We start from the raw sequence: 143,035 nt of genomic DNA on the forward strand, positions 1-143,035 counted from the left end.
CACATCCTTTCTGACCAGCCTTAGCACAATAAAACTGCAAATTTGCTAATGGTAGACTGAATCCCCTCACCCAGATCATCAACAAGGATATTAAATAGGACTGGGTCTAACACAGCTCCCTGGGGGACACCACTAGTGACTGGATGTGGCACCATTCACCATGACTCTCTGGGCCAAACCATCCAGCCAGTTCTTAACCCGGCAAATGCTGCACATGTCCAAGCCATGGGCGGCCAAGTTGAAAATTTGAACTCAAATATGTGTTTCAGGATGGGTTCCAGACTCTACATTTGGGATGTTTCTGCTTCCATAGATTGTGGTTATCGCAGGGTTGATGGCCAGGACTGAGAGGTAGAGCTCAGTGGGAACAGGAGGCCGCCAAAATTCTGGGCTGACTGTGAGTGTGGTACCTGCTTTGTGAAACCCATGGGGCACAAGTGGGAGCATTGGTCTCAGAAAATTATCCCAAGCCAACAGAATGTTTTGCTTTAAAAATAGGATAAGAGATTCCTTGATGAGCTGGACTTCTTGAGGCTTTGCAAAACTGAATTGGACAAGGGAATTCCTACTGACTTTTCAATTTACCTTCGATCTTTTGCCTTATCCATGTCTTGGAAGGGTTTGTTACCACGTGCAATTTTCCTCTTAGGTAGACAAAAAGTTCATCCACCAGCACAGACCACACTGTCCAGAGTACACTTGTGCTTTGGACCAAGTCTACCTGCCACTCATGACTTCCTGTGCATCTCCTACATGTGACTCCGAGGCTGTGCTCCAAGGCAGATATCAGTCATAGTTAGGGAAGGAGAAATATTATTTATTGTGTTTTGATTTCCTTAAATTAAATGGCTGCTTCATAAACCTGCTTGAAAAACTAAAGGTCACATCTGGAACAAGAGATTGGCTAAGGAAGCAGCTACCAGATAAATTTAGTTTAGGGGAACAGAAATTTATTTTATGTGTCAAAGCTTGTTGCCTGTGTAAACCAGCCTGCAAAAACATATATTTTTTTTTCCTGAGAATCATGGAGAACAAGTTGTGAAGTCCAGAGGCTTTTTAAATAAAGTGAATAAAAATGCCATCAGTGCATGCCTTATGGTAGGGGGCTTCTCTCTACTGCACTCCCCTTGTCTTTTCCAATTAAGATGAGATTAACCTCAGCTTGTCTGTGTGAATGCCAGGAATCTTAAAGGGGGCTGTCTCAGCTGCCTCTGCCTGGCGAGGAGACTGGTAGAGCACCGAGTGGGGGCTGATGTGGCTTCTGCCAGTGCCTCTCTCTCCCTCCACTGACTGCAAAGTGAGCAGACATCTCCTCCCAGCCGCTCTTTCAAATGCTCAGTTTGAAAATGAAATAAACTGATGAATAATATGTACCTTCAGCTGACAGAAGTCAAACTGAATTTTCAGAGAAAAAGAAAATTGAACTGGAGGTCACTTGTAGTATTGTTTCCCCATTTCTGTATTAGAATCTTTTTTTAATATGATGTTCCAAGACAAAGGAGCTGCTTCTGAAAAGCCGTTTTTCTGGATAAAATGGAAATGAATGTTGAATGCCTTGCTGAGTGCTCTTCAGAAGGGCAGAAATTACTTTAAACTGTATGATGTGTTTCCCTATTACTATTTGTCCTGACAACTGAAATTAAGGTAATTTCCTTCTTTCAATCAACTTCTGCTCTCACTTGTACCATTATATATACATTAAAACAGTTGCATGATTTGTATTTCTTGTGTGACACTGACATATTTTTTACCTGTTGATCCAATCACATAATTTTTTATCTCCTTCGCATATATCTTAATTGAAAATCCATACACAGCTTATCTTACTTGTAGAGTTGAAATGGAGAAGATAAAATACAGTAGAACAAAACTACAGGTTTTGATTTAAGGGGTTTTGAGGTAAAAAGAAAAATATCTAAGTGCCTTAGGTTCCTGCAAGGTTCTCCTTACCATCACTGACCTGATGGAGGGCTCCTCAGCTGATATAAACATAATATCAGAGCATATAATCCTGATCAACCATCCACAAGGTCTGATGCTTTGTAGGCTGGAGCCTCCATCTGTAATTCCACAGAGCCTGCACCAGGTATGATGTCATTTGATGAATGAACTTGTTTTGTGAAATGTGGCATTATCCAAAGGCTAACTTTGCAGCATTAAAAATCAACCAGGAACAAGCTACCTCACAGATTTTCCTACATTCTCTGGAAATGCTGGACACAAAATCAAAGAGAGGACACCTGTCCCCATGTAACCAAGCATTCCTCTAGCTCCTCCCAAAGTGCAAGACAGAGCCTTTTGGGTCAGGTGGGTAAGATTCCGTGGCATGTGGAAATTTGGAGAGGGAAACAGCAAGAGTTACTAACAGGGTTTCCAATCACAGCTGTCTGCCAGCATGAATCAAGTGCCTGCACACTCAGCATGTGTCCTTGGGGAAGATGGAGAAAAATAGAAACTATTTGGACTGCTGAAACTATTTACCATCTCCTGTCATCTGAACTGTGAAGAAAATAGATGTGTTGGTATATTTCTTTATTTTGGCAGTTAACTGTTATCCAACATAATCTCAAAACACCTTTGTAAAATGGTGCTTTCTGCCTTGCAAGTATTGCTTAGCTCCTGACAGCAAGCAGGAGGGCAAGCAAAGCTCCCCAGCAGATACTACTGCCTACCCTGCAGCAAGGGTATGAAGAGTAGAATGGCATGATGTGATGAGGGACAGGACATGTGCAGGTCAGAATACTTCCCAGGCAGAGGCAGTGATCAGGCCTGAGGTCTTTGTGAGAAGGTTCCTATGTCAGGGGCCAGCAGCAATTGTGGCAGAGATCAGGAGCAGCCCTGTTGGCTGTGAAGCTTCTGGCCTGTGGGCAGACCTGCCCTGGGGCTTGCTGTCACTGAGAAGTCGGCACAAAAGGAGAGAGTAAGTGGTGAAGACACAGGTTATACTGTCCTCTCATCCCTGGAGATCCTTGGTTATTAACAAAGAGGCTTCTCTGCTCCCTTAGGAGCAGCATATCTCAGCCTGAGCTAAAATACAACACAGTGATGGTCAGGACCTCAATCTAAACTATTCATTGCTTAAATGTTATCTGTACTATCATGTAAAACCAGAGAGGATGAGTGCCTTTGCAAGGACTTACCCTGCATGCCTGAAAACTGCAGCATTGTTTTAAAATACTGAGGGCCACATAAACTGAGGGCCACAAATATCTTTCCAGTTAGAACTGAGACTCTGGTGGTAAATGTTCCAGGGCCACTTGCTGTCACAGTACTGAATGCTACACATCTCTTGCCTCCAAAACTCACTGATCACAGCCCACTGGATAGATGGTCCCTGTCCTGTGCTGCCTGTGTCATGTTCTGGCTGATCTGAACCACCTACCCACCTACCCCCACAGATGGCATTAAATTCTGGCAGCCAGGAGTGCTCCCTGACATGCTTTCCTGGTGTAGACATAGATCTCCTGTCCTCCAAAGGCAGCATGTCTTTGTCTAGTTGTAGAAGGCAGATTCTTCCTTCACTAATTAAAAAAGGAAAATGTCACCAGCAAAATTTGGCCCAAGCTGTGGGGTTTCTTTGTACTTTGAAGGAACTCAGTGGCAGGTCTCTCACTTGCTTCAGTCAAAACAGGATCCAAACATGGTGATGCCAATAAGCCTTTTTCTAGGATAAAGTGTATTTAGACTTTAAACCACTGGTCAGAGGTATGACTGATTTTTCTGTGCCTACTTTTAAGGTTAATTCCATGAAGAAATTAGGCGACTGTGGCCTGACTGTATGCCATCTTCCCAGTCCCACTAACTTTTGATCCTGTTGGCCAGTTTCAACTCACCATCGACCTGGGATTAGATTCCTGCCTGCATATAGACAAAGAGGCAGCACTCCCAGAAAAGGACTGTGATGTGATCTCTGCTTCTGTTGCATCCCTGAGAATCACCAGGCCACAGAGGTGCACAGAGCACCCAGCAAGATGACACTTCTGCCACAGCTATCGAGATGTTTAGATATCAACAAACCTCAAGATAAAAATCTGTAAGAAACCCAACTTTTCCTGCTCTTAGTGCTTACAGTTGTTGCTACTGGTTCTGCTCAGCTTTTTAGGTTTACAGTGCAGAACTGCAGTGACCAAGAATCATCTATACAATGAAGTGCTTAGGGGTTGGATATCACTCTAGAAAACTGAAAAAAACACTAGCATATTTGAAAGTCTTGGCACCTGAGACATTTCTATCAAAAAACAATGCACATTCATACAGTAGAAACTTGGTAATTGAAAGTTGTCACCAAACATTTTGGTTCAGAAACTGAATTTCTGACTTATGTATTTGAGGGCTTTGCAGCAAGTTTTTGGTATCTACCTGTTCATGTTCTAGTCATAAGAAGAAATGAGTCCTTTGTCTCCCCAAATGAAGAGTTTCACTGCTGCTTTTTCTGTCTTAAAACAGAAGCCTCCACAGCAGGATTTTAGTTATCGAGCTGATTTTCACAAAAGATTTGATTCGTTGCAGTCCTTTGAAGTAGCTGCTGGAGAACAGCACAAGATTTGCATAGAAAAATGGATGAAGGATTTTATTTAGATGATAATGCCTCATATGAATACCCTTATGAAACCAACGTCTGTGAAATGGGTGACTATTTCATATTTAACATCTATCTCACTGCTGTCCTCTACATTCTGGTGTTCTTCCTCAGTCTGCTAGGAAACGCTTTGGTGTTATGGATCCTACTGAAATATGAAAACCTTACATCTTTAACAAACATCTTCATCATGAATCTCTGTATCTCTGATTTAGTCTTCTCCTGCATGCTGCCTTTTTGGGTAGTGGACCAGTCCTTTGGATGGATTTTTGGTGAGTTCCTTTGCAAAGCATCAAATGCTATTTTCTCCATTGGCTACTACAGCGGTGTTTTCTTTTTGACTCTCATGACTATCCTGAGATACTTGTTTGTGGTGAACCCACTTTCAACTCTGAGATCCCAGACGCAGTGCTGTGGTGTTCTCGTGTCCTTGGCTGTTTGGACTGTTAGCATCTTAATTGTGGTTCCTGAGGTGATTCACACCACAGTGCAAGAAGACTTGGAACAGCACAGGTTCTGTGACTATGCCAATGGGAATTGGAAAAAGGTGGACATTTACGTGAGAAATGTACTCTTCCTGTTTTCCTTTGGAGTCATCCTATTCTGTTACTTCAAGATACTCATAATCCTGCTTAGAGCAAGATCTCGCAGAAAGCACAGAACTGTGAGACTCATCCTCATTATTGTGGCAGCTTTTTTCCTGTGCTGGGCACCCTACAACATCCTCAGCTTCCTGACTACTTTTCCACCGCCTACCTGTCAGTATGTGAAGGACTCCAACCTTGCCTTTCACATCAGCCGTCAAATTGCTTTCTCCCACTGCTGCCTCAACCCTGTGCTCTATGTATTTGTTGGAGTGAAGTTCAAGAGGCATTTGGCACAGTTATGCAGTCTGTGTTTACACTGCAGCAATGGTCAAGCCTCCAGCCACAGGACCTGCTATGAAGGCACATTCCAGCGTGAAGGGACATCTCTCTATTGAAGCAAGACCTAACTATTAGGACTAATCCTGAATGAACTTTTAGATTTTTCATGCTAAGGATAGCTTCTAATTCTTAGAGGCACTTCCCTGAGAAAGATACACAAATTTATTCTTTGCAAATATGCTGTGTATGGAAAATAACAAAATGTATTTGCAGTGGGATGGAGAGATGAGAATGCCAAGAAATTACTGACCTGAAAGTCTTAAGTTCACAGTTTTTTGAACAGTGAGATGGATTTTCTCTCACTTATACTCTCTTTTGAAAATTAAAAAATTCCTTTTTCCTTTGGCATTAAAACATAGGTTTTAACATAAAAGTTGTTGCATATCTCTTTCTTACCTGACTTAAAATACTTGGATTGTATATAGCAATAGACACATAGGTATTTTTTGTAAATTTTAATGCCTTTCAATGTTTATCATTTTACTCATTGGTCTTTTTTTTGTGGGGAGAGATGTCTCTGGATTAACTGTTCTGACAATAGCTGCAAGACCTCAGAGTTTCTGAAGTTCTCAGGGCAAATGTTATTTTATCTTCTGATAGATACATATATATAAAACTAGCTTTGTGTGAAAGTAGTCTTTTGGGTCTGAAATTGATAACTTTAGGAGAGCCCTAGAAGGAACACAGATGCTAAGCAGACACTTCACTAGGATATCAGTTTTCCTTCTGTTACTGCTGTTTGCCACAGGATTCTTCCAGTCTTTGAATATGGTTTCAGATGATTGCAGCAAATCAACAGCTCATCTCCTGAGCAGAGAGGGAGCATATTTGCTCTTTCCTCCTTTTCTCCCTTTGCCATGGTGCTGAGAATACTTAAACTTATAAATAGGTTATAGTGCAAGAACAAATGGCTTTTTAAATAGCAGGATAAAAATTGTTTGCTTTATTTGTAAAATTTATTTTTGGGGTTTTCTTTAAGATAAACTGATACCCTTCTTCATTCTAGCTCAATAGGTATTTTTAACCCCAGGCAGTGTAACATATAGTACATACTCCAGTGTAGCTGAATGACAAAGTCCCTGCAAAGAAGAATATTTATTTTCCCAGCATTTATATAGAAAGCCAAAGTAGTTTTGCAGTGGCACCAAGCAATGGTTTAGCAATGGTTCTAAGCCAAAATTTGGCTTTTCGGGCATCTGTCTTAAAATGTCTATGCTGTTTCTACACTATTTCATTTGACCTCTAAATATTATCTGGAGCAGACAACAGATTCTTCACAGCTGCTGTGTAGTTTACAAAAAGGAGAAACTCAGATAGGCCCATAATACAATATCCTATTTCTGATTATACCCAGAAGCAAGAATGCCTAAGGAAAAGCATAAGAATGTGACATATATGACATAGATCAATACAGTCTTCCTAGGGCTTGTCCATAATTTCTAGTTTGTGCTTTGGTTTAGTTGCCAGAACAAAGTGTTTATATCGTGTCCCTTATCATCAGATGCACCTTTCTGAACAGATCAGTCCTGGTATCTCACTTACTACAGTAACTGCCTATAATGTAAAAAATTAAAAAGGGGACTCATTAATTCTACAGGGTTCCAATTCACTTGTGTTCAGACAAACCATGGAAAGATAGAAGTTGTCATTTTTTTCTGGCTGTGGTGGAGACCAGTGTTTGGCTATTGCTTCCTGTCAAGAAATGAATTTGAATTTCATTTGAAATGAATGTGGCTTCAAGAGACTTTGGGCTGGGGACTGAATACCACCAATTATTGAAGAGATAAATTACTGAAGGACAAATTGGTCCAATTTCTTCTATTCTGGTAAGCCAGGACCACGTCATTGGTGCCAGCAAATCTCCACAGGAGGAAAATACTATAACCATGAGTACAAGAAGGTCTCATACACCTACATAATTTCAACAAGCTGTCATTCAACTCATTGTCTTGGAGCGACATGACTGTGAAATATTTGTTGTTCATATATTTTACATCTGTCTAAAACAAAGTTGAGAATTATAATAGAAGCACAAAGTCTGAAATGACCCTGCTCTGCCCAGTTTTTAGCAAATTATTTAAATCTGCTTGTAACTTCAGCATATTTTGTTATTTTTTATATATATTACAGTGTATCTGAGTATGTAAAAAGAATTCTTGGTATTACCCAACTGTATTGCTGCCATAACAAAGTAACTCAGAATGTAGATATGCTGCCTCCTGATATAAGGAATTAGTACTAATAAACATTCAGAAATCCAATGGAATTCTACCCTGTGACTATTATTCTGAGCCTCTGATAACAACCTATTAAGGTATTTTCAATTGAAGAAGTAACTGTAAATTGTCATAGGTTAATTTAGCATGGAAGAGACTTCTGGAGGTGATCCACCGCTCCGTGCTGCTCACAGAAGTTTTATCTGCCTGATCAGACAAGGTCACTCAGGGCTTTATCTGGTCAAACTGATAATCTGCAAGAACAGGGACTCCAAGTCCTCTGAGTCCTTGTTGCAATGCTTAATGACTCTTATGGTGGATGTTTTTGATTCCACACAAACAAAATTTCTTTTGCTGCAGCCTAGTGATGTTGCTTTTTCCTTGCCTTCTCTGTGTCTTCACATTAGAGAATGGAAAAGAGCCATCAGATCTCTCCTAAACCTTGTTTTTTCCTGGGCCTAAACATATCCCAGCCAATTTAGTGTCCTCATACATCATGTGCTCCAGCTCCCTGTCCATCTTGGTGATCCTTCATAGGGCTGGCTTCAGTCAGTCAGTGTCTCTTCCTTACATTGGTGGCCCCAAAACTAGATACTCCACTGCAGATCACGAGACCTGCAGTACTGAGACATTGTCAGTGACCACGATAATGTCAGGCAAAGTGGAATAAAGGTTTCCCTCAGCCTGATGGCAGCACAGGCCCATAAACAGTTAGTCCTCACTGCTACAGGGCCACATGCCTGTGCTGTGTTCAAATTTTCGTCCACTCGAAATCCAAGATCGTTCCTGGCAAAGCTGACCCCTAACCCCATGTTTAAGGAAACATCCTGTTTCCACTAAAATCAATGAAAATTTTGCTTCTGATCATAATCAGAGCAAGAATTAGATGCATAACTGTGTGCACTTTTGGCAAAGCACAGCCTGTACTTTACTGCCAGAAGTGTTTTCACTGAGAGTCAGGAAACCTTCATATTCTCAAGGTTTTAAAATTTTGAGTTTATTGCAACCATAAATAAAATTCTACTCTATCTTCTCCTTATGGCTACTCTGCAGCTGAAAATGCCCTTGTTCATCCACAGAAGCAAAATACTGAGAAGGACAAAGAAAAGTGTGAGGAGTGGAGTACTCTCTCCATATTCAGAAACAGCTCAGGTAACAAAACCAACACATATTTGAGTTTGTTTCATTCCTCCAAACAATGCTGCTTTCTTCCAACAAATAGAAGAAAAAAAAAAAAAAGAGCTCTTTATCCCTGTGCCACCCATACAGATGTATGTAAAAGACTCTGTTTCATTTAAACTGCACAGTCGAGTCTATGTCTTGGCTCTCCCATGTTGTTGTTGGTGCAGTTGGACCAGCACCAAACCAGACAAAATTCTTGATCCCTACTTTGTCCACACAGGAGTGAAATGCAGCCAGTTCTGATTAGTGGCAGCTCCTAAACCTGATGTGCTCTGGTGGATGTCAGTCTCTGACCTGATACTGAGCAGAATATTCTTCCAAGCTCCTCAGCCACTTTGTCTAAAATGCCATATTTGCCTCTAGATGTTTTCCAGAGCTTTGCTGGTTCTTTTTATGTTTCCTGCTCCCAGCTTTATACCTACTGACAATTATTTGTCCACCTATTCAAAACAGAATGCAAACAAATGCAAAAAGTGCTTCCAAAGCTTTCTCCCCACGGTCACAGAAGGTTTCTGATGATGAACAGCAGCCTGTTGTTCAGTCTAGCTACAATGGTATGTTAATCCATTGAGGGTGACCAGGGGAACTGGGAGTTAACTACTCTCATAAAATACCTCAAGTGCTAGTGGAAGCAAAGCCCTTCCAGTCATTATATAACATCAATTAACTCTTGCAAAAAACTTAAAGAAAACATGTAGCACATATAACAATAACATCAGGAAGATGGAAGGACACGTCTATGGACACATATTCAGAGACCACCATAAAACATTCATCTGTGGTGCACAGGAGACCACTAAGCAGCAATTTAGTTGTTTTAGTTGACTGAGTTGGCTACCTCTATTACCCAGTGAGAAAACTTTCCCCAGCAAAGGCTTTCCTTTTGGGGGCATGATTGACATTGCCTTTCCTGGCTAGTAAAACTGAAAATAATTCCCATCTAGCCAATCATGGTTTATGAAGAAGTTAATCAATAAATTTTATCAGAGTAAACATACAGGAAAGCAACACACGTTGAGCAGACAATGTGGGTCTTTTCTAGTGCAGCTTCCAAAAAGGAAAGATCTCTAACATCTTCTATTGCCAAGAAATGAGGAAATATGGAAAATTCTAAGGAAGTGTTGGTCAGCCATGGACCTAGTTGGAAACAGCATGTTTTTGTCTGAAGAAATTGATGTATACATAAACAGGCAACAATTCAATACTTAACATCAGTAACTAAATATTTCTGAAAGTAAATACTACATAATTAAAAAGAGGAGCAATCCATTCTAATTGATTATTTTCAAGTGAAAAGTAGAATTCCACACAGACTTTTTGAAAATTTGTAAAGTAAGATCCATTGCAGTGAAATAACATGGCATTTGATTTACCATTATTTGTGTCTGATGACCCTGAGATTACTTTTGGAAGACACCCAGTTGCCTAGAGATCAATGGAAAACAAACACTTATATTCAGCAGATGCTCCTGGCGCTGCTGCATCATTCAGCAAAGCGTGCCAAGAAAAGTAAGCCTGAAGGTTGCTTCCAAACAGTGTAAGACATCCTACTGCATCCCATGCATCCCAAATGCATATATCCTGCATTTCTGAGGGCACTAAAATGCTTTTGAGCTATTCAAAAAACATACATTAGATGAAGATTAATCACCAAAACCTAAGGTGACTTAGTCATTCTTATGTGTGAAGGATGATGACATGTCAGTGATCACGTACTATACATATTTCCTCAAGACTCTTGAAAATTTGATGCTTTGCTCTTCAGCTTAAGCTGATGTTTATGACGCTAAGAAGGTCACAAGCATTGTGGCAAGAACTGATGACAAACTGCTTGCTCACAAGTTTAATTTGAAATCTTTTATTTACCAAAGCAATGTGGGAAAAAAAGCAAAGGAAGTTTTTCAAGTTTGCACTTCAAGTGCAAAACAAGAGTAGCCTATTTCAGGCACTGGGAAAGAAATGTCCTTTCAGAGAATCCCATGCATTGTGGGAGGGATAAAGTCTGAAAAGAGGAAACAGCCTGCCTGTAGGAGCCTGGAGCTGGGAGTGTCAGGAACCCTGTGCCGCTGTACTCCCCACACCCTGTCTCAGGAAACAACCTCTTGTTCCAGTTTCACACTTGCTTTAGGCCAGTCTCTGACTTTTTGTGGACATAGTAATCTCTCCCTACGTCTTTCACAGAGTCACAGAATCAATTAGGTTGGTAAGACCTCTGAGATCGAGTCCAACCCATGACAAACAAACACCACCCTGTCAACCAGACCATGGCACTGAGTACCATGTTCAGTCTTTCCTTTAATACCTCCAGGGATGGTGACTTCTCCACCTCCTTGGGCAGCCCACTCCAATGTCTAACCACCCTTTCTGTGAAGAAATTCCTCCTAATGTCCAACCTAAACCTCCCCTGGCACAGCTTGAGACTATGTCCTCTCATCCCTTCAGTTCAGGGATGAGGATTTTCCTTTCATCACCTGGCAAGAGCAGACAGAGGAAATCTGCTGCACACCAGATTTATCATGCCTGACTTTCACATTTGCCTCAAGTTGTCTGTGCAAAGAGCTTGATAACTGATGTGCAAATGAGGAAAAAAAAAGGAAAACCCCCATACAGAATAGTCGTAAAAGCAACACCCAGTACTGTATTAAAAAGTATTAAAAAAACAACAAAAATTTATGAAGGGTTTGTTTTCTTTTTTTTTTTCAGTGGTGCCCAGCAACAGGCCAAGGAGCAATGGTCAATAAGTCAAAACACAGGGACGTTTCACCTCTGCGTGAGGAAGAATTTTGCATTGAGGGTGGCAGAGCACTGAACAGGCTGCCTAGGGAGGCCATGGAGTCTCCCTCTCTGGAGACATTCCAAACCCACCTGGACGCGTTCCCGTGTCACCTGCTCGAGGTGACTCTGCCTTGGCAGGGGGTTGGACCAGGCGTCTCCAGTGTCCAATCCAACTCTAAGGACTCTGTGATTCTGTAAAGAGCGACTTGCGTGAGGTCACCAGAAACAGCAGCCTCCCCGAAAGGAAACCACCCCAACACTGCAGCTATAGCCGAAAGCGACGATTTCTCCCCCAAAGCCGCTCCAAACCCCACAGCCCTCCCCGCGCCGTTCTCCCCCCGCCACCTACGGCCACCCCCGGCGCCGCAGCCAGACACCGCCCCGGGTGTGGGGCGGCCCCTCCGCGGCCTCACGGGAGTTGTAGTCGGGCGGGGAGCGCCGGAGCCTCAGCCCGGGCCGCCTCTGCGCGACATGGCGGCGGCGGCCGCGCAGGTACCGAGCGACCCCTCCCGCACACCCCCGAGGGAGCCCGGCGGGGCCGGGGGCGGGGAGGCGGCGGCGGGCGGAGGGAGCTGACGGGGAGAGGGGGAAGTGACTTCGGCGGCTTCCACTTGTTGCTTCGCCGAGCTCGGCTTCGAGGGGAGGAGCCCCGGCGGGGCGAGAGTTGCCGGGCGCTTTAGGGGGTGCCCGGGTCGGCTCAGCGGCGGAGTGAGCGCGGGCATGGCGGGGGCACATCAGCCTGGGGTGGGCTGGATGCTGGCTGGCATCGCCTGGGAGCCCCCGGGAACGGGGGGTCCCCGTCCCTCAGGGCCACCACCTAGACCCAGTCCCCTGAAGTGTCATCGCGTCCCGCGGTGAGCGCTGACTTTAGGCCGACATCAGCACTGCCTTCTGTTTTCTGCCCTCCTGCAGCTGCAGGGGGAGCGGAGTCACCCTGCTGGAAACCAAACACCCGCCCGCGTCCGTGCCCTCACCCCGCTGTAAAGTGCTGACAGGCAAATATTTGCCGCGGCCCTAATCCCACTTTGCCCTTGTGTCGGCAAATCTGCGGCGGATGGATAGGGAGAGGGTTTTGCTGGCACACGGGGAGGCTGGGGCTGTCTCCAGAGCAGATGCCGGGTTTGCAGCCGGCCCTCCTCCTCCGGCTTATGTTGATCCCGGTAATCCAGAGTGAGCAAGGAGAAGGAAAAAACGCAAGGTTTTAGTGAAATGGTTGTCTGCTGCCTTTGGACACGGGATTCCACTCGGGCAGAGGTGCTGCGGTGGTGAGTCGGGCTGTGGAGGGGCTGTGCCGTGTTCTGGAAGCTGGTCAATCCCCTGGTGCTGCAGCTGCCCGAGCACAGGGCCGCCTTTTCTGTCCGGGTCACTGCATCCAGCCTGCTGCTGATTTTTGCAAGGTTGGTTTGGCACCCAGAGTTGGTCAGCTGTAGACTTCACTCTCCTAGTTTTGCCTGTCACTTGAAACCAAGCTTGAAGTTTTAAATTTGAAGTTGAACAGAGGGAGAAGTACCAGGCCTTTGTTTCTTTAAAGCTGAATAGTGAAAGTGGATGATTTTATCCAGCTCTGACTTTGTATGCTCATGAAGGCAAGCAGGGTGAAACTTACAGGGTAAAACATGTTCTCTTTCTGGTCAGTAGCATGGCAACGTGTTCTCTCCGACTGCCATGCAGTAGTGTGTTTTATGTTTTCCAGATTTTATGGTGTGCAAGGCAGTTTCTTGGAGTCTTCCAATGATCCTCGTGGGAGTGCTTGAATTTAAAAAATGTTCTAGACGTTCCAAATAGTGTTTCCCAACATTCACATTTAGGAGACTGTGGTGCAGTTAAAAAGTTGTATCTTAAGATACTGTGGTGCAAAACAACTGATAGTCAATTTTGCTCTGCTTGTTGTAGTATACATATGTAATATCTGTAGTATATATATCTGCCAGCATTTGTTATAAACCTGGTTTCACTACTACTTCACAAGAACCTCTTAGTTATGGAGCCTGATTTTCATGTATAAAGGAGTCTCTTATGTACACCATTTGATAACAGTGAAAGAGTGTATTATGTTTGCAGTCCCTCTCTCCACTGCTAGAGGGTTACGTAAAAGGAATAGGAATTTGTCCTAACATCCTGGAGGCTAGGTTCCTCTTGTTTGGTGCATGATCGAGACCTAAAGAAACAACTAGGGAGAGAAAACTAGTCAAGATGTAGTCTGTGAAATTGCAGAAATTATGCAGTAGACCCAAGGAAAAGTAATGCTGCATTTTTTTTAACCCAGATTGTTATTTGCTTTTCTTAGTTGATCACATTTGAAAATTAACAATTGTTTATTTGTCAGATAAATGTCAAACTCTTCTACTATTCTTTACATGTTTTTGAGATGATTAAACTGAAGGGAACTGTAAGAACCCTAAGTGTTTTTATTGTTACACATTATCATTTTAGTATATTTCTTTGTTTGTATTACTGTGTGTTTATTTGTTTGGTTTTGTCAATGCAGGGACACTTATGCAGCTTGTATCTAGTCTAGTTCATATTTTGATGTAGTAATTCCATTTTGTTCGTGGAGGGGTAGCTGTTTGTGTCCAAAAATTCTCTAATAGTAATGATTTGAAATCCTTTGCCCAAATGTATTCTGAAGAAGGTTTTGCAGTTCGTAACACTGATAGAAAGAGCAGAACTTTTTATGCAAAGTGCCTGAATCTCAGTGCAAGCACAGGACCTTGACTTGTATGCCCTTCTTTTGGTTTAATACTTTTGCCCATGTTGGTATTCTGTGTTGATTGGTGGTATGGTGACCTCAGCAGATATTTACAAACAGTTAACCTCTGAATGAGTTCTGCTGGGAAGAAGGATGAGGACAGGAATGGTCTTGCTACTGCTACAAGCCAGTTTAGGTTTTGAAAGTGAACTGGTTGGATCAGGATATCCCAAATAACTGGGCTCGTGCCAAGCCTGCGTCATCTGAGAGCCTGTCTCCTCCCAGCTACCCAGCATGACAGTCTCATACAGGCATCTCCTCCAAATGCTTCCAAATCTTTGGAATTTTTACCTCTGAAATTTCCCCTTTCCCCCAGAAATGGTGACCTTCACTAGAAATCTCACAAGAAAAGAGAGAGAGAGGAAATACGCCATTCTTCCTGCTACAGAGGAAGGAAAACAAGAATTCTTTCTGTTGACTCTGGGCAGCATGACTCACTCAGTGGCCTGTCAGTTTGGGTTGTCTCAGCCTGGTTTTTGCTTGCCTCACCCTCTATTTGGTCTACATATGTGGTCAAAACCTGTAATTTTCAGTGTTGCAAGTTGGTATTTCACTGGGAACTGCATATAGGCCAGGAGTTATTCTGGTGAGCTGCTGGCTGGAGGGAGGACACATGAGGTGCTACAAGTGGGCAAGGCTCAACACCCATCTGCCAGACTTCCCAAAACCATTAGCTGGAGGAAGCCTTTTCAAGTACTTCTGAAACCTCAGCTTGGAGGGACAGTGTGCAACGGTAGATGCAGAGGTAAAAAGTGCTGCTGAGGAGAGGTCCCATTAAAATCCAGGATTTAATTGTTGTTGGTTTTAACTATCCCGAAGTCTCAGACGTGGCTGAGATCCTTTAGTCAGGCCAACCTTCCTAAGGAAGTTAACAAGGCTCAGAGACCAATTTTGGAGACCTGAAAGAGATTTTTTAACATCTCCAAGCTTGTACGATGGGCGAGTTGAGTGTTATGAATCACCAAATGCTCCTCTGCAGCTGGAAGTCAGAGTAGCACCTGAGTGTCATGTGCCTGGCTTGAAGAATGTGTAAGGCATTTAAATGGTTGTATGAGTTGTAGAGAGAAAGAGCAGATTTTGTGGCAGGGAGAGACACAGGGAGAATTGTTTAGGAAAATGAGAGCATGAAGGGGGAAAAAACCTTTTCACTCTTGAATGAATTCTGTCTTTTCAGCTCACCATACAGGCATTGAGACAGGAGGGGTACCTTCTCCCAGGGGGAGTGAAATAGGATGGGAGAAGTGTAGAGAAGCAAGTCTCTGGGAGAGTTATGGTTGGGTTAATTGATAGATGTTAGTAAACAAGGTGTAGCTTTCCTGACATGGGACAAGGTGTGGCGTGTCCTAAGGGAAAAGGGCAGACAAATTTGTTAAAAGCGATACTTGTAAAATTCCTGTTATCAGAAGAGAGCTCTTCTCTTTGTAAACCGACTGCTTCCTCAAACAGGGAAGTTCTGTCATCATGAGATAGGGCTGAGACAAGGTTGTCTTTGTGAGATATGTACTAGGTCATCCCTGTGGTGTTGTTTGCAGAAAGTGGTCATTTGAGTTCATGTTGTTCAACAGTTATTGATGTGAAGGAATATCAGAGACAAAACAATATTCTCCAAGTCAGGAATCTGTGTCCCTAGTTTGATGCATCTGTCCTGTTTGGCAAAGTACAGTGTAAGGTTTTGAAAGGTTTCAAGCCAGGCGTTAGAGTGGAGATCCAGTTTGATAGGTGCAGCATGAAAAAAAATTTGTTAGGGTGCCAGCTTTGTCCACTCGAGGTTAAAAATTAACTCAGTCTCATGGAGTTCTTATCGTGCCACTGTATGCTCTTGTCTGTTGCCTAGTTTTGATCTTTTTCTGAGAAGAGGTTGCAAATACAAGGCATAGGGATGGAATGAATGTAGGTCAGTTGTCCATAGAATAGAGAAGATTGCACAAAAAAAACCTTTAAAACTTTACTGATTCTTTTGTGTCAGTCTCTTCTGCCAGGTTAGGGGTACAACCTGTATTTTATGAAGGTCATTAGTTAGTGTTCTTATGCTGTAAAATGCAGATATTCCTAGAGCACAAGAGCCTTCCCACAAAAAGGCTTTACTGTAAGGAGTCCTTAACTATAAAAATGCTCATTTTCTGCCAAGCATTTGTGAAATGTGAATGTTTTTATGCTTTTCATCTAGTTACTCTCTTCTGCTATGTTATGATCCTCTGCGAATTTGTTTTTCTGGACATGTGTTTTCAGCAAGATGTCTTTTATTGCTAATTATTTATATTCCCGAACCATGTTTTTGTCACTGAAATGTGAAGTTTTGTTGGTATAGAAAATTAAGGGGAACGATTAATTTGAAAAGAAAATTTCACTTCTTGGAATGGAAACCTTAGCTGTCTTTCAGGCTGTGCCTGCCTTTTGCTTTTAATCCTCCTATTTAATATAGTCCAGTGTGTGTTTTTATTAGTCACGTATCTTTGTATGCCGTGTTAAAGCACAAAGGGTTGAGTTGCCCTGTAAAAAGCACGTGTGTGTGTGACAGAAGAATCATGCTGTCTCTTTTATACCTCAGATCCTAACTTTCAGCAAATAGCTCTCCAGCTTTATGGATATGTGGTTCTATGTGCCTGCGTGGTACAAAATAAGAAAAACTGCAGCACAGCTGCTGTGAATTTCACTGAGGCTCTATGTTTACTGCAACAACGAAGTACAAAGTAGTTTTTTCAGACAATTACTGGAATGAAATTATTTAACTGAATCAATGCTGTTACAGTTCTGAGAGTTAGGGACTATTTTTTCCTCAGTTTTTCCCTCATCTTTGCCATGAGCTTTGCATTCAGTGTCTTTTGTCAGTGTGTTTTGTAGCCAGCTGGATGACCAGGTAGGCTGTTTGGAGTTCTTTTCCGTTGTGTGCCTCGCAGTTAACAGTCAGTGTCTGCTTTTATAGAACATATCATGTTCACACTACACAAAGAAATAATGCAGTTAAATTTATGACTTATAAACATAGGATTTTTCTCAGTATATTCTCTTGCCTGTTTTGTTTCATATAGAATGTTAGAAAAAGGCATAGGATTGTGGGCACCAGATAATTAAAGGTCTTGTGATACCATCTGGGGCCATGTGATGAAGTACCCTTGTTTGGAACAACTAAATCAGAGTAATCATATTAACAAGAAATATTTCCATAAGAAGTAGAAACTAGTGGATCTTGGTTTCCAATGAATATTTTTTGCAAACCTGATTTACTGTTTACCTGAATTACACCAAGTCTGCAATGTGAGCTCTGCTCTTACTGCATACTGAAAACACATTTGGATGGGGAATGGATTCTCTGGTATCAGGCTATAACAGAGGTCTCACTGTAGCATTTTTAACAATGCAGAGACACTTTGCTCATGGACATCCTCCCTGCTTCCTGTTTTCATGGCACATGGAGAAGTAATATTTTGAAGATGTTATATTTTAAAGATAGCTACTTTCTGTCAAAGTTGCCTAAAACTGACCAATTGATAAAAAAATAAAAAGCTGGCTGTTGGAGATGCAGGCATGATGTAAAAAATGAAGATAGATAAATTTTATAGAATCAGATTAAATATAGGTCATTGTAGCTACTTCATTAACCAGTTTAATTACAGTCATTATACTTTGTAACCTGTTTTATATGTGTCTCACTCCCCTTCAGGTAAATCTTTCCTTTTCTTGTATGTGGGCTATTTCCTTTCTGCTTCTTTCTTTAATCTCCAGGATATCCTCCTCTGTAAAGAAGATTGCCACCCCCACACTAGCACTTATGCCAGCAAGGGAGGCAGGAACCACCTTCAGAGATCAGCAGGCACGGCCCAGGAATGCGAGGAGGGACTGGTGGCATGGCCTGTCTTGCCTCCTCTGTGCCAGGTCCTTAGTGTAGCTGTGCTGGTGTCATTGCAGCTCAGCAGTTCTGGGCAAGTTAATGCCATCAGCCTTAGTCCAGTGCTGTTATGTAAGAGGTAACGATGCATCATCTAAAAAGCTCTTGACCCACAGCAGGTCACTCGTCCCTGAGGAATGTATCATGCTGTTTTCACAAAGCAAATATTTACAGGTGTTCATAGTAGGATAGGAAATGCTGGAGGAACTAAAGAATTCTGGGCAAAATGTTCTGTGATCAGAAAGGACTAGATCAGGTGTTTAAGAAGCTCCTCCTATTCTGAAACCTTGGGAAACCAGTTAAGATACATTATCAACTTTCTTTGCCATAGGAAGTGAGAGCTCTGTACCTTTCTGTGGGGTAAACTGTGCTTTCTAAGAACACCTCTGGAAGGACCATGGAGGGGAGAAGAACCTTTCTCCCCCTTTTGTAGAGAAGAAAGCAAGTAGAAGTTTCAGCACATTTGCCCTATGTCATAGTCCAGGTTGAAAGATCTCCTTTCACCTCTGGGAAGAGAAGGGGATAAATGCATATGTCGTCTGTGGGAGGTGATGCAAGGGAGGGGGAAGCTGTGAGACCTGGCACCAGGTATTGAGAGGTGACAGGGAATAGGCAGAGGAGTGGGCTGTGCAGCTTCATGCCTCCAGCTGAGTTGTGGTTTCTTTTCAGGGTTCTCACATTGTACATAGGACATCCAAACAGGAATAAAGATGGGTATCGTGGGCTGCTTTGGCACAGGAAGATCAACCCACTGGGAGCACAGAGCCTTCTCTTGCCCTGTGCCACTGACCTGTTGTGCACCCAGTAGTGACTTATTTGTGGCTTCTGGGCATGCACACTGATTTCAGCAGTGCTAATGGGGCTGGGGAAACTCTGAACAGCCTTAGTCCTCTTCCAGTGAATGTCTGCCTGTGCACCCTGCTGGGAATTAGCATTTGACAAGGTCCCGTGCTGTGCCTGGCTGCCATAGGATGCCCAGTGTCCCACTCCCTGCTGGTTATTGCTAAATAAAGGCTCAGTTCCCAACTTCCTACTCTCTCTGTAGATGCCTGCCATTGATCTGCTCGCTGTTTTCCTGGCATGCCTCTTCCAAAGCCTTTGTGTCTCTGGAGCCTTGAATGGGAGTTTATTCTGGCCTTTAGGAAGCACAGGCAGGACCCTTTGTTGGTCCTTGCTCTTTTCCCTCTTTGTGTGAGGAAAAGGTTTGGATGCACTTTTTGTCTTTTCATTGCTCACACGGCAGAGTCTTCTCACTTCAGCTCCTTTCTGTAACAGCTGCCAAACTGAGCAGATCGGCCAGTATTACTGGGAGTGCTTAGAAAGGAAACATTGACTCAGTGAGCTCTTGCTTTTTTTCAGTATTACCTAAACCGTGTCCAAGTGTCGTACTTTGTAGGATCTCTGGGTAGCATCGAGATAGGAATCTTGGATATGTCACATTGTTGATTTAAGGTAAAAAACTGTGTTTGGCACCACAGGTCAGGTAGTCTATGCTATTCTGGTCTTCTGTCCCTGAAGCAACTGGTTGTGGTGGAGATTTTGCAGGCAAAAGCTTTCCCCAGACAGCACATGGTCCACGTGACACTTGTGTCATAACATAACAACTAACATCAAAGCATGGAAATGGAAACTAGCATGTAAGAAAGCACAGGTATGCGGAGAAACTCAGGGGTAAGCCTAGTTTCAGCCTTCTCTTCATACTTAATGTTCTTCTGTCTCCATGGCTTTGTTAATGTTTGCTTTGTTTCAAATAGAAAAGAATACAGGATCACATTGGGGTCACTTCCTATCAATACCTTAATACTTAAGGTAGGAAGGATGATCTGTTTGATTAATTCAGACACTTACTTCAGCCGTGCCAATGTAGCTCTTTTGGGAATGAAAGAATGGAAAGAGAAAGGAGATATAATAATGTGACCTAATCACATTAGACTCAAAAGTTTGCAAGATTTTAATAACAACTTAATTTCATTGCAGTTCAGCTTGAATAATAACAAAAGCACTGATGTGTAACAGCAATTTTTCTAAAGATTCAGTACTTTGGGTGTTGTCTTTGCTTGAAACTTTGGCTGTACCTCTGCAGACAGAATTCTGAACAACCTTTGAATAGGATGCTTAGTATGAGTTCCGTATGTAGTTTCTGTGTGGCTTTTTTCTTTGAATGATTGTTTCCAGATCAGCATTGGAAAGATTGCATCCCCAGGCATGGTTGTTTTATTAAAGTGTTTGAGGTTTTTAATTAATTTTACCTTAAGAAAAATTTTCTGTGAGCGCTAAGTATAATTCATCTTAAGCAAAGAAGGTGGTACAAGGTATGTTGATCCAGCCAGGGATGCTGTAACAGAGCTTAAAATAAAGTGGTGTCATCTTACATGTGTAGGGAACAGTGGGTTCTGAGAAGGGGTTGAGAGGTGCTCCTTGTGCTAAAATCACACTCCAGTACTAAATATTTAAATAGTTCTTGCACATTAAAAATATGCTCCAGTATCAGAGAGTCAAGCATGTGTGATTTTTGACTCCTTGGCTCGTGCCTACTCTATGTCTTGAAAGTCGTTCTGAAATGGAAAAGTTGTCTTATCTTTTTACTCTGCAGCCTCTACAGTAGGGAAGGTCTGGCAGAGGGTTTGGGGAGGGAAAATCACATGTCATTGGAACCTTCCTCAGGGTCACAAGATAGATTGAGTGAAATGCCAGCCAGAGCTGAGCTGTACTACCAACTGTGTTGTAACTCCAGCCAGAGAAAATTGCTCTCTGAGATTTGCTTGGTTGTTTTGAAAGATATAACTGAAGAAATAACTGAAATGGAAAGTGAAAACTAGAAGAAAACATTAAGGAGATTCCTGTAAAAGGGTTGGCCTTGGAATTCATTACTCAACAAGACCTAAAATGTCGAAGCATCTCTTTTCTACTCGTTTGAGCTGATAAAGACTTTCATTTTATTTTTGACTTTTATACTTGCAGGTGTCACAGAGAAAAATAATTGTCATCAACCCAATCGTCTTCAAGGATATGAACTCTGCAGTTTTTATCTAGATGGATGAAAAGGTTACCAGCCCAGGAGGGGAGTTCCTTTTGTTTCCAAGATGGCAGCCACGAGTGGTGAAAGCCAGCTGCAGCGAATTATCAGAGACTTGCAAGGTACACTGAGAGCCATGCTGACAGATACGTTCTGGAGGCTGGACTGCATCCTCCAGGGTTTAGATAACAGAGAGTAGGAGTTGTGTTTTCTATTGTGTAACTTTTTCCTGCAGCACTGTAGCAACATAATTCAAGGTGTGCAGTGTGACTGATTTTTTTTGTGAGACAAGTGCTGTACCTTCTGCAGGACCCTGAGGTCCTAAATTCTGTAAATTTAAACATGTAAGAGAAAAAATAAGTTTTATAATTTAAAGAAAGTGGTGTGTGAGGTGTGCATTGTGAACTAGTACTTCAACAGCATGCATAAAGCTGTGCTGCTACAAGACTTCATGTGAACTAAAGAGAAAGGGCCTAAAACTCAGCCTTCCTTAATGGGAAGCTGGTGTGGAGTTGATGCTAATATGGGAAGGGAAAAAACAGGATGTAGTATTCACATTCTCTGGACAGAGAGATGCATAATTTTCTCTCCCAGGATTTTTCCTGGGGAAGGCAGTGAGAAACTGAGAGAAGAAGAGAAAACAATTCTTATCTCTATTTACTACTCTTGTTGTTTTGCACATGTAAAATGTGTTATAGAGATTGTTTACCTAAAGTGATTTGTTAATTAGACATCAGTGAAAGTTGTTTTTATTCTTTGGCAAATTGGGTCAAAGCTGTGTCTTGGCTGTCTCCAGACAGTCACAAGTTGTTTTTAGTATTTCGTAATATGGTATTTCTTTAGTATGTAATTAGTATAGTATTAGTGTAATATAATATAACTTAATAAAACATTGTTCAACCTTCTAAAATCATGGAGTCAGAGCACATTATTCCCTAATTAGAGTCACCCTATATCGATTACATTGATGCCAGGAGGCCAAACCTAGCTGGGAAAGGAGACCCAGAGGAAGGATGCTGGAGAATTACACCTGCTGTTTTTGCTGCAGTGGAACCTGTTTTCCACTAGAAGTAGCCAGCTTCATTTAAACAGCTCTGTTGCAGGCAGAATTGTTATCAGATTCATAACAGTTTTTCTGCTCCTTTTCTGTCCTAATCAGCTGCCTATCCCAAGATTCTGATATTTTTCCTTTTAATTTTTATTAAATAAAAGGTATATGCACCAAAGCTGAAAATCTACACCTTCCTGTAACCTAAAAAAGGAGATCTATGTGACTACTACAAGAAGAAATTTTAATTTGCAAAGGGTTATTGAGTGGCACTGAGAGCTAAAGCTCACTCAGTCACCTGAAATAAATATAAGACCAAGGGGAAAGCAAACTCAAAATCAGTAAGTTCTGATGCTGAGAAGTACATCCTTTTGGGGCTAGAGTGTCCCTTTGGGGCTAGAGTGGGACAATAAAGTATATTTGACTTGAGATTTCCTTACCCACTATGGGTGTACATTTCAGGGAAGCAGAGTTGCTGTATGCTTATTTTTTATTTAAATTATGTTTTCATTTGTGTTTGTAACCAGCACAAGCTGAACCTTCCTGAATAAAGCATGGAGAAGATAAATGTGCTGACTGAACGACTGTTCTCGTGTTACTGATCCCCTTTAGCAGATTACGTGCTTTGTCCTTTCTAATCAGAATTCTGTTTGTCCTGTGGCAATACCTTAATGTGCACATGAGACAGCAAAAAGTTATTTCTCTTCCCTCTGCTGAGGTAGCACTTAGCAGTTGTCTGTTAGCAGGTTTTGCTAAGTGTCAGAAATACTGGGTGTGTTTTTAAGAAGAAATAATCCATGCAACAGATTGTCACAGTTTGAACCCCTATTTTCTTATAGGTGGTCTCACATTACAACCTTATCAGTCATTTCTTCATATTGTCATTAAGACATTTCAGCTAAAAGAAAATGAGTCCACATGCAGAGTGTCCATGAGGAGAGCATTTATTTAGGTGTTTGATTCGGTGCTATATGTCCTCTGCATTAGTTAACTATTTTGCTGTCTTGTTTTAAAGATGCAGTGACTGAATTAAGTAAAGAATTTAAAGAAGGAGGCGAACCGATCACAGACGACAGTGTCAACTTGCAAAAATTCTCCTACAAGCTTGAGTACCTCTTACAGGTAAAAAGTGATTTGTGTCATTTGTAATCCACCTGCAAAACTTGGCCTTATTTTCTCTTGCTGACTCTTCACTATGTGGATTTTAACTCGAATAACCATAAATATCCAGTTGAGTCTCTCTTTCTATTGTATTTTGGTGTGTGTAATAAGAGGACTGAAATATGTGCTGCCTATTATACTTATTTCAAGTGAAAATAAATGTAATCAAAAGGCAGTGCTGGAAGTTTGACTTGAGGTGTGTAAGGCATTTCTTTATTGATCTGAAAGAGCTGAACTTGATTTTAAAGATATATCTTGCTAAATTATCCTGAAAAAACTGTGGCAATGATATCTTGACATTTTAATGAAAAATAATTATTGGATTTAAGTAATTTATAGAATTTTCAACAATTTCACTTTGGAAAGCTTTTTTTTTATTATTATTGTATTTAAGTCCTAAGGCAAAAGGCTGATTTTTAATCTGGAGAGCTGCTTTTTGTCCACCCTTAAGGTTTAAGTAAAAGAGGATGCTGCTGGGCAAACTGAAATTCAGTTTGTATAGTGTGGTGTCCACATATACCATAGTCATGCCACTGATTGCAACAAATGCTAATTTGCAACAAATGCTAATCTAGCCTTAATCCAGGCAAGGGAGTTTTAATGGGGCTGCAGAGCAGAAACTGGAAAATACTTTGGGATTTGAATGGTCCAGGGTTCAGTCCATACCCTTGCTGCATTGCTGCTCTGAACATGATTTAGCTAGAGCGGGTTTTTCTGGTACATACATGTGTGCTACTGCCATGCTTAATTGTAGGTCTCTGAGCAACTGGTTGTTAGTGCTTTGCTCTTGAACAGCTGCTGAATCTACTGCCAGTCTTTGTCTCAGGAGTTTTGAATGGATGTCTGTATTTTAAAGAGACCCAGAACATTATTATCTCTGACTGTCAGTTAAGTAGGTTTTGCAACTGCTGGATTGCAGTGGTACAGTGCAGTGTCTCTTTCCTTTGTGAATGCGCTGGCTAAAGCTAAGAGGAGTCATGAAAGCACATGCTGCTGGGAGAAGAACAGAATTCCAAGTAGCTATATATAAGTGTATTTCTATTTAAATATTGCTCATTGTATTTTGTTTTCCTGGTTTAAGTTTGACCAGAAAGAAAAAAGCACATTGCTGGGGAACAGAAAAGACTACTGGGATTATTTCTGTGACTGTCTGGCAAAAATCAAAGGAGCTAATGATGGAATCCGCTTTGTCAAGTCTATTACGGAAGTAAGTATATCAGTTAAGCATCAGAATATGTGGTTTATGTTTTGCCATGTTTTTTCAGAGAGCAGTAGCAACAAACAAACAAACAAAAAAGCTTTTAACATATAGCAAAAAAACTGGGTTTTTTTTCTCATTTTCACATGAAATATAAAAATGCAAGATTACTTTTTTTACTAGGGCACTAAATTATGTAGGATTCAAAAGCCTGATTCCTGTTTCAAAGACTACTTACACAAGTGAACGGACCGGTTTGTCTCTGGTTGTGCCCTGCGTTTTCATAAACTTAATGTTATTTTCTCTAAAAAGAAATTAAAAACTAAGTCAAGGGTAGAGCATGCCGTCTTCAGCAAAGCTTACAGCAGGATCTGGCTCTAAGTGTAAGATGAAAGGTTCACCATATTTGACTTTTGTTAAGACTTTTTAAACTGGTCCATAGACTTGAGGAGGACTGACTGAGAGCAGCAATTTCATCTTCTGTCTGAACTCTGTTCCTCTGTGTGAAATAGCATGATGAAATGACTAGGGATGATTGTCATTATTCCCTTTGGGTAAGCTGTCAGGAACAGCACAAAAAGCACAAAAAGCCTTGTTCCTGTTAGATTTAGATTAGTAACAGAAGCTTCATCTTGTTAAAAACCACATTATGTCTTCAGCTTAATGCATTGGTGAAATAAAAAGCTGTGAGAAGCTTTCTGTGTTGATCCTGTCTGAGTCTTTAGAATTGTTTGAAGAAGATTTTCCTAGTGGATAGAAGAGGCTGTGGTGTGGTGATTGCAGATTTCTCTGTAAAGGTGGCTGTGCTGTAGTGTTCAGCAGTTTGTTGCCTGTGGTATCACCTGCATATTGCCACATATAAAGGCTGCTCTGCTTTTTCCTTCTTCAGTACCTCTGGCTGTTCAAATTGTTAGCGCAATGTCAGAAATTATAGTTTGGAAGCAGGATATTTTCTACTTCAATTCATGTGCAGCCATAGAAATTAGCTTGTAGAAGGCTTCTTTAATCTTTATTAACTTGTGGTTTAGAAATACAAACTTCTAAAAAAAGAATCAGTGATCTGTTTTGGATAAGTGAGCTGGCAGACTTGGGCCCAGAAATTAGATGACACATGGCATAAATATATGTTTGTTACTCCCCTTCCTTACAGGTAGAAATCAGCAGCAAATTTTTGAACTTGGCTGGATAGAACATAAAGATTTCCAAATGTCCTTTATTTGCTTACTGAACAATAAGCAATAAGGTTTGGCTTTCAAACCTGGAAATGAACAAAAAGGAAATAGTAATAGCAATTAGCTTAAAGAACAGTCAGACATTCAACAGCATAAATGCTGCTTCTGCTCTGCTTGCAGTGCTTTTAGTATTAGGGTGCACGACATGCTAGAGAGGTGGAGCAAGGAAGCAAATAAGAATATCCTGGAAGCTGTTATCTGTTAATTAAGTAGAGGGCCTTATTCTTGATAGCAGTAGGTGAGCAGTGAGTTCTGGTCGTTCCCCTTTCCCTTTCCAAAGGTGATTACACTTAATACACATCTTTCCAAATGTTTACAGCCATACACTGCACCTTAGCTACAATGTTTGCTGGCTACATGGAAATATTGTCAATTCCAGACACTCTGCCTCCCTGATTTTTAAAATGGCTCCAGCAGGAGGTGGCTTGGTTTTGTTTCCTAGTCAAATAGTCTTTGGCTACTTTTAGCTGTATATATGTAAATATTTTCCTCTGTTTCTCATCATGTACCTTTTTTTCTGGTGTCTCCATGTTGCTTATAGAGAGTATCAGAATTTAAATTGATAAACCAATGGGAGTAAGGATAGGATTAATTCTGTGGCTTCCAGGGTTTGGGGGTTTTTTTGACAGTTCTTAAGATATTCACAAAATTTGCCTAGTTAGGAAAAAACACTTGTAAGCTCCTGTGCGCAGAGTAGGGATAGCATCTCCCTGAAGAAATGTTCAGATATCTGCAGGGTGAATGAGCGTGAAAACAGGTGGTAAATTAAATTTGCTGTTTCCGGGATACTTAGTGCTTAGGGACCATGGTATTTTGCACTTTGCATCCTGTAGAATTCAAAACAAAAATCAATAAAAAGTGTTGCTATCTTTGCTCCACATTTCATTCAGGTTCCATTTGTAAGGAACATTTTTGTATGTAGTGGGCTACTGAACTGAATGAAGAGCCTGTGTTACTTCAGAGCAAAAGCTCAGTAACAGCAAAAATAGGGAAGCTGAGGGTATTGCTCTCACTTCAGCACAGTGGAATACTGACAGATGGGAAAGAAAGCTTGTGTGGCCTTTGAGCCTTCTTTCACACTAACCTTTCAAGCAAAGTTCACAGTGGCCTACTAACTTGTGCCTCAGCCTCTCTATTATTTGTCTTGTCTTCTATTTTAAAACATAAATGTGTTTGCTTTGTTAGTTAGATGAGCAGTTAGGTGAGAAATTCTTTCATCACACTCCTTTTCCATTTCTAAATGGATTGCTGACTTTGATGGAAAGAAGAAACACCACTATTCAGTGTTTCAGTATTCTGCAGGAAGAAAGTGGTTCAGATGTAAATACAAAGTATTGATTTTTCAAGCCAATAGCTATAAAAAAACTCAGTACTGAGCTTTGTTATCCCCCTTATGTTGATTTAACAGCTGTTTTCATAAAAAGATCCATTAATTTTGGTCCTGCAGCTGTTCTTCGTCTGAAAAAATAATTAGATTTTAATCAACTTAGCAGCTAAATATTAAGAAAGGCTTTTTGCATTTGTGTGGGGCTACTGTGTCCATGGGGATGTGTACTTGTATATGTGTACATCTTTGTTCTATGACTTAATCTTTCCTAAAGCTCTTCCAGCTGTGGCCATACACATCTTCATTAACTTAAGCTGTCACTTCTGTCTTGGCTGGGCACATTGAGATTTGCCTTTTATTTTGAAATGTTCTTAGCATAGTCTGTGCTCAGGTACTCAATATATTAGATGATTCATTGATCCTGTGGTGCCTTTTGTATTATTATAAAGTGAACTATAGCCAGCTGTAGAAACAAATTCATCATTCTGAAAAGATTCCACCCAATGACAGACTTAGGAAAAGGTGTTTCTCAGTGGCAGTTCTTACTGGCTTCCTTTACAACTTTTTCCTTTACAGTGGCTTTTTGTGAGTATTTTTGTGCTGCTTTGTAGGCTGTTCTGGCCATGTCTCTACATGATCACAAATGATATTTAACTTTCTTTTCTTGTGGTTTCTCCCTTCAAGCTACGAACCTCTCTTGGAAAAGGAAGAGCATTTATTCGTTATTCCCTGGTTCACCAAAGGCTAGCAGACACCTTGCAGCAATGTTTTATGAACACCAAAGTGACCAGGTGAATAGCAAAGTGCTTTTTTAACAAATAGGGTGTTTGCTGAGTGTGATCAAGCAGCATCACCTAGTAGTTATTGAAAGAAATTGAAACACTTCCAATTGTTTGGCTTAGAGAGCTGGTAATAGGATATGAAGGATCATAGACCTTTTGGCCTGGGTCACTGGTTCATTCCTATCTTGGGCTTATAAAGGTTGAAAGTTACCACAGCTTAATATATATGGAGTGGGTTGTGCTGATGCTTCTGTACGTCAGTCTCAAAGGTCATGTATTTGTAAGTATTGAAGATCCTGGTTTTGATGGGCTATTCATCATGAGAGAGGATTAATTTGGATGTGTTGCACAAAGCCCAGAAAGCATTTACATATATCTGTGGATGGTCACACAAAGGACCAAACTTGCCCTTGGCCAGGAAGTTCCAAAGATAGTTTGTATTTGGTTGGAGGGACACTGCTAGGGCTTTAAGAAAAAGCCAGCTATTTTCATGATGTATTTAACTCTGGATGCTGCTTTCTCTTCCTCATTTTTGATGTATTAAATGTATGCTTTAGTTACTGTGTGATTATCCAGTGTATTGCAAATATTTTGTATTGTCAGTGATTTGCCCAAGCATTTGAGAAGAAAACATTTTGTGCAGGGATTCCTTTGAAGATGTGGAATTAATTAAATTTGTTTCATTTCATTGACATTGAAGGGGTGGAATACTGTTTGGTGGGTCTAATTGTTTTCATTTGTGTTTAAAATACTGTATCATAGTTTTTCTGTGGTGGAGTGAATAACGATGTGGGGAGTTTTATGTAAGAGAAACTGCTGCTTCCCTTTTGCCTATGAATGCGTATTACTTCTCTTTTGTTTGTTTTCAAGTGACTGGTACTATGCAAGAAGTCCATTTCTGAATTCCAAAATGAGTTCTGACATTGTGGGTCAACTCTATGAGCTCACTGATGTTCAGTTTGACTTGGCATCAAGAGGCTATGATTTAGATGCTGCTTGGCCAGCATTTGCCAGGTAAGATAGAGCCACATTGTGATTTTGTATTTACAAGGCCATAAAACACCTGCTTGCTAAAGAATCTGTAAAAGCTTCTGCTTTTGTGGGTAGGAACACGTGTGTTTGAGCAGGTATATGCTTTTCCCATGACCAAGTTGTCCTGTTTGTCCTTCAGTATACTGAGAACCAGGGATCAGAGGTGGTGCTCTGTAATATGGCGCTTCAGTAGCTGCATTTTGGCCCAAATCCCAAACTATTCTCATCTATACACGCACAAGAAGAAATCTTCTCAGCTTCCTCTGGTTCAAGAGCTGAGACATATAGTGACTGCACAGCCAAGCCATGTGCTTCACTTGCAGCCACGGTGATCCCACCTACAAGTGAGGGATAACAAAAGCTACCAGGTCTGGTCCAGAGCCATTTGTATGGGGGTTTCCTAGGGCCCTTTGCTGCCATCCTCTGGTTGATCCGCCACCACACAGCGATGCAATTCCTTAGAGCAAGGCTGCGTTGGTTCTTGTGGATGAGGGAAGTGACAGCTGCCAGCCCCATCACCTTTTATAGATGCCTCGGATATCCCTATCTTATTTTTCATCAACTTCAGTGGTTGCTGGCCGCGAGTGCAGATGCAGTTATATCCTTTTTTATGTGGTAGTTACCACTAGATCAATCTTACATATACAAGTAGAAAGATACATATATATGTGCTTAGACTTACCTTAGATATTATTTCTCTAAACAGGAGGACTCTGTCCTCACTTGGATCTTCAGCATATTTATGGAAGCCCCCAAGTCGCAGTTCCAGCATGAGCAGTTTAGTGAGCAATTATTTGCAGGTAAGCAAATTGCAAATAAATGTTTATATGTCATGGTAGGTCCTTCGTTGACATAGTTTCAGAGAACTTTTATGATGGTTATGAGTCTGCAAAAAGCATTTTAATTAAAAGTAAAGAGAATTGTCTGTCAGCTGCTGCAACTTAACATGCAAATCTTGTAAAAGAAAAAAATGTGTTCATAAGACTACCTGCAGACAGGCATGTTTTCATTTATCTTTTGAGAAAGCAAGCTTCATTTCCTGCAAGTTGATATCTTGTAGTGCTATAAAGGCAACACACAATGTCACTGTACATTAAGAACCTGAACTTGCTTTCATCTGAACACACCATTTGAATGAATGTTTAATGCTGCTTAAACTTTCTGATTTTCCCCTTTTGTTCATTTAGGCACAAGAGTTTCCTTCCAGCCCTGATGTAAATAACTCACTAAATGTTGAACACCTTGAGAGCTACGAAGAGATGCGTTTAGAACTTGACCAGGCTGAACTGAGGCAGAGGGAACTTCAAGATCGTATTCACCAGCTAGAAATGGAAAACCAGGAGCTCCAGGCAGCTGTCAGCCTTCAAAAGGAACAAGTACAGGTAGAAAAGGAGAAGAGCAATAACTACAGTGAGGAGAACTCCCGGCTGACAAAGATGATCACAGAGTTACAGAAGCAGTGTGAGGTCTCACACTCCACTCAGAGCACTGTACATGACCTGCAGAAGTGCCTACAGTCACTGGAACTGAGTGCAGCGGAGCAGCAGAAGGAACACTCAACAAAGGTGGAGCAGCTGTTGACCAGCAAGGAAGATTATGCCTCAAAATTGCAGGTTTCAAATCAGGAGCTGGAGACCTCTAGGGCTTTGATTGCTGTGAAGGATCTTTGCATTGATGAGCTCAAAGCCAAGCTGAGTTCCACAGAACAGAAGAACCTCAACCTCCTTGAAAAAGTTGATGCTGCCTTGGATGAAAAGGGACAGCAAGCCACAGCCCAGTATGACTCTGCCCTACAAATACGGGCACTGTTAGAAAAGCTTCAGGAGATGGAAAAGGCAAAGGCAGATATGCAAAGACTCAATACTGAACATGCATCTCAGCTGAAAGCAGCAAGGGAGGAGCTGCTGCTGAAAGAACAGGCACAGAAGGAACTGGAATCCAGATACAGTAGCCTCACTGCTAACTCCAAAGAAGAGAGTGAAAAGCTGACTGGGAGCCTGGAGACCATGGCAAAGGAAAAGAATGCACTTCAGGAGGCCCTGACTCTGAAAGGAAAGGAGATGGCTGAGCTCCAGACCCAGGTAATGGGGTCGCTGGCTCAGGTGGGTTCACTGGAAAAAAATCTTGAGGAAGCCAGGAAGGAAAAAGAGAAACTTGAGGAGGAGTATGGTAGGAGAGAAGGAGCACTGAAGCAGGAAGTCCAGTCACAAGCAGAGCAACTTCAACTACAGGAGGGTCGCTTAACAAAGGTGAGTCAGACTGTGTGTAGCCTTCAGGAGCAAAACCAGAAACTCATGTCTGAAAAGGAGCATCTCAGGCAGAAAGTCAAGGAGCTGGAGGAGCAGATGGAGCAGCAAAACTCTGCAGTGAGTGAATTGGATGAGGAGAGCAGGAAACTGAAAGCAGAGAATGAGAATTTGCAGCAGTCTAAGAAGAAGATGGAAGAGAAGCTGAAAAATCTGGAAGCTTCTAAAGCTTCCCTAGAAGCCGATGTAGCCAAGTTGAGAGCCTCTGAGAAACAACTTCAGAGTGAGATAGATGATGCCCTGGTGTCAGTTGATGAAAAAGAGAAGAAGCTCCGGAGTGAGAACAAACAGCTGGATGAAGACTTGCAGAATGCCAGGAGGCAAAGCCACATTCTAGAGGAGAGGCTGGAGGCTCTGCACTCGGAATATGAAGAACTAAAGCAAAGAGAAGAGACCTCCAAGGTGTCTTATGCCTCACTTGAAGCACAGCTGAAGAGTGCCAAACAGCATAGTTTACAAATGGAAAAAAGCTTGGACACCTTGAAGGAAAGCAAAGAGTGTCTCCAGTCACAGCTCACACAGAAGGAAGTAGAACTGCAGGGCATGGAGAGCCAATGTCAGCAGCTAAGAGCAGAAGCTGAAAGACACAAGAAGAAAGCAGAGACTCTGGAGGTAGAAAAGCTCAGCGTTGAAAAGACATGCCTTCATCAGACAAAACTTATAGAATCTCTCACATCAGAAAAGGAATCAGTGGAAAAACAGCAACTACAGCAGGCAGCGTCCCTGGAGAAGGAGGCAAAAGAGTTGTCCTTCAGACTGACCATGAGTGAAGAGCAGCTGGAGGTCAACAGAGGTGAAGTGTCCAGGCTGCAGGCAGAAGTCCTGGATCTGCGAGTCAAGCTTCAGCAGGCCACTGATGAGAGAGAGAGGATGAGAGGTGAGCTGGCAGTCACTGAGACTGTCCTGAGTGAGCAGAAGACACTTGTCCAGCAGCTGAAAGAGCAGAGTGAGTCTCTCAACAGAAATCACGTGCAAGAACTGGTGGAATGTAAAGAAAGGGAAGAAAAGCTGAAAAAAGAGCAGGAGAGAACAGCCCATCAAAAAGCTGAGCTGGAAAATAATTTGATGAACCTAAAGGAAGAGCTGTCTAAGGTTAAGCGGTATTTGGAAAATGCTAGAGTGGAAAATGAAGAAAATAAAGATCTCCTCCACAGGACCAACACTGATATGGCTGAACTTGGCATTCAGATTTGTGCCTTGACCTCTGAAAAAGTGGATGCAGAAGAGCAGTTGGCCCAGGCCACAGAAAGGTTCAAAGAACTGGAAGAACAGGCAGCAGAGCAACAGGAGAAGCTGAAGCTTGATGTCTCTAATCTCAGAGAGGAAAACAAGAGCCTGCAAGAGAAATTAGAGGAGGCTCAAATGTGTGCTGCATCTGTCCCAAGTCTGCAATTGCAGCTGGAGACAATAAAGAAACAGGCACAGAGTTTCCAAGAGACCAGCCAAGAAGAGCTGTCTGCAATAAAATTTCAAATGAGCACAGAGATTCTAAATTATCAGACAAAATTCAAGGTAAATTAATGTAATTATTATAACTGAGGGAGCTGCTTTACCATCTGCTACAGCAATTACTGCATGAAATCCTGAGGTTTGTGTGGGTCAGGCTCTGAGACTAACATGCAACCTGCTTTAGCCTGGGAATCTGAAAATATCTCTGTGCTCATGACCTAGGTCCATCTGAGGTAAAAGGGCGATGATTTCTTACACTGGCGGTGAAGGTGGCATCTGCTGTCCCTCTGGTCACAGCTATGGTTGTTCCCTTTTTTGGTAGGAACATTTCAAGACCTGTTCCTAACACCTATAACACTGTTTCTTCTAAGAACTGATTTTGATGAAGGGAAACTTAGGCTGAGACCAGGTGCTTTTGCATTTAATTCCCTCATGTATTTTTGCTTTCTGATGCTCAAGGTAGCAACTGGGAAGATCAAAGTGTTTCTTTCAAAAATGCATGAGTCAGCCCTGTGTATATGAAACAGCACACCTAAAGGCTGAAGATTTCATTGTGTTTGCTTTGCCATTCTGATAAATTGTCTTAAGATTGGTGGGTGATCAGAGGCTTATGCCTGCATGGGTTTGACCTTCTTTTTGTTGAGATTTGCAACAGCCAACGCAAAGTAACAGTAAAACACAGTCAATGTGCCACCATAAAGTGAGTTTGCTTGATTCTGAGAGTGTCTTTTAGCTGTCTTTCATGAGCCAGTGGTGCTGCATTTATCCCATGCATGGCAGTAAAGCACTCATAATTCACTGCTGGGAATTTTGTAGTTGAAGGGGTGGCCGCTGGAGGATTATTAACTACTGGCTCAATCTCTCTGCCAGGCTGTCAGTGAGGAGTGTGGGCAAGTAAGAGAGCAGCTTGAGGAGCAGAAGCGACAACAGCATGCAGCGGAGGAAGAGATTACAGAGTTACAAGTAGGTGCTTGATCTGAATTAAAACCAGAGATGTTTGTGTCAGCTGGCATTAGTGTTACAACTGGGAAGGTGAGCAGCATTTCTGATGACTGGCTGTGAGTCTGAGAATGCCCCTGTATAAACACAGGTGCTGCAGGCAAAATACTGGGCAGCTGACAGCCACTGAAGCAGAGATTATGAAAAGCATGATATCACTTAGGATTTGTCCTGCCTTGAAAGCTGGTCAAGTTTTATGTAAGACCTGGCTGTGTGTTCTCTTCTTAAATGGGGGTGTGGGGTTTAAGATGTGTTTTTCTTAGGCCCTGCATTCCCATACAGCCACATGTGTAGATCCATCTATTTGCAGGCTGCAAAAGGCACTGAATTAGAGAATTAATGTGGCTGAGAAATTACCCAGCCAGAAAAAAACAATTTTTGCAATAAGTTTATCGAATGGTTGAGTTAGAAGGGTCATACTGAGATGTAAGGAATCCAGAAAGAAGAAATTTAAGATTACTGGATGTGGCCTTGCCTGCTAGGAGAAATACATACCTTTAGATGCGATTAGCTATGTGCCCTGGGGACTCCAAATTTGGCAGACTTCTCTGGAGAGTCTAGCTGTGAAAGAAGTTGGGTTGTTTTCGATTGTCCTTCATATTCAATATGGGCTTTAATAAACAACACTTTTCCTCCTATATAATTTTTATCTTTTGAAGCTTTTAGCTGGTGAAAAAGCTTTCAGGGTGTATTCTTTTACCATTATTTTTGAGATATTTTTCTTGATAAGGAGGCAAAACTTCAACTGACATGGACTAACAAGAATTACAGGCTTAACACTGTGTTACTTTAGCATGTATCCCTTATTCAGTGTGACAGAAGTGATCAGTCACTAGTACACAGCTAATTACTGCCTGCTTATACAATAATATCTTAATTGGTCATTTGGCTGTAACTGATTCTTTTAAAGCATTGTTAGCTGTCTTGGTAAATGTCCTGTGCATGGTAAAGTCTTGTTTTTATATGTAAGGAAATAATTCATTTTACTAGGCTGCAAACACGAGTTTGTGTAGAAAACTGGATGAAGCAAGAGAGCAACTGTCAGAATCAGAATCTGCACGTCTGCAGAAGGAAGAAGAAGTGACTTCTCTTAGAGAACTCTTGGAAAGGTGAGAGTTTGGATTCTTTACAGAAGCTATTAATTTGTAGGCCAAGCAAGGGGACACTAATCAAAACATATTGAAAATCACCATGGTTTATGAAGTACCATATGAGTTTGTATTCTTTACAGAAGCTATTAATTTGTAGGCCAAGCAAGGGGACATTAATCAAAACATATTGAAAATCACCATGGTTTATGAAGTACCATATATGAAGTATCATATATAGAACAAAGGGCTCATGGGCACTGGCAGGGACTATCAGATTGACACTTCACATAAGAAACATGGAAATTATACAGCACATGTGAATGCACGGCTTAGTTTCTACTGTATTGTTAATTTAGCTGATATAAATTCACACGAGACATTTTTATAACCTCTTATAGGTTAAGCACAAAATTAATATTGGGGTTCTTTGTAAGAAATGGAAAACTCGTACTTTTGGACAGTTTCTTTTTTCTCTCCTCTTTGTGAAGTTTCAGGGAATCAGTAAGAATTATCTGAATGGGACCACATCCTGTATGTCTTTGTCAGGTTTCTTATCAGCTTTAATAATCTAACTCAGGATGTGTTTTCAAAGTCTGTAACATGGGCCTGTGTGGTGTGGATAATCTGGCAATCAGAAATAGATCTTCATGGGATGTGGGCTCACACAGAGTCTAACAGGTTAACCAAAGCCTATGTATTTTTATACATTTGTGCTGATATCATATGTATTATCACTAGTTGATACCATCAGAAGCTTTACTATAAGCAGGGCATCCAAGAAATTGCTGGTTACTGGCAGTGTTCACTAGATAATGGATCTATTGTGCATTTTCAGTGATGCAGAAAACTGGGGAGATTCTGCCTAGCTCTAAAAAATATGCACACTGAGAAAAATTTCACTGAAACTACCTGTTTATCAGGGTGGAAGAGCCCTTCCTTCCACAGGGAATACTTGAATTTACATAAGCTAAAAATGATTAATAATTGCCTTTGTATTTGATCAGGATCCAAAAAGAAGCTGATGAAGCAAAAGAGAAGATCCTGGATTACACTGAGAAGCTCAGCAAGGTGGCAGCAGATAAAGATAGCAGTGACCAGAAGTTATTTGCTGAGCTGGATGACCTGACAAGAACAAAGCAGTTCCTTGAAGAACGTTTGATAGAACTTATCAGGTTGGCATCAAAATAAACAGCAACAGAAATTAAAATCCTTGCTTATGTTGTTCAGGGATTCTGCTTAGGTCATCCAGGCTTATATTCCCAAATTGAAGATACAAGTGAAGACCAAATTCATTAGCAGTTGAAATTTTGCATTTCCATTATATAGTCAAAAAATGTAACAGTCAATAATATCTCCTTAATTTGCTGTCTGTTTTGAAAAAAATATGTAGTTCTCTGCATGGCAAGTGTTCTTCTCCCTATTTTTGCAGAAGCTTCAGTAGGTTTTTTGATCTATCTTTATATCTGAAAACGTCTCAGAATTTTAGGAGCAAAGGAATTTTTAATTTTTACTGTGAAGCTTTCACCAGCATTCCAGTTGAGTTTGGTTAGCAGTAAACCAACACTGTGACAACTTCTATGTGTTTTTCTTTCTTTTAACTGTGTCACTGCAGAGATAAGGATGCTTTGTGGCAAAAGTCTGATGCTCTGGAGTTCCAGCAGAAGCTTAGTGCAGAGCAGAGGTGGCAGGGGGACACAGAAGTTAATCACTGTCTGGACTGCCAGAGAGAGTTCTCATGGATGGTGCGCCGACACCACTGCAGGTCAGTTGTTGAACTGTATTGCACTGTTCCAAAGTAAAACTCAGTATGGTTGTCTGTGTGGAGGAAATATTTCTTGATGTTCACAGTTCAGTGATCAAAATTGTTGATACATGACATTGTAGAGGCTGAAAGAACACATGAGCTTACGAGGGGATAAGACATTATGGGAAAGATCCCTTGACCTGATTTGTCATGTAAGGAAAGAAGGAAGCACTAGAACTGTTTCCATTTCACGTGAATGTAAACAACATTCTGTAGGGATTAGTGAATGGTGAAGTCATTTTGGGTAACAGCTTCCAAATTACTCATTTCTGCTAAGGTCTCTGAAAGCTGCTTGTGTCTTCACCTAGTAATGATTTAAATTATTAAGAAAAACAAAACCATTGAAATTTCCTGAGTAGCAGTCATCCCTGTTGGGTGCTTTCATTAATGAAAATCTCAACATTACAAAGTAGTTGACAAGTTTAATACTGCAAGACTTCAGACTGGAGAGGGCAGGAAGAATGAATGTACGCATATGTGTCCAATACTGGATTTTTTTCTTTTCTGAAGGGAAGAGGGGTCATTATGAAGCAGAGACATACAGATGTGTTTTTAAAGTCCTTATAATCAAATCAAGTTTTGTTCTACCTGTCTGTGAGATTTGGCCTGTGTAGTATTAAGTTAATTTTCTCCTTACACGCTTAATATAAATATTATTTATTTGCATTGTATATTTGTGGACATTTGATTGTTTTATATTTTTATATTTTTATATTTATCTTTTGTATTTTTAGTTTTTTCTGCTTTACCTGTTCATTAAGGTAGCAAAGCATGAATGTGAATTTCTATCCTGTGCTTGTCAAGAAGACTTGCTTCACTTCAGAAAGGAGTGTGGTCTGTTATGAGTTCTGCCAATGGGTGTAGCTTTCATGCTTTTGCAGAAAACAAGACCATTATGAGAGAGCCCCAACCTCTGTCATGGAGATATGTTCCATCTGTGTCTGGTATTTTTCTAACACCTCTGGTTTTGAATCATTTCTAGAATGTGTGGCCGCATTTTCTGCTACTACTGCTGCAACAACTACATGGTGACAAAGCTTGGTGGAAAAAAGGAGCGTTGCTGCAGAGCTTGCTTTAGTAAGCCTAGAGTCATTGTGGACAGTACAGATGACTCTGGATCCAGTGCCAACCAGGAAGGATCACCAGCTTCACTGGAATCGCCTGTGTCACCATCTGAGAGGGCTTTTGGTTAGTTTATTGTTTGCATGCTGTGGAGAAATAAGTACTGTTCTTTGACAGTCTCCAAGAAATCACGGTCACCTCCTGCTCCAATGACCTGCAGGAGGTCATGGAGAGTTTTCAGGGTGGAACTGACCCTGTCTTTGAATTTAATTGATATTGACAGAAACATTAATGTATTAAATGAGTGTCAGTCAGACCAAGGTTTTCCATTAATTCTAATAGTTACCTAATGCTTCTGTAAATGAAGAGGAATGGCCCGGGCTTGCCCCTTAAGGGTTTTGCTTGTTTGTTTTCCAGACAACCAGCTAATAGTGTTTATGTTTCTTCTCTTTTTTTTTTTTTTGGCACAGCTGCAAACGAAGCCTCTAAACCACCAGATGATGCAGCTTTTGATATAATCACTGATGAGGAGCTGTGCCAAGTACAGGAATCAGACTCTCTCCACAATGAAAGTCAGATGGAAAGAGACTCTCTGGATCAAAGTGTGACAGATCTGTGAGTAAACACTGCTTCTCAAAGAGGGGACTCTTTGGGATTTGCTTTAGAATGTTCTTCTTTTTCTCCCATTCAGTGAGAGTAGTCAACCTCTCTGTAAAGTGAAGACCTCTGTTCCCAGGCCACGTGTTCAGTAGATCATTTTGGTCTATTTGCACAGTCAGCATTCAATCTAGTAAATCTAAACCACTCCATGCTCTCTCTCCACCTGCTTTACCACAACACAGGGGAGTAGTCCCAGCTCTGTGCTGTTATCAGGCCAGCTGTCACCATTAAAATCAGCATTCAGGCTCTCTGTGTCTGTAGACTTCCTTACTACCTTAGAGATGACAGCTTACAGAAAAAAACAATTGTTTAGCTACATCTGGCACAAGTTTGTTCTTTTCTTTTTGAAGCAAATGGGAGTGAGTGCAGATTTCAGTAATTTTTTAATATTTAATTCTACCTAAATTACCAATTAAAAGGATTTAAGGCCATCTGAATGTCCAAATACTTGGTTTGCAAATGAAATTTTAGTATTATAGTTTAATTTGTATCTTTATTTATTTATTATGTTTAATTTGTATAATTTAGGCAAATTATTGTTTTACTATTGTTCAGATATTTTCAAACGTTTTACAAAACTTTTGTTCTTTAAAATATATTGTCTTTTGAGAAGAAAAAACAACAAGAGAAATTTCACCTAAATCATGTACTTGCTTTGCTTCCAAGCAGAAAAATAAACAGGATAAATATAAATACTGAAGTGAAAATAGTCACAGAGCAAACAGTCTGCTGCTGAGAAAGCAGATGTAGACTCTTTTACACCCAACAGACACATTTCTGGTATAAACCACAATGACTTGCAGTTTGGAGACAAACAGTACAGACTTGTTTATTTGGTAAAAAGACTTTTCAAAATTTTACATATTTGTTTCTTGGTAAATACCTTAAATGTGTTCTACCTACTTTGCAGACAGTTAACACGTGATGGTGTATTCCTTCTTATCATGTGCTGGAATGAACTGAGCTTCACAGTGCCCTTGTGAATTTAGTGTTTTGCAAAAGGACAGTTTTTGGTGGGGAATTTTTGTTTGTTTGTTTTGTGAAGAAAAAAGTGAAGTGTACTACTTATTTTAATTCATGCTATCTGTGGGAGGTATGTTACAGGTGAGTTAGCTCTGGAGAAAACAGCCAGGTGAAGAGAAATAAGTGTGGGTCACCATTTGTTTTAATTTGAGATTGGTCTAAATTCATCTTGTCTGACAAAGTATTCAGGCAGGAAGGAAGGATTGTCACTAACAAGAGGATACTATTCTTGAAGAGCACCCATGGAACAACTTACTTACACCATGTAAACGTTTAAAGGTTGTCCAGCTTCCCTTGTTGTCAGATTATAAGCAGGAGAGCCAGGAAATAGTGCTTTATCCTCTATTGCTTTTTGTTAGCAGTTTTGTGAGCAGGTGGGTGAGTCCTAGTGTGGCTGTACTTTGAACTTGAGACATGTTTTGCAGAGAACACAAATGACACCTGCCCTTTTCCATGACACCTGTAATGTTTGGAAGGCTCAGGCTCACTAGCCTGAGCAGTGGAGAGGAGAATGGCCTTCTTGCATTGCAGATGACTTGTTGATTGTGGGTTTGTGTTATGGGGAGATCTAGAAACTGATAAGTGAGTCAGATGATGGTGCGGTACCTGTGGTGCATGTTAAAGAAAAACAGCAGGGCACAGTGCTGATTGTGACAGCACACAGGTCTTCTCACTTGTTTCTGTGGTGAGGTGTACATGTGTACCCAAAGCTTGAGTGTCACTTAGCACAGGAAGGAGCAGGAAGTGCAGCATGAGATACCTGGGTTGTTTGTGAGTAAATGTGCCAGAACCCCTGTATTGTCTGCTGACCTTCTGTCCTATCTTTGACAGCAGCCCTTGAGACATGTACTGAAAATTTTCCACTGTGTTTTCTCCCACAGTTCAAGGACCTGCAGTTCAGTGACTTTATGAGCTACTGGTTTGATTGCTGCAGATTTCTTGGCTGTACTGGGCTGACCTCCTTGAACTTCATGTAGACTTATCATCTTTATTCTTTCTCTTTCTAGTGTCCAGCTAAATGTGGCCTGATTTCTAGGTGGAAACTTCACATAGTCTCCGCTGGCATTCCAATAAAGTTCATTTTGCATTAAATTGAATATTTGGAGTAGAATTTGCTTAGATATAGTGTCTGGGGAACACACAAAGGATCCAAGATTGTGGTTGCTAGATGCAGGTCTCAGGAAGGGATACAAATAAGTCAGTTTTCAGGCTAAACTTCTTTATTGAGACCTGCTGAAAATAATCCAAGCTATTTTGGTTTTGCCAGAGGTTTGAACCAGCTGGTGGAGCTTTAATAATGAAGGAGATGAGTAGCCAGGAGAGGGAAGAGAAGGGAGGCTTGCTGTCCAAGTAGAAGATCTGCAATTAACATGCTCTGTTGACGTAGTTTCTTATGCTTTTTCTCTGGCTGACAGCAGAGATTTTCACACTGACCATACCTAGAATACTAGGTGTGAGTCCTTGCTGGACTGAAAATGCAAGTTGGTCCTCAAAGCAGTGAATTATCTTAAAGGACATTCCTGTTCCTATTTGTCCCTCTTTTGGTGCCTACTGTGCTTTTACTCTATTTTTCACTTGGTGTGTTAGCCCTGCCACTGTTGTTCTTTCCTTGAAGTGAATGAAACAATTACAACAAAATTATTTCATAACAGCAAATCTTGAGAGTCTGCCTTTACTGGTACAGATCAGTTGAGAATCAATTAAAACTCAGCTTAGTCATCAACTGCAGAGGTGTGTGGCAGAATAAGACAGATGATTGTACCAACATAACTCTGGCTGACCTTGAAGTAGCCATTTCCTAAAGGTTAGGATTAAGCAGCAGTTACTTCAACCTTTCAGGTTTGTTATGTGCGTTTGGACCAACCTGATCAAAATCTTGAATGTGAGGAGCTGAGATTAATTGTGCAATTGTGATGCATCCTGCTACTTCAAGGCACATAGGTTTTCTTTTGAAGTGTTGTGTTTTTGAACTCTTATCTCTAAAGCATTCACATTTGCATATTGTATTCTAAAACAAAGGGCCGCAGGATAAACCAGTTTACTGTGTTTCCATTTTTATGTGTTGGAGGCATAACACGCCTGCAATACATGTTGCAGCAGCAAAATCAAGATCATAGACAGCAGAAGAGTGAAAAAAACCCAAAGTTGCCACTAGCCTGGTACAGGAACAAAGAGTTTATTCACACCTTGGTAGTGGTAGAAAGAACATCTCACTGCACAGTGGTTGCTTTGGTTTGGATTGTTTTTTTTCTTGATGACTCATAACACTCTTGGCTGGCCTAATTACAACTCACATGGCCAGGCAGGGTGCAGTGTGGCCGACGGGGGGAAGTGAATGTGGTCTGAAGAATGGCCTGCCCCATGCAGAACCAGCCAGGAAGGAGAGGGGACAGCAGCACCACTTGCCACCCTATGCTGGCAAAGCCTGCATTGCAGCTGTGTGTTGAGATGGCACCTTTACGCATGCAGTCACACCACATTGCTTCATAGCTTTGTTTTTAAGGATATTTCTCTGTGGGAGAAACAAGAGATTGTGTAGTAAGGAAAGGATTGCCTAAGGAGCTGTTTCCTAAAGGGAAAAGTGGTGAGATGGGCACACTGCTGCCAAAAAGGGTCAGGTACCTCTGAGCTGCAGTGCTCTGATAGGAAGGCCTGGGTATTAATGGGGAGTAAAGGAACAGTGCAGTGTGGTTTTTGCAAGAATGGTTTGAAGCAGTTAAAATTGGTATTTCAAAGCTGTAATGCAAAGGACTTTGACCCTTTGGACCAGACCCAACCCTGCCTTTATTGCAAGCAGCCCACAGCTGTGTAAAGTCCTCCCTTTGCTCCTCTGCAACATCCCTTCTTTCTTTTCCCTGTTCCAGTCTCCACACCTGCTCTACTTTGTGCAAGAGCTTTTGCACACTTTTCTTCCCCCTGCACATCTTTTTCCCTCCGACTTGGAAGTGAACAGACCAGAGGTGGAAAGGAAGAACTGGTGGAACAAGGTTGGAAAACAACCAAGAAATCTGCAGTTTCATGACAAGGGAACCGAGGTGCCAGGAAAAACAGACTGGAAAGATGTCATGATGCAAAGAATGTGTGGGGAATCAGGGTGTGAGACTTTGCATCTACAGAAACACTGCTCAGTGTTGGAGCCCAGGTGTGTGTGATATGATATTCCTGCTGTTCACAAGGGCCCTGGTAATCTGGCAACATCAGCTCTGTTATCAGATATAAGACACAAAGATGTGTATGGGACATTCAGACTGTGAACCTGATAGCAGGTGAAAGGCAGATGAAAATACTGCTTTATTACAGAAATTCTAGATGAGTGCTAAAGGATTTTGTGTACAGACCTTGTCCTAGATGGAAAAAAACCCCCAAAACATCCGAAAAACCCAACCACACATGAAACCCAGCATGAAGATTGAAATATATATGTTTAAAATTCTCATTAAATAAATTCTCATTAAAGGAATTCTCATTAAATAAAGGGCTGAAGATATTACATAAAATATGTAATATATTTGAAACAACTCATAAAAGCTTTCAATAAAATAAACACCATTCATAGAAAACCAGCAGGCCAGAAGTTTGGGAGTCACGAAATTTAAATTACCTTTATGAAAAGTGGAATTTTATCTCATTGTTTTTTATACTTTTTGAAGATCTTCTGCACTGTTAACTCAGTTACCAGCTTGGACTGAAAAAGCAGGAAGCAATGAAGTATCGTGATGAAAATAGGTTGGTTCTAAGCTGATCACAGTGTTTTTACTAATGGTATTTCCTCTTTCACTCAGACTCCCTACATCAGTATTTGCAAACAAAACAAACAGAAAAAAAGAAGCTGAAAAAGAGTTGCCAGATTTTCTAGGCAGTTTTATAGTGGGTACATGTTTGTGGCATCTGCACTATATAAAGCAGTAGAAGATGTAGAATCTTCCTCTTCGGTGGCTTGCCACTGTTGAGCTGTAACTTGCCATTTGGCACATCTTGATTTTTTAATAACTTTGTGTTAGTACTTCCTGATTTTCATTCCCATGAAGAAATAGAGGGTTAAGACAGGCATAAAAATAAGCAAGAGCTTTTGTTTTGGTAATTGCATATTCAAAACGGCTGTTCAATTTAAAGTTCCAGTCTGTGATTTTTATCAATCTGAAGAAAGTATAGGGTATCTGGGTAAGAATAAACAGGGCAAGTACAGAAAATATTTTTATACATTTGTTCTTTTGAAGACTTCTAGCACACAGTAAGGTTTTAATAATTAGTGAGTAGCAGATGATCATGGCTAACATGGGAATAAAATAAGCAAGAGTCACTTGGATCACTTCAAGAACCAGTTCTGTGTGACGGTTTGGGTATTCTTCCTGACATATTGCCTTATCAAAATTAACACCTCCCAAAAAACAAAGTGTGGTGCAGCAAATGCTTGTGAGATCAAGACAGAGATTAATTTGCCCCATATCATTTGTTTGGTTTGACATATGTGCTTTGGTGGCAAAAGTAACAGCAATAAGCTGGTCAAAGGTGATACACATTAGAGTTAACATTGAAGTGTATACAAGCCCCATGACATGCCACAGTGCCTGAAATCCACTCTTGAGCAACAGAGTGTGCCCAGAGTGGCTGCATCCAAAGAAAAATGCAGTCAGCTATAGCCAGGTTCAGCAAAAGTACTGTCAGTTTCTGTCAGTGTCTTCAGTTTCATGTAGAAACTTAGTATGACAAAGACCGGTGCATTTCCTGCTAGGTGAAGGATTAAAACAACAAAATACTTATTTGGCGGGAAGACTCTTATTAATATGAAAATTCTCATTTCTGTTTTTATAGGGGTCAGTGATGGAGAAGTTATAATAAGTTAGCAGTATCTCTAGTTGCTATGTTGCCTTCTTTTTAAAGGCAGCCTGGAAGGAGACATATTGGGATTTTTTACTCAGCAAATAATTAAATCCTAATGCATCCAGGAGACAGACAAAATCCTAAGTGCTAACAGATAAGCATTGTAGTAAAGCATCCATGACAGACAAAAGCAAATCTATTTATTTGCTGAAGAGGATTGTCTTGACAGTCAAGACCCAAGCACAACAGTTGGTGGATTTGAACACATCATCTGTTACCAGATTTATACTGATGGGGACTCAAAAGCATACTCAAAAGACAATTACAAAGAGGCTTCTGCAAACAGTATAAGGATTAAGCTTTCTAATACATCCTCGATTTAGTGCTAGGATTGAGGTTTCTGGGGAAACCCATGAGAGAAATAAAATTTGTTTTGCCAAATTCACCATTTAGGCTCAGGTTGCAGACTCTGAGCATCAGAGTTGTTTGGCTTGGGTTGGACCTGTCCCAAAAGGCAGGGTTTGAGTCTCAATGAGTACTTTAGAACCTGTGTTTCAGTTAAGCCTCATCTTGTTCTTTAGATGTCAGTCACATCATCAGATGGCAGCACTTTTTCCTTTCCCCATTTCAAGTGACTTACTGAAACACGGAGGATTTTTGTTAATGCACTACATTTGTATTACTCTCCGAGGAAGGAGTGACCAATCTTCTGTCAGCCCCTTCCATCACACTCCCTCTCAAGGGCTGATGGGGTTTTGCACTGTCTGCTCTCCAAGTTAAGGAGAGGCTTAACCCCTTAAGCCTCTCCTTAACTCAGTTTAACTGCAGTCAGGGCTGATGCCAGCACATAAAAGTAACAGCCCTAAGATCTTTGCAAGCTGTTTACCTGGTAAATTGTTTTGTAAGATAGGTTTATTGACTTCTTAAAGATTTAGTCCAAATGCTAAATGCCCTGTCTTTTGTGCTACAAAAACCATGTTTCTGTGAGATTAATCCTACTACAAGATATTACTCAGCATAAGATTAGCAGAACTCACTTCTGATTCAAGATTGCCTGAAAGGTCTCACCCAGTGAGTTCTAATGTACAGCAGTTTGAGTGTCCCTTGGTTCTGCAAAAGAGGCAAACTCTATTGAGAGAAACAAGCCCATGCAGGCAGATCTTTGCAGCAGCCTGTGCTACCATAGCTGGAGTGCTTCTGGGACTCCAATTTGTAGAGCAGTGAGCTTGTATCTCTGGCTGCTTGAGTTTGGTACCTGCAAATGCATATAAAGAAAAACAGCACCAAATTTGTCTTACTTCTGCAGCATCATTTATTGAAAGAACACTACTGACACAAGAAATGTAAGGCTGTGTAATGCTTTTTAAAAACTGAGTTCTCCCTTGTGCTTCATTGCATGTGATAGAAATTTCTCTGCCTCTAAGAAACAAACTGGGAGCAAGGTGCTAAATATTCACAAACTGTTCCTGTCAAACAGGGGAGCAAAACTTGTGATAAACACCTGCTTTTATCAGTCATTTTGAGATGCAAAATAAGGTATGAGGATGACACAGCAGTGGCTAAACCGTGTGGTAGCATCTGGGTTGTGTGAATTTACCCCCTATAGGGAGTGGGCTGAGAGAGTAGCTGTTACTCCTGGATGGGTCAGTCTGAAGAACATTTGATTGTAGAGCTGTGAAGGACCTTGGGTGCAGAAACTACCCTGGCTGCAGGGAACCTGCAGGCTCTGGGATGGAGCAGCCTCTGTGGAGCTACAGGCTGGGCAGGGAGGGTTGGGCAGGAGCTCTGCTGAAAGGACATGGGGCTCCTGATGGATGCTGGTGTAAACTCAAGCCAGAAACTGCTTTTGCTATATCTCTCCTATAATTCTGCCTCAGTTTGCCTTAACAGCCTCTAAAGAGCTGTGTGAAAAGAAAATTCAAAGGTATCTTAACTAGTGTTACCCACAGAGGTGGCTGTAGCCTTGGTGATCTACAGGCTGCAGTGTTTGGGCTATACTGGCAGCAGCTTGTCAGTATTTTTAGTGTTGATTTCCAGTCGTCTGTTTGCTGCCTCCTGCTGGGAAGGGGACTTGAAAGCACCCTGATAATCCCTAATTGCTTGTTCTGAACATTTTGCAAATGCAGTGTTTGAAAGCTATCTTCATCTCATAGCCTTTGCCAAACATGTTCCCTATCACAATTAAAAAAAAAAAACCAAAACAAAAAAACAACGACAACAACAACAAAAATTTAAAAATACTTTGCATGTTGTCACTTGGAGAACAGAAAGATTCCTTTGTCATTATTATTTCCCTAGCTTGCTTTCTATGTATTGTTTCTTGTCTTGAAGTAGAGTGTGTCCAGTTTTAAGGCTGGGGAGTCCTTTTGTATTGTCTGTTGGTTGTTTTTCTTTGTTTCATATAGGATGTAGCATAGCTAACTCATAGATACTTTTTTGAGAAATAGCTGGGATTTCATTTATAGCAGTAAGCATCTGACTCATAGCACACAGTGATGGATCTTCATGTCCATCCATCTTTTTCCATGTAGTTTTGCAATTGTCTGTGTGATGCTTTCCCATCTCAACATATGTGAGGGTTTGCCCTTAACACTTCCATCCCTTTCCCACCCATACACCTTCATGCAAGACACTGTCTTGCGCCCTGTTAAAAGCTCTATATCCCCCTTGCTCCATCCCAAATGATGCCTTTTTCTTGCCCATGTCAAGGGCTGTCTGTGGTATCCTTTCTTCTGATCCTGTACTGTCCTCTTTCCATTTTTACTGCTCTCTGTTGGGTTGGAGAGGAGGGCTAATAACTAAGTTAGGGTGCCTGGGGTGGGTCTGACCTGCTAGATAACAGCAGGCCCAGGGAATCATTGGTGCACTTCAGCATAATGCCTTTGATTATTTCTTTGCATTTTCAGATGTGTTTGCTGGGCTAAGCAGCTGTTAGGGGCTCTGTACAGCCTCCAGTCTCCGTTTCAGGTTTCTGCCTTTCACACAATTCGGTAAGACTCACCTGGATGACAGAAGTTCTCTCCAGAAATAACTGCACTGCTGACAGGCAGATGGCTTCTGGGATTTCACTGCTCAGCCACATGAAGCCAACACCTCTGACATGTAGCTACAGCTGTCAGAGCTCAGGTGTTTATGAAAACAGAAAATTGCTGAGTCTAGCTTTGAACCATCTTTTTTCAGGTTTTAATTCTAAAAGTGACTTCTAACTAACCTTTAACTCCCCAGGCCATTTATGGTGTTGGCCACAGTATTTTTAGTATCATTTGTAAGAAATGCTATCCCTGTATAAGAACAGGCACAGTGGACAAGACTTAGGGACCTTAGGGACAGTGACCAACAGCAGGTGCCTGAATTGCATAAGAACAAGACCAGCATAAGGAATTGCATAAGAACAAGACCAGCATGAAGCAATAATTCTTCAAAATGCTGTATCAGCTTCCAACAATCTGTGTCTTGAAGCTTTGCTGAGTCAGAGCTGTTCTCTTCTTGCTGTACTGTCTTTTCCATGTTTCACTTCTTTCTGCTTTTAGTCACACTTCATTTTACTTTTAAAAAGAAGAAGAAGTGAAAGAATACAGACTGTTTAAATAGATACACCAGAGGCTGCATATTCATAATCTGGGGACCTGGCAAACTGTAGGAACATCCTTAGTGCTAAGACAAAAAGTGAATGGGTCATGCAAGAATAAATTCTCTTGTCAGGGGAAAAATGCTCCAGTTGAATCATGATACTGTTTCTTATATTATAGCCTATCAGACCTTAGTTTAGACTGTTAAACTCAGTAAGATATCATAAAGGAGGATTTTCTTTGTGATTATAGGCACTTTGGTTTAATACATAAATCAGGAGACTTAGCACTCCCTTAGCCTTAGATGTGTGGTGAATGTTTTGGTTGGTAGAGCCAAGTGGCAAGGTAATCACCTAACCACGTACTGGGTTGCAGCAGCAGGAATAAGGAAAATCACGTGTTAGAGGAGAACACGAACATATATTGGTCCTGGGATTTAACTTACATTTCAGGTTTCCAAATGAAAGATGAAATTAATGGACTAAATCAAGAACTCTAATGGCGTTGTGTAGTATGTCATGGAGTTTAACACTTCTGAATTGTGTAGTTGCCTGTAATTGTATAGTTCTCTTGCTCTGCATGAATTCAAGGCTGTGAAATTAAAGCTGTGTAGCTAACCTGGTGGGATGGGAGACTCACGTGGATCAGAGCATGAAGCTGGTTGCTCTTCCCATTGTGCAAGCAAAATGTATGTGTAGATTTACAAGCTATAGTTCAGTTTTCTAGTTTGTTGGTTTGAGGTTTTTTTTCGGAATCGATTTTCTTATCTGGTTGTATAAAGATCGTTAACAAGAAGTTATTTGTATCAGTAAGTATTTGCACAGATGTTGTACTAACCTTTATGGACCAACACGTATTAAGTACTTCATGCTACATTCCTTGTGTCTGCTCAGGTTTTGGCACTTAATTACTTAAGTGCACTTATGTGCATGGGAGCTTTGAGTCTCCCATGCACATCCCAGTTGTCGCTTTAGGGTATTAACAGTAGTGGTGTGACTGAAGAAGTCAAGGGTTATTCAAGAGACTGCAAAAATAAAAGAACAGGAATATCAAGATAACGGTTCAGGAAATGTGTAGACAGTGGGTGCAGTTTAATTTGCAGTAAATTAGTTCTGTTTCCAAACCATAATGTCACTGCATTGACATGTGATTGCATGTTGTTGACATAGTATATTCAGATGCTGATCATGACTACCTGAAGGAGATATTTTCTCATGCTCTTCTTCTCAGCAATGCTGCTTGTAGAGCCATGTCCCATTGGATTTAAAAGAAAATGCTAAACTGCATTAGTTTTGAGAATTGGTCAACAGCAAGTATGGCAATTATGCTCTCTTGGGGAATTACTGCACTTGGTGGTTCAGAAGCACATATTGTATTAACACTTTATTAGATTCCACTGGTTTTTGGAAGGAACCAACCAGCTGGTTCACTGTAAATAAGAATCCTTGGCATTTTTTCTGGGAACAACAGCTTAATTTTCTCAAACTGCTGGAATGCAGAGAAACAAAACAAGAATCAGTCAGAGAAGCTCTAACTTACTTGGAAACTATCAGCATTTGTTTCCTGACTCTCAGACTCATCCTTCTCTCTGTGTCCAGCCCTGTAATTCATACCTGGGGCTAGTCCAGTGTTCACCAAGAGCATACACCTTTTTTGAGGTAAGGAGTGGATAGAAGGTTCTTCCCTCTACTTCACTGCTCGCTGGGACACATCATGGTGTGCAAGAAACATCCTGCTTTGTCATCTTGTAACAGTATCTTTGGTGTATTTGTGTTTGAATCATGCAGTATTTTTTGTAGGAAAAGAAGACACATGGTAGCAATTCTACAGCAATAGAATATGTTTTGTGTACATTGTCAGAATAAGGAACTGAATTATATGTCTGTAGAACACCTCCCAGATTAAATTCAGGGAGACGTCTTATCCTTTTGCAAGCTTTGTTTAAGGGACAAGTGCAGACTGTTTTGCTTGTGTCTGTCCCTCAAGTTCCCACCTGCCAGAGAATCTTCAAAACCTGTCATCATCTCAATAAGAAATTTATGTTATGATTGCAGAAAAGATTTTCTGGATGTATATATGTATTCCACTTAGCTCATGAAACCAGGATAAAAACAGTTTTACGTTTGTGTACAGTGATGAGCAGAAGGGGGCTGCGGTTTTGCCCAGTTTTGTCACTAGAATGGGGCAACTAAGAATCCTAGAATTTGGTATCAGGATTATCAAAACATTTCTATTTTGGGAAGGCATCAGCATGCAGATTGTATTTGATTACATACTACTCAAAGAATCATGATTTTCCTTCTTTTCCATGTTCTAGAAACAGCACTTCTTCAACTTTCGATGAATCTGAAGACTGGCAAGTTGCTCAAGATGCTGAGATATGCTTGTTGAAGTCAGGAGAAATTATGTAAGCAGAACACTTTCATTGCTATAGGTGAAAGCATAAAGGCTGAGCTCAGATACCAGCTATGTGAGCACAAGCCTTGCAGGCTCCTGGAAGAGCTGCTCACTTGTGTCTCGTGGTAGAATTTGGTCTGAGGAGGATGAGAGGGTGTAACAACCACACAGAGCAGCAGCAATGAACCAGGTCCTCTCTTTTCAGTCCCAGTGCAACTGGGAAATAAAAAGGAAAGATGTAGGTCCACATCACATGAGAAAACATTTCCTATTTTTATTACAGGAATTGCTGTCAACACGAAGGGAGTTTAGAGAAAAGGCTGTGCAGTTCTAACAGTCTCTGAAAGAAACTGCAAGGGCAAGTCAGGGAATGCAGCTCTAGTTGGACCTTTGCCAAAGGGAGGGAGTTCATGGCCTTTTGGAACACGTATCTGTTATTTATTGGTGGCTTCCCAGAATGCCCGTTCTGGTTGATACATGCCATTGCATAAAATTTCATCTAAGCTCTGTGTTTGCACAATTCTCTGCAGGTGTCCTGCTCTGAAATTCCTAATTACATGCGGTAGTGATACAGCATGTCTTGCACCGACAAGAATAGAATCCAATGCAGGGAAATGCACATGACTTAGAGAAATTCACCTTTGCTCACTCTCCCTTTAAACCTAGCTTTGAAATTTTGCATTAGTTATGAGAAAGGTTTTAAACTTGTGACTGCAGGGAGATAAATCAGTCCGTGTTTCAACCTTGTTGCTGCTGTTCAGAGATCCAGGTAAATGAAGCAGTAACTAGAATCAGAGCTGGGCTGTAAGGCAAAACTAAGAATAACATTTAGTTTATTAAAATCAAAGGTCACCTGAGACATGGCAGGACTGTGGTTTAGTCTGATCTCATTGATTTGCAAACAGTGTATTTGGCCTGAAGAGTGACAGATGAGATTTGTTTTAGGTAGGGTAATGTAGGTGTGATCCCACAGATCTTAGAAATTACAGGTTCCCCCTGAAGAAAGTAACCAGTGTTCTCCTGCTTCAGGGCCTCACTGATCACAGTGTTAAACAGATACCAGAATGAAGTCAGCTCATCTAATGCTGTAGGACTCTGCATCATCTACATGCTAAGAATTTCCTTTTTAACTGGAAGTATTTTGAGTCAGTTTTTTTGCATCTTGGTTGGGTAAAACAGACCCAAATGTGTTAAGCGTTTCAGAACAGAGCTGCTGTTCACATTTCATCCACCTGTCCCCTCTGTAATCCTGATCCCTCCTGTTTCCTATGCAAATTTTTATATTCAACTAGGAAGGTGAATAAACCAGGTCACTTACTTTTTTGTTTAAAAATAACAGTAGAGGGCAGCACTCCTTTCTTATCTGTAGTAACTCTAAAAAGCTTTATTCCAGCACTGGTTTTCTTCAGTTGAAATGAGATAAATAAGTGAAAAAAATCCACTTGTGCCAGACCAGTGAAGGTTCTTAATATCAATCATTTTTTTTGTAGTTTTTACCTTCATCTGAGGCTGAATTTTCATGCATTTTCTGGATGTGTCCCAAATACACTGTGGAGTCTACCTGAAATAGATAGAAAATAAAAATCAATGATTAGTGGTTTTGTCTGAGTAAGTGGATTGGATCTCTTCAAGCAATCGTATGTTTCTCCCTCACAGGATGAAATTACCCCTTACAGTAGAAGAGATCATGAATTTTGGAGAAAGCAACAGAGAGCTGTTCATCAAATCCAGCACCTACAGTATCATTCCCATCACTGTTACAGAGATGGGACTAACAATCAGCTGGATCTTCTCATCAGACCCCAAAAGCATATCCTTCAGTGTTGTCTACCAAGAGGCCGAAGACACGCCGCTGGATCAGTGCAAAGTAAGGCCTTTGTCTCCTTACTACCTCAGAGGTTGTGCTCTACTCAGACATTGCTCTACATTCATCCAGCCCACAGGAATTGACAAGTATTGCTGTGAGGTCTTCACCAGAATTGCCACTTGCTAATGCATTAAGGATTTGTTTCTCCAGTTAAGCTGCAGTTCTGCTAAAGGCAAAGCTACATCTTTAATGTTGCCTGCAAAAGTTGAGTTGAAAAGCCCTATAGCTTCTATTGGTTGCATCTGAAATTCACCCAGTATTATTAAGCAAAATTAAATGTCCAAGTCTGCAAGATTTTTTTTTCCTCAATTTTACTTAGTTTGTAAACTCTTTAAGGCTGGTTTTGCCAGGCTCTTGAGAAGAAGCCACAGGGAAACAGACTAATTTCTTGGGTTACCTACATTTCTTACAATGAAGCATATACTTAAGTGCCTGGATGGTGTGCAAAATCTCTTTGCCAGTGCCCGAGGTACCTGGTTTTGTATGTGCTGTCCATATTTCATGAGGATTACAGATTAAATGAATCTATTTTATTCAACTAATTGCCAAGTTTTACTGAAGACAAGGCAGCTGTTGGTTTAATTCACCGTGGTAGGGTGAACTCTATGGCTGTGATTTACTGGGGGAATTAGACATTTATATAGCTTGTGTTAATTCACTGCACAGTTATTAACTCCATGTAAAATATCTCTTTTTCTTAATCTGAAAGCTGAATGAAGTGTGAATGCTGCTTTTGTCTTGATATATTTCTTTGGTAAAACTTTGTGTTGCGTAGGGTCATCCTTGATCTATGTCAGCTGCTCTTCTGACAGCTGTGCTAGGGTTTTACAGTAAGACTCACATAGAACCACAGATACACACATTTTTTGCTGTGAGCTCAGATAAAAAATTAAGATTTGCTGAGAAAGCTTATTTTATAACACAAGGAGTATAAAAACATATGTTAAAAGATATATTTAGCTAAATCCTACTCTTGGGTATATGGATTTAATATACCACTTGATTAAGTTATTAAAGTTTCTTAGATTAGCATTTAAAAGTTCAGGATTTGATTCTATCTCTAAAGCAGAGAGGAATAGCCATAGGTTAGTGCTGTAAAGATATAATCCAAGGAAAACAGATGTCTCACTGTGAGATTTTAGTTTGGGGGAGTTTTTAATGTTAACCAGAGTAATTAGTTTTACAGGCATAGATGCACTTTGGGAGTTTCAAGGTGGCTGAAATCAAGGCTTTCTGAAAGAAAATGCCAATTTATAGGGCAAATAGCAAACTTCATATTGATTTGTATTGAATTCCAGGTTCTTATCCCTATGACTCGCTGCAACTCTCATAAGGAAACTATCAGAGGACAGGTGAAAGTCAGAAACGCTGGAATCTACACCCTGATATTTGACAACACATTCTCTAGGTAGGTTCTAGAAAGGCATAAAAGGTGAAATAAGCTTGGTTTTACAAGCTGTGGAACTGATCAGATGTACCATTATTCTGCCATTCAGAAGTAAGTATAAGAAAATTTTCCTCGCTTGCCAGGAGGTCTTCAAGACTGAGTTTTGGTTCTTGTTTGGGTTTTTTTTTTTCTACCCCCACAGCAGAATTCTGCTCTTCTTTCTGAACCTCTGGGAGGGTTAACAGAAGTGAGCAAGTCATTGGTGACTCATTCCAAGACAGTTCAGTCAGGATTGTCATCTTTTTAACAACAAATCTGATGGCCCTTGCACAGGCATATTTTTGACAGCAGTAAATCAAAAGACTAAATACACTTTTAAGGCTTCCCCTCTTTTTTGGCTTCAGCTAATGTGATCTTTTTGCTCTGTTTCTTTCCTTAACAGGTTTATCTCAAAAAGAGTGTTTTATCACTTGGCTGTTGAGCGACCTGTCATCTATGATGGAAGTGATTTTCCATAGCCTTTACTATACTGTGTATTTTTAATTAAATTTTTAAGCTATGCTATTATTTATGTACATGTGTAAGCATTCTGATTACCACTGTGTTTGAAGACTTTGAAACTATGCAATAGTTCTAATGCACTTGACAGGAGATGTGTACACTAAAAACAGAAGCCTTTTCAGGAACACTAATGGTTCTGTACTGTGTACAGATTGCTGAAAAGCCATGTTGTTTGGTTTAACAGGTCAATAATAACCAATTTTTTTTCAGTGGGGAGAAAAATAAGTGTGGGCGTATCTAAATGCAAACTGAAATCCTCTGCTGAAAATTGGGTGATTTTTCTTCCAAAAATATCCTTCAAAAGGAAATGTAAAGAAAAATGCCTATTTTTGACCTCTTCACTGAGCTGTAAACATAACCATGTCTGTTCTGCTGTACTGCTCTTACAGTCAGAGCAGCCATTATGCAATACTTAAGTCTTCACAATTATTGTAATCCATCTAGAATTTTTTATCTTTTCCAAGTTTTATAAGCAGCAAACCATAGGACTTTTATATATTTTGGGCTAAGATTTGGTAAGTCTTAACTGGCTCTTTCCAATGCTTTGGTACTGAATACCAGTTACACAAGAATAAGCACGAAACAGCAACTCCTTTCACTTTGGCTCACCGTACTCTGTACATTGGCCCATGGAACCCAGTTCCTATGGTGAGCACCAGTGGCAGAACACAGAACATCCCTGTGGAATAAAGTTCTGCTCACTGGGTGATACTGGAAAGAGGAACATTCCTTTTTCCTGCCTTAGCACCTTAGTCATCAGCATTCACAGGAAAGCACAGTTTCTGAGGAGATCAGCAGCATCTCTCTCTCTCTCTCTCTAGACCATGTGGAAGGCGGCAATAATGTTTGAACAGGTCTCAAAACGTCCATCCAAAATGGAATGCATATCCAGGCCTGGTGAGCTCTCCACCCAGTGGTGTTAGTGCATTCTGTCCCTTTCCTAAGCCTTGCAGTTGCCCTAACCAACTGCTAGCTTTCCATCTCAGATTTGTGGGCTGTTAACACTGCCTTTTAAGGGAAGACTGTGTTCTCGCTTATACAAAATTTCTATGCAAACCATCTGCTTTCCATATAGAATTTCAGCTTTTTGTCAAAATACCCGAAAGTGGGTTTTTCTGTACAAAAAAACCTGTCTTCCAATAGAATGGCAAAACATTTGGCAGGAGAAAGAAGAAAAGCTCTTTCTCCCAACAAGCCCTCCTCATAATTAAAGTGTGTCTGATTTCTCATATTACTGTTCTCCCAAGAAACCTCAGACCTGAAAGGTTTTAGTGCAGTTGGTAGAAGACCAGCAAAACCTGTGAGGAACCCTGTAGAGACTTGATGCCAGTGTAGCTGACATACAGGGCTCCTGGTGGGAGACAGGAAATAAAGCATGAAGGGGAAGAAGAAAAAAGGGCAAGCATAAACTGCAGCAAATGGTTTGGGGAGAGGAAAGGGGCAAACTTGTAAAAGCAAGGAGAGGGAATTGGAGGGATGAGCTCAGGTAGGGAAGGTGGTCAGGAGAGGCCAGCTGGTGTTTATGTTTTGCTGGTCCAATCCAATACCCATAAGGGATCTCCCACCCCAAAGGACTGGTTGTTTAAAAGGTGTAGATCACCAACCAAGTGTTGGACATTTACAGAGGAGCAGCTGAGGCAGAGGGAAATTTCTGATCATAGAAAAGAAAATAATTGCAGTTAAAGCTAAAGGTTGCTCATCATTTATTCCAGTTGTTAACAATCTATAATACAGTGATCCTGAAAAAGATTGTGAAAGAATGACTACTTTTCATGGAGCACCTAGGATTTAGGTCTCTGGCTCATCAATAGCGTTCCCTTGCCTCCAGCTGCCTTTTTCCCCATGGTGGTGGTGTGCTCCCAACCCTCTACCAGGCAGAGTGGTGAGTGGAAGGTGCAAGCCCCTCAAGGCTGTAGTGTAGTTAAGCCCTGACCTGGTTGTGTGCGTGAAAATGAGATGGACGAGAGACTGACGTGGGCCATTAACAGCAATAAATGGCGTGGATCAGTTCATGAATTACAGGTTATTTCAATCTTGAAGCTATGTTTATATTTAATTAGGCAAGAAGAGATTATTTATTGCTTAAAAATGGAGTACTGTGTACCATATGCTATGCAATTTTACTGAGCTGTTACTGAAGTCTGCTGCAGTTTTCTTTTAAGCTTTTAGGTGTGGTTTTTAAAAACATTTTGCTGTTGTTTACTTAGAATACTAATTTAACTTAGAATCCCTAATACCAGGGATATCTTTCTAACATGCCAAATGTAAGGTAAAGGGACACTGTCAAGTATCTTCAGCCAAAATATGACATCTCTGTTAAAAAGTATTTGAAGTCTCTCTACTAAAAATAATTTTATGGCCTTGCTTCTTGATTTCTCTCCACATCCAGTTCTTGACATTTTTTTATCCTGTGGCAAATATTTTTAAGCCCCTGTTCATGTAGGTCTCAAAATAATTGTCTCCATGTAGTAAGCCAGATGTTTTTCTGGAGGTCTCTTATGTAGACAGTTCTGAGACTGGCTGAAGCCTGTGTTTGAGAGAAGGGGAGTAAATCCACTGCATTGTTCTCATTTAGCATTTGAGTCTTTGTGGTCCCTTTTCTTCAGGTTTTCCTGCCGTTTGAGAATAATTTTGTTTCTTTTTTTTTCTCTCTCTGAAAGAGGACTAAGGGTGGGAGTCAGAATCTGTAGTTTAAAGATGAAAAGAAAGTGTTTGTTTCTGACCAAAGACAATCCTTAAGGAGAAAAAGTTTCAAATGATGAAATATCAGGCTGGTAAGGTGCAAGTGGACAGGAGTGCAGCTGTTCAAAGAAGCTTCCCAGGAGCAGTAATCCCATCATAGCTGCTGGAGGAGGCTGTGCAGCGACAGTAATGAACCTGACATTAGTAGAGACCTTTTGTTTAAATGTTCCAGACATTTCTGGAATCATGGAAACCCAGTAAAGGAGTTTGCACAAGGGCAGGCTTGTACAAGAGATTATTTCATTCAAGCACTTAATTCTTCCATTCATAAATTCTTGTTCATTTGAGCTATGCCAGCAATGCTGAAAAATCTGTTTATTTATAGGTGCTCAGGTGATTTGTTGAATTGGGCTTTTTATTATCTGCAGGAATGCAATAAAAAGAAAAATATTTTTAATTGATCATGAAATTAATTATAGGAGATGTCACATTCATAGGACAATGAGATTATGCATTGTGGATAGCATAAGTAATGAGATGTTTTTCTGGGTGCTGGAAAGGGTAAGGAGATATGAAGGGTAAGATTTTTTATTCCAAAGAGGTTTATGCAAAGGAAAGCATGTAGTTTCTTCAAGAAAATGACAGTGTTCCTTTACTCAACATTACTCAATGTTTCTTTATGAAAAATGAAAGAGGTATTGCACAAGAGTGTACCACATTAAAAAACAGCAAAGCTACAAAAGCCTGACTTCTTTCCTAAAACTGAAGTTGCACTATAGTTTTAATTATGCTCAATCACCGAGGTTGTAACTTGTTCAGAAGCATCTTTTGGTCTTAACTGCCAAAGAATTGCAAGCCCTGTTCACATCAAACTTCCTGCTCCAGATGTGGGAAAAATCATGTATACCAGTGTCTGTACAGTTACAGAAATGTTAATGGTTGTGTTGGACTGTTTTTCTTGATGCTTTTTTTTTTTCTTTTTTAACCTCAGGAATTTAAGAATAAAATACTTTATCATTGCGAATGTTTGTCCCTTTTTTGCTTTGTAGAGATGGCATTGTGTGGAAGATAAATCTGATAATGATATAATCTACTTGGGGGTTTTATGAAATTTATGTTGTTCCATCCCCTCATTTCAAAGCTACAATTACCAATAGAAGGTTCAGAGCATCTCCAGAGGCATCTGGGGTCCTGGCTCCACGTTCAGAAGATTCACTCTAGGAGAGGCTCCAGCAAAGCCTAATCTGGAGTATGAGGAACCTGCAGAGAGTGAGTTTTGCATATAGCCAGTACATGTGTAAGTGACCATACCTTGCTGTACCTCAGCTCTGCAAGGAACTGCTGCAGCCATTGAAAGTCTTTGTGTTCATCTCCAGTAATGCATTTTTATCCATCCTGGGTGATATCCCCTCCCTTGGTGCTAGGGGAAAGGCTCTCCCAACCCTACTTCTGCCTTATATTTCTCAGTCTGTGCCCCATGAACAGACCTTGGCACACACAGGATAACATTTTTCTGGGGGACAAGGTGAAGCTGCTGCAAGGCTGTCATATCCTCTGTATTAGTCCTTGAAGTGTCACAGGGATGCTTTGAAGTCCAAATACAGTAATAATACTTGTACTTTCACACCCTTTTGTCACTTCCCTGCTCTCTGAAAGAGGTGCTTCTATAAAGATCTCTCTGTTTTGGGCAGAGCAGGCACCAGGTAGGCAGGTTTGCCTGTAGAGAGTGGAAGTTTCCCATGGCTCTCCCAGCTTCCTCCCCTTGTACCACAAGCAGGCTGGTGCTGCGCTGCGTGACTGCCTGCACCACGGTGACAATGCAACACTTGGGGCAGGGACGAGTCCAGCTGCCTCTTCGAGGAACAGCAACAGCATAGGAGACTACAGCTGTCCCCCAAAACTGGGGACATTTAGGAAAAACTGGCTTCAAAGAGAAGGGAGGGGACCCAAGCTATGGAAGATCTCAGGCCTCTCCCAGGACTTCCAGCAATTGCTGGGTGCCCATCCTGCTAGAGCTGTGCATAAAACATGAGCAGAGTCCCCTGGGACTGCTCGTGGAGCAAGGGAGGCTCCTTTGCCTGTGAGGAAACCTCCCATCCTGGAAGAGAGCATCAGGTGAAGGTTGGGGACATCCTAGCCAGGCACAAGAGGGATTATGGTGGAATAAATCCAAGAAAAATATCAGGATAGAGGAAGAGAGGAGCCCAAGAAAGGTTTGACTAAAAGGAGCTGTGCTGCTGGCAGATGGAGGCCCCCAGCAGATGCAAGAGGGAGTAATGGCAGACAACACCTCCATGACTGAGTCCCTGCTGTATGCTGACCAACAAGAAGGGTTGCTGATGAGGCTGCAGCCAGAGGGTGCAGGGAGGCAGCTTTCCCCCAAGTTTGTGTGGTGAGAGCAGCTTGGGGAGCCACCAGCAGCTGCTGGACTGCAGGCAGCTGTGGTGGAACCAACCCCAAGAGGGAAAATCACCCCTAGGGAGGTTGGTTGCCAGCTTCCCCTGCCACTGTGATGGGAGCAGCCTGACTCAGAGCAGGATGTGCATGACCCAGGGACAACCCCGTCACCCCAAACTGCTGCAAATTCATGGCTGTTTCACCACCCTCAGCAGTTTCACCTGCTGATTGAGCATGAATGTTCCCCACTGCATTTCAGGGACTGAGGAAGCTTTATTTCTGTGAGATGGCCATGAAGTTCAGCTTCCTGGGGCTGCTGAGATATAGTGCAGGGAAGAGGAGCTAGCAGCAGCTAAGGTTTGCACACTTACTTGTTTGCATAACTCAAGGGCTCTTTGGGGGCCAGGAGAACCCTCTGAGTAAGAGCCCTATCACCCCCAGCCTCAGGAAAAGGTAGTGGGACTGAGCTGCTGTGGGGAAGCATCTGCCCCCAATGTGCTCCCTCCTCCCCTACTGCAGAAACCTGCCTTGCTTCCCCAGACTGCACCCCAGCCCACGCCCCAGGAGCCTAAACCTGCTCTGGTGCCTGCAGGGTTCTCAGCTGCAGCTTCCACACCACAAGGGTTAGATATTTGAAACAGATCCTCTTAGCAAAGTTTTCCTTTGGCCTCTTTTGAGAGGGGTAAATGCTGTGATTGCAAACAGGTTATGTGTATGGATCCAAACTGGGAAGGATGTGTGGGCAACAAACAACCAGTTCATCCCCTTGGTGTATGTGGCAGTGCCTTTATTTAATTTTGGCTTCTGTTTGCTGAGCACAAATTACAAAAAAAACCCCACACCCTTCTTATACAAACAGTGAAAATTATATACATCTTTGACCATTTTTCTTTCTAAGGAAAAGGTAAAAAAAAATCCTAATAAATGTATATGAAACTTGAACCCCATCTGCCTAGGTATACCTTATTAGCTAGAAAAGCAGCACCAAACTGTGCAGAAAGCTCTTGTTTACCAACATGCTTTAACGATAAATGCACAATGAAAACCCTTTTTCCCTGGAAGAGCTAAGTACCAGAATGCAAACCAGGTTAGATGAGATTATTTAAAACAAAGCCTCCTGAGCACTACATCCTGCAATTGAAGAGTGGGAGGTGCAGGCTGCAGTCAGGCAGGACAGGTGAGGCCACGTCCCTCTGAGGGGATGAGCAAGGGGGAACAGATAAATGATGCCCTGTGGGCCCAGGTTTTGGGGTGCATTACAGCACACCACTTCTGGGAACGGCAGCCTCCACAACCTGATGTGTCATTCCAAATTTCATTAGGTTTGACACTAAATTAGTCCCTGTTTTCCTGGTCCTAGGTTAAATATATTTTCAAAGATATTAGTGCATGACTGGTGGTCAGCTGAACCATGGGTTTGGTTTTTGTTTTCTGGTTTATGACAGCTTTGTACCATACAACAAATATCCCCAGGACAGACAACTCAGTGTCTCTGAAGCCCTTAATTTTTTATTGTGAGGGGTGATTTGTTTCCAGTACCAAAACAGGAGCCATTGTACCTGACATCACACAGCTAAAATACAGGAGAAAGACAGACCATATTCTGCAATGCCCACTTTATGTACATGAACAACTGGCTTTTCTTTGCAAGAAAAAACACCTATGCAGCCAAACAGAGTTGCATTTGCCCCAGCACAGAGAGCAGCATTTGCTCACTGCTACAAACCAGTATCAGAGCTAAAGGCCATTCTCCTTCACACGGGACGGGATCTGGTGTAGGAATCTGGCAGGGCTCCCAAGTCAGGCCACAGTCACAGGGGAACTTGGTGTGACAGCAAATGAACCCTGAGCCCCCTCCTGCTGCTTCCTATGGACAGAAAGCTTCATCTGCCTGTGTTGCAGCCATAGCTGGGTTTATCACCTGCTGCGAGACTTGTTATTTCAGGTTGTGGTCTGAGCTGCAGATGGGACAGCTGTCACAAAGATAGTTTTTGTGACAGTTCTGTTTATAGCATATAAATGTTCATATGGTTCCATTTTTCTCCCATCTGCCAAAGGTTTCCTGTTCTCTCAGCCAGCAACCCTTAGTTGGTTCCCACACATCAAGGGCAGGTCCCCAACCCTTTCTGCCCCTCTGGGATAATCTTTGGGGTATACAGAGGGTTTCCAAAGAGCTTGGTGCTTCTCTGGAGAGGAGACGGTGAGAACTAACTTACAGGATGACCTTTGCAAGGAGGGGACATAACAGAGGAGGTCCAGTGAGTGTTGAGGATCAAGGAGTTCCTGACCCGCCGCCCTCCCAGCATGGCAAAGGACCAGTTTGAGCTGTGCTCCTGGCTGTCACAGGCAGAGGAGTGCTCCTGGGCCCTGCTCCAGCAGCAGCCACAGCTTTGCATCATCCTGCCCAGCGCCATCCTGAACCGCTCACCAGCAAAGACATAGAGGAAGGGATTGAGGCAGCTGTGGAGGAAGGCGATGATCTGGGTGACCTGCAGCCCGATGTCCAGCTGGTTGGAAACCTGACAACTGTGCACCACCCCTGTGTAGGTGTTGATGGCTTTGACCAGCAAAACAATATTGTACGGGAACTGAGAGAGGAGGAAAGCAGTGAGGATCATGGTGATGATCTTCAGCGACTTCTGCTTTTGAAATCTTTTGGCCTGTAGGAGGGTGTTGATGATAAGGGCATAACAAATCACCATGACAAGGAGCGGGAGGAAGAATCCTATGGTGACTTTCAAGGCCAGGACCGTAACTCTGAAGATCACACTGACATTTGGTGGGTACATAATTTTGCAAACTGTTATGTCACCCACCTGTGTGCTCTGGCTGTAAATGAGTTCTGGGATGCACAGGCTCACAGATGTCAGCCAGACAGCCAGGCACATGAGCCTGCTGCGCAGGAGCCACCTTCGCCTTACAAGTTTTAGCTTTCATCGCTTGCACTACAGTGATGTACCTGTCAAAGCTGATGCAGGTTAGAAGCAAGCTGCAGCCATAGAAATTGATCTTATACATGCTGTTGACAACTTTGCACATGAAGTCCTTAAAGATCCATCCATCAGAAGCAGCCTTGGCCCAGAAGGGGAAGGTGAAAAGGAGCAGGAGGTCGGCGATGGCCAGGTGCAACAGGTACAGATCCATCATGCTCCTCCTGAAGTGGTATTTGCAATAGACAAGCACGACCAAGGTGTTCCCCATTGTGCCCACAGCGAAGATGAGCCAGAAAAACACTGGCAGGAAGGCTTGAGCAAACTGCCTGACCTGCCTCTTGTCACACATGAAGTCTGTGCTGTTCACTGGGTTTTCACACAAGGACAGAACCATGCTGTCATTCCTGTAGTAATCCAAGCTACTTTTGCCAGGATGTGTGACCTGCAATAGGACATCTAGTGAATTTGTGTTGAGAGGCTCAGTAAAACATACATTTGCCCCTCTCCACCCGATGCAATTAAAATGCTTAATTTATTCCATTTAAATGAAAAATTGCAAAGGATGCCAGTGAAACAGATAATTTCATATTGCTCAGAGTGTGCAGCACAGCAGAGATTTATAAAAATGACCCACTGAGTGAAAAACTCACAAAAGAGCAGTTCACGACATCCAGCCAACTTCAGTTATGAAAATGGCAGGTGGTGAAAGCATTATGTCTGTCAGATAATTCAAACCATGGTTTGCTTGGCTTCAAATACATAACAAAAGGCAAAATGCCCAGCTTGGAAAGAGGTGGAGAAGAATTCTTTGTGTTACTGCTACATTGGGATAGTACCAGTGGCTTGAAAGAGGCAGAAAACTGATGGAGACAAAGAGGAGGGAAGGGAAAGGAGATGAACAGTGACATAGCTGTATACTCACAACATTTGCAGCTGCCATCTTCAGCCAGATTGCTCCTCAGTCCTGAAGGAAGCTCCGTAGCCTGGAGAGGAAAGATGGGGGAAAACAACTGATTTGAAACAAGTCTGAAGCAGGACTGTGACCCTCTTCCTTGTACTTCTTCTTTTGATACCTTTAATAAAAACCTCAACTCCTTGAAACAGCTCTGTCCGGAAGATGAACAAACCACACAGATATTGATGCTGCTGATTTGAATTATTTACTTATTTCCATTTTACAAATTTACATTTAGCCTACATTAGGTCTTCAGCTTCTCTATGGCACTGTGCTGATTAAGTCCTTGGATGCACTACAGTTACTGCTATCTCATTTTTATCAAGCTGTAGGCTCCCCAGTGTGCACATGTAAAAAGTAATCTAAAAGTACTGTATCTTGCAAAAGATTCATGAGAAAATTTGAAATTTTCCTCTAAAATTATCCAGCAACTAAGAAGGAAAAGTACCTGGCTTTAGTAGTACTTTGCAGTCTTAAATGTTTGCATCTTCTGCAGCAAGTGATTAATCTCTACCTGCAACTTCTCTTTCTTATCTGTGAGTTTAGGCACAGTGCTCATTGCTGTTGGCCAGCAAAGTTGATCATTGAGCCCCAGTAAACCAAAAAAATATTGGGCTTTTTCTGCTGTAGATTGCTTTTCTAGTTGGGCCATCATCACAAAACGTAGCTGAGCCTGGTGGGCTCGATGCAACACAAATACACCTAAGTATTGGTGCATTTAATCCACATGTTCTGCCCTTCTGCTTGTCCAGAATAATGCTTTGTGACAAGACAAGGCGAGTCAGTGCTGCTGGGGACCTTCAACTAGCACAGACCTTTCCTCCAGACCCGTTCAAAAGCAGCTCATGTAACCGAGAGGCCACCTTGCAGAAGCCACAGCAGAAGCGGATGGAGCCAAACCTCCTCCATGGGGAAATGGCCCATGTTCATGCTCTGACTTCCCTCTGACTGCTCGCTGTGGGCTGACAAAAAGCACCTATGGCTGTGGCTGGCAGCAGTCAGTAAGCTCCTGATTTCTCCCCAGAACTTACTTCTAACCTGTCACTGAAGCATCTCATGAAGGGTGCAGAGCTATGTATTCCCAGGGAGCTTTTTTGTGTTATTTTCTTCTAGCTGTCAGACCTACCTTAAATTGCAAACAAAAAGATCATTGTAACTGGGCCAGTTCGGTGGGGAAAAAAAAAATATAGGTGATTTGTAATTTAGTTCCTTTTCCATGAAGGCTGCTCGTGGGAAACAGAGACATGAATAGAGGAGGAGTGAGGGGACTCATCAGGACAGTTGCTGCAGGGGGGCAGCCTGGATGTGGCACCCAGGAGTCACACTCTGCATGTAATGCTTGCTCTTTACACCTACAATTAACCTCTTTGTAGGCTGAGTGTGTGCTCCTGGGGCCTCAGCCTGATTAGACCTGTCACAGACTGCTTACTCTGTGGTTTTCATGTTTTAGGTGGCTCAAACACATGTGGTAATCTTCTCTTTCTTTTATTTTTATTTTGGGGTTTTTTCCTGGTAAGCTCTTTTGATACCAAAAGGACAATTTCTCATACCATCAATTTTCTGCTTATGTACATCATCTAGCACAGGGCAAATCAGACGTTGCTTCTAGGCTGTGTCCTGCTGCAGAACACTTTCACTGGGGAGAAAAAGTACCCTTGAACCACAACTGGATTCCTCTGGGCAGCTTCCAGGGTCTTTTTGGGAGGCTGGGACAGGAATGAGGAGCCAGGTCTAGTCCTGCCCTCTCCAGGTTGACCCAAGGTCACAGCTTCCCATAAAGTCCCTAGTGGTGGCACATCTTTATGTGACAACCATCCAGAAGAGTGTGGCAGGGAAGACTTTGAAAAGGCAGTGAGAAGTGGTTAATAAAAGTATGAACTTGCACATCTTATGTCTTCTTTCTGGTAAGCTGGCAGGCAAATGATGCTGATTTAAGTTCCCCTCTCTGCAGGAAGTCTGAGCACCACGGGGTTTTGCTTTAATGATGGTGTTCAGCTGTAACCAATGCTCGCTTGACTCAGACTTCAAGGAAATTTCCAAATCACAGTTCAGGCTCAGTTCCAATTATGGAGAAAACAGTGGTTCTGGCTAGGTTTTAGGGTGGGCTCTGCTGTTACTTGGCACCATGCTCATGTCAGCAGCAAAGCATCTCCTTCCAAGGGGAAGGAGAGCAGGATGCTCAATATTCCACTACAAAATCTCCCCTAAGGTGTCTGTGTATCTCTAATAATTGGTTGTCATCTTGAAACCCCTCATGAAACAGGCATAGGTCTGTATGATGCTACCACTGTACAGGACTTGGCCTCTTCTACCTCCTGGGCCATCCTGCAGAAAAACAGAAGAGGGGGAGTAGATCTCAGCCAAACCCCAGGGCACCTGCTAAGGAAAGCACATGTGAAAGCACAGGCATAGACTCTGGGATTAGGGACAAGTTACCCTGAGCTTGCAAATGGCTGCCTGATGGTGGATCCACAGTAATCATCTGTAATTCAAGCTTGTTTGGCCCTTGGTATAATGCAAGCGGATTCAGCATTGGGAGAGCTACATTAACTGCAGTAGGGTAAAGGCATGCCCATGAGCAAAGCCTCTGATGCAAAGGATCTTCACATCCTTTGGTCTCTCCTTCGTGAATCTGAACCCTTATGTTCAGCATTTAAGTGACTTTAATCAGACTTAGTTTAATTCTCCCTGGAAGCAAAGTAATAAGTATAATTTAACCCACCACTTTACAGAGCCAGTCCCACTGTACTAAAAGCCCCCAGGGTAGATAAACTTCCAGACCAGAACACAGGCAGCTGCTCATCCTGTTCATCACTTTTCTGCCACATGACACTTGTTAAGTGAGTGTTGCTGACAGCAGCAGCTTTTTTGCCCCCAGGAATGCGAACAGAAGCAGAACAGTGTGAATGTAGTCCTCTTACCAAATTTCTGCCAAACTGGTTGCTGATTTGTATGCTCACTCAATGCCATCCACAGTTAAATCCATTCAAGTAAAACCACGGACAAGGCAGTCAGTTCTTGAAACCAGGGACAAGGCAGTCAGTTCTTGCAATATCATCATGCATTATGACATAACTTGTGATTTCCCTTCAGCTCATATTGATACAAAACTAAGCATCTCTGTTTTCCTTACAAATATATTGCTTTCATGTTCATCAAGAGAACTTGCAAGTGAAACACTGTTTTTGGTTTTGTTTAAAGTGAGAAAACTAAAGCCACCGGCACTTCTTCTGTCTTCTTTTTAACTTTGGGGTGCTTAAGCATAATTTGGGGATGATTTTTAAAGCTCTTCCTTTATTGCAGGTACTATAGGCAGAGAAGTACTTAGCTTGACATTAGCTTCTACTTAACTGGAAAGATTTTGCAGAAATAAAACAAAACTTAGGGTTATATCCTCTTCTGAGCCTGACCAAGAAGTTTCCTTTTTTCACAGTGAAAACTGCACCATGTTTGCAGTAAATCTATCTTTTAACATGCCAATTTTCCTTTCCTTGGGTAAAAAGAGGACATTAATCGGCTTCATTCCAAGCAGGCTGCTTGAGACGTCCAATAACTCCTCAGACGGTCTGTTTGGGGGAGAGGCTGTGGCTGCAATTCACTGTCCTCTGTGAGGAGGGTATTTGCAGTCAGTGAGATCAGTGCCTCTGATTGCAATTCCAGACAGGTTACTTGTTTATGTAGATTACACACAGGGGTCCCTGGAGATTTCCATAAAGAGGAAACAAAAGAGTCTTCTTCCAGCATGGGTCCACAGACATTAAACTTTTCCTTCTCTTCAGAAGGGTGGGGAGTTAAAGTAGAAAACCAGCTTGAAAACTCTCTGAGTGGCCCTGGCAATTAGAACATCCATCACAAAAATGCATCAGCCCAAGCCTGCATAGGTAAACTCCTAAAAATAGCTGAAATAATAGTTTTGGCCGTAAGGATGGGCTATGAACACAGAGCATGAAGGAAAAAAAGTATTATTTACACTACCCTATCTTTTTCTCCACAAAAATAGGACAAGTTTAAAGTCTAGGTACTGAAGATACACAGTTATCCAGTTTCTACCACAAAATATAAGTATACATATATATATATATATACATATTTCTGTGAACCTAATTCCTGTTTGCTGGCATGGAATGTTTTAGCAATTCCTGTAAAGAGCCATGTCACCAGCAGCTCCTTTTACAGAGCACTTGGCAAGCAGGGACAGACAAACCAGAGGCTGGTGTTAAACATTCTCATTTCTGTTAGGTCTTCATATACCTGCGCTGGGCATTCTTAATTAAATTGGGAGCTGCCTGTGCCTGACTGCCTAGTTTGGAGTACCCATTTTAGAGCAAACATTCTTTTGGCTGCATCTGTTCCCATGGGATAGAAAAACTTTACAGATCTCAGGTTCAACTACTATTTTAGGAGAACCAATGGCCTTGTTACTCACACTGCAGGCTGGCTCATACTGTGACTTTTAACTCCTGAGTTAACTCCCTGCAGAAGTGTGCAGGGCAAAGGGACACAATGAGGCTCACCAGGAATGAGCAAAGGAATGGCACACCAAATATTGAGAGACTATGTGCCAGTGAGATCCTTAGCTGGCTACACGAGGCACTGGGTACAAAGAACTGCAGTTGAAGTGCTTCTACACACAGCATGAGGAATAAGCAAGAGGAGCTTAAAAGCCTTGGCTCAGCCCCAGAGATGCACAGTCACTGGCATAAGAGAGCCTCCAGGTAAGGATTAAAGGACAAACAAATAAAGTGGGTGTTATTGTGGGAGGCTACTATAGGCCACCCAGCCAGGATGACAACACCAACAAATTAGTCTTTAAGCAACTAAGAAGTACCTGTAAATCAACATAGCTGATAACAGGTCCATAAGATTCCTGAAGCACCTATACCTCAGGTATCTTGACTGGGAAAGGTGCCCTCCTTGATTTGTTGCTTATTAACAGAGAGGGACTTGTGGGCAAAGTGATGACTTGTGGCTTTCTTGAGTGATGATTTGTGGCTTTCTTGGCCATAGCGACCATGAAACATTCAAGTTTAAAATCTCTGCTGACAGGAGGAAAACTGCCAGCAAAACTTCAACTCTGGATATGAAGTGAGCAAAATTCAGGCCATTCTGGGAACTAGTTAGTGAGGTCCCCTGGGAAAATGCCTCTTTCTGCCTTTCTACCCAGCCAAGGTGTCACAGGCTGTATTGTCATTCCTCTGGGGAGCTGGGGCAAGCCTTGGACCGGCCAGAGTGTGTGTGGTGCTGCAGATGATGGTCTGACCACTGGAGGTAAAGGCCAGAACCAGCTTTCTGTCCCGGCACCTATTGTGTGAGAGCAATCTTTGGAGATGTACTCAGCATTGGCGGTTGTCTCATGATTTCTCCCGAAAGAGGATGACAGTGCTTTAACATGGCAAGGAGAGCACCTAGGCCCAGTGCTTTCCGTCAGGATGATGGGCTGCCCAGGGGAGACAAAGGTCAGAAAGACCTTTTCCTCTTGGAAACTTCTGTGCGGGAGAAAACCTTGGATGTATTCAGCATGGGAGGTTGGATCCCGAAGTCTCCTGTGAGCTGCTGACACTGCACGGCAGCGCTGGAACACGGGAACCAGCGCGCCCAGCCGCAGGGCGCGGGGCTGCCGGAGGGGTGTCCCGGGAGAGGAGGGCAGGAGGAGGCCGGGCTCGGAGGGGTGGAGCGCCGCTGCCGCGGTGCCGGTGCGGAGGGAGGAGGAGGAGGAGGGATGCCCGTCCTGCGCCGGCCGTTTCCCAGCGGAGCCGTCAGCTGACGCCGCCGTTTCCTGGCTGCCGCCCGCCATGCTGCGGCTCCTGCTCCCGCTGGCCGCCCTGGCCGCGCTCCTCCGGGCGGCGGTGAGTGCCCGCCTCGCCTCCCCCTCCGCCAGGGACACCCGGGGGCAGCGGGGGCCGGCTCTGAGGGGCGCGGGGGCCGCCGTGGCCGAGGGAGGGCTGGCAGGGGCCTCCTGCGGCCGCTGGAGGAAGGCGCTTCGCCTCGGTCCTTTTTTAAACCATGAGCGATTCAGGGCTCATGGGCGGCGCACAGGGCGCGGGCGCCGGGCTTGTGGCTGCGCCGAGGGGGAGATCCCGGAGCCGGGGTAGGGAGGGTCCGCGCCCTTCTCCCGAGCAGGCCGGCCGCTCCCGGCCCGCCGGAGGTGTGGAAGGGCTGGCGGTGCTGCCCGGCCGGAGCGGTGCTGCCGGCGCCGGGGCTCCCTGCGCGCCCGGGAATCGCCGAGGCCTCGCTGAGCAACCCGGGGCCGCGGGGGAACCGGTACCGACACTGCTGGTAGATCCCGTGGGAAAACGTGCTCATCCTGTGGTGTGTGAGAGGAGGGAAAGAGGTTTTTCCTGTTCTGCATAGATTCTGTTGTAGCCGCCTTGTCCCGGGGGACACAATCCCACCCACAGCCTAAGGACGAATCCTCATGCTCCAGAGTTCTCGTGGTTTATGTCTCGAGTTGGAGGCAGAGTGATACTATTACCGTGGTAGATGTTGTAGTTGGATGAGGCACGGGTGGTTAAAGATGTATGAAAAATAGAACAACATCATGTGAGACCTTATGGAAGGGGAGATTGGGTCACTGTTAGTTGTGCTTTCTTAGGGATGTGGTTGTTGCTGAGTCTTCCGAAATTTTGAAGGTAGCAGGCAAGAACAAATACTCTTCAAACTGGGTAGTATTAGCACTTTTGGGGGATTTAATAGGTTCGTTTCAAACAGATAAAATACTGTAAAAATACATCGTTTCGAGAATTTGCTGCCATGGGAGGTTGTAAACCCAGATAGTACTCAACAGATTAAAAAAAATGGATTTGCCACATTTAAATACGTCAGGCTCATAAGCAACATCCAAGACTTTCCAACATCCATTTTCAACAAGAAATGACTGTGCAAGGATTTGCCCTCTAACATCCCTAGTGTAGCAGCTGTGTCAGCTGAAGGAGTATGAGGGAGCAGACCACAGACTGTGGGTAGTGTCATTTATTTAAACAGTGTTTCTTAGTTCTGTTGTCCAGACAGAGTATTGCATGGTGCCTAGAGGACCTATGGACTTGAATCAGTAGGGCATTTATTGTGCTCTTATCTTCCTAGCTCTGTGTGTTTTCTGTAGAGACATATGTGCAAAATAGCACTATTTCTTAAGAGTAGTTTAGTAACAACTGAGAGGGTTTGAGGAGCTGAGGCTGGCAGGCACAATTTGCCTTATCAGCCCACAGTTCCCTGACACAAGCAGTAAGGGAAGGGTTTTTTTAACTACTTGGTCTAGTCCTCAAAGTAGATCAGGGTCCTGTCATCACAGATGTGCTCATGTTCTTTTAAATTAGCTTAAGAGAACATATGCAGCAGATAAGCAACCTGGCAAACTGGGGTTTGCAGACTTCTGGGCTTAGACTCACTGCTGAGCCCTACAATGCTGCTTTTGCGCCCTAGTTCTGAGATATTTTTGGCTGTAATGATTGCTTGCTTTCTCTAAGTGTGGCAGGAAGTGTTTTGAAAATAATTGTGCTATTATGGGGCTCTTATGTCAGACATGGTCTCTGTTGTATGTTATGAAAGACTACTGAAACTTTTTTCATCTATGATTAAAATAAAACAATAGGCTTCTTCTAAATAGAAATGTGCAATCTGAGAATTAATAGAAACACATGACTGAGCAAAATACAGAGCAAAACAGGGAATTCTGCTACCATTCAAACATAACTGATCCTTGCTTGTTTGTTTCCAGTCTGTGAGCAGTCATGCATTAGATTCTGTGCTCCCATCTAAAGGAGCAGGGTGTGGTATTTTAATCCCTTTTCAACTTGGTTGCATCCTGTTAGACCAGGATATACTAGAACAGGTGTTGAGTCTTGGAAAACTCTACATGTAGTGGAAGTGAGCTGGAAGTAAGTAGCAAAACACAGTGTGAGTTTCACTGATCCTACTGATTTCCAGGGCTTTGGAGAAATCTGATTCACAACAGCAGGCAAGGATATCTGCTGATCCTCTGCAGTTTCTGGGACCACAGTTGCATCTGTTCCAGAAGGGATTTCACTGCTGCTGTAGCATGTGTTAGTAGAACCTCTTGCATTTGGTAAGGATGATGTAGGGTGATGCCTGCTTTTCAGATGGAGCCTGCTGCTTGGTAAGAAGAACAGAAATAATGTATTAAGTTAATATCAGAAGCTGTCCCAGAACACGTATGGGATTTACAAATGCTATAATGGTTTTTCCCAGGACTCATTGAATCCCTGTTGTGATGTATTGCCATCTACTATTAGGAAGTCTTGATGAGAAAAAAGTGTTTAAAAGAAAAGGGGGTGTGGGGGAGAAATGATTGAGGGAGGTAGACAGGGAGCTTGGAAGGAGACTTCCAGCATCCAGTCTTTTCTGTTGTCTGGTTTACTCCACTTCAGGATGTCTCCTCTATGTCGTTATGACAGTGATTCTGCATGACCCAGCATCTTGTGTAGTATGTAGAGTAACAGTCCTTTATTGCAGTCTGGGTAAAAGGGAATGTGTGTAATATTTTAAAGCGGCTCATACTGGTTCCTGGTTGCAGGCTTTGTTGACCCAAGGCATCCCTTCATAACCACATTATTGACTTCTGGAGACTTCTGCAGAACAGAAGAGAACAGTCAGAAAGCAAAGATGATCTCCTTCAAGCAACTGCCCATTGAAGCCAAGGCTGCAGTGGCTGCAGGAGTGGTCTTCTTCTCCATGATGCTATCACGGAGTTACCTGGCGGAAAAACTCGATTTCAGGACGCGGCGCTGGCTTCTAAGGCTGCAAATGGCACTGTTTGCTAATACACTCATGTTGATGGGATCTCTTCATGTTTGGAGAAGCACAGTCACCACGTTCACCAGGTCTTCAGCTGCCAGCTCCTTCTGTTTCATGCTGTGGAAAATAGCTGTGTTCATGTTTCTAGCTTTGGCTCATTCAAGCTTCTTTACATTGCTATTTCTTGTTGCAGAAGAGCCCTATTTCTTTTCTTTAGCTGCCTACACTTGCTTGGGGGCCTATATTATTCTCATCTTTTTCCTCTTCACTCTAGGCTCTGTAGAGCAGGCTTACAAGTTCTTGGCTGGGAGAGGCGCTAAGGCAAGCACTGGCAACAAGAACAGAACAGCACTGAAACCAGTTCTGGCAGTCTTGCTGACTGTTGTGCTGACTGTTGTTGGGCTGTTAAATGCTTCCCAGCCCCCTACTGTGAATTCAGTGGAGATTCCAGTTCATAAGCTGCCCTCAGCAATGAATAACCTGAAAGTGGTGTTGCTTTCAGATATCCATCTGGGGCCTACAGTTGGGAAGACCAAACTTGCCATGATAGTGAGAATGGTTAAGGCTTTAAAACCAGACATCACCGTGATTGTTGGGGACCTGTCTGATGCTGAGGCAAAGATCATACGACCTGCTGTTGAGCCTCTTGGAGAGCTTGATTCTCCTTTGGGGACTTACTTTGTCACAGGAAACCATGAGTACTACACCTCAGATGTTAGCAACTGGTTTGAGCTGTTAAAATCATTTAGCATTCAGCCATTGCATAACGAAAATGTGAAGATTGTTTCACCAAAGAGCAATTCTGACTGGTTCTGCCTGGCTGGCGTGGATGATATTGAAGCAGATGTGTTGCGCTATTCGGGACATGGCATGGATTTGAAAAAAGCTCTCAGAGGTTGTAGCAGTGAGCATGCAATAGTGCTCCTAGCTCATCAGCCAATTGCTGCAAAGTGGGCCCTTCAGGACAGACCAGACATAAATTTAATTCTCTCTGGCCATACTCATGGAGGGCAGATTTTCCCTCTAAATGCTGGAGCTTATCTGCTGAATCCATTCTTTGTTGGCTTGTACCAAGTGGGGCAGAATACCTTCGTCTACGTCAGCCCGGGGACGATGTACTATGGAATACCCATGCGGCTGGGCAGCAGAGCTGAAATAACAGAGATTATTCTACGTTCTCCTTGAGGAGTTTTCCCTTTGACAGACTTCTAAAATTTTTTTTTTTTTTTTTTTTTGGCCAGTATATTGGCTCTTCTACTATGAAAGCAAATCCTTTTTCGGGGAAGCCAGAGAAGATGTGTTGGGCTGAAATTCAGCAGGTTCTGTTAAGTTTGAGCAGAAAACACTAATCATGTCTTGGGCCTATGAAACAAATTTGGGACATGTTAAAGTACTGAAGTAATTATGTCTTTGACTTCATTATTTTTGGAGTTCTGCCACTTAAAGATAACACTGATGTCATGGAGATAATGTGTGTCCTGTGCATGTTTAATAATACCTTTGTCCTGCAGCTACTTCATGTTCCACTGTTTGGTGTCCATCAGGCAGCTACCTTACGAAATCTCAGGCAGATAAAGTTCTGAGCCTGTGCAGTGAAGTCACTGATGTGTCCTTTGCAGAAAGGCCTGCAAAAATGTGCACTGAGTATGTAAACTCTAGGAGGTTTATGCTGGAGTTGTTATGGGTAAGGAAAAGTTTAATAGTTTAGGGTTGCTTTTTTTTTTAATTAATTGAGGCTGGATATTTTTATCCTGCTAGCTGTCTGCAGCATGCAAAAACTTTGGTGAGACTGACACCAAAAGGTGAAAGTAGCTGTCTTTCTCAGGCATTTTCCCCAGAATAGTTGGGCATCCAGTAATTGTTTACTGAAAATAGCTCTAATAAAAGCAAATTGGGAGAATTCCAAAGTTAACTTCTTTTGCTGTCTGAGCATACAGTACCTCCTTATATAAAGCACTAATTCCAAAGCTGAAATACTCAATGTCTTTTGTCTTCATTCTGTATTTTTTTCTTTCTGCTTAATTTCTCTTCCATCATTTTTCTCTTGCAAGAGTAAGTAGATGCTATTTCAATACAATGCAAACAAGTTAATGCTTGAAATTTGTTAAAGGCTTTAATATTTAAGTAAATTATGTCCTCTTTTAATGAGACTAAGCTCTGCAGCAGTTGACTTTCTCTAAGAGCATTTGCATGCCAGTGTCCTGGTTGTCTGATGGGCACATAGGAGAGACACCACTACGGGATAATGAATAGAGGATTTCTTCCCATCTTTCATAGGAGGCCTTATCATAAATTAACATAATTGTGGGATTTTTGAGGTATTAGAGAATAATTGATACTAACATTCTTGTTTCTCTATCTTTGCATTCATGTAAGAAAGCCAGAATGTAAAATAATGTGTGACTTTTGTCCAGGCCGATGAAACACTTTACTTCGGTGCATCTTCTCTCTCCTCCTCTCCCACCTCATTTCTGCTGCATGAAATATCACAAACCTTTAGAGCCTGGGAATCCTGCCTCTCTAGTCTGCAGCTGTAGCCTCAGGGCTTTCCTTGCTCTGCCTTTCTGGCCAGCAGTGCCCGTGTTCCCCTCAGGCAGACCCACAGCATGGGGCAAAAGAGAGTGGTTCTTATCCAGTAGACTGAGGATGGGAGACCAGAGCTGTTGTATTCAGTCTTTTCCTGCCTTCTTGTGTGATCCTGAACCAGACAACCATAAACACCTGGTTTCGTTCTTCAGCTGCTGTTCTTATATTGAAGGAGATAAGTAGGGGTGTGTTTGAAAAGTACCATAGTCTTTGTAAACTTGAGGGTTTTTGTAAGTTAAATTTTGAGGTTTGACTTCATTCACTCTGAACATCTCCCAGGCAGAGCATCTAATTCCTAGGCTGGTTTTGTATCCTGCTCCTCTGTACAAACATCTTACATTTTAACTCAGGAATAATGAGAAATACTCTAAATGTGTCACAGAGGTTAGTGGAATTGCTGGAGAAGTCAGTCCTCTTCTGAAAGACTGAATATCTTACCTGCCATGCTCTCTGCTTGCCAGATTAGATAATTTCTGTTTCCCACCACCTATGATTTTGTAAACTTTTTTTTTATGATTGTGTGTTAATATCTGCTTTAAAGTTTCCATGTGTATTCAACACTGCCCACTGTCCATGTGGGATGCATCAGAGGCTTTTTGCAGTTGGTGGCATAGGAGGGAATGAGGAAGGAATTTTGATTGCCTGTAACCCTCTGGTTGCTTGTCAACTCCCCTTCAGTTAAGAGCTGTGTTCTGGGTTTCGTGTTGCAGAGTATTCTCACCCGGCCAGTAGTCCAGGAGGATTTTTACACTTGTTGCACTGAATGTTCTTACCATGTTAAGAAGGCTAACTGTTAAGCCAGTTTCCTCAACAGGAGGCGTTTGTGGGACTGATTTTAGATCGTGTCAGTTGCTCAGTGAGATGCTAGTATTATTTACTTTTTTTTCCCTGCCTTTTTTATTTCCCTCTTCATTCTGATCAAGTGTGTGCAAAAACATAGCTGAAGGGGTCCTTCTATCTCAGAATTTTATCATTATTTTGTATGTGCCTCTCTTAGAAGATAATTATGTATCCTTTCAGAAGCAGATATGCATCATTTTAGGAGTGGTCATTGTCATTTCATCCATTCGTTGAGTTCTCCTGATGTAATTTAGTTCTTGCCCCTTTTTTTTGTATCTCTCCCTCTGAAAGGTTGTTTGCTGGTGATTACTTCTTACTTAAAATGCTTTCTTTCTGTGCCAAAAGACTTCAAAGCCGTTTCTTATTTTGCTTTTTAGTTATGGATTGGAAGTATCCTATATCAACTTTCTGTTTGATAAAAGGAATGAACCATTTCTATAATCTCTCTAATCAGCAATCTCTAACTGTCCTTCAAGGTTCTTTCTATACTTTTTCCAGTTTGATTTGAATGTACGCAGTGCAGACCTGTGTTCAGTATTTCAGACGAAGAAAAATTGCTGTGCTGCTTATTTTTTAATTTTTAAATTTTTTTGGTAAATTTTATGTGTGTGTGTGTGTAATGTATTTAATCTAGAGAACTTAACTAAATGAATATATATTTCATCCTATAAAAGGCCAGTTCATTGGGGGCTGAGGAGGAGTTAATTAATGTCAGAATTAATAGCAGAATATAATAGTATTGTCACTTTGTGAAAATTATATTTATTATATAATTACTATAGAATGGATTGGAAAATATGTAAATTGTGGTATAACAAATGCTCTAAATGTTGGGATTTAATAAAACTTTATTCTTATAATCAACTATGAGGCCTCTAGTGACCTTTTATTTTGTACCAGTATGCATTGTAGCAGTTTGTGCTGAATAGTTTTAACACACTCCTTCTATTTACCAACAGAAAGCTACCAACAATAAACCTTACTAGTTTTGTAAACTCTTACACTTACTGCTCAATCAGTCATGGTGGAAAGTGGGAAAGGCCACTATTACATTTGCCTAAAGCCTACTAGGAGAAAAAGGTGCAGACAGCAGGGGTGAGGATGTGATGCAGAGAAAAGGACCACTGAGAGGGCACAGAAAGGTTACTAAGAGAATATTTTGGAAGGAACAGAAGAAAATGAGGGATTTGTGGTTCTCAATTTTGATACTTAAGGTTTGAGGTGGAGAAAGAGGTGTTCTGTGATTGGTCTGAGAGGCTAAAATCTTGAGAGATGGAGGATTTGTACTCATTTTTGTTTGCTTTCTAAATAAGAAAAAAAACCCTGTTTTGTAAATTTGGAGAATGAGAGATTTTTACCACTGATAAATAGTTCTGTGTGTTGAAGATGGGAAAAAAACTTTGTGTCAAGAGATGTGCACACTATAAAATGTTGAAATAGCATTAAGGTTCAAAAATAAACTCTTACTTGATTTAAGCAAGGACAAATTCTTTAGTTTTTCTCATTTCCATATGGGTATGCTCTGAGGGTGTAAGGTGCAACATGATACCATTGCCTGTAAGGGTCTGAGTTTTCAGCTGGGCACTGATATGATTTGGTATGAAGGAAGTGGTGCCCCAAACAGTGCTGTTTGTGTTGCTTACCAAACAAGCAGAGCCACTACCCCATTATCTAGGGTGACAAAGTGGGAATGAATTCCTGCATATTTCACAAGGGTGAGTATACAGTGCAGAGCCAGACATAAATTCATGAGGAGAACTCTCTTGTTTTGGTTGCAAATCCTGGATCATCCACTGAAAATGAAGTAATGCTGAGGAAATGATCATGAAGGAAGTCTGTGTACAATGAATGATGAATGAGGTGAATTTGAAGTATTCTGGTAGCTTCCTCCCTCTCCTCACCCACATGGTACCACTGTGTCAGGAAGTGTATGTGTTGGGAAGGTGATTTACACCTATGGTCACAGCTTCAAAAACCTGACTTCTAAATGGTAACTGGTTCAGTGGTTACCACTTTCATAATTAATATCTCCCTTTAATTGTTTTAAGATAGCCATGGCTCTCTGCCAGAAGTATCTGTCCCTGAGGGCATGTAAACGGTTTTTTCAACATTCATCATCTCAACAGTTCTCTGCCATGAATGGAGCAAGTGTCTTTTCCACAGACCTCTTGGTATGGTTAGTCTGAATGAGGGGTTAAAACCCTCTTACAGAGGGACACCACAGCAATTTATTTTGCCTCTCCTTATTTCCAGGGATAATGGCCTTTTAATGTGTAAGGTGCTTTTATCCATAGTGGTGCTTTTTTTTTTGGTTTCTTTTCGGTGTTGTTGTGTTTGGTTTCAGAGTTCCACTTACTCATGTTCATTTTGAAGCACTCTGCTCTGCGTTAGTGCTGTGACTTGTCACAGTACCCTAGGGAAAAAGCATTTGAAGAATGTGAAACATCTGCTTGGTGTCTGTAAGAGTGAATAGTTTCCTTCATACGTACACACGGAACAATTCCATCCTAGTGCAGCGTGCCCAGCCATCAAGATGCAGGTTATAAATGAAAGATCAGGAAAAAGTCACATACATTTAAATTGAACAGGAAGTAAGCAGCTATACCTACCTGTACATCTTTTTCAGCAATAGTTTGCTTGAGGTCTAACAGCCTGAAGTTACTATAGCATCATAATTTGCTACAGAGAATCCTAGCCCTTGAGTTACATTTATTCCAGAGCAGTTGGTTTGTATTTCCGAATTCTGTGTGGTCCTGATTTTGGAAAGGCCTGACATGCCCATACCTTTGTTGAATCAAGATTTATTTATCTTAATAAAGTTAAGTAATCTTAAGAGTGGGTCCATGTTTGTGGAAACAGAGCATAAAAAGCCTGTGCTGTGCAGCACTTGGCAGCCCCTTGCTTTTCGTGTTTCCCTGGCAGCTCCTTGCTGTATCCTCTCTTACTTGTTGCTACACATCCACCACACAATTTCACTTCTGTTGGCAGGATGCTTTGAATTGCTATGTGTATCTAGGACATTTTCCACTACATTTTTTAGGTTTTCTGTAAAATAATGCCTTTGTTACAGATGGAACGTGCTGTTGTCTTCCTCCTTGGACTTTGTAGTCTTGAAATGATTGTAAAGTGTAATCTCAGTTGCTGTTTAATGACAGTCTAGGGATAGGCATATTGGCTTAGCAATTTTGTCCTCCATTTTTCAGGAGGGAGTGTGTTTTCTTTGAACTATATCTGCCGGTTTCCTTGTTCTTTTGTCCTGTGACACATTGCACTGGCTCCCTTTTGCTGATTTGTTGTGCTAAGACTCAGGTGGGCTATAGATAGCTAGAGGAAAGTCATTCACCATCTCTTATTTTAGGACCATTATATCTTCTATTGTAGACAACCCACAGATGTTGTAGGTGTTGTATAGCCTGTTCTCTGTGTCTTCCAAGGCAGAAAAAAATTATACCGTGTCTTTTTTTGTTTTGGTTTAGTTTTGTTTACAGAATGAACCTGAGAGGAGTTTTGGGATTGATTATGAATCCAACACCTTTGTCAAGGATGGGAAACCTTTCCGTTACATCTCCGGTAGCATTCACTACTCGCGGGTGCCCTCGTATTACTGGAAAGACCGCCTGCTGAAGATGAAGATGGCAGGGCTTGATGCCATTCAAACGTGAGTAGCTGTTGATTTCTGAGGGATTTGTGGTCCTGGGAGCTGTACGAGAAGTCATTAAGAGCCTGCCATTGTTACTTGTTTATTATTTTTCCAGTAATAGGTGAGGAAGCTCTGGAGAAGTGAAGGGTGGTACAGGATGGCTTTTAACCACATAGATGGGGGCAGCTGGGCAGGTTGTAACCAGCAGTCTGTTTCCCTGATGATAGGCAATTCCTCTGGCTTCACAATCCAGGGTGCAAATGTGACCTGAAATAAATTGTTGGACTATGAACTTTGGCAACTATGGAACAATTGTACATGCTCTGCCTCTGCCAGGGACACTGTACTCTCTGGTCAAAAGGCAGACTAGGTGTGAGGAAACAATAACCTGTTAGTAGAGCCTGGGTTGGTATCACTCAGAAGCCTTGAAAATGTTGGTGAATACTGCAGTAACATTTAAAAGCTATTTCAAGCTATTTCAGCAGAAGCATTTAAATTTAGATAAATGGATGGGGAGCTAGGTGTACTTCTTAAAAAAAAAAGCTTAAACAGCTTTCATTTTTGTGTGTGTGTGTGCGCAAAACCCTTAGTCCTTGTCTTTTCTACCTGGTCGTGTACTTAAGTTTTTTTCTGTTAAGGAATCAAGTTTTGTCTTTGCTCACATTAATAAGAGCAATGAGATTGAGTAACGAACTTGCTCAGGACCAGGTTGCTGGATTTGCCCAAGTAATTACTTTTTGCTGAAATAAAAGTAATTTAAAGTGGACCTGGAAATTATGACTTTTGGTGTCTGGCTTGAAGGTCAGCCTGTGACTGACCCTATGATCAGTGACTCCTATGATCCATAGTGTCTCATACTTCCCTTATGTCTCTCATTAATTTTCCTCCTCCTCCCAACACCCATGTGTTTTCAATGCCCTTTGTTCATTTCCAGCTTTTTCAAATAGTCCATTTTTTCTATTTTTTTAATTGCCTTTTCATGTCTCTGATGCATCACTGGAATTGAGATAGGTATGGTTTTTTTCCATTCCCTTTGTCACTGTTGTTCAATGGCAAAATTGCTGCAGGGCCAGTTTGGGTTTTTTCTTGTTGCTTTCTCCCTCTTCATTTGTGATCTCCCACTAACAAGGTGGGTTTTTTCCTTCTTTCTTTTCTGCTTTTTTCCCTTGTTGGGACCTCTTACTCTGCTTTACTGTTTTGCATTAGTATCTTTCTGCTGTGCAGGAAGGAGTGGAGATTTGTTGTTTTGCTGGTGCCAGCTGATCTCTGATGGTCTTGGGAGAGCTGAGCTGTGTTTTGTCACAAAAGGTGCTGTGCAGCTGTCAAGTGCTTATGGCAACTGTGGCTTTGGGCATTATTGCTGGATCACATCATAACAGCTTTATTAGTCTCCTCTTGTTTTTCTAAGAGCAGACTGAGATTCTTTGACTTTCTCTCCCATTATTGCTCACGTCTGAATTTTTTCTGCTATGGTGAAAGATAAATCTGAAAGTGCTCCTGTGCCTTGCATTTTCTACAAGAGTCAAATCCATGTGTCTTTCCATTTGACACTAATCACTCTCTTCCTGATGCTAAAAAAGCACCTCACCTACAAAAAAACCCTTTTGTTTTTCTTTGAGGTTTCTCAATAATCAGGTCTTACTGCTCTTGATTATTTGAGATAAAGCTATGAATAGTCATATTACCCCAAAGAAATCTTCTGTGATTTTGTGTGATTTTGGTAAAAAAATGGAAATTGGTCTATGTGATTGGGTTTTTGTTTTCTCTTCTTTTGCCTACTCTTTCCTGTATCAGTAATACTGCTAGCAAGGGACAGAGATACAAATTTTGTAAAGTCATTCTGGAATGAATGGGCAGCATCACTGCTGGACTCTGGCAGAATGTGGTGGTTGGACTCCCAGTCTTGAGACCTCATCTGAAGACTGTGATTTTGCTGCTTGGGATTTTTTTCCATAAGACAGGGAATGGTCCTGCTATAATTTGAAATATGGGAACCTTCCTTATTCTTATCAAGGTGTTCCCAGTAAGGTTTACCACTTCAAGGGAAACAGGGTCCTTATATGATGGGATTGTGCTTGTAAATACCTTGTGGATAAAGCCAACCAGACATGTTCTCCTTCCTGTTCTCTGCAGCCTTTTTTCCAAAAGGCTGTCTGTGCCTCGATGCATCATTCAGCTCATGACTGGGGCAGCAGTTCCTCCTGGTCTCTGGAATGGGTGAAGTCAGTACATGAATATAATTGTCTGCACCTGGTAACACCTTAAGCAATAACAGAACATGAGAAAACAGATGACAGTAAGCTTGATCTTATATTAAAGCCTAAGAAATCAAGGCTTATGCCTTATAAAAAGCAGGTTGAAATTTAGTGTTGTGGTTGGTGTAATGTCCCAGAAGGTGGTGGAGGAGGATGCTGAGGAGCTCACTCCCCACCTCAGCAGAGGTATCTGGTCACACAGATCCTTGTTTTCGGTTTCTGGACTGTGTCTGCCAGCTGGAAATGAGTGCTGGCTGAAGAAGGCATCTGGAAAGCACGGGAGGTTTGGGGTTTGTTTTGTGCAGAGCAAATAAACAATTGCCACTAGATGGGGCAGAAGATGTATACAGGATTTACTGATCAGTGAAGATGCTTCCTGGAAGAATCCACAGTTACCTTTACAGGCTCATAGAAAGTTAAAGAATGTTGAGCATTTTCTTTGTTTTACTCTATTTGGGTGTAAACCTGTACAAAGTCCTTCTATGAAGGAGCTGCTGTTTGGAATATGGAATATTTAAAATTTAAACATAAATTACTGTTTTTAAACGCTCATATATGAGTAATTTAAGTAGCATGCTCATTGATACAATTTATTCAATTTTACACTATTAAAAAAATCCCACCCTGGTATTACAGAGAGAATTATCTTGTACATTAAAAAGTTGAAGTGTGATTTTTTGCCTGTTGATAATATCTGAAATAGGAGAGGAAAGCTGTAACTTCTAAAGAAAGGAGGGTTATAGCATGAAGCTTAGAAATTGTGTGTAAATGGAAAGTAAACTCAAATACAGAATAAGTACCATATTTCAAGTTTGAAAAAGGATGAGATTTTCCTTTATAAGTTCATTATTCTGTTGCTAAAGCAGTACAGGATTAACAACTGACTGTAAATTTTGACAGTGGTATGTAACAAATATATTCATTAAAGATAATAATTTCAGTTATTTCATTTAAGGCCATCACTAGCTGTAGAAAATGTATTGTTGGATTAAAGTATCTTAGTAACCATTTTTAGACCAATGTTTAAAATTAATTTTTATCATGATTCATTATATAAAACAGTGGTTTCAAATAGGTTTTTTTCTTGTGCTTCTTCCCTTTTTCTCTGCTAGAATCTGCTTTTTTTCCAGTCTTGTGGTCAAGCATGTGACATAAATGAAAACTGTTTCTGGAAGGATTTTTCTATTTTCTTCCATCTTGAGCATAAGGAAGCTGGAGAAACCCTTTCATCCTCACCTCAGACAGTATTAAGTGCATTTAAACCTTAAGACTTCTTTCTGAACAAGTTCATAATTCAATGAGTGTATTTTCACATGGTTCATATATTCATTAAATGCACATGTAGTTTTTTTTACAAGTGAGTTAATTGTGCTTCAGAAACAATTAGAGCAGCTTGACACAGAAATAAAATATACCACATAGAAGAAAAATCTGCATTTTGATGTCTGAGTGCATTGTTTTGACCCCATCCTGGCACTCAAATTTGAAGCTTTATCTTTACAAACAGAGGCTTAAAATTTTGGCATTTGAGATGCTATAATATTCACGAAGGTTGAAAGATTATAATTCTTGTATTTGATGTTCATGTACATGTCTGTCTGTGTATGGCCATTTTAGTAGTGTACTCATGAGAGGGTTCCTGTTTTTCTTCCTTATTGAAAGCATTGTTTTAGGGACTTTCTTTCCCTCTTGGGTGGTTTTTGCAAAATTAAATGTGGAACATACTAACAAACCCAGGCAGTAAGGAAAGTGTTGCCTTAGAGGATCTTTGCTTGACTAGACACAGTTTTGGGAATTTTAGAAATTTTAGAGGAATGAGTTTTCACATTCCCTTGAATCCTTACTCAAGTTGTACTCATCCCTAATTTTAGTCTGTCTGTGCTAGACTGCCACTTAGTACCATGGCAAACACAACACTGTTGTCAAGCAGGGATTATCAGCTACAGCACTGCTCATGGTATTTTGTAGATTACTGTTTTTTTGGTTTTTTTTTTTATTTCTGTGAGATGTTCTGTGCTGAGGCTGTGGTCTCCTGAGTCCTAGAGGTAGGAGAGAGGTGTTCTTTCAATGGTGATGTGCTTGTTTGACATCTTTATTACTTAGTTGAAATTAAGCTTTACTTTGTCCAAGTTCTTGGGCACCTTAACATTTCTTAACTTAATTGTTCTTCCAGTGGTTTTCCAGGACTTGCATTGTTCCTGGTCAATGAAAACTTCTGGGACCTAGATGCAATATGATTTGAGGCTTAGGTGTTTTTCAAATTCTTTGCAGTGGCAGCAGCATAGACCTGACAGCCTGGTTGGCGTTCCCTGTGCAAGCTGGGTGATCCATTCATGAGGGGTCACGTGATGTGTTGTGCTTGTTCTTGGCCTCCTCCTTCATGAGTGGTTTACCACATTCATCTCCTCATCAACTTCCCACCACTCTGCAGCTGCCAGCTGCCTTGCCAGCTTCAAAACTGTTTATTTAATTTTGGAACAGACATCATGGTTTCACAACAGCACTACCAGAACCTGTTCTTGCTCTGATAGGGACTCCTGCAGACATAACCCTAATTCAATGTCAATTTTAAAGCCTTCTGCTGTATGAAATGTCTGGCAGAAGAAAGGCCAGAGAGTTACTCCTGTCTAATACTGATCCAAAGGATCAGTAGCATTACTGATCTCTGGGGCATGTAGTGCAAATAGCTGTTTTCCAGAATTCTGGTTTAGTCTCAGTTTCCTAATGGAAGGTGATTTTCTCTCTTAATAGGTATGTCCCATGGAACTACCACGAAACCCAGATGGGCACGTATGACTTTTTTGGTGGCAAAGATCTAGAGTATTTCCTGCAGCTTGCCAATGACACTGGATTGCTTGTTATCCTGAGAGCTGGACCTTACATCTGTGCAGAATGGGACATGGTATACAACCTTTTGTAACAGCTCACTTCTAGGGTAAATCTAGTGCAAGTATTTCTTAAAGTAGACAGACTTACTCACTGATGTATCCTTAGACAAGAGTCTTGGTGTAGTGTGTTAAAATCCATGCATCCTAAGTGACTTCTTACAATACAAACTTACTTCTGTATTTTTTTTTCATTAGGAATTACTACTTTCTTGTAGAAAATCAGTTTTCCTGTCTCAGTATATGTCTTAATAAGAGGCTAAATTCTTCTTAGGATTCCTAAATATGTTGCTGTTTCCCTTTCTTTTCCCAGGGAGGTCTTCCTGCATGGCTGTTGGAAAAGAAATCTATTGTTCTCAGGTCTTCTGATTCAGGTAGAGACATCAGAAAAGGCCATTAAAAATATACTGTAGCAGCAAGGCAACTTTCTGTTTGAGGCCATTACTAAATAATTCATATTTCAGCTCAAGTTTTCTTATGAGTAAAATCTTCAATACTTTTAATTAGAAGAGTGCATTCAAAAAGTGTGTAGAACAATCAAAGTAGGGGAGAAAGTTTCCAAGGTATTGTCAAGTTGGTGCCAAGAGGGGAATCATTGTCACCATTGAGGAGAAGAATGCTTCAACTGTGAGGTTTTTGGATTTGCCACAGCCACTCATAATGGGGATTCTTCTTGGCTGGTTAACGTGCAATCCAGAACAAGTTACAGCATTCTCATGTGCTCCTGTTTAAGAACCAGACATGGGAGAATAAGATGAGACAGGAGGTTAATGTGTTTATTGGAGTGAATATACAGATATATCCAACTTCAGTTCTGCTAGCTGTGGTTAAATTATCTATTTAAAAAATAATACATAGATCAACAGTTGAATTTGTCTTCCTATTGAAATGCATTAGGACAACCTGTGAGATATAATGAAGTTCTTCTAGTTCATCAGTATTTAAATGTTTTATTTTTTAGTAAACTGTATTGGAAGCATTTATGAACAAGTAGAAGAGCACATTTGTTCAAGTATAAGAGCAAACTGTTCATTAAATGCTGTTCATAATTTACATAATTAGAAGACTACGTAAAGATGACCCATGTGTAATTTAAAACAAAATTAGAAAAAGGCAGAAAAGTTGTGAAACATGCATACTTTGTGTATCACAGATTACCTGGAAGCAGTAGAGAGATGGATGGGTGTCCTTTTGCCAAAGATGAGACCTTATCTCTATCAAAATGGAGGTCCAATCATCATGGTGCAGGTAACTTTCTGAAAATCAGATGAACCCAAGCAACATGAATGCTTACACCGCTCTTGCAGACACACCATGGGTCTTGGGTGGTGGTGTCACAGGTATTTCTTAAGTTTCAGGTAGCTGCAAGATTCTGATGAAATACCTTATCCTAAAGAACTGAATCCACTGTTTCTAGGACTCAGAGAGCCCTGATCCGTTCTATCAAGGTTGTTTCCCACAGCTGTATAAAGCAATAGAGGGAACTTGTGTAACTTTTTAGATCTGAGGTTTGTGGCAATTCTCGCATAAAGCCAAAATGCATACAGTTGCCTGAAACAGTCTGACAAGAAAAAGGGGAATAAGAATACCCTTAGATAGAAGCAAAAGCAGTATGGAGTAAGCCTAATTTAGCACCTAACTTAAGTTGTAAATGTTTCAGAGCACAATTTTGTATGTTCATGGTGAGTAGCTTCTGTCCTAAACTCCTTCTAGATAGATGTATGGGAGTGATTGTCCTATATTTGTAGTATTTGATCATAACAAAGCTTTATTTCAATTTCTTTTCAATTTCTGGTGCAGGATGGGATAAGTGACCCTTCTTGTAATATGCAAAAGATAATTTTGTTGAACAGTGTGGTTTGTCTGTTGAGCAGAAGCACTGGGCAAAATTATTCTTTGGCAGAAATAAGATGCTTATAACAGGATTTCCAGAAATAACCTTCAGGATTGGAACCTATGGTATCTGGAGCTGAAAAGTTCATCTCCTTGGAAAAGGGGCAAGATGTGTGCCTCGCAGTAGTAGCACAGTTGTTCTCCATTAAATCCTTTTGAGTCCATTTCAGGGCTTTGTGGTTCATGTGAGCCCTTTGTAGATGTCTCTGTTCTGAATGTCCAGTTTTGTTGTAGCTTTGATCATTTCACAACCTGTTCTATGGTTTTATTGGTCTGCTTGGGAGGTGGGTTATAGATCTCAAATTTTAGTAGAGACTATTATGATCACTGTAGCTAAACAGATACTTTGGGTGGGGACAGAATTTTGCAGGAAAATGGCTTAGCTCTGCACAGTGATGGGTCCACTGTAAAGTACAGTTGAGAGGAATGAGTCTTGTCTTCTCATACTCCTCAGATCTGGAGTTAGTGACATTTTCAATATTGCTATCAAAGGAAGAAGAGGGTTGAATTTGTGCTTTCTGTTTTGTTATCTGATGCAGACTGAATTGGCTATGGCTTTACTGACTTGCTTTTGCTCTGCAGGTAGAGAACGAGTACGGAAGCTACTTCGCTTGCGACTACGACTACCTGCGCTTCCTTCTGAAGCTCTTTCGCCTGCATCTTGGGGATGAGGTGGTGCTCTTCACAACTGATGGTGCCAGCCAGTTTCACTTGAAATGTGGGGCTCTCCAGGGTCTTTATGCAACGGTGGACTTTGCTCCAGGTTGGAGACTGCTGTTTGATTCCAAAAATTCTAAGCTCTGTGTGTTTGTTGCAGGACAAACTTACTTGACTGCTTGCCAAACTTGCCTGCTTTGTTTAAATGGGGTAACAGGCATTTATGTGTATTTGACATACTCTTAAACATTCAAGAATCGCCCATGACCACTGAGTTAGAAAGTCATAATCACTTCCTTCCATCTTGGAATCATGAATAGCCAATTTATGCTGCTCATAGTACATATCTCCTAAAAATTAGCAATAATAGTTGGCATTGATTCCTTGATTCTTTTAATATTCCTTTTTGGTGTTGGGGTTTTTTAATGTCCTTTGTCTGTCGTGGAATCCAGCAATCCAAATACATTTCTTTTTATGCCAGAGGTTATTAGAAAAAAAATACTGTTGAAGATCATCATTAGAAATGTGCACACTGCTACAATTTGCTGTGTTATAGGTCTGAAGAATGGCTAAGCATTAGTAGTGTGATCAGAGAGTACCATTTTGTTAAACGAGTTAGGGATTTAAATGTTTGTATACTGCATGGACTTAACAAAATAGGCTTAAGGCACAAGAAACAAACTCTAAGACCAATATTTTCGTGGTTTTTTATTGTGCAGCCTCTTCTGTACCTTATTCTCTCTACAACCAAACACATGTGCTTAGCAGGGATCTGTTTTCTTGCAAGTTGAATGAAATTGTGGATGTCTTCATGTGTATCCTTTTGTGGGATTCACATTCTCTGAACCTGAGAGAAGCAGTGAGGAAAGCAGAGAAGAGAATGATCAAAACAATTCTTATCTCATTTGCTGCTCCTGTGTTGTGCCAAAGTAGAATGCAATATGGAGATTGTTTACCCAAAGTGATGGTGTTTTGTTTCCTTGGCCTATCAGGGCCAAGCACGTGTCCAGACTGTTGGTCAGCAGACAGTCACGAGATTCTGGGCAGTTGAGTGCTTGTGCAGTTTCAGTTTAGATGTAGTGTAATATAGTATAGATTAATAGGATAATAAAGCAATTAATTAGCCTTCTGATATCATGGCGTCCTCCTCATCATTCCTCCCACCAATCAGGCAAAATTACACCGATATCCTTTATGCAAGAGAAGTTGTTTCCAGCCATTGTGGCTTCAGCCACTAGGAGTGATCAAGAGTGAAACACCTCTTTAGATTGCCTGGTTTCTGCTCTTCCCCGTAGCCTTGGTAACGTAACCCCAGACTTAGACTTTCCAATGATCAATAGCAATTCTGACATATCTCAGACTTCTTTATGCCAGGATGTCATTTCTGAGAAAAGCTGGGTTTTCAAAAGATGTGTCTCAAAAGCAAAGACACGCAGGCATGCATATGTGCACGTATATATTTAAAATAAGTTTTGCAAGTTAAACATCAGAATCAAAAGTATTGATTCCTGTGTTTGCTGGAGCAGCTTTCTTGTCGTGATTTTTGCTAGGCTGGAAGGGAGATAAGACACCAATTTCAATAAAATGATGGACCCAGAAAATTATGGATATAGCAATTCAATTTTATTTCTTTCTGTTTATAGGTGGCAATGTCACAGCAGCATTCTTAGCTCAAAGGAGCAGTGAACCCAAGGGCCCTTTGGTATGTGTTTTCACTTAAACTTTTTGTATCATGTCTAATCTTGAAGTTGTTAATCAGAGAGGGATTGACAGCAGTGCTTGAACAATTTTAGGGACCTGTTGACGAAGCTATAATTTCCAAGTCAGAAAAGTGAATAGAGGAACTTCTCTGTGTGTTTGTCAAATCCGCGTTAACTGCTGCTCTGCAAATGTTATTTTAGTCTCAAAAAGTAATGATTTTGCTTCAGTAGTTTTCCTTGCTAAGACAAATGTTTACAAAGCAGCGGAAACACTAAGGATGGTTAGACAAGTTAGTGAGATATGTGTGTAGGTAGAAGTTAAAAGCAGAATTAAAAGGGCAGATTAGAAGTTGTTTCCTGTTTTCAGCTACCCTAGAGGTTTTATACAAGCTATAGTGGGATGTGAGAACACTGGAAGCCATTTTGAGAAAGGGAGAAGGCCCATTAAGGGTACAAAATTATCTCTGTGCTAAGGAGTTGTTTAGAAAGCAATTTGAAATATTTTTCATTACATCCAGTTTGTGTATGCTATTCTGCAGAGAATATGTTGATTCCATAATTCATTTGAATGCCAAGCATCTGAAACACATCCTTGTTGCCAGGTTCCCAGGAAATCGATACTCTTTGATGCTTAAGCAATTGTTTTCAGAATGTCCCTATAAAATTATTGAAACAATCCTTTAATTCCTTTGACCTGTAGTCTGCTGAAAAGGACTGATCTAGTATGTACTTTGCTGTATTTATAGTAGTTTAAAAATGGCTCAAATTAGTCAAGGTGCCTTTTTTTCCTTCCCTCTTACAGTTATGAACCTTAATTCACATTGCATTCTGTTCTTGTTCCCTCTTCATGTTTTCCATTCCTCTTTTGCCCTTCCTCCTTTCAGGTTAATTCTGAGTTTTATACTGGATGGTTGGATCACTGGGGGCACCGTCATTCTGTTGTGCCCGCAGAAACTATAGCTAAAACACTTAATGAAATCCTGGCACGTGGTGCTAACGTTAACCTGTAAGTGTGTGTTCAGTAGAGCTTAATTTTGGGGGGATTTCTTTTCCCAGTTCAGCAAAACCTGATTTTTTTTCTTTTTAGGTACATGTTTATAGGTGGGACTAACTTTGCCTATTGGAATGGTAAGAAATTATTTAAATTATACTAATGGTGGAGGGGAGCTGTTTTTGAATTAGGTAGTAATGTATTTTGTGAAAGAATGAGCTGTGCCTACTTGTCCATGGCAAAATACATGACTGCACTAGCTGTTCTTTGTTTATTGCCAACATGTTGTACCAAACCTTCATGGCTACTTCTGCTTCACTCGGTGCTGTGAAACAGTTGGAACACAAATAAATTTGTTTCTCTTCAGAATATTTCACAGAGTGGTGTAAGCTCACAAGGATATTGTCCTCCTTCAGGAACAGTTTTTTATGCCAAAGCCCAAACATCAAGGCGTACACTGAATCTAAAAATGTAGCAGATTCTGTCTGTAATCAGAAAGAATTCTGACAGTTGACACCTTTGGAAAAAAATTCATCTCTTCCACTGTTTTTATTGCTTTTTCTTTTTTCCTCCTCCCCTAGGTGCTAATATGCCTTACATGCCTCAGCCCACTAGTTATGACTATGATGCTCCCCTGAGCGAGGCAGGAGATCTGACAGAAAAGTATTTTGCCTTGAGAAAAGTCATTGGTATGGTGAGTGTCTCCAGGACATTTTTAGAATGGTTCTTTGAAACATCATCCAAACTCTCTTGTTCTTGTGTTGGTGTAAGTTGCTTCTCAATGTACTATTTTCTGCAGCTGGGGGAAGTGAAATGGAACCTTACAATTAGGCCAACTTAACTGCTTCTTGTTACAAAAAACAAAAGATCTTGCACCTCTCTCGCTATTCTTTCTGTCCCAATGGCTTCCTCCTTCATTTTAGAGGAGAGGATACTGGTTTAGATCTGACTCTGATATGGTTCAGCTCTTCTTTTTTGCTATATTTGTTTTCTCTCAAGGTCAGTGAGGTGAATCAGCTCACTCAGTAGGAGAGCCAGTGCTGCCACAGGGGGAGCAGAGGGAGATGGGAAGGGTTTGGCTGGGAGTAGAGATGGAGGAGGAGTGTACGGAGCTTTTTCCTTGCAGCGTCAGTCAGCCATTCAGTCAGCTTAGGCTGATGACCTGATGTCAGCCCAATCTGTGCTGCAGTTTAGTGCTTTGGCTGTCTGTCCCAAACTTCATGTTGAGGTTTTGGGCCTCTGAGAAAGACCAGGGTTACTCAAAAGAGCACATCTTGGTTTTGTGTTTTCACAAACTGCAACTAGTGGGTGGGACCAGCTTTGCCTTGCTGTAAAAATTCACAGTGTCTCCACAAACTTGGAGTAGATTGAAGTAGAACATGGAACCTCTGTCTGTGTTTTGAATAGCCTCACACTGGAGGCTGTTCAGATGAGGCTTAAAAATGGGTTCCATGTGAATCCCAAGGCTCAGGCTTATAGTCACTATCCCGTTGCATACCAGCAACATTCCTATGCACTAGAAGACATTTTTATTCTAAGAGTAGGTCTCCCAAAAGTGTACTACACTTTATCTATGGTTGAGAATGCCTTTATCTCTTTAACTGTGGAAGGCCTGCTGTGGATTTTTTTTCTTCAATTTCACCATTATCACTAAGCCTGATGGGATAAATTGATGGGATAATTTTGATGGCCTTTCCAAGGGGAGTTTCCTGTCTTGATACAGCTTTTCTCACCAGAGAAATCCACAAACTTCCTGATTTTGAGTTGTTTTCTTCAAGGTGCAAGACCCCTCTCTGAGATGTAAGTAGTAATCTAGTGCAGTGAGAGAGCCTTGATAAGATGTGAAATGTTCACTATAACCTCAGGTGTGTTGGGTCATTTTTTGCTGTGGTTGGTTTGTTTCTTAATTTGCATGTCCATAGATTTTCAGTGATGTTTTCCTGTCACTATTGTGGATTCTAAACCTGTAACAAATTATCCACTCAGTTGCGGTTTGAGGTGAAGCTGATGAAAGAAAATAAAGTTACTTGTAACAAATGACTGTTTTCAACACGTTAGCTGTGCTACAAGGATAACATTAAAGTGTTCCTTTACAGTTTCCATTAGTTAAAAAATGTAATGAAGATTTTAAGTCTACAGTTTCTTTCAATTGCTGATACCATTCTTTTAGTTTTTACTGTTGAGGCTGAAATTTCCTGCTTTTGATTTCTCCTCTTGGGTGAATACAACTTTTGTTTTCTTTAAATCTGGGAATCTTGATTGTGTTCCAATACAAAGGAGAAGAAATTAACTTCTTACTGGAAATGTAAATCAGGCTTTCATCCATCCATGACTGACACTTGACAGGGTAGCATTGGGAATTTAGTGCTGTGGTCTGTTAAAAACAAAACACAAAGCCTCCAGCTAAATAAAAAACCTTTCAACCCCTAAACAAATTTATTTAAACAAAACCCTCACAAGGTAAGCACTCCAAAGTTACCAATTTGCAGATGGAGACACTCTTCACAAGGTTGGTCTTTTGTACATGTTTATTAGAATATAGGTTTTGATTGATGTTCACACGGGTATCTCATCTGCAGAAGTTTTTTCTCTGATATGCAGACAGGCCATGTTTAGTTAATGAAAGAACAGATGTGAAGAGTGGCTATTAAATAATGTCAGGAGGGGGAGAAGGGAATGATGGCAAGGAGAAAAGAAGGTTGTAGGCATAGAAAGTAGAAGGCCAAGATACTGGGCAGAAAGCCACTGTCTGGTCTGCCACGCCTCAAAGGTGTCCAGGAAAGGAGTGAGTGAGTGAGTGAGTGAGTGAGTGAGTGAGTGAGTGAGTGAGTGAGTGAGTGAGTGAGTGAGTGAGTGAGTGGAGGCCCTTCATCCCTTCTCTCTGCTGATTTCTGGTGATTATTCTTAAAAGTACAGGACAAGAAGCAACCAGAAGTAGATGGGTGGTCAGCGTTTCTTTGTCGTGTTTCCCTGTGACTAACTGGACAGTTGTCTAGAACAGGAACAGAGGGAAGCTAAAGATGGGACCTCAGGGATTTCATGGAGCTGTGGTCTCCAGGCCTGTTTCTCAAGGACCCCAGCCCAGGTAGTAATGGAGTAGCAGGTGGTGGTGGTGGAATATCATAACACTGAAAGGAAAGGCACAAGAGGCTAGTAATTCCTATAAGGAAGTGTTGCTCACAAAGGGTGAGATGGAAATACTGTCTCAGAGATTTGTAAAGGTTCACTCAAGCTCCCATGAACTGGGAGAGGACTGCAGAAAAGCTGTGGAAGAGAGTAACTCAGGCTTAGCCACAGGAGGGCTCCAAGGGCATTGGGAATTTTGGTCGTTCACTTTGTTCATTATGCTTTTTACCTTTACCTAATGTTGAATGGTTATTAAAAATTGCTCACCTTATGTGATCAAGTAAAATTTTTTCTTTTGAAAAAACAAACAAAAAACTCCATCTGAAGACTAGATGCAGCTGTAACCTGTAGGGGGTTATTTACTTTTAGCCAAAGTTATAATTCTGTAAGTTGTGAAATGTAAAGTGAGAATTCAGTTAAAGTGTGTTTGTACTTAACTTGTGTGTGTGTATGTGTGTTTTTTCTCCTTCTCTTTCTAGTATAAGGAGTTACCAGAAGGTCTTATCCCTCCAACAACACCCAAATTTGCATACGGGAAGGTTCGCTTGCATAAGGTAAATTAGCATCTGTAATACACTGTGTATCTTTTCATGATGCTCTCTGTTTGCTTTTTATTAAAGTATTTATGAGGGTGTCACAACAGGCTCTAGATATACTACAAAATAAAGAAGGAAACCTTGAAAGCAAACTTTGAGGAAGGAGGGAACACAGTTTGGGTGTTAGGAACCATGCCTGTATTAGAAAATGATCAAATGCATCTTACGTGGCTGTAAAAAGATAGTGTTTACAATATGCAGTATGTGCCTGAAGCTTTGCTGAACTGAAATTAATATATTAACACAACAGATTCATAGTTGTTTAAGATTACTCATATATCAGTAGCTGGGGGATTACTCATGTAGCTGGGGAAATGTTGCCATGAGACTTACAACAAAGTGTTTTTGTAGCTGGTGATGCCTCTAAAGTGGAAAGAAAAGTAGGAAATATGTATTTTAAATACTTCCAGACCTTTAAATTTTGAATGTGGAACATTTTTGATAAATTTGAAAGTTTTATTGGTAAAGTTTCTGACAAGATCTGTAGCTGATGAGAGAAATTAAATTGGTTTCCTGCTGAGGGAAAAGCACACAGAACTAAGCACTCAGAACCCAGCCTGTGTGACAATAGTGATATAGCTGGTCAGCTCACAAATATCTGGGGTTTGACCATAGCACCATCATTTTAGGACCAAGGACAATTTTTTGTGAGATACATTTGAGAACTAGGTTCCTGCAGTGAGTGAAGTGGATGGTTTAATGGGCAACAGAGGAGACTGCAGGTATGAACTTGGCTATATTCTTTCTGCTGGGCACAGACAAGTTTTGAGAGGGAAGATCACTGCAGTTGATGTGCTGGATACTGTAACTCCTAATGCTCTGATTTCACACTCTGTAATTTCAATTTGGCAGTTATTTTTCCAGTTAGTTGTGTATCTCATCTCTGCAGCTGAAGCATTGCAAAATCTAGTAGTGATAAGGCTTTGCAGGCATTTTCAAGTCATTCCGCTCAAGTGGTGGGCAGAAGAACGTTTTGCATAAAAGTGGTTCATCTGTGAAGTTGAAAGAGATCTGTATCACTTTCAACAACCTTTGAGTGTCTTCTTCCCATATGAGGTTTCACTGAACTGGCAGCAGTGACTAATTATAGGCTCTTATCGCTACACCCACCGCTGTGGCTGCTGTCTTTGGTTGCAAGCACTTGGCAGCCCAGTTATCAGATATTGACTCTCCCATCTTGTCATGGCTCGTGGTGCTCAGATAAGGCTGTCCAGTTTCAGTAGAATGAAAAACTTTCTCTTTCATGCCTTCAAGAAATGAGTGCTGCTGGACTCTTAGAAGGGTCAGATGACCAAACTTGCTCAAATATTGCATCTTTGACCTGACCTGCCCCTTCTACACTTCATGAATTTTTGAGAGGAAGCGTTTCACTCTCCAGGCATCCGTTTTAGGAATGCAGATGGCATGTCTAAACTGCCAGATGTAAGGTTCCTGTCACGCTTGTACATATACTGCCGTCTGCATTGAGAGCCTCTGGAACTGTTTTCTGTGAAGAAGGTGGCCTATTGCTCTGTGACCCACTGCTTAGCTTTTGCTCTGCTGGGTTACCCTGCAACACAAGTCGAATCTCCAATCACAGAGGGCTTGTACTGTGCCAGCCCAAAGCTGCCTTCCCAACTCCTTTCTAGCTCCAGCTGGAACCAGCTGCAATATACCTTGTTGTGTGAAGGAGCCTTAATGTATTTTGGTGACTATCAGAGAGGGAATATTCTAAATAATAGCACTTAGCTTTGGTAACAGTAAACTTCCTAGCTATGTTATTGGCAGTGACAGTCAGTGCTCACACAGGTACTGTGTGGATCTTCACTCTGCAGCTGAGGTCCAGCAGTCAGTCTGCCACAGAGAGCATTGTGTATACTCCAGTGAACCAACTCCCCTGACACTTTTGCAGAAAGGATGAGAGAAAGGAGACTCTGAAGTATTTTTAGGGGTCATATGAATGTACTTTATAGAGGTATATGTAACCAGAGCAAGATGTTCTCTATCTTTGTTTTCCTCAAGATATTTTGTGGTAATTCAGTCCTTAAGCATCAAGTCCTCTGATGAGACAGTTACTCATTTTGAGCTATTGATTTATTTTAAAGAATCCTTCTGGGTGGGAAAAATACAGTTTATTAAAAAATGCTGGAAACACTGACATTGGTATGTAAGAGCAAAGGCAGGAAAGCAGATGATATGGGAAAAATCTTGTTGCACAGATGCAGAAGAGTAGTGTTGAAGATGAGGAATGAGGGCAAGCAAAGGCAGAACCACAGTAGATGGGCTCCAGAAGTGTGAACAAGATGATAGGTTTTAAGGACTGAAGCCCCAGAACTTGGGAAGCATTGTTCCAGAGGGGAGTAAATTAATCTTGGTTCCTGTGATGTATCCACATGGCTGTGCAGGCTTGTGAGCAAGTGGTAGTTTCTGGTTACCACTTGGGGGGCCCTAAGAAGTGCTTGGTCACAAGAAAGTGCTTGCCCTAGCACAGCAGCCTGCAGACTTGTAAGTTCTGGAAAAGTATTCAGTTCTTAAAATGTGGAGAGCTCAAGCAATAGCAAGTAGCAGGCAGTGCTAATGTGTGTTGGGTCTAGAAAGGGGTTAAGCAAACAGGATGCTGCCTGTAGTTGATATTTCTGTTGGAGCTATTTCATTCCTTTTTTCTGTCATGATTGGCTTTATACTTGGGTTTTTAAGACTTTGCTTTGGAGGATTAAATAAGTATTGCTTTTATTTTTAGCAGTCATCTGTTGTTTTACAGGTTGTTTTTAAAAATTCCTGACAATATTTGTAATTTTTAAGTTTACTGGTAAATTTCTCTTGTGGTACTGCTTGTCCACTAAGTAGCAGTCAACAGGAATGTGCAGCAAGACCAAATCTTGTCTTGAAGGGTTCTTTTGTGTGTACCACCGAAGACTGAAAAGCTGAACAAAAATAAACTACTGAAGTTTCAAAGAAACAACCTTCTACCGATCCCTAGGTGAATCATACCTGGTTGACCCATATTCAGAAGAGAAGCCCCTTTGGTAGCAGGGACTTAAAAATAAAAAGTCCAACAGGCACATATACAAGCTGCTAATACTCGGGTCAGCAAGGCACAAAGCAGCATTCATTGCCGCTTAGTTGCTCATTCAAGTGATGACCATGTCTTAATGCTGCTTGTATTCATTTCTGGTTTTGCTGTCCACCTAGGGCTAAGACTATTAATGCCCATGGAACGGTTCAATTCTATAAATTACCTTTGTCAGTGTTTGTGCATCTCTTGCTTCACAGCTCTTGTTGAAGATCTGATTTAGCTAAATCTCTCCTGTGGCATGGCAAGTCTTACATATTGCTGTAACATTACTGGCTCCCTTGGAGGAGCACAAGATAAGGAGTGGACCATGTATGCAGTCTGGAATGTTTGGGAAATTTTACTGTATGAAAAATGATTGCGATTTTAGGTACGACTTTCAAACTGAAAACATAAGAGCAAGCTACTTTCATCAGAATTTTGCAAGCCATGTTTGACCAGCAGTCTTCTTGCACAAGTGAACATGCTTGGCTGTGGGCTAGTAAGGGTGACCCAACCTCCAGACAGTGTTGGTGTTGCCTTTTTTTTACTTAAGACTTGCTTGTTCCTAGGTAGAATTAAGACATGCTTATTTCAGAAGTCTGTTTAGATCTGTGGCTACATGGTTGTTGTGGTTTAATCCTGGTAGGCAGCTGAACACCATGCAGCCACTCATTCTCTCCCAGCAGGGTGGGAGAGTCAGAAAGGTAGAGGTGTGAAAACTTGTGGGTTGAGATAAAGAGAGTTCAGTAGGTAAGCAAAAACTGCACACATAGATAAAGCAAAATAAGGAGCTCGTTTGCTACAACCTTTGCAGAGGGAGGCACTCAGCCTTCCCAGGGAAGCAGGGCTCCATCATAGAATCATTAATGTTGGAAAAAATCTGAGGTTACTGAGTCCAAGCATTAACCCAGTCACTACTGTGTTCTTCACTAAACCATGTATCAGAGTGCCACATCACACACCTTTTGAACAATTTGTGTGTGTTGGTTACTTGGTAAGATAAACACTGTCACGCCAAACATCTCTCCTTCCTCCTTTTTCCTCCAGCTTTTATTACTGAGCATGACACCAATGGTACAGAATATGCCTTTGGTCAGTGGGGGTCAGCTGTCCTGGCTATGTTCCCTCCCAGCTTCTTGAGCATCCCCAGCCTGCTGTCTGGTGAGAGGAGCAGAAAAGTTCTTGAATCTGTGTAAGCTCTGCTCAGCAATGACCAAAATATCCCTGTGTTATCAGCAGTCTTAGCAAGAATCCAAAACACAGCCCCGTGCTAACTACTGTGAAGAAAATTAACTGTATCCCAGCCAAAACTGCAGACTTAATTATGTGTACATAGACAATTCATGCTGGCTGCTGTTGCATCACTGCAAAATACTGTATGTACATTTTAATATTTCAGTATAACTTTCATGTAAATTCTGCAAAAGTTCAGTTTTCTGTTATTGAATATTTCTGTTATTTGAGTACCTTCAGAAGTTTGTACTGCTGTGAGTACTCTTACAGTATAGTTTTACATGCTTTTAAACACCTTTTTTGCCTTCTTTTTTATTAAGCATTTGAATGTAAATCTGGTATATGAGAGGTGTCTGAATGTCTAATATGTAGTTACCACTGAAGAGTGACAATAATTCTGGGCAAACAGACTGACATCTTTCATCAAAAATCATATGCAATTGATTTTTTGAGCTTGTAAGACATTAGGCATATTGTATGCATTTTAACTAACCTAAAACTGATGATGGTATTTGAGAGAGAATCATAGATGGGTAGAATATTCCATATTGACAATTAAAGGCAATTTAATTGTACACATCTAAATCCTTATTCAGCAAGGTATTTATGTGTGTGACTAGCCTAAACCTTGCCCCCAGTCTCATTAAAACCAGTCCAACTACTTACATATGACAACTTAATTACAGCCTTAGAGTTTCTAAAATAATTTAAGACTAAATAGAGTAAATTCACCTTGGATGGCTCTTGATGGAATTAAACTGTATTCCTACTTAGTTCAGAATGATTCTGGAGTAACTCAGTGGGAATCACTGGCATTTTCCCTAGTTGATACTAAGTATAACTTAGCAAAATTTAGATAACGTATTGCTTTGTATTAATCATCCTGAGCAGTTGTGTTTCTTTATACAACTTTTGTGAGAAACTCCTGGGGTAGTTCTAGTTAAATAATAAAGGGTCACTTTTATTTTTATGAATGCATAGCAAAATTAGAGCATCTGTTTTTATTAAAACACTACTCTACATGTGGCACGTTTCTTTCAGAGTTCATCAGTTGTGTCTGCTATATTGTATTTTAAATGTCTGCAAGGATGGTGTAAATATTTGTTAACCTTCTGGACACATGGAGCTAGCTGACTTGATGGGTGGATGTGCAAGCTGTTACATTTCAACTGAAGCTTACTGACTTTCATGGATCTGCCTTTTCTGTGCTGCAGGCAGGCACTGTGTTGGAGGTTCTTGATGGACTGTCACGTTCTGGACCAGTGAGAAGTACTTACCCATTGACTTTTGTTGAGCTGAAGCAGGTGAGGATTCCTCCAGTAGTCACTTTGCAGTAATTTTGTGGAGTTTATTTGAACAACCCTCTGTGGTATTACTCTTCTTATGCCATGTCTTACACTTTATCTAGGACACAAGTAATAGTATTATAAAAGTTCCCTGGATTTTTGCATTGGAGGCCTTTTCATATTCTACAGTGCTCCTGTTTTGCACCTGAGGCTTTCTTCTTCCTGTGGATGTAGGTGTGTGTGCTGTCTAGGCTTTCACCTTGATTTCTCTCCTCTCTGAAATATTAATTTTCAGGTCTTAAATGGCTTTTTTTTTAAATCATCTTCATAGCCCTCTGCTGGATCTGCTTCAGTAGTTCTGTGTCCTCTTTTCCTGAGGACCCCAGAACTGATCACAACATTCCAGATGTGGCCTCAACAGGGCTGAGGAGAGGGGTGGGATCATCTCCCCTGACCTGCTGTCCATGTTTTTCCTAACGTCCTTAGGATACCATCAGCCTCCTTGGTCCCCAGGGCACTGCTGCCTTAGGAACAGCTTGTTGTCCACCAGGACTCCAGGTCCTTCTTCTCAGAGCTGCTTCCCAGCAGATCAGCCCCCAGCCTGTGCTGGTACATGGGGTTATTATTCCCCAAGTGCAGAGCCCTGCACTTGCCTTTTTTTGAAGTTTGTAACTTAACCTCTCCACCCAGCTCTCCAGTCTGCTAAGGTCTCAGGAATGGCTATGACTTTTATATTCTTTCCATTCCTGATGGGGAACTTAGTGAAAATTATTCCAAAATGTTCCTGATGTAAACCATGTAGTATTTAATGGATAACTAGATAATGTTGACTTGATGGATGTATCAATTTCTGGGCACTAGGTGAGAAGTGAACTTACAAGTTTTTTATGTAAACTCAGTTATAAAGGGATTTTCACCAATTTACCTAAAGGTCACCCATTACCTAAAGGTCAAAATAAACTCTAACCTGAAATGGTGTCTGTGATAGTCACTGTCTGAAGTGAATGAAAGTTAGCATTTCAGTGCAGGCATGTAGGCAGAAATGTGCGATATTTTTAATTCATGACCTGAATTGAAACAGCAAAATTACTTGGTTCATTAATCTGTTGGGATTTTTTCTTTTCTTTTCCTAGTATTTTGGATATGTATTGTATAGAACTACACTTCCAAAGAACTATGTGGAGCCAACACCACTGTCTTCAACTTTAAATGGAGTCCATGATCGTGCCTATGTCTCTGTCAATGGGGTAAAATCATTGTTTGCTGGTATTAATTTTTGCCATCGGTGGCCTTCATGAAAGTCAGGGATGCAGACTGGGGTTTTTTTTCCTCCTTTCTTCAGATCACCAAAGCAACCCTGATCATATTGAATCAAATGAGGAAAATAAGGAAGTATATACTTGATGCATACCCAATGTTCAAATTAGTATTGCAGAAAACATGACTATCTATTATCTTGCCATTTTTGACACATTTGAATGTTGATACATATTCATGACTGAGGTGAATAAAAGACCTAGGGAATGGATTTACTTGCAGGTTTATGGAATATGTTACTGATATATATACTTGGTGGCTTTCTGCAATATTTGCAGAGATTTTTTTATTCGTTTTCTCGTATTTATTCCTTTGAGGGTGGAAGAAGGAAGAGGTCTGAGCCTATGTCTTACCTTATAAAACTGGCTTCTAACCACAGTTTCAAAAAAAAAAGTTTATTGTGTAGAATGTAAGCTTAGTCTTTCTTTCCATAAGCAGGGTTTTGGCCTTGCTTAATGAGAATATAAATTCATGTATTTTACAGTCAATTAATATTTGATGCATATTGACTCTTACCACCTTTGTGTCCAGATCAAGCTCATCTTTCCTTGTGTTGTGGGAATAGGAATAAATAAAACTAAATGTTGTTGCACGCATAATTGGAAGATGAAGCCAATGATTAAATCACTGATATTGCCAAAATCTTTTCAGTCGCTGGACTAATTTTGGGAACTTACTGCTTTTGTGAATCAGATGCGTCAAAGCCCACTATAACATCCAGTTGATGTAGTGAAATGTGAATGTTGATGTAGAAGCCCTTTGTGTATGCATGTGCTCACATGCAGGAGGTGGAGAGGAAAGGGATTTTATTTACTTTTTTTTCCTTTGCACTTCTAATCTTTTCATGCAAGTTGAAAAAACAAGTAACAGGGCATTCTTGGTTTTCAGTGTTTATTGTTTTCTTCTTGTTGCAATTCATATAGGTACCTCAGGGTGTCCTTGAAAGGGAGAAATCACTTAAGATAAATATAACTGGGCAGGCTGGAGCAAATCTGGACATCTTGGTAGAGAATATGGGCCGAGTCAACTTTGGTAGATACAATAATGACTTTAAGGTAAGTAAAATATATTGAGTTATTGGATTGTGATGACTTTTCATCTTTTCCACAGGTTAAAAAGAAAGTAGTGAATTAAGAAGAACAAAAAGGTCAGGATTAGAGTGCTGTAACTTTACCTAAAATATAACTAGTCAGTAGTTTCCATCGGAGTTTTCCAGACACCAAAGTCAATGTGAAATTAAAAGCTGCTAGACATCTTTTGAACTTTTTTTGTTTCTTCACTTACATGGTCAGCCAAAGTGCTACCCACAAGATTTTCCGGTTCAGATGAGTTTATAAATAATAATATTAAAATTATTTCTATAAACTCCAAAAATTAGTTTTAAATTGGTCCAGAACTTGATTGCACTTTGAGGCTTGTGAATCCTGAGGTTGCTTTTGGAGGCTGGGGGGATGTATGTATGTGTACATAGATACACTGTTGTATCTTTCTTCTTGTCTCATTTCATTTGTCAGCAGTGTACCCTTGTAGTACTCTTGAGTGTGTCTGGGAAAGGCTGTCCATGAGCACTTCAGCATGCAAAAGTGCCGGTTCACCCAAACTGACCTGGTGTTACTATTATCACAGAGCTTGCCTGTGCTTCTGGGTGTGTGCTACACTTCAGGACTGTTGCCTCCATGCATGAGAGGCTGTGGTGGGTTGGCCTTGGCTGTGCTCATTCTGTCACTCCTCCTCCACCAACAGGAGAGGGGGAGAAAATACAATGAAGAGTTTGTGGTTCAAGATAAGGACGAGGGGATCACTCAGAAATTACTGTCATGGTCAAAACAAAATCGACTTGGGGAACTCAATTTATTCTTAAATATGTCATCAAAGAGATGCTCTCAGAATCACTGATGGGCTCAGCAGTGGGTCTGTTCCAGAGTCAGCTGGAGCTGTCTTTGTCTAACATGGGGCAGCTTTTGGCATCTTCTCAGAAGAGTCCCCACTGCAGCTCCCCTTGCTAACAAACCCTTGCCATGTAAACCCCATACCACAGAGGTACCACTAATGTAGCCCTAGGAAGGGCAGGGGCAAAAAGTAAACTCTTCTGGTTTTAGACTTAATGGGATCCCCAGTGCTGCATAACAGTCAATAAAAGACAGGAATGCTTTAGAGGTGAGTCTTGTATTATGTTTGTGCTGTGTACAGTTCACAGCTTTCCTTTTTCTTGATTTTTGATATTATTAGGATGCAGTAGGTAGCAGTAGTGCTAACTGTGTTCATACTGTCTCTTCAAGATACTTTGCCTTTATCTGAGTGGCAGGGGAAGGAAGCTGGTACCCCAGTGTTTTGCCTTCATGTTGAGGCAGCAGAGACACTGCTTTTATTAATTAATTTATTTATTTATTTATTAACAGGCCAGATGATAAGGAAACCTATACGCTTAGTTTTAAATTAAGGAAAGAGAGTAGAGGTTTAGAGGTTGGATTAAGGAGGTGCTCAGTTGCTGTGGTTGAGCCAAAATTCACACTTACACCTTTTAACCATATAAGAGTGAAAGCAGGTTTGAGAGACATGTCCATAGGGGAAATAATCCTCTAAAAGCAGGATCTTTCTGAGTAGAAAAGGCAGCCTTCCTTGGGTAGCTTTGGACTATGTGCATTGCTTCTTTCTGTAGACTCCATCCCTCATGCTCTCCTTCATGTTGATTTTGAAAACTGGGTGTAATTATACCTTGGGTTTTAAAAATCCATGTGGTTTTGAAAATCAGTTAGGGGAAGAGATTACTGTCTTGTGAAGCCTTGCATTTTTTAACAAAGAGGATAGGTTTTCAGGATTTTGTTTGGCTGGAGTTTCATCACGTTTTTGAGTTTGAGATGGAGCTAGGCATCTAGCTTTTGGGAAGGAATCTTGAAAGGATTTTGGTTTTAAAACATCCTGTTGATCTAAGTCATGTTGTAAAAAGACACAAAGGAAGGAAGAGTGTGGTTTCTGATATTTTATGTGTCTTTTCACATGCACTGGCACCTATATATCAGTTTTACTTAGAAAACTTGTATCCACATCTTGGTACACTGAGTCACTAGCCCAAGACATTAACTTGTACAATAGCAGAGAAAGTGGTATTTACTTCCTATAAATCTTCTCCAGATAAGGATCATTGAATGTGTATTCTTATGCAGACCTAAGTAAGAATGTTTAGTAGGTACTTAATGTAATTTGAAAAAACACTCTGTTGATAGTGCCTACGGATGAGCTTAGGGAGGCAGGTTAGAAAGTTCAGGCTAAAGTTATGTTGCATTACTTCAATTGATTGCTAGAGAGAATAGAGACCAGGTTGTATAGAGTAGTCTTGTCACTTAACTTTTGACACTTGCAGATATTTTATTTTGACTTAAGCAAAATAAGCTCCTGTTCTGTAGTGGACATTAGGTAAAGGAAGAGAAAACCACTTAGTGCTCATACAGGTGGTGAGCTTTTTGGAGACAGTGCAATGATAATGAGATATCACAGCAGAGACACGACATAGTATCAGCTCTCCAAAGCCATGGAAACTGTGGTTTGCTTGTTCCTGTTTGACATGTGATGTTTGCAACATAACTTGTGTTGCACCAGCTGTGAAAACCAGCTTCTGTGCAAGGTCTGTTCAAGCAGTTAAAACCAGCCCCTTGCATTGCACTGAAACAGTGCTTTAGGAACCATAACTGTAACAAAGTTAGGGTGTGTGCAGGGGTACTTCATGTTCTTTTCATTCTTCTTAAATGATGACCTTACCTTGCTTTGGCATTTGGTGTGCAAGCACTCCAGTGTGCTGTAAGCCACTGTGTACATGGTACCATAGAAATGAGATGGGATTCCATGGGCTTGAAGCTGGCTGTAAGCTGAAAGCATTTACCTGAATTGGGCATGTGCATTGATTTTATTGTACTGTATCTTGTCTGGAGAAGATTTGTGGGAAGTAAATACCACTTTCTTTGCTATTGTGCAAGTTTAATGTCTTGGGTTAGTGACTCAGCGTTACCAAGCGATGGTATCTCAGGCTTAATGACATTTAATGTTGCTTCTCCTTTTTATTAATCCTCAGGTTTTGGAATCATGTCCATGTAAAAGCAAAAGAGAAATTTTTCCAGTTACAGGAAAAGAATTTGAAGAAAACTCTTGTGTATCAATGAAAGCCTGAAGCTCTGAAGAGGAACAGATCTTTCACAGAGAATAAATGAAGCCCTTTATTTTTAAGCAAAGCTTATAACTTGGTGAAGACCAGATGCTTGTGTTTTTTGTAAACAGATTGGGAGCCAGCTGTTACTTTGATTCAGTTTTTATTTGTGACTGATTTATAGTTACATCCAAATAACTTCAATAACATGAGCTAATTATATTTTTGTGTTGTTTCTTTTTTCTTCCTCCTAGGGTCTAGTTTCAAATTTAACTCTTGCTCAAGATATACTTGTTGGATGGGAAATCTATCCTCTAGACATAGATGGAGCAGTGAACTACGACATTATTTATCCCCTTCCTAACCAGAAGACATCTGCTGTCAAAGCACTGAGTTACGAAGTACCTACTTTTTACACTGGTACTCTTTCAATTCCTGGAGGGATTCCAGACTTGCCACAAGACACCTATGTCAATTTTCCTGGTTGGACAAAGGTACACATTTTTTGCTGTAAAAACCTCAAAGTCCACTTAGAAAGCTACTGAAACTTCTATGGACAATCAAAGTCCACCTTTCCTAGATGGGTAGAAGTTGGTCATAGAGGTGGGTGTCTCAAATTTATTTAAATTACTAAGAAATGGATTCTTTGCTTTAAGTAAATCTGGGGATGAAACATTGAGAAAAGGGAAACATATTCAAAAGACACATGGTGTTGATGTAGAAAGTGGAGCATCACAAAAAAAACCCCAAACCAAAACAACTGAACCAATCCACCCAAGTTTTTCAGCAGTGAGAAAGATTAACTGTCAGGCTGTTTAGAAGTGTTGCATTCGGTTGCACGGGGAGTTTTTTTGGATCATATTTGGGGTGCTATGTTAGGAACTATGGATCCTGTTGCAAAGCATAAAGTGTTGGACTCTGTGGCTGATGGTGTGCCACAGATATGGATCTAGTGCGTGGAGAAAGTTGCCTGTACCTGGACTGAATGGATGAGGGAGCACTGCTGTGAGAAGCTTGTGGGCAGATTTTTGCCAGTGGGAATTTCTCACAGGGTTGGAGTGTAGCTAGAGCAGGAAGGAATGTGTTTTCATAGTGCCATGTCTGAAACCACCAGCATGCAGGATGGGTGAGGAGCAGCTCAGCTGCTCCTGGTGGGAGGCACAGGGAGCAGAGTGTGTGCACTGAAGTGCTACTCTCTTGGAAGCCTGTGTTTAAGTCCAAGCTTTAGGGAAATGCCGTGGCAGTGTTAGGTAGCAAAATTGTTCTTTTCTGAAACAATTAATTTACTACTATTAAAATAAAGTAGAAGAGCTGCTTTTGGTCTGTCTCCACTGCCAGTATTGTAGTGGTTAAAGCACTTCACAATATGCAGAAGGCTGTGATTTATTGCATGCTCTTGGTGTTGCTGACACTGAGCTTAGATGAGGAAGTCTGTCTTAGTCCCTCTTCCTGTATTGTGCATGTCACACAGTCATTGAATAAAACTGAAAAAATTGCTTTTTTTTCATGGCAACTGGAATCTTAGACCTTTTTAGTAAATTCTGTGACCCTATCAGTCATAAATCTTCTTCAGGAAGTGAAGTGGCCACAACCAGTTGGCAAACTGGCATATTTAAAATGGCAAGGTAGTCCAAGAATTCTTAGGTACTGGTGGAAATCTTTTACTCTGATCTATGGAAACCTCTGTTTTATGTAGTTTGTATAGCCTGTAAAGCAGTCCTGGGGAGAGATTCCACATGAACTTAAGTTTGACTGTTGAATTTATCCTTCAAGTTTTATATGGATTGGATGAGAGTTTTAAGTAAGATACCTGGAAACTGAGACTTTCAGATAACTTTACAAATGAGCAAATTCCTTTAAGGTAGATGGGTATAAATTCCAGTCACTATATGTGGGCCTTAGTTCCTTGCATGGCACTGTGTAAATTACTTAAGTGTGGAGTGGGATTCTTAACAGGAGTTAAAATTCACCTGTCTGAATAGTTGAAAAACCACAGAAGCAGCACTTATCAAGAAAACTTAAAGTCCTAATGATGGTTCTGCCTTTGCAAAGGCAAGGAATATAGCATGAGGGACAGCCTGGAAGGAAAGGTACAGTATTAACAGTGTTAACCTGTGTTGTAGCTTGCTTGCCTTCAGTGCTTTTTAAACCCTTCAGTAGTAATAAAACTTAATTCACCCTCCACATGAGGAATCACAATGCCCTTAAGCATACATGCCATTGAGTGAATATTTAGATTTACTGGACCTTTTTTTTTCTTCAAAAGAAAAGAGGATTTGGAGTCAGAACTGTTCTTGTTTTCTGTGGAATCATGGGCTATAATTGCTGTCCCTGCGAATGGAAATCTTGCTTGTGAAGATGAAGTTCCTTCCTCTTGTATTTTGTCTAGGGCATATTTATTAGTAGATATAATGTCATAATTTGCTTGTTTGGGGCATACAAATTCCTGAGTGTGGAGTCCTTAGAAACTGCAGTGTTAATAAAGACAGTTTGGAGTTGGGAAATTTAAGTTCTTGTCTTTACTGGAAAAAGGAGTTACAGTGAGTGACTGATTCAGATCAGAAACAGAGACCTGTCTGATCATATCTCCTGCATCAGAACTCTAGTGCAGTTGATTGCCACACTAAACACCTACTTCCCACAGATTACTGTCATTCTCTGTGAGAGGAGGGCCACAGTCTAGTGGGTACACTCACTCATCCATCTTGTCTGGGCACCTTGCATTCATGCCATGTTTTCTTCTAAACCTACTACAGAAAGTAGTGCGTTTGAATAAAGATAAACTTGATTTTTAAAAAAAAGCATTTGAGGTCAAGGTTTATTAACACCTTGGCAGAACAGAGCAAGATAGGATCTTATACCACGGAAGTGGATACAGAGGTGAAAATTCAGCTGCATTTGCGTGTTACTAACTCCTTAAAGTTTCTCTAGTGAGTTCATAAAATTTATTTTCATAAATACCTGAAAAAAGAAACACTAGAAAAATACCACTAAAGCAGCTTGAACCAGCAATATTTGTTATATTACATTTGTGCTTTTGTAAATTGTGTTAAAATATTCTGATTTCAGCTATCCCAGACAACTTTAGAAATCACTGAATGCAGTAAAAGTCTTACTTTCCACTGATTCAGACAATTTTATTATGTTTATCAGTGTACATCCATGCCATGAGTCTGGTTTTCCTCTATGTTTTGATTAGCAAAGGCCAAAGCAAGAGGGAAAAACATGGATGCAGTTATCTGTTTCCATCCCTTTTCTTGACACTAAACTCTTGTTTGATATACAGTGAAAGGACACTTTGGAGAAGTAAAACCAAATTATTTACACAAATCAGCAGTATATCCTCCCTCTGTCTTGCTTGAGAACCAAGACTCAGCTCAACTCAGTAGGAGTCAGTTTACAGTTTTACTAAACATTCTGCAGCCTGCCAATTTATGGACTTTTGGAAAAATCTGCATTTATGTCACTTCAGTGTGTCTATAGATAAATTAGTGTTTTGACTTTTTACTTTTTTCCTTGCCCATTTATTTTAATCTTTTGAATTGATGATATTTTTGATGTTAGTACAGTATTTTGAGCTGGGGGTTCTGACCACCTCAACTATAAAAAGCAATTTTAAAAATTTGTATGCCTCAATTTCATTGTACTTAAAATAATACTAGGAGATCCCAAGGCTTTTAATGGTTGTGTGTAACTACAACAGCACTTTATTGCAGTGTGATTTCACAAGTACTTTTGTCGACCAAGCTATTACAAGTAAAAGAGAGATCTGGATTTCATGTGTCTAGACAAGCTGTATCTTGTATCTTGTGATCTCGAAATCATAGAGCAGGGACTACCAAGGTGTTGTAGTCTTATACCTGTACAGAAAACCGTAAGAGCTTATGATCTGCTTTTTTCTTCTGTGACTTAATTCTCCTTTTAACAATCAGCTTCAAGCAAATACAGTTTTTGGATTTGTTTTGGTCTTAAACTTGGGGCAAAAAACAGTGCAAGGAGCCTGCAGTTGTTTTTCTAATTATTGTCATATTTGGAATTACTGCAGTATTTTACTACTTTCTTTTTAAATATTAGCAATGGCTCTAACTGCTCAGGGAATTTAGGTTCTTTTGACTGTCATTAGTTCAATCAAGCTGAAAGGTGAAGGGAGTTCAGTTACTATATCAAGAATGTTATGCTTAAGTCTATTTTGTCATTTCACCTCTGACAGATTATTAAAATGTTGTTATTTTTTCTTTCTCTCTTAACAGGGGCAAATTTGGATCAATGGCTTTAATCTTGGTCGCTACTGGCCAGCCCGTGGTCCTCAGCTGACCCTTTATGTTCCAAGGAATGTGCTTGTTGCCTCGGCACCAAACAACATAACGGTGTTGGAGCTGGAGCACTCTCCTTGCAGCGCCCAGGCCTGCGACATAGAATTTGTAGATGAACCTAATATCAATGCAACCCTACTGCATGAAACTGATAAACCCCCACTCTTCGTTAGAGAGATGTGGACGAGGCATCTATAATGATTCAAATATTTGCTTCTTGGCCCTTTGCTTCTCTTTCCCTAAAACCATACTGTGTAGCACAGGGTCTTCGAAAAAGGGAAGTTGTTTAGGTGAGGCAACTTCTTAAATCCTTCAAAGACATACATTTTTTCAAGTCTCTCAGTTAAATATTGAATTTCTTTTTAAAAATAAAAGCTGGAGCTTTAAAATTTGCCTTGGACTGTGAAATTGAACTCAACTGGAAGGTATTGTTTCCATCAGCCAAGTGAAAATGTAGTCCTTGTACTCTGCTTATACTGCAGTAACCTTCCTATGCTTTTATTTTTCACCATGTTTTGCAACTGGAGAGAGGAGCCACAAAAGGTGTGCAGCCCCCACTACCTTGCTGGTTTCACTTAAGTGGACTGGTAAGAGCTGCCAATAGACAAGACACTTTCGGCTTCCTTAATCACTTTATTAGAGTATCAACATCATTTTAGTTTCATTGGGCTTACTGCCAGCACTGAGCAAACCTCATTTTTTAATGCAAGTGACTATGAGAAAATTTCAGTTGATTTCTTACAGGACCAGTGAAAAAAACTCTGGAAGAAAGCATTCAAATGCCAGCTGGTCCAAACAGCAGTAACAGTAAAGGAGTCTCATCTGTCTCCTCTTGGAAAGCCGATTTACTACTTCCCTATTGCTATCTCTGAAGACTTAAAATAAATTGATAAGTAAAGGACATGTGAAATTTAGGCTGCTTTGATGGAACCACAACCTCTGACTAACCTGCCTGCAGAATATGGTTTTAAAATGATGATTTTTTTTTCCTTTTTTTTTTTTTTTTTTTTGTGTTGTTTTTTTTCTGGTGTGTGTGTTTGTTTTATTTTTTTCCCTATTGGTCATGGTGTACCTGCTTTTCATAGGCCAACAGCACCTTGGAAGTGGAATGCTTTAAGTTAAAGAATTTTATTTCTCTTTTAGTCATTAATTCATGTCAATTGTTTTGTTCCAGTAAACTGGTGGTCTTTGTAACTGACTGATATTTGCAAAGATGCACAAACTCCATCAGTACATTTGACTTTCTGCAGACAGAAACTTCTTTTTGATTCTTGTGATTTTGGTGTCAGTCATGCAAATTCCATGGTGATATTTAAACAACAGAAGATTATCAAATCAAGCATTTTCATAATCTGTTATTTCTTCCTTTGATTTTTGTCTGAAATTATTAAAATTATTCTTTAAAGATTAAGTTCTTCCTCTGTGTGTTTAAGAAGGAAAAAAAGGATGAGAGAATTATGAGCATTTATATTAAGAGAGAAATGAGATTGTAAAGTCTCTGTGGATGAGGAGTTATTCTTGTTAATGTCTTGTTTGTTTTCTCTGTTGTGAAGATCTGTACAAAGAAAAATGAAGCAGCTATGATGAGCTGACCATATACTGGAGGTACCACCCTTTTCTGAGATGGCCAGTGCAAGATCCTGGCTATTTCTTCTGATGAGGACCAATACTATCACTGGAGAAGAGGGTGTAAAAGAGCACCACCCACTTCATGTCTGCTGCACGTTTGGCATGTTTGATAGGCTTTCAAAGGAGACAAATGTGGCTCATCCAAGACAGAGCGGTTCTGCTCTTAAATTTGGACCTCAAATTCAGTTCCAGGGTCTGAGGGCTGTGCGTTCTGTACCCAGACATGACTGATTCTTGGACTGGTCTGCTCTGACCCCAGATTTTTTTCTTTCCTGGCACCATCCCTATGGTGCACCTGGAATATGCTGTGCATGCAATTACTTATCAAGTATTAATTACCTCAGAACTAGGCCTTGAAAGTAAAGGATGAAGCAGAATCAGTTTTTAACTGATGGGTTTTGTGGCTTGGAGTGTGCAGAATGACAGTACTATTCATGTATTATTTAAGCTCAGTGCGGTTACAGCTGGGAATATTTTTATTTGTGTGGCAGTTAGTGCTGTGAGGGCAGTGGAACCCTCTGAGTTAGGTTCTCACTCTGACTTCTTTATGTCGTACTTGTGAAAATGTAGTGTGATCTGTGAGACTTCACTTTTCACCATGAAAATTATGTAATATTACCAGCAGAAGGGCTTTGCATCAAAAATTATAAACATGCATCTGATTAGTTCTAAGAATAACAATAACAACATGGAAAGAATGGGTTTAAAGTTTTTCAAGTAGGGCTCTGGATAGCTTCTTTAGCATACTTGCCTATTTACTGCTTTCAGTGTAGTGGTCTCTTGTCCACAGAAAAGAGCTGAAAATTGTGGCCCTGATTCCTAATCCTCTTCTACCTACATGGAAACACTACTGGAGATGTTATCTGAGTGTTCAGAAAGGAGGTCCCTGTGACAAAGGACCTTCAGAATACAGCTCTAGCAGGAGGAACCTGTTGCCAGTTGCTGCTGCTTCACCAAGGTGTCAGCAGGTGCTGCAGCTGAGTGTTCTGCCCTGCCTGTGCCCACACTGGGGCACTGTGCCCACACCACATGCCTGGAACTTACCTTAGGTTTCCTAGCCTTGGCATGGAGTCCCACTGGGACTGAGTGTGATACAAAACAGGACAGTGTGGCATTTCCTCCTTTGCAGCCTCAGGCAGGTCATTATTTTAACCTGTCCTCAAATGTAGTTCAGCCATGTCCGAAGTGGAAATGTAATCAGAATTAAACCTTCTGACTGAGGGAAAATGAGTAAGAGAAGAGGGGCCATAGGGAGTTACCTGGCTGACTTTGACCCAGTGGACAAGGTACTGGTGGGCCTACTTTCAGTTTGTTTTTGAAAGGCAAGGTGTGAAGTATTGTCAGACCCCTGGCTGGTATCTGTGGTGTAGTTGTATGAACTATTCCAAGTGCTGGAGTTCAGCAGGATGGTCCCTCTGATGGAGCCAGCTGCCTCCTGAAGGTCTAGCAAGAAGGAATATTCCTAATGCTAAAACTGTGGGTCCTCAAATCTTTCCTGGTGCATCTCCTTGGAATTTGCAAGTGTGTTGCTTGCACAGGAGCTGAGTAATGAGCACAATATTCTCTCATTTTGGCAGACAGTGCAAGTACGGTATTTGGTCGGAATTAGTTCATAAAAACCAGAAGTTTTACACTAATCCCCTCTGGAAGGTAGGTAGATGCTTGCAATTCTGTAGGGGGATACCCTTTGAAATCTACCCATAGAGTAGCTGTAGTGGCTTAGCTTACCACAGATTTAATTTTTTTCAGCTCTGGAGTGGAGTTTGTAAACTTAGTCTGTAATCCTGTTTATGCATGAATGAAAGCCTTTAAATGTGGTTATTTGGGATGAATGAGCAAATAGAAGAACAAGAACTGACTGTGTGCTATATAGTTGAATTCTATTTCTTAACTTATATATGAGACTCTTTCATAATTTAACTATCTTACTAAGTGTTAGTCAACATTTTCTCATCCCTGAATGACAGGATTGAGACTTGACCTTGTCGTCCTTTAGACTCTCTGTGCCTTTTGTAATTCTCTGGTGCAGACAGCTCTCCAATCTCCTGCTCTTTGGGAGCTTCAGAGTGCCTGTTGTTTCCTTTTGCAGTTTTTTTGATGAAATACTAATTTTTTGTTTGCACAGTTTGAATACTTGCAGCATTGACTAGCAATAATCCTTCTGCCTGGACAGGAAGCACTATCCACCTGACAGATGTGTATCAAGGTGTTCAGAAATGACAATTACAGAAGAAGGATAATCCTGTGGTTTGCAGTGTGCTCTGAAGGAGGTGATGCTGTTATTGTACAGGCTGAGGAGGTGACAACATTATAACAGATAATACATGAATAAAGGTTTGTAAGAGATGATCTAGCCCTATGTCTCTCTACCCTAAGGCAACATCATTTGTATCTCATATATCCTCAGTGTGTTTCTTTAACCTAGCCTTCAAGATTTCTTGTGATGAAAACTCCAGTCTTTCCTGGGCAAGTTATTCCAGTGTTTACTATTAGGAAACTTGTTAGTAGTAACTGAAGCCATCATTGCTGTATGTAAGCCACTTATAACTTTCACTGTCCACAGCCAACACAAAGTGTGTATTTGTGCTCTGAGGCTCTTTTGTGCCCTCTCACTTACCTTATCACTCTTTTAACTTATTTAGAGAAATTTTAAGAGGTGCAGGTTAACACAGAGATTTAGCAAGGATGTGAAAGGGCAACCAGCTCCTGAATGACTTGGTCCAGGTGCTACAGCATCTCTTTTTGATAGAAGTTGCTGAGTTGCAAGACAGTTGTCTTGCAGACTGGGACTTTAAGGAATAGCATTTAACCTCAAAGTCCTGGCTGGGGGCTTATGTGACAGAAGAAACTGGAAACTGCAGAAGAATGGGGTCTGCTTTAGTGGTTTTCCTTCAATGAGAAGGTAAAACTAGGCAGAAATAGATTATCCTAGAACTTGGTGCCATGGGCTGACTTCAGAAATGTTTGAAAAGTACATCACAAGGATCTTTCTTATGCTTTTGACTGAATAAAGTGTGTAGGTTTAAAAATCCCTTTTCAGAAAATATTTTCTGTTGCTTGTTATGTTATCAAATATGGGAGTAGTGACCTTCCCCTGCTTTGAGGGAAATGTTGAAGGTCTGTGTTGCCTCAAGACATTTCACAAAAACAGAGCTTATTTCAGGAAATGCAATCCCTTTTGACTAGGATATATGGTGTGGCCAAGGAATTTGGGATATATTTAAGAACTCCTGTTTTGGGCTTTAGCACATACACCTGTCCCTCAGGAGGCCAGTATATACAGAGCTCCAGAGCTCAGGATCCTAGGAAGGTCCCACATTTAACTCCATAGAGTTGGATTGGGAAGCACAGACTTGTTCCTGAGGCTCCCCAGCACACTTTGATAGCAGACCCTGTGCCAGCATCATGGTTACCTCACTGTCTTGCACTCTGGTGTTGTGCTTAGAGTTGCATGATCGTAATTCAGCCTTTTAAAATCTTTGGGTGTACAAGAGAGGGGAAAAAACTTATGAGGCACCCTTATGAAATTAAGAACTGAGTTTGAAACTCCAATTGGAGGTGCCTTTATTAAGTAAAGTGGATTTGTTGAATATCAGTGCAAATTCAGTAGGAAATTGCAGGCAATATCTATCATCTGAAAGGCTTTTCCCGTTTTCTTTTTCAGTGTAAGTATATACACTATTTTTATTAAACTTAGTGCTTCTGTAGGGCTCATGCTTCTCTACTAATATTAACTGATCATTTTCAGTGTTTGTAAATGTGGGCCAGAGCACAGATCTGGGCCAGAGTGGGCAGATGCCTAGCAACTCATCCCTCTGATGCTATAGCTAAGAAATTCGTACCTATTTCCTGTTTCATTCTCCCTGAACTCTTGCTGGTTCTTCCTCTCACAGTAGGGAAGTCTTACATGTAGAGGAACTGAAAAAATTTCCTTCAATATGTCTTTATTTGTCTAAAATGGAGTTGATCTCCAATCCTTCCACCTCCCTGTGGAGGATTGCTTGCTGTTTGCAAGCTGAATGAAGATGTCTGTGCATCCAGCTTGCTTATGCCTGTCTCCTTTCTTTCATATTTCATTCAGAGGTTCCTTTTCTCAAGTTCCTCTTGGTCAGATGAACAGAGTGAACACTCTTTATGTATCTCTAGTCTAAATTTTGACAGAAGTCTGCCCTGGCTGTGGGCTTGTCCAATAACACTGTCCAAAGCACTTGCCCTGGGAGAGGGTGAACTGCTGTTGTGTCTTGTGGCTGTGGGATCTGGTTTTGTTCCTGTGCTATGGGTGAAGGGGCTGTCCAAAGCACAGGATGAACAGTTGAGGAGAAGGAAGAAAAATATAGCAAGACTGATAGCTTGCTCCTAACTTTCCTCATGCCTTGCCTGTTGCTGAGCTTTAGATCTTTCTTTTGTTTGCTAAAGGTGTTGGTTACTCTTTTCATAGCAGAGAGCAATGGAATAACATAAAAACTGTGCAGAAGAAAAATTTGCCCTCTTTTCTTGTGTCTTCCATGTTAAATTCAATTTCTGGATGTTGAAACACTCTGCTGTACCATCAAGGCTTCGTGGAAGACTTAAAACTCTGAGAGATGGGTCTGGATCCTGCATACACTTTACATATTTTCTTTTAAGCTGTTTTGCTTTTTCTTCATCAATTTTAGGATGTGGTCTGTACTAATAATAAATAGGTAGGTTCAGTGTGCTGAAGAACCCAAGAGCCTTATACTGAACTCACAAAGCGTTAGCATGATTTCCTGCAAAATGCTGTCTATTGTTTTCTGCATCCCCATCTGTGTTGCTTTGCTGGTCCTTTGATCCAGAGCAGTATCTACTTCAAAAGCTGAAGTCAAGACAATGTCAGTCTTTTGACTGGCCAGAGACACTTTTAGATGTGACTTTGTTTAAAGCACTGAATCCATCTAGCTTGTGCTGAAGTAAAGTTTAGCAGAAACAGCTAGCAGCAAGCTGTCTATTTTTAACTTTTTCTAGTCTAACCCCTCAGGTCTGTTTGCTTTGATTCAAAGGCTTCAGAGGTGGTGGAAAAAAAAAAAGGTAGATTCTGTGTGGATTAGCCAAATTTTTTACTCTTCTTAATGTCTTATATTAAGAGGGACCACAATACTGTTACCACCCCAAAATTAAGCTTTTTCACCCATCCTAGGAAATAAGGAGAATTTGGACAGATGCCAGTAATTTAGATGCAGGAGCAGACACTACCTATGCTGAAATGAGCCAGGAGGCTTTTTTTGTGGTTTTGGTTTTTTCTTTTAAATTCTGAAAAACTCAGTCCGTGCAAAGATACTGAAAAGAGATCAGAGTAGTAGCATACTTGACTTGCACGAAAGTTGTTTCTCTTGTTCCTGTAGGTACAGTACAAAGTGCTGTAACTGGGGATGTTTAAACGCTATGAAGCTACAAGCTAAAAAGAATATTCAGTGTTACAAAGCATGATCTGGATGTGAAGTCTAGTGAGGACTGGGAAAGGCATAATAATATGTTGGGTTCTTTTTTGGTTTTGATTTTGTGTTGATTTGCTTTCCTTGGGTTTTTGTTTATTGGGGATTTTTTTTTTTAACTAATCAGGTTGGCATTGGAGACAGGAAGGAAAATAATTTCCCCTTCTGGTACCTCCAGCTACAGACTGGCCTTGCATCTCACTAAACTGGCAAAGGTGAATGATGCTGAGATCTGTAGTTTTCTTATTTCTTAGCTACAAATGGAGAATTTTTACATGAAAGAAGGGAGGTGAACTGTAGTAAAGGTTCAGCTCCCCTGGCTGGATGTGCAAAGTGGGCAAAATTAATCTAAATCCTAATAAAATCTGCCTAACTGCAAGAATGGGCAATGTCCATCAGTACCAGGTCTGCTGGCACTTTCTCCCCGCCTGCTCATCACCATCTTGTCTTTCATTTTATCCAAGCAAGGTAGAAACTGTGCTGGTTCTGTCAGTCATTGATAGGCATTATCTGTTTTCAGTTCACAAAACAGTAAGTTGGATGATCTCTGGTTTGCTTTTACTGTGGTTGCTGGTGAGCAAGCACCTTCTCTGGACACAAAACTGTGCCGTTGTACTTCTCCTGCAAGGCGAGTGAAAGAGCCTTCAGAGATTCCCAAGGTTTCACCTCTCTCTGAGTTTGTTAAGGATTTGGCACAGCTCACAGGAACCCGTTTGTCTCAGAGGCTGAGGGCTTTAAAAATACACAAAGATCAGCTCATATTTTTTGTTGCATTTGATCTCTTTATCTCATTTAGTAGCACTTAGTTTTTTCACATAAGAATAATGGCACTGAGTTTGCCTAAGGTCCATCTAGCCCAGTATCATGTTTTGAAGTAGAGCATATCAGATCATCTTCTTTTGAGTTTCAAGACTGGGAAATTTAAGGTGAAGTCTTTTTTTTTTGTACAAAGTTGAGCTAGAATTTCAGTGTTTTTAAGTTCTTTTCAGTACAACAGACTCAGACTTTGACTGCTGATTCAGCTGCTCGCATGCCATGACTCAGTTTGCAAAAACAACACCCCAAAACTCTGAAGTTCATCCTCTGCAAGGCAAACTGGAGTACAGCAATTGAAATAATTTAAAAGTATAAGTTGTGTTCAGCAGCCTTGGTTGGTGCTCCATAGTGTATTCTGGTGTGGGAGGTTGCTCATTTGTTGTCAGGCTGTAGACCTTTTTAATGTAAAATTGTGATGCTGGTTTGGCTTTGAAAGAATGTTCCTATCCTTTCTTGTGAAGTTCTGTTTTTTCCTGTTACCTGTTTTAGTGTGTTCATGCAAAGTGGTGAAACCCCCTGCTGATGACAAATGTCAAAACCTCAGTTAAATTGGGCAAGCAAGTTAAAAAGAGGTAGGGGTTTAGTCTTCAAGCCTTCATGATTCAGGACAATCACCCATTGGCTGAGAAATGTTTGGAAGAAATTGCTCAAAACCGAAGACTTGTGTTTAGAATAATGCATTATGAAGTTGTTTTCATCTTCTGTGGAAGGAGATTAAACTTTCTGGGCTGTGAGTAAATGACAGTGCATGGTTCTTGATGTCTTGAGACAAAGCAAGGAATCTAGCAAGTAATACACAGGTTTTTGTTTCTGTAATACTATCTAATTGTCATACTTTTCATCTGCAAAATGCCTTGTTTTACAAAGGAGGGCAGAGTTTTGATCTCTGTGTGGCAAATGCAAGACTCAGATTGACCAACATCCCTTGCAAAGCTAAAGGTCAAAGCTCAATAGATTTTGTTCCTTTGTTTTCAGGGAGAAATACAGATCTAGGGTCCTACAGTCTGGTTTGGGTATATTAGCTCAGATTGAGAGGTACTGATACAGCTGGGTTACTTCTGCCTGGTTGACATCTGCACCACCATGATAAGGAAGCCAGTGCAGACAGTGGAGGGCATTTAGTAAGGCGCTGTTAATGAAGCATGGGGTTTTTTCTGAACATGACCATTATCTGCACAAATGCAGCTGGTGCCAATTGCATTCTGCCCCCATCCACCACAGTCTGTGTGTGGGGGACCCTCTCCGTTTTCAGTCACAGAGGAGAAACAGACTTTCATTCAAATGTCACATCTGGCTGCTGAGTCTGTACGAGGTCTCACCTACTGGGTCCTCAGCTGCTGCTCTCATGCCATTCCCTGACCAGGCAGCTGGGGATTTTGTTGTGAAGGATCCCACTGATTTTTTTTTTTAATTTCTTTTTTTACTGTGTTTCATTTTGCTTTTGCAAAAGCAGTAACTTTGTGGAATCTTGTGGCCTCAGGTCTAGAAAACATGGAAGAATTTTTTAAGTCTAAAATTAACATTCATACTAGCTGCCTATTTGGTCAGTTGTTGGGTGGTATCAGCTCTTCCACAGCTATCTCTGTACAATTATAGAGGGTTTTTTTACATTTCTCTAGGGACCTGGAAACCTCTATGTACCCACTGAATTATGCTGGTATGACAATTAAAGAATTTGGCATATGCTCTCCTGAAAATTCAGGTCTCATTCAGTTGTATCATATTATGACTGAGGTCTTCATTGTGAATTAACTTAGAGAAAAGGTGGGCTGTTTTTCTTCCCCCCTATTTCTGACACTATTAATAGTTGCTCTGCCTCTGTGCAAACCCGTTCCTGGAATTAAAAAAAAACCAACATGCAAATTAAAATTCAGCAGAACCCTGTGTATCTAGTACTAACCTTGCTTTCTCAGTCTCTGACGCAAATTGTAAATAGTTATCACTTAAGAATTGACCTTTCATAAATGCTAATATGATGTTTGATTATTTAAATTTTATTCAGTTTCATGTTGATGGAGTCTATAAAATACTGTAGTCTTTTACACTATAGGCAGTAGATTAAAGAAAAAAAAACACAGAAAAAAAATCCTATTTTTATCCAGTAGTCTTCAGCACTCATCACTTCACTGAAATTATGCTTCTAATGCTGGCTTTTTTCCTAATTTCTAGTACATTCATATGGATATGTGTAATAAGATACTTATTGAGCAATGTGGTGGAGTTATATTCTATTTAAGCTGTTTAAGTGTGTTAAATAAGACAAATCCTTGATTTTTTTTCTACAATTTTTGGTTATGTGAGGACTTCTGAAATTATTTTCCCCATCAGAATAAAACTATAATAAGAATTCAGAGCAGAATTTTTGAAATACTTTGTTGCAGTAATGTTGACAAATGGGCTTGACTTACTCTAAAATAGTTTTAATGTGAAGATTATGAAAATGTGGAGGGAATTTTAGGCTAAAAGGTGTTTATCATTAGCCAACGCACCTGCCATCCAAAATTTGCCCTTTCCATATTTTCTTCAAATCATAGAAGTAAGTGTTTGGGTTGAAAGGGACCTTTAAAGGTCATCCAGTCAAACTCGCCTACAATGAGCAGGGTCATCTTCATGAAACTGCCTTGTCAAAAGGAAAACACTCTGTGGTGTTGTGACAAGACAGGCATCCTACTACGTGACTTCTGCGTGCAGAGAACGTGAGCTTAAGCCGGTGAGAAAGTGAATGGATTGGCATGTGAATGGATTCTGTGTGACTGTGGAGATGAGGTGGTGGCATGTGAGGTTCGTGCAAAAAGCCAGAGCAGCAGCAGACAGGGCTAACCTTCCCATGGGAGATTTTGGAAGTTCCCTAATATTTCTGAGGAAAGGAAGCGAGTAGTGACCTGCATTATGCAAGGATGGGCTGGTAAAGCAGAACTGAGGAGAAAACAGCCAGAATGTTTCTTTTCATAAACCCTTCAGCCCCTTCTCTGTAGGGCTGAGGAGTTTTGTGTGACACCTCATACTATGGATTTCACTGTTCTAGAAAGCATAAACAAGATTCTTGATAGCAAGGGCAGAGCTGTTCTCTGCAGCTTCTCAGTGCTGTTTGTCTGCAGGGCCTGCAGAACATGCCATTGCTCCCTGCAATCAACGAGACGTATTTGCTTTCTGTTCCCAGTGCTTGTGAATGAGCAAAAAGGGCATAAGCAACAGCAAAATCCATCCTTATATTCCTTCTATGCATTTTTGCAGCTTTCCCACATACTCTGATAGCAGAAAAGGCAAGTCACTCGCTCAGCCTGCAGTCATCGTCTTGCTTGGGATCCAATTTCAGTTTACCAGTTATAAGCAAGTACAGAGATGTGTCACAGTCTTTCCTCACTTTGATTGAGATGCTTTTGTGTTAGTACAGTCCAGTACTGCTCTCTCTGTTTATGAGTAATGGTGACATGTTTAATGCTAGGGAGGGCCCCTCTCTTCCCTTGTCCTGCCCAAACCACAATACTCCCATGGAGGTTCTTTAAGGGATGCAAAGTTCCTGTGCAAAAGAAACAAATATGCTTTTCATGCAGGGATGTCCACTCATTGTTCCAATCACTGTCCCAGATACAAAAGTCTCTTCCTGAACTTGGCTGCTTGGACCTTGGAAAATGCTGATTGTATGCCACAGTCTCTTTTGAGAAGAAGAGTGCATTTAGTAATGCCAATCTTCTTTCAGTCTCTGTTGTCTTACATGTTGCTAGCATCACCAAGACTACTTTTTATGAGCATTTTGTATCTATGGAAAAAGATCTGATTCTTGCAGATCAGATTCTTGATTGCTTGCCGTTGTTGTTAAATGCCAGCAAGCACAAATCTTGGAATTAAAAAAATTCTTAGTGCCTTAGTAGCTTTATTTTGCAACACTTGAATTCACAAGAGCTTGCATTATGCAGTTACAGAGCTACTTATACTGGATGTCTTCTGTAACTTGTTTTGAAACAAGAAATTAAAACCCAGAGAAACTTCAACCCTTCAAACATTACTTGAAAAATAAAAAATAAATTTTAAAAGTACAAAAACTAAAGGACTGTGATCCATTCATCAATCATGTATTTGGTCTGCATTAACATGAAGGACTTGATTTTGTTGTTGATTTTTATCTGGAACAGATAAAGAGCTTCTTTGTTTTTGAGCTTCATTTCTGTGAGAAGTATCTTTGACTCAGTGACTGTCGCCTAAAATGGGATGTTAGTTTTGTGATGGGTGTTGCTGCTGGATGACTGTGAAAAAGAAAATCATCCTGGGAGCTTCTAACTTGTTGTTTACTCAGTGGTAGTGCTCATTGCTTTAGGACTGATTTCTCCATTATTGCCATTGGCACTTGCTGGGTCACAGTAACATGATTGCAGATACAACCACCACTCCTTCTCCTTTGAATGGTCTTATCAGTTATACAAATGCTACAAATCTCACCACTATTGTATCATTTCCAGTCTCCTCCTTTCATGACTGGAGTAGCAAAGTTGAACTTTCAGTAGGCATTGCCTTAAGCACTATTTTAATGATTATTTTGATTTATATTATTAAACGGCCCTTGATTTCTAACTGTAAATCAATCAAGTCAGATGGAGATGTTGGCATAAGAGACAGGATGTGATGAAACTGGTCTCTGGTTGTGTTAGGAGAGAAATGTTGGATAAAACTGCAAAGAATTAAGAGCTCTTGCAGGAAAATGTGTGATGTAGATCCCTGCTGGCAGTTTAGAAGCATCCTGGTTACAGAGGAGGACTATAGTGCCTGTGGAATTGTACTCCCCTTCAGAGCAGGTGTGCAGAGCTGGGACAGTGACAGGCAGTCACTGCTGGGACAGTGCTGGGGCAGTGACAAGCAGCTGCAGTCTAGGAAGGAGAAATGCAATTCCTCACTGGCTCTCAGACTGAGAGGAGGCTGCTGGCCACGATGCTGCTTCTGCATGATTAGAAGGGGTAAAGCTGTCCTCCAGAGTCAATGTGTAATTCAGCTTTTTGTTTGGGGAGTGACTGTGGTGGCCTAAGAACGCTATGAAAACCAATCAACTTGTTATCTTTTCATCATTATTTGTATTTAATCTAATTGGCTGATTTCCCCCTTTGTCTACCTATCTGTGGCTGCTTAGCATAACTGAAGAGAGGATGCAGGGTGGCCTTCTGAGGAACCTTGATGTAAAAATGTGGCTTTAAGAATGAGTCAGCTTTGTTTCACTCAAATGTCTATCCATCATCTTTCATGGTTCAGTGGGTTTGTACAAATATTCTTCATTGCTGGAAACTCTTGTTCAGCTAAAATAACACCTTTGTCAAATGACATTTTGAAAATCCCTACTTTATTTTTGTCTGTAATTGGTACTATTATCTCGCCCTTTCTCATCAGCAGATATCAAAACCCTCTCTCAAAAGAGGAGTGGCATTGTCCACTGCAGCTTGGTGCATGTGGGAGGGGGGTTTGTTCAGGTGACAGAGGAGGAAGCCACCCATGTTCAATGAGCTCCAGCCTCAGGACCTGATTTCCTGAACCCATCAATTTAACATGAGCTCCTCTTTGCACGCAATGCAGCAAAGCTGCTCAGAGCTGAACTTTCAGCTCAGCTCACCTCAGCTCAGTTGCTCGTCCAGCACACACATTGAGCAGCTGTGAATATTACTGGGAGAGCTGGAAGAGGCTATTTGGCACAGAGGAGCAAGACAACATTCACCTTGGAGGAGTTCTGGCTGCACCAGGACCCCTCTGCAGCAAGGGAAACGTGCACAGGCCACGGGGTACAAAGCCGAGCGGTGACGTGAGGCACATTTGAGTTTTGTGTGGGAGAAGGGCCCTGCACTGGCTCTGTTTGTGGCATTGAGCATGGCTGCTGGGTGCACCCCATTAATTCCACAGCATCCTCCCTCACCACAGAGTTTGCCCAGACCTGGACCAACCTGCAAGCCATTCCCTGATACCACTCTTTGCCCTGGTTGTCTCTTACATCACAGCTTCAAGAGCCTTCAGCTTGCTTGTTCCTTGTTGACCCTCATTTTTGCCAGCCCAGCACAGGCAGCCTTTCCCTTAGTCTGGAAAGCAAGGGCCATTCTTGCTGACCAGAGGGATCACAGAGCAGGACAATGGAAAAAGAAGCTGCAGTGGAAGTTGTCTGGCTTCCAGGGCAGTCTGTGCCCCAGACAAGTGCACAGCTCAGCAGTTCCCAGTGCCTCTGCTGTCAGCATCACCAGCTGTGAGGATGATGTGCCGTGCTACCTTGGAATGTTATGATGGCTTCAGCCTTTCCCTTAGAAAAGTGAGAAATCTGTGAGAATTTGAAGCATCTCACTTTAAATTTGTCTTCCTTTTCAAAAAAGGTGATGGGTGGCATAACCCACTCTTTCTATCAGTTTTTCCTAAGTGATTTACATAGTGGATTCTAAGGTTTTGAGTATTAAGAATTTATAGTCTTTTTCTTGAATATAAAGGCTCTCTCTTATTTCAACCAATGTCTTCCACAGCTATTGTTATCTGCATTAATGCAGATCCTTGCTTGTCATTCTCAGCAAACTGCAAATCGTAGTGCATTCCCAATGTTATGATGGATACATGTGTGTGTGAGATTTAAGTGTACTGCATTTTATTTTCAGTCTTGTATCATGAGAGAGGTCGCATGGAGATGAGCTTTCACTTACGTCTCTCATTTAGAGTGATGAGCACAATGGCACTACAATATTTTTACATTTCTTCTTCAGCCCTTTCCTGATGCATTTTAATGCCTTGTTTGCTCTTTGCAGCCTTGGCTGAATGCTGAGCAGGCACTTTATTACTGACAGTGTAAGAAAATAATTCACCCCTTACTATAAAATTCATCTTTTATAGTAAGAAATATGAATTGTTGTTGTCCAGCAAAAAGACACACCAGAAATATCTTCTAATATATATTTTTCAACTCTTAATTTGTCTGCCACCACATTACTGATTTTTTGCCTCTTTTAAAATCATTTTTGTGCCAAAACCTAAACACTGCTATGTGAGTTTCCTTCCTGTTACAGATTTCTGATGAATTAATATCCTGTGAGCAGCTACTGGGGTATCACACTGCTTGCATTTTGCTGTTATCAAATGCAAGGATTCTGTGTGTGGTTTCTAAGTTATGACATGCCCTTTGTACACAATCTCTGTTTTTACTCTCGTTTGTTTTGCCAGATACATCTCCAGTGAATGAAAATCGAGTTTTGGGGTTAAGTACTTTAGGAAGAAAGGACATTCATTTAAAAATATATACTTTTAACCAAGATGGTTCAAATTTATTCATCCATGCTGGAAAATAAGTTTTTCTAAACGTTTTTATTCAAAAATATTCAAAATATTTTCCATTTTCATTAAAATACAGAAGTGCTATCCTGAATTACAGTGATAAAGTAATTCAAAATGCCTATATATACACTTACATATAGGCCTATATGTCAACCTGAAAGAAAATGCACCTACAATGAAAAGTAATGGCTTTGCTTCGAGTCTTCGTGCACGTAGAGAATATATTTTGTGCTTTTTCTTAATGACAAGGGATATATCATCCCCCCTGAAATGAAACATTTAAAAGTAGCAGGTACTGCTAATAGCTGCCTAAGAGTCACAAGTGAACAAGTCCTACACAGATCAACTGCAGAATAAAAAAGTGTGGTTACAATCATCCTTCTTGAGTACATGAATATATTTTCCAAGTGCATGTGCTGATGACAAGGTACTGTTTCACCTCTGCCCCTCCATGCAGGCCAATCTCTCGATGCTGGTGACAAAGAAGGCACACAGTGCAGTGCTTTGCACAGAGCTGAGCAGTGATTTGTGCTGTAATCACAGCAGAGAAACCTTGCATGTCCATCCTCCATGTTGCACATTCTGTCATAATACTGAGAAAATCTAGAGGCACAAATAAAGCTGAAGTAAGTAATTATCCGGCACTAGCTTATTGTTAAATGTGTTTGCATTTGCTTAGCTTTTCAAAATTCCTGCTTTTCAAAGTTCCTGCTGTTTGTTGTCAGTTTGCTTGCTGCTGAGTTCAGTAGCTGGTCTGAAATGTGTTACAGAGCGTCTTGGTCTCCTGTAGACTGTGTGTGGAACGAACTGGTAGATTCAGTGTGGTAAGTGATGTGAACTCCACACCACTTGCAGAAATACCCTGGTAACTGCCAGTTCTTAAAGAGCATCTTCAGGTACTTCTTAAATTTCTCCCCCATGAAGAAGTAGATGACTGGGTTGAGGCAGCAGTGAAAAAGGCCGAGGATTTCCGTTACCTGGAAAGCGTAGTCCAGATTCCTGCTCACTTGACAGTCTTTAATGACTCCCATAAATTCCAGCAGTTGTAAGAAAATAACAATGTTGTAGGGGGTCCAAAAAAAGAAAAACACAATCATGACAACAAAAATCATCTTCACAGCCTTATTCTTTTTGTCATTTCTACAATGAACTAATGTTTTAATGATCATGGAGTAGCAAAATGTCATAATTATAAAAGGGATTAGGAGCCCTAAAATGTTGACTTCCAAAGTGGAAAAAAGCTTCCATGTTGTGAAATTTCCTGGAAATCTCGGCTTGCAGGTAGTAAAATTATGTTCATTGAAAGACTCTCTAAATACAAGCTCGGGGACTGAGGCTGAAAGAGCTACTAGCCACACAGCAAGGCTAGTAATCAAGCCATGGAAGGTGGTCCTTGCTTTCAAGGAAAGCACTGCACGAACAATTGCCAGGTATCTGTCTATGCTCATAAGCATAATAAAAAATATCCCACTGTAAAACCCAACCAGGTAGATCCACGAAATTATTTTACACCATGGAGTTCCAAAAACCCATTGGTCTACTGTGAAATAAGACCAGAATGGCAAGGATAAAACAAAGAGCAAATCTGAGATGGCGAGGTTTAGCAGGTACACATCAGTCATGCTCCTCAGCCTCTTGTATTTGAAGAGGACCACGATGACCAGGATGTTTCCAGCGAGCCCAACCAGGAATACCAGGGAATACAGAACGGGTAGGAAGGAGGCTGCGAACCTCCTGACGCCTTCTTTACTGCATAGTTTTGGAGCATCGTAATAACTATCGTAATAGTCATAAAAGGTTGAGGGTTCGACTTCAAGGGACTCTGTACTTGAAGAACTCATGTTTTTTCCCCCAGTTCTGAGAAGGGAAGAATATAAAAATGTCAGAATAGAAAAATGTCAGTGACTTTCAGTCCGTCAAGACCACATGGTTACTCCACAAACCTGAATCAGGAGTGACAGCTTGGGACACGACTCACTGCAGGTTCTCAGACATTATGTAAGCATTGTGGGATGGATGCATGTGCACACTTGAACAAGGCATTGTCCATAGCATGCGTGTGCTTAGTCCTTGCAGCACTGTGTGACTTGCATGTCAAGCACAAAGGCATGTTCAAATGGATGACAGGAAAGCAAATGGGAGTGAAAGATGTGGGCCACAAGTGTCAAATCAGAGAGGGTTAAGTTCCATGTAGAGCAAAGTAAAAAGCAAACTCACTATTATAGCAGTTCAGAATTTGACTCACCCACCTTTCCTATCAGGTATATGTCACCCACCATAGGAAGACAGTGATAAGCATTCATCAGACTTTTCTTGTGAAATTACCTTTACTGAAAGCTGTCATGAGCTTTCAATAAGGGCTTATTTTCAGTGGCTAAATGAATAACAGGAGTTTGTCATCTTCATATTTATGTTCTTTTCTGATAGGCAGATACAGAGTTTTAAGTGATGTAAGTTGGACACAGGGAAAATATCTTGCTGACTTATGAGTCTGTGTGTTATTCACATCACAGCATCATTGTTTTAGCCTAACATACCAGAAATTTAAGTCTGAGTTCTGTTCTTACTTGTGTGTGTTATTCGCATCACAAGTGGCATTTTTTTAGCCTATCATATCAGAACTCTAAGCCTGTGCTATTTTCTTCCCCTTTGTCTTCATTTTATGAGTGTAAAGCAGAAGAGAAGTGAGTTTCTTAGCTTTACTTGTCTTAGTCCTGTGTGTTGTGCTACATACCAGCAAACTTTGATTATCATTAATCTGAGACCTACTGTGTGTGTTCCCAAGCATGACACCTTTCCAGCCTACAGTTCCATTCCATTCTATTCTACAGAGAGAGGAATTTAATCTGATTTACAAGTCACAAGGACAGAACTGTTTGACACCAGTGGTATAGAAATGACAGCTTTACAGCAACTGCATCCAGACATACCTGAATTTAATCTAGGTTCAGCATAATATATTTGAATACTTAAAAACATATGCTCACAGAATACACCCGCTTGTGATAATGCAAGAATTCTTAAAACTTCTTAAAAAAATCACCTGAGCAACTATAAAATGTAAATGAAAAAGCATTACATTCACACATATCATGAGTGTACATGATACACAAATGTTTGAGCAATTGCATTTTATGAATTTTACCTTTTCTACTCCTTTCTTCTCAGATGAGGTGAAGAATCTTCTTTGCTCTCAGGGTGCAGAATCTCTTGCTTTTCTTCAGGTAGCTCTGCCAGTGAGGTGCTACCCACGCAGCAGTATTCTCCAGATGTAAAAAGCAGATGTCACTAGGTAGTTGTGTCTCTTAGCAAAACTTCAACTTCCTTAGACTTACTTGTATCACAAGTACTTCTCTTCTCAGGGCTCATCAGAGATAGTCCCTTTAAGTCAGAAATAGAATTAAACACATAATGTTTAAAAAACCCCACAGTTTCTACTGCGAGACTGATTACTGAGTTAAAGCATTTTCATTTCATCCAACAATCATTAAAATTGATGTCACTAAGCGCAGATGTCACTCAGCTCTCATTCAACTGAAACCTTGTTCTTTTCTTAATCTCAGAAAAAAAATTCAAAGAATCCTCTGTAGAGAGCAGAGAGGAGGCAGGCACTTGGTGGGTGTGTGGGAAGTGTGTTTCTAGTCCTCTGACAGATAACTAATTTTGCAAGTTGCATTATGTAATTGTAGAAGAGAAAAGCTGTATGGATAGTGTAGGGAAGGCTCCTTCTAATCACTATTGCTTATCACTAACTCCTACTTATCATACTAAAAATAGAAATGAAGACATGTTAATTCACACTACCTTTTTTCTTGATGACTTCTGTTGCAGATTTTATGTACAGCAAATCTACCTTCTACCACTGCCCGGGACAAAATGTAACAGTGGTCAGAATACTGAATAAGAAGTAGGATGTGCGCACGTGTGTGTGGTCTAAGGGCAGAGCGTGCTAAGTGCTGAGGTTTACCGAGGCTTTCTATCACAGTAGGAAGGCTCAGCACCTTCTGTGAATTTCTCTTGAGAGTGACATGGGCCTTATTTTTCTTTTGGAGGATCCTGAGAAGGGAGAAGAGAGCATAGAGGACGTATGGTAGCCAAGCGGGATGGTTGTGAGTCCTGCCAACAGTACAGCTGTGCTGGCAGCTGGCAGGTGCTGGTCTCCTCTGTTTCCCAGAAAAGGCCAGCCAAGAAAAAGTACAAGCCATTTCTCAACAGGGGAGCTTGCTTTCTTGTGATCAGCAGAAACTGAAAATACACAGTGAGAAGCAGAAACAAGAAATCTACAGAGGGTGGTAGTGAGAGTAGTAAGAATCAGACATCTCTGTCCACGAGAGATTGTTTTCTTGTTTGCTCTCTGGTGTTATTCCCGACACAGGTATAGCTTTTGTTCAGTTATGCCATTTGCTGCTATCTCATATGCCTCTGACACTGTTACACTGCCCAATAACTTATGTTTGGTTGAAAAGCTTGATGTGAATGTAATGCGAAAAGCTCGAAGCATGAGACGCAGGATTTACTGGTCTCAGGTTTTGCCAGAATAAAACAACTGTGTGGGAAGGACCTTGTTGGTCATCTTTCACAAGCTGGATCTGTAGATTTTTAAATTGGTCTCTGAGAGACGTTCCTCCTGTACTGGTTATTGCTCTGCAGATCACTTACATTTTCTCTTCAGTTTACTAGCAGTCCTTAAAGGATGTGGACATCAGATAAGCAGACAACACTGTTGTACCCATTTCATCAGCTCTGCTCACAGAAGCCAGAAGCTGTTCCTCTTGCTGTTATTTGTCTCTGTAAGGACCTCCTTAATCTCTTCTTTGACATGTTGTTGCACTAGAGCCGCAAGTTCAGCTCTTCAGCCACAATAACTAGGACAGAAAATCTTTCTTTGAGTACATGCTTTTCAGGAAAAAAACAACTCTTGCTCTTTACAATGCTCTCTTAGGCATTGATGTTTCTTAGCTCTGGCTGTAAATTTTTTCTCCTCAACAAGCCACCAAGCATCTGCATGCTTATCTTGTCCCACTCATTATTTTCAGCTCTATCAAACCAGATATCTTCTTTGAATTTCATCAGTGATGATTTTTCTTGATTTCCAGATGAAGAGGTGAATGGAACTGAATCCAGATATTAAATCTCTTTGACCCTGTAGGAACCCTGCTTGGTTGAGGAAAGATTTCCCATCAGCAGCAACATTTTGTGAGAGGTGTTGACCATCATCCATCACCAGTCTTTCGAGACCTATCCTTAGCACACAGGCTGCACTTCAGACATGCTTCTGATCTTTCAGGCATACTGTCAGCAGAGGAAAAGTCTGCAGCCATGTGAATTCTAGTTTAGAATTATCCATATGGCACTAGTTTGAAGAAAACACCTACTTGGCACAGTGCCTTTTACCCAGTCCTTGTTTGGAAGGCTTTTGACTGGCAGATGCACCTGCCATAATATCAACTCACTTCATGATAAATTGCCAGATGGGAAGGACTGTCTTTGTAAGGAAACTGAGCAAGAATGTTTCTGCAGAAAGAGGAATGCTCAGCCACAAAAAAGAGAAAAACAGTTGCAGTTACAGATGCTGAAAACCTATGATGTGTGAACTCCAGAAAATTATTATTAAAAAATTTATCTGCCAGTTCATGAAAATCAAGAGGATGTGAATGAATTCTGGAATACCTTCTGATGGCTTACCAATGAACAGAGTCCCTGGGAGAACCTGAAAGGAAAACTGGAGAGAAAAAAGGAAAAAAAACCCAAAAAGAAATCTTTGAGCAAATGAGACAATGCAGAAAATAGAGGAAAGGTGTTGTGAGTGCTGGTCCTGCAATTGGTTGGAGAGAAAAGAGTGGAAGGGGCTGAGCATAACTGCAATCTCCAGTGGGGGAGCTCTGAGGTCTCTTGTAACACATGGCAGCCTGTCTTTTTCAGATGCGTCTTGGAGAACCTGGCAGAGACTCAGCAAAGGAGAATGGCAGGAGATGGCAAGATTACAGGGGAAGGGGGAAGCATTCTCAGTGATGCTGCTGTAAAACTAAAGGTTTTGCAGGGGAAGAGAAGAAGAGAAGAAGTCATTTTACCTCTTTACTAAATGGTGTCAGGATATGTGACAGCAACCAGATAAATCACAGGGTGGACCAAACCTGATTGGCCTGACTGGAAGGAGATTAACCTTTTATATGGGATGGTGTGTGTGTGGGGGCGCATTAGGTGCAACAGGAAGGAACTTAATAAACGCAAAACGTGGAACAACCCATACCATAAAAAACTTTGCTTTCAACCAAAAGATTATTTCAGCCCCTCCTATCTTTTATGGGAAGCCTTATCATTAATTTGCCATTTTACAGGAGGCATAGGAGTTTTGCCCAAGGAAGAAATGGAGATAGACATTTGCCTAACCCACCAAGTAGATACCACTGATATGCCAGTGCACCATCCATTCTGTCTGATCTCAGTGCTGGCCAGGGACAGATTATTCAGACAAGTCCTCGTTTGGAAGAGGCTGGCCCACAAGAGAAGCAGATGACAGTAAATAAAAAGGGACAACTATTGCAAGAATTAGTATTATGATTGATTGTGTGGATTGGTGCGGGATCCAGGCTGCCAAAGTCACAGATGGGCAAACATTTACCTTTCTCATCAAACCATTCTCTCCATCAGGTAACCAGCTCCTTTGTGTGTTGTCTGGCCTTGTGGGGTTCTTCTTTTGCAATTCAGGTGAATTTGAATCACTTTTTGCACATCTGTAGCTCCCATTCTTCCTTGTTAGCAAAGTGTTTGCACTACCAGTTCATTGTACAGTTCCTTTCTTTGTAATTTTTTAATGTATTCCAAATTTCCTGTAGCAAAAAAGAGCAATCTGACAGAGAAGGTTCCTTAAAAAAGGAAGTGAATAATTTCCTAGTTTTAGAGACAACCACTATTGTTGCTTCTCAGTGATTCACTCACAATTTACTTCAATCTTTTTGAATTCATGCATTCCCTTTGGCTAAGATAGCTGTTTGTGCTGACAGGGAAATTATTTAAGCCAAAAACATCTCTTCCTTGTTCAGTGCTAAGCTGCAATTCCCCTCATTTTTTTTCTTTCAGTGGACCAATCCTGTGCATTCTACTGTTTCTATCCACTGGTGATTCTGTGAATGGTGTCAGTCATCCTTTTCCTCAGCCTCATTTGCTTTCTTTCTACATGCTGTGCTTGCAAAGCTGCTACAGACAGAACTCCTCATTAAAAAAAAAGAACTGAAACTTCTTACCTCAAACATGACAGAAATAGTCTTTTTGTGTGCTGAATTTTGCTTAAAATAAAAATCACTGATGCAAAAACATCAAGGGACACTTTTAGGGGTGATGAGTTTATTCTTCCTAAATGGCACAGCAGGGAGCTTTCTTTGTCATGTTCAGTGATCTCTTAAAAGTCACCAAGCAGTTTCTACAGGTAGGTAAGAAGTCTGCGCTGTTTCCACTCTGAGGAGTAGCTGATACCTGAGATTGAATTTTTTTTTCTAAATGTCTCAGCCATCATCTAATCATCACTATGAGGTCCTATTAAAGGCTGGTCTTTCTGAAAAAAAAAAGAAAAGAAAAAAAAAAGGCAGTGGTGAAAGCAGAAGTGTTCTCAGGCCACTTTTGTGATGAGTTTAGATACAGAGGAAGGATGACAATGTGGTGTAAAGGCTTTGTGTTCTGTGTGCTTTGTGTTGGTGCCCTCAAGTCTCAAACACTTCAGTTGCTGGTAGCCTTTTAAAAGCTTATTAAATGACTGGCCTTATCCTGAACATCTGCATCTTCAAAGTCTCTCCTGCCTTGTTCCTTCCATGGCAGATGCAATATAAAGAAGGCTAGTTAAAAAAATTAAGGTATTTTCAGAGGATCGAGAGGGAGAAAGAACAAATACTTATCTTAATGATTACTAATCTTTCCATGTTTGCCAAGGCCCAGGCACTCTGTTATCCCATGGAAAAGCTGTTTCATTGCAAGGCCTGTTTAAGACAATCTGTATAGCCAACTTATACAATATTCAGTTCACTTTTAGTAGCAGGGGAAACCACTCAGGACACCAAAATAAAACTGTGACAGGCACAACAAAAGGTGTTCATTGGAGCATCTTTGTCATCTTTGTGATTCACAGGATATTCTGATGTGCTTTGTGAATTGTTGGTGAAACTGCCTGTAGTTAGTTTTATATCCACAGACTTTCATTTGCTTGCAAGCAAATAAATAAAACCTCGGAGAAATTGATGTTTCTTCCATCAGCACAATGTAATGACTAATTTTTCCTTTTCATAAACATATTTTTTACGCTCTGTACTCGCTCATCAGTGACTCCACTTGCTTGACTGGGGTGCCCTGCTTTAACCATGAATGACTTTCAGGTCCAATGGAGTTTAATAATGCCACCTTCTGGTGGAAATGCAAAGAAAGCGCTGACACTAAAGATGGGCAGAAGGAATGATGGAGTGAGCTCAGGGCAGTGTGAGCTAGACTGATCACAGGGAGAGTGAAAGGGTGTGGTGACTCTGGAAATATTTGGCTCCAGGTGCTCTTAGCCTTGTGCAAAAAGATATATGCCACTGTCTACAGTTGCACCTTCTGAATGTGACTTGAACTGTAAACCCTGGCCTGGGCATTCTGTGTTGCTTTTATTGTAACTTGAATTTTGTCCATCCTTCACTGTAGCCTCCTGAAACCTGAACTACCAGGCGGATCTGGAGAGCAAGGCTCAGCAATGGGACCAAGAAAAAGGAACTGAACAAGAGACCAAGTGAGGGCAAGCCTTAATGATTCAAATGAGGGCTCCCTTGGGGAAAAAAATCAAAATCAAAACAAAACAAACCACAAAAAAAACCCGCCCAAAAAACCAAAAGCAAAAAACAAACCAAAACACTAAGCAAAACAAAAAACACAAGGAAAAAAACCAAAAAAACAAACAGTAAAAGAAGGAAATAGAAAAAGCATATCACAGTATGAGGATACCTATTTTCTAACACAGGAGTCCAAGGGGGAGGGGGGCTACAATAAAGCAGAGACTCACTACAGAGGTGCACTGAAGCCACTTAGGGGTTATGACCTGGTAAATTTTAGTCAGCTCTAATACTGCCATTTCCAAAATTGGCAAACCTGGCTTTGAGCTCCCTCAGACACAATCCTTCCAGGGCAAAGAAGATGTGAAGTGAAGGTCCTTCATCTGTACCAGGAGACCGAGCTTGATTCTTTTGGCAAAGGAAATGCTACCTTGCAACACAGAAAAGAAAGGCTTACAAACACTCTGGAAAGGAGATAGTATCAAATGAAATGCAATTGAAAAAAACTCAAGAAAAGCAGAAAATCAGGAGATTTAGTGCCTTCAAAAATGGTCTCTGAGGAAGCAAGCTGCAGTGCAAAGGACCAAAATTGGCCAAAACTAACCTCACAGATGTTGCAAAAGCAGGGGAAAAAAATCAAGGAAGGAGACACAGCTTGGAGGGGAAGATAAGAGGGACATGGTATGGATACTTAAAAGAAAAAAAATAAATAAAGGGAAAAATCTTCCCCAAAGACAAAGCCATCAAAAGGCAGGCCATATGCCATCAAGTGCAGGGACATGCACCAAAGCTTGCCCAATTGATCCCCATTGAAATGGCAAGATTTTGTTTCCCTTCCCGAAAGGAAATTTCATTTCCTTCATCCTTCATTTCATTCATCCCTAGGAAGTGCTGAAGAAGCAATTCCTGGGCACACTTAGCCAGCTCCCCATGCCTGGATGCTTACAGGCCATTAGCGCTGCTGATTCCCTTTTTCCTGCGGGAAAAGCTCCCATTGCGCTGTGCTCCAGCTGTGGCCAAACTGGGATCTATGAACTTGATCTATGTTGCTCAGCAATTGCCTGGGGTGAAGTGGGGGGCAAAGGGCTGTGGACAAAGGTGGTTCAACAGCCTGCTCCAGGTGCGTTTCAGATTTACCATTTCCTTCTGGTTTGCTCCTACTTGGTTGGAGACCAGAAAAATCATTGAAGCAGCAGCTCAGGGTTTCAAGCAGCTCTCACCTGTACGGAACCGTCCTGCTCCGGGGCACAGGAGATTCCTCATGGGGACAGCAGCCCGTGTCTGACACCAGGGGGAACTGTCATGTCACAGGAGCCATCGCCGCTCTGCTTCTTCAGTTTTGTCCATGTCCTCTGACATGCCCTGCAAGTTTGGGCCACGGCAATCTCTGCTGACATTTCTATGCCTCTCGGTGGCGCTGGCTTTAATTTTAATGTAGCAAATTGATCAGCTAAACGTGAACTCCTCATGGGAGAAATGCAGCTTCTCAGTTGCTGCGTTATCCTGGCATATTGGACCTATGTGTTGTGGGACTGCTGTGCTACAGCTGGGTATGTGGCAGTGACAAATGCATGCAATTTATCAGAGACTTAAAATCTGAGTGGGGTGGGAAACAGACTGTTCCAGTGACAGCACCAGTTGGAAAATGGATTATATTCCCTGTATAGTGAAACAGCAGTGCCACAGTTCTTGCTGGCATTCTCTATCCCATTCACCAACCTTTGCTGCAGTGATGCGAAGTTCATGTGCTCCTTCCTGCTGATTGAAATATCATGGTTAGAAATGTGGTAAATGCAAATTGTTCTTCAAAAGCAAACCATTTTCCTCATGTCCAATGGGAGTTATTTCACAGTATTTCATTAGGGAGAGGAATGAAAAATGCAATACATTAACATTTTTGTGTTGCATATTATTGTAACAAGCAATATCAGCCACAAAAAATTGGTAGATTTATTTTCCTATTCTGAAAACAATGTGTTAACCCTGGCCCTGTAAAACACAGATCTTGAGGTTTGGGTGTGTATATGGTGAAAACCAAGCTCTTACAGTGGCTACCAAATAAATTAGGAAGTTCTGCTTACAAGTGACAGCAGAATTATTGCTAACTTCAACAGAAAGTATATGTATGTGGTTAAGTGTCAGAAAAAAAATTTAATAGTTAGAAATTGTTCTCAATTTTTGCTTTCATTACTGAACTTAAATTTCAAAATAATAACTCTGGATGACACAGAATTTCATTAGAGTTTCAGGTGTCCTACAGAGTTAAGAAACTGGAGTGCAAACAGTAAACCTTTGAGCAGGACTAGGTATGTTCTTAATACAGAAAATATTTCATTCAGTGGCTATTTTAGAAGTGGCGTGTTAGTGACCTTTGGCAAATATGCATCATGCTTGGGCTATAACTACAGAGGAAAGACATTACCACATGCAACCTGAAAAAGCAACAGTGGGTAGTGATAGTGCAACTTCAGATTTTCTCTGAAAAATTCTCAGGTTTTTTTTAAGTGATAGCAGGACTTGGGATTCGCATGGATCAGACTTGTTCCCTTGTTGTCCTGCTAACACAAGGGCCTTATATCACTCACAAGATTACAGTGAGGGACCTCACAAAAGTTATAGAGACAAAACAGAAATGACAGAACTTAACCCATAATCCATTAATTCATTAATAGTTTCTCTGTGAAGAACATCATTAAAATTTCAGACTACCCTGGGCCAGGACTTCAAATCTACTTCCACCAAATTCTGAATCCAAAGGAAATATGTGGTTAGTGACTGGTCCTTCTGGTGCCAGTGTTGGAAATGTCAGCTTTCACTGCTGAGCAATTTCCTAGGCCAATGTGATGCTTTGACCAGCTGCATTTCTAAGCTTTTTGTACAAGTTTTTTGTTTAAAAAATCCCCAAGAATCAAAAAAAAAAAAAAGAAGAAATGTAAATCCTATTGTTTTGGAACTGTGTTGTAATATTTGAATGAGGTGCATTCACAGCAGCACCTAAAAAATACTGATGTCCATGTATCTCACTGCAAGCAGTTCAGCTAAATATGGGTCTTGTTTATTCTGTTTTTAAGTAGAACATGAAATATAGTCATGAACCTGCCAAGGACATTTGGATTCAGGTTTTACTGGTTCCTCAAACTTAACCCAGCTGGGAAAAGATTTATAGTAAGTGTCAGTGTGATTCTCAAAAAGGAAAAAAAGTTGATAATAAAGAAAAATTTGGATACAAAGATAGCTCATCAACCTCAAAACCCCAAAGCCCAATACCCACCCCCCAAACCCAAAGATTTCCTCCCCTTCTTTTTGCACATCTAAATTCTATAGATACACGTGTGTGTGCATTTCCATGTGTAAATTGTGACTTGCTGGGTAAGCAAGAGTCTGTCCTTAATTTATAGCAGATGAGAAGGTTTTATCCCATACTGAGAGAGTGATTTACTTTCTCATGGGTAATGGGGAGGAACTGGATGTTGCTGCTCCTCAGGGATGTGTTCATCCAGTCTAAGGATAAATGTATCATTAGTGCTGTACATAGAAAAGCTTTGCAGGTCGTAAAGTAACCAGGCAGTTAGAAAACACCAATTTCCTGCTGCAGAGGTTTTGAAAGAGAAGTTGTGCCTTTAAAAAAAGGCTACAATTAACAGAAAGTCCAGTTCTTAAAGAGACATCCATGGACTTTCTGTCAGGCTTGAATGGTGCAGCGCAGCAAAGGGCAGCAAGGTCTGTCTCAGCTTGCAGCTGAACCCAGACCTGGTAAAGTTTGCTACTTGCTGCTCTCAGAGCACAGGTCTGTACCATGGGTGCCAAAGCTTTTAAGGAACAATTACAAGAATACTTTTCCTGTTAATACAAACAAAATTAAAATGGTGATTTTGGTTTTCACTTGGATTTTCAAAGATTTACTGCTGCTCCTATGGGGAGGAACCTGCAAAAACTAGCAGTCTGTGGTGGAGCCAAATGCCTACAAACCCCCTAAAGTTTTTAATCTCATACAAATGCTCACATATTGAGCAACAAAACCATGAAAATAAAGGGCAACTATAATAACTTGTAAATGCATGGCATAAAACTTGACAATGTTATGCTGGCAATCCTTGGAAGTATTCGATTGCACGGTGTGACAGAGAAGACAGGAGAGCAGGGTTTCAGGAGGGGCCCTTTGGAAGGGAAGTGAACTTGGAAGTGAAGGTTTTTGGCAGCTTGCAGAGGACCCAGGGCTGTCAAGGCAGTCTGACTCACAGTAGCAAGTCTGCCCTGCCAGAGGGAGATGGCTCTGGAAGGAGAGGGATGCATTGTGTGCTGATGGGTAGCATTGCTGGGGAACCACAGGGTCAAAGCAGCAAAAACCTCTCCTTTCCTGGAGAGCTGGCATCAAGCTCTGGGTTTGCACCTTCCATTCTGCAGACAGCACATGAATCATATTTAAAGGTGCCTTTTCCTTTTCCCACTCAGTAACTCACCATTGTCTGAAAAATCAAAGGGAAGTTAAATATACCAAGCGTGATTGCATTGCTCAGTTTGGCAATCCACTGTCTTCAGGCTGACTTCAGGCTGGTAACTTCTTGTTTAGCCTCAGAGCCTTCCTCTTTCTTTCTGCACATCTTGGCATTTCTTTAAAAAACATTGTAAAAATACCATTTCTTAAAATACCACCTTCTTGGAGGGAGTGACAAACAAGTTGCCTTGTATTACTTGATTAGGCAGACTGAATTTTGAAAAATAATTTAATTTCAAGTTACACTCATGCTACACTTAATCTTAGACAAGAAGTCGGGAGTCTGGAAGACTACTTATAACTGAAAATTACAAAATTGAGCATAGAGAATTTATTCCCACCAAATAGAAATAGCTTTAGGAAAACGTTGGGTTCAGTTGGGTTTTTTACTGTAGATTGTGATGAATAGGAAAATTGCTCAATGGACACACTCTCCTCCACATTTGCTAGGAAACAAGGTGGTACTAAGGTCCACAAAGAAAGGCCCTACTTCTCCCCCTGACAGTCTGAATCAACTTTTTTGTTTTAGTTCAAAAGTGAGAGTGTTTCTTCAGATTTGGCATATTACCAGTTCCATCAGTGTACAGAAATAGGGTTCCACTGTCATGGATGTGTTTTGTAAGACTGATCCTTGATTTTTCCTTGTAAGGTGATGTCAGCTTCATTATTGGCAACAGTTCCTGTTTCTACTCACCTAACTCTAGTCCACAGTGCCAACAAATTCTCCTTTACTTTTGTAGCAGATGATGACAGGGATGCCCAGGTAAAGGACTCCGTTTTCTGATGGACATTTTGCATCCCCAGTGCATTGTTACTGCAGGAGTAACAAGGATATTTGGAGGCTGTGCAGTGCACATGGGAAATGTGTCCTCTGGGATGCATTAAGTCTGGGTACAGCTGCAGTTTTCCCTAGGGAAATCATCTGTGGTGGGAGAGGCCCTAAAGGTTGAGGAAGGCTGTGGTAAGGAGAATGGGCAAGTGATTATTTTGTCCCCAGAGCCATTGTCTGTGATAGTGTAGTCATGGCTGGTGTTTACAACATGTGGCAAGCAGGGCATGGGTGAGAGGCAGGGACTTTCTGTGCTCAGCTTGATTGTGCTGTATTTAGACCAAGCACAGGGATATCCAAGCCCATACTTCTAGTTCCCATTGTTCCAGAGGCTGCTGATGCCCACTGGTCAGAGCCCCTGGGGATGTGCTCTGTGAAGGGCTCCACTGAGCTCTGGCATTTGGCTGAGGCCAAGCCAAAATGGAAATCAGGAGATACACCCACTGGCACATCTCTAGTCCTAAAGGATGGATTAGAGATCGTTGCTCTGATTATTGCATACTATAAACACAGAGTGAACAGGTGACACTAAACACATGTTCAGAAATAAGGCCTTCTTTTTTTTTTTAACAGTGGGATTTTATTACAAATGAAAACACAGTTAAAACATTTGTTGCAATCAATAACAACAAAATCACTTCCTTATGGATATATAGCATCAAAAATATACCCCTTTACTATCAAAAATATTCCCCTCTCCTAAAACTTAGTCACCATTCATTAAAGAGATTTCTCTTCCCCTATAAAAAATGAGTTTAGGTCTATGTACATCAGTATCACATGCAGATACACTGACACATGCACAAGTTCCAGTGGTGGAACTGTTCAAAAGGTTCCCTACCCTCTCCCTTTTCTAGGCACAGAACACTCCTTTCGTTTCTACTTTCGCTCTTCCTTGTTCTTGATTCCATTCCATGTCCAACACTAACATATTGTATTGCTTTTGTTTTTAAAATCTTTGCTGTTTTAGAATATTTGATGGTTAACTAGAGGCATGTCAGTAACTCAGGGCAGCCTTTAAGGCTCTTCATATGGGTAAATGGAACCCCTCAGTGGCTGCTATCCCTGCAGAAGACATGTATTGATACATTTCTCCTTCTGAGACCCTTTTAGACGAAGACAGAGCCGTCCTGGTCGCTGGTGTTCTGGGTTATGTTGCTGTTCACCACACTTTCTGCATAACTAACTGAATGAGAGACCTGGTAGTGACTGCAGGGCCCACAGAAACACAGGAATGGACAGTACTTCAAGCAGACATGATAAAGATATTTCCTGAATTTTTCCCCAGCAAATGCATAGATAAAAGGATTGAGACAACAGTGACTGAATGCAATGGTTTCAGCCAGGTGCATTGCGTAGTCCAATGACTTAATTTGGTTGCAATCTGTGAATAACTCATAGTGATTTAAAGTATCTAGAAAAATCAGTACATTGTAGGGGGACCAAAACAGAAAAAAAACCACCACCACAACCAATATCAGTTTTATGGCTCGGGCTTTTTTCTGATTTTTGCAGGACAGAAGAGTTTTGATGATCCCACAGTAGCAATAGAATATGATACAGACTGGGATGAGAAAGCCAATGGTGTTCAGCTCCATATTGCAGAACACTGGCCAGATGTTCTCCAGCTTCTCTGGGAAGACAGCAATGCAGTAATTTTCTATGAGCTGGGAGAACACAAATTGTGGCACCGACACTAGAACCGCTATTGCCCACACAACGCAGCTTACCAGAAAGCCATGTCTTACTGTTCTGGATCTCAGAGAATAAGTTGCCCGGACAATGGCCAAGTACCTGTCAATGCTGATAACAGTGATAAAGAACATTCCCCCAAAGAAACCAATGTAATATAGTGAGGAAACAGCTGTACATGCAACAGTCCCAAGGGTCCATCCACGGACCGTGTTGGAAGCCCAGAACGGGAGGGAGATCACAAAGAGAAGGTCAGAGATAGCCAAATTCAGGAGATAGATGTCAGTAATGCTTTTTTTATTGCCTTTCACAATGGCAAAAACCACCATTAGATTCCCCGTGAGGCCAAGAGCAAACACGACGATGTAAAATAGTGGCAGAAATATTTTCCCAAACTCTTGGATGTCAGTTTTGTTGCAGGAGAAAGCATCTTCATCGTAAACGTATTCAGTTGTGGCTTGTGAGAATACTTCTGTCATGCTGAATTTGCTGGCTAGAGGCAAAAATGGAAAGAGTAAAGAAAATAACATTAGAGCAATCTTATATGTGCTGTGGTAAATACTGAAAGACTGCACCAAGCATACTTTGGGATTTTGTCACTATTTACTTCAGTGAGGGTTGTATTACTGTGGAGCTGATATTAGTTATGACAAAAGCCAAGACTCTGCTGTTACATGTACCTCACTGAAAATTAACTCTCTAGAATAAGAAAAAAAATAATGAGATTTTCAAGGGCTGTCACATAAGCCCCTACTTATTGAAGTGCAGCAGGAGCAGCAGCAAGCTGAGATCTGGCTGAGCTGTGCATGTGGTGCATGGCAGCACCATGAGCAAGGCAGGTGCTCTGCTGGTCTGTGGGCAGTGCTTGGCAGGAAACGATAGTTCACAAGTAGATGTTGAGCAGATTGGGTGCCTGTCAACACCCCAACAGCCCCATCTTCCCCTCTCACCAACCCTGGGGTGGAAGGGTACAAGGCACCCAGTTTGGCCAGGCCTGAGCTGATGCTTGCTGATAAGGGAGGAGCAAGTCTGCACTGGGACATTGCTGGCAGCAAGCCTGTCTTTGATGAGACCTTTTTAAAAAATCATCCTATGATCAAAAAAAGAGAAAATATATTGACCCTTTTCCTCAAGTAACAAAGAATCTCATGACTGCTCCTGCTCTGGCTGTGAGGCTGGAGCCAGGAATTCACCTTGGCTGAATCCAAAGAGACTATGGGGTGCAGGTGTGTGACCTCCGGGCTCACTGGTCTGCACACCCAAAAACAGAGCACCTGTCATTTCATCTGCTCTCTTTTGTGATGTGGTGTTCAAGTCCCTGCTAAGATTTCTGTTTGCAAGGAATCAAAAGTCCTGTAGGAGTGCAGACGTTGCTGTATTTGGTCTGCTCCCTGGTTGGGTAAAGAGCTTGGAATTATCTATTACTTGGTCTCACTGTAGGACATGAAACAAAGTGAATGTGATACACTGTCCAGAAGCCCAGGGAGGTGATAACATGGCCAAACCAGCCTGCTAAACCTGAGACCAAAAGAAAAGGTCAGTGATAACCAAACTGCAACTAACAACTACCCCTTGGCCACATCTTCTTACAGGAACCCCCCGCTGCCTGTACAGAAGGGACTCAGTTCAGTGACCACAGACTGCCCATGTTTACATCTCTGTCAGTGGGAGATATAATCAGTACAGCCAACAAAGAGCAGTGCATATTCATCCAATGTAGGTCAGGCCAAATCTGCTTTAAGACAAGACAGACTGCTTTCCAGACTGCTGACCACACTGATGAAACTTCTTTTCCTGAATATAAGGTGAGCATGGACACACTGCTGAGTAGTAGGTGCTGATGGTGTATAGCTACTCTGACTCCTGACACTTATAGCTAAGTGACTGGAATCCACATTTCACCAATAGCAATAGTTTTTATAACTTCTGTTTCAAATAAGCCATGCAAGATTAAACATGAACTACAGATGTCCTCAGGTGTGAGAGAGTTTTCTATGAAATGGTGGTAACTACAACAATCTTCCCCATGAGTAGCTACTGTGACCATACTGACATTTTCCCTTAATGCCTCATTGCCAGAGCATCGTTTATGGTATTGGCTGTGAAGTTCTGGCCTCTTATTTTGTAGCAATAATTAAAGAGTGTATTTTTTGTCTAATGCAGGCTCTCAATTTAAAAAAAAATTTAACCTGAATGTTCAAACCCTAATGATTAGTGCCTACAGACTCTAAAAACATCTTTGTGGTTTGCATACAGAAAAAGTGGGCTAGAAAAGGCTGTGTCAGCACTGGTAGCTCTGGGGCACGGGCACAGTATGGGGAAAGCTGTTTGCAGCAGGCAGGCACACACATGGGCAGAGTGGCTCCTGCAGTATCTATCCACTTGAACTGAGAGCTGAATCTGCCTTCAGAGCCTGTCCAGCCCCTGCCTGTCAGCCCAGGGATAACAGTGGCTTCAATTCTCCAGCCTCTGGAGAGGAGGTATCTGGCACCAGCAGAGTTAAAGGGATACAAGCTGGAAAGTTTAGGCGCTGGGGCAGAAGCTGACAGCAACTGCAAACAAGATACTTCTTTTCTACTGGTGACATAAATAAAGAGTTGCCATCTCTTCGTCTGCTCTGCTGAGTGATACAGATATGAGCAGGAGACATCACATATAATCTCAATAACCCATCATTTTCTGCCATCCCATCCTGATTTCTTTCTTTCTGAGATTAAATGCATGCAGAAAAAGCAGCAGGGTACCAAGTCTCCTGTACTGAATATGTGTCACTCTGTCAGGCCCCCCAGCTTCTTTGCCACTGAGCTCTTGCTGCACCCATCTGTGCACCCAGAGCCTACGCCTCTCTCTGTGGGCTCATGTGCTCCACAGCTGGTTCTGCTGTCATGCAGCAGTAGCTGAGGGCTGCAGAAGGGACTGACTGGGGCAGGAGCACATGGCCTATGAGAAGGGCTTGGTCAGCCTCAACAAGAGATGTCTCAAGAGGGATTTAGGGAGAAGGTGTAAAGGTGAAGCAGACAACTTTCCTCAGGGGAATAAATAGCAATAGCCATGGGAAATCATTACTTAATGTATTGAAAATAAATTATTGCCATGATAGTGGTCAAACACCAGGACAGGGCTCCAGAGAGGTTGTGGGATCTAATCCCTGGAAGTACTTGAAACTCAGCTGGCCCTGCTCTGTGCATGGGTTTGGACAAGAGACCTCCGGAAGTCCTGTTCTATCCCTGTGACTCTGTGGCAATGCCAGACAGAGATTATGCTGTTTCTGCAAACTGCTCCAGCTTCTTCTCTGCCAAGTGAGCTCCTGTTTCAGACATGTCATTCCTGATATGACGACCAGAAGTCTCATCAGACAAAGAGGAAAAAACCGATCGAAGCTTGCTCATATCCCCTTAAAATCTTTGCTGATTATGTCATCATCCAGAGAGCCTTGCTGCCTTGACTGTCTGTGCTTTGTGAAATCCCTGCTCTGGAGAGAGGAAACACACATTGCTTTAGTCTCCTCTCCAAGAACCTCTAGCCATGCTGGTTTTTAACCTCCCTTAATTCACATTGAGAAAGGTAGCTTGTCCATCTGGAGAATTTCCATATGTGTCCACGGAAGTCACTGTGCTCTGTTGGACTCAGGATGTCATACATATAAGGAAATGCAGCTCCCACCAGGGGTTAGCTCTCAGGTCTGGCAGAATTCTGCACAGACTTCTGAACTGGACATTGCCTGGAGAGAGAGTTGGTTGT

At 41.2% G+C, this 143,035-nt stretch overlaps 7 protein-coding genes across 10 annotated transcripts in view; 4 read left to right on the plus strand and 3 right to left on the minus strand.

The window, feature by feature from the left end:
- The first annotated feature begins 4,556 nt into the window (after positions 1–4,556).
- Positions 4,557–5,561, plus strand: XCR1 (X-C motif chemokine receptor 1). The gene has a single exon (XM_030943833.1). It carries the CDS (start codon positions 4,557–4,559, stop codon positions 5,559–5,561), a length of 1,005 nt encoding a protein of 334 aa, XP_030799693.1.
- A 6,355-nt stretch (positions 5,562–11,916) lies between these two features.
- On the plus strand, positions 11,917–57,802 carry FYCO1 (FYVE and coiled-coil domain autophagy adaptor 1). 3 transcript variants are annotated; one of them, XM_030971827.1, is made up of 19 exons: positions 11,917–12,170; positions 21,275–21,451; positions 23,393–23,499; positions 24,620–24,745; positions 27,980–28,086; positions 28,948–29,091; positions 29,816–29,909; positions 30,297–32,927; positions 33,735–33,827; positions 34,854–34,972; positions 35,959–36,126; positions 36,567–36,716; positions 37,741–37,946; positions 38,291–38,435; positions 47,231–47,314; positions 50,211–50,300; positions 51,947–52,157; positions 53,456–53,565; positions 53,987–57,802. In XM_030971827.1, exons 2-19 carry the CDS (start codon positions 21,397–21,399, stop codon positions 54,060–54,062), a joined length of 4,716 nt encoding a protein of 1,571 aa, XP_030827687.1. In that variant the 5' UTR covers positions 11,917–12,170; positions 21,275–21,396; the 3' UTR covers positions 54,063–57,802. The 3 variants fall into 3 exon arrangements, with proteins under 3 accessions (XP_030827687.1, XP_030827689.1, XP_030827688.1); XM_030971829.1 differs by having other exon boundaries at positions 30,297–31,358; XM_030971828.1 differs by lacking the exon at positions 47,231–47,314.
- A 3,589-nt stretch (positions 57,803–61,391) lies between these two features.
- CCR9 (C-C motif chemokine receptor 9) lies at positions 61,392–63,057 on the minus strand. The gene is given in 3 exon segments (XM_030963774.1): positions 61,392–62,099; positions 62,101–62,559; positions 63,040–63,057. Coding segments are annotated over 3 exon segments (1,185 nt in total).
- A 5,725-nt stretch (positions 63,058–68,782) lies between these two features.
- On the plus strand, positions 68,783–76,331 carry TMPPE (transmembrane protein with metallophosphoesterase domain). Its single transcript, XM_030971917.1, has 2 exons — positions 68,783–68,918; positions 71,603–76,331. Exon 2 carries the CDS (start codon positions 71,692–71,694, stop codon positions 73,006–73,008), a length of 1,317 nt encoding a protein of 438 aa, XP_030827777.1. The 5' UTR covers positions 68,783–68,918; positions 71,603–71,691; the 3' UTR covers positions 73,009–76,331.
- Positions 68,789–108,511, plus strand: GLB1 (galactosidase beta 1). Its single transcript, XM_030971916.1, has 16 exons — positions 68,789–68,918; positions 78,726–78,907; positions 83,896–84,046; positions 84,343–84,403; positions 85,183–85,277; positions 86,505–86,685; positions 88,223–88,281; positions 89,164–89,285; positions 89,367–89,407; positions 89,852–89,964; positions 92,876–92,950; positions 98,474–98,563; positions 99,679–99,792; positions 100,786–100,917; positions 104,255–104,494; positions 108,251–108,511. Exons 1-16 carry the CDS (start codon positions 68,865–68,867, stop codon positions 108,509–108,511), a joined length of 1,971 nt encoding a protein of 656 aa, XP_030827776.1. The 5' UTR covers positions 68,789–68,864.
- Positions 108,512–124,250: 15,739 nt separating this feature from the next.
- On the minus strand, positions 124,251–125,327 carry CCR4 (C-C motif chemokine receptor 4). The gene has a single exon (XM_030943171.1). The coding sequence runs from the start codon at positions 125,325–125,327 to the stop codon at positions 124,251–124,253; it is 1,077 nt and encodes a 358-aa protein (XP_030799031.1).
- Positions 125,328–138,501: 13,174 nt separating this feature from the next.
- LOC115901019 (CX3C chemokine receptor 1-like) overlaps positions 138,502–143,035 on the minus strand; it is an 11,880-nt gene continuing 7,346 nt past the window's right edge. For both annotated transcript variants that reach the window (XM_030943291.1, XM_030943292.1), the window contains one exon: positions 138,502–139,787. In XM_030943291.1, the coding sequence (XP_030799151.1) occupies positions 138,712–139,787 (1,076 nt within the window). In that variant the 3' untranslated portion in view covers positions 138,502–138,711. The remainder of the gene's footprint in view (positions 139,788–143,035) is intronic.

This window comes from Camarhynchus parvulus, chromosome 2, assembly GCF_901933205.1.
Source record: "Camarhynchus parvulus chromosome 2, STF_HiC, whole genome shotgun sequence".
NCBI lineage: Eukaryota > Metazoa > Chordata > Aves > Passeriformes > Thraupidae > Camarhynchus > Camarhynchus parvulus.

Coding starts and splice junctions, on each gene's coding strand:
- CCR4 (XM_030943171.1), bottom strand. CDS start 125,327: ATGAGTTCTTCAAGTACAGAGTCCCTTGAAGTCGAACCCTCAACCTTT.
- XCR1 (XM_030943833.1), top strand. CDS start 4,557: ATGGATGAAGGATTTTATTTAGATGATAATGCCTCATATGAATACCCT.
- FYCO1 (XM_030971827.1), top strand. CDS start 21,397: ATGGCAGCCACGAGTGGTGAAAGCCAGCTGCAGCGAATTATCAGAGAC. Junction 21,452..23,392: donor AATTATCAGAGACTTGCAAG/GTACACTGAGAG, acceptor CTTGTTTTAAAG/ATGCAGTGACTGAATTAAGT. Junction 38,436..47,230: donor GATCAAAGTGTGACAGATCT/GTGAGTAAACAC, acceptor TTGCATTTTCAG/ATGTGTTTGCTGGGCTAAGC.
- GLB1 (XM_030971916.1), top strand. CDS start 68,865: ATGCTGCGGCTCCTGCTCCCGCTGGCCGCCCTGGCCGCGCTCCTCCGG. Junction 85,278..86,504: donor GTCCAATCATCATGGTGCAG/GTAACTTTCTGA, acceptor TTTGCTCTGCAG/GTAGAGAACGAGTACGGAAG. Junction 98,564..99,678: donor CTTTTGTTGAGCTGAAGCAG/GTGAGGATTCCT, acceptor TTCTTTTCCTAG/TATTTTGGATATGTATTGTA.
- TMPPE (XM_030971917.1), top strand. CDS start 71,692: ATGATCTCCTTCAAGCAACTGCCCATTGAAGCCAAGGCTGCAGTGGCT.